The sequence below is a fragment of the Chroicocephalus ridibundus genome, chromosome 8, assembly GCF_963924245.1.
Source record: "Chroicocephalus ridibundus chromosome 8, bChrRid1.1, whole genome shotgun sequence".
NCBI lineage: Eukaryota > Metazoa > Chordata > Aves > Charadriiformes > Laridae > Chroicocephalus > Chroicocephalus ridibundus.
The window spans coordinates 24,737,141-24,881,319 of NC_086291.1; the positions used below are offsets into that span (position 1 = coordinate 24,737,141).

The 144,179-nt window shown below is 41.0% G+C and overlaps 1 protein-coding gene across 4 annotated transcripts; it reads right to left on the reverse strand.

Moving 5' to 3' along the window:
• Positions 1–21,378: 21,378 nt before the first annotated feature.
• NR5A2 (nuclear receptor subfamily 5 group A member 2) lies at positions 21,379–119,381 on the reverse strand. Of its 4 annotated transcripts, none has more exons than XM_063344739.1 (8): positions 119,120–119,381; positions 108,427–108,564; positions 105,823–105,941; positions 104,396–104,537; positions 101,008–101,654; positions 64,836–64,955; positions 51,593–51,740; positions 21,379–24,653 (listed from the first exon to the last, which is right to left on the reverse strand). In XM_063344739.1, the coding sequence occupies exons 1-8, from the start codon at positions 119,181–119,183 to the stop codon at positions 24,406–24,408; spliced, it is 1,626 nt and encodes a 541-aa protein (XP_063200809.1). In that variant the 5' UTR covers positions 119,184–119,381; the 3' UTR covers positions 21,379–24,405. The 4 variants fall into 4 exon arrangements, with proteins under 4 accessions (XP_063200809.1, XP_063200812.1, XP_063200810.1 ...); XM_063344742.1 differs by lacking the exon at positions 119,120–119,381 and adding an exon at positions 109,257–109,503; XM_063344740.1 differs by lacking the exon at positions 119,120–119,381 and adding an exon at positions 109,226–109,241.
• Between the last annotated feature and the right edge of the window lie 24,798 nt (positions 119,382–144,179).

Genomic DNA, 144,179 nt, shown 5'->3' on the forward strand with positions numbered 1-144,179 from the left:
ATCGGAGACTCCAATTCAACATCTTCACTCTAGACTCTCGGATAAATAGACTTCTCCATTTGCCACTGACACGTGTGTGAAGAACAGCTCATAACATGATTGAACTCCATTGATTTTTCATAAAAGTTTAATAAGATGATACAGGTCAAAAGCTTTGCAAAATTTGCAATAAATTCCTGTGGTGATCTGAACGAGACTTAGTGGGGAGAGCTGACACCAGAGGAATTTAAATACACGTTGAATTATATGGTGGGTAACGAGGACTTGAAACTTTTTCGTTAATCATTTTGAACCTTGGATTTCAGGTGATGAGATTTATAACATTGCATGGCTCTCCTTCTTTATGTTTTGTTTTTCCTTGTGTGCCTAATTTTCAGGTGACTTGCACATAACAACTGCTTTAGCAGACAGCAGATTTCAGAAAAATACTCGAATCACTCCCTCCAAAAAAAAAGCCTCAGATTTACACGCAAGTAAATTGTTTCCTTTTTTTGCCCATTTTCCCCTGAAATAGTTGACGGACATTGCACGAATGCATTCAAATCAGGTGAGGCTCCAGCTGTGCTACAGTTTTTAACCAAGTCCAGGGCACAACTGTCTAATAAATTCCCTGACCCAGTTACAGTACAAGTTAGATGGCATGTAAAAATTGGCTGGGCAAACTGCAGAATCAGTGGTGAATCAGTGGTAAATCAATTACAGATGTCCTCTGGAACTTACAATACAGAAAACACCTCTGCAGATAGCCTTGGCAGCTCCTCCAAGAGCTGGGAGGTTGTCCCCAGGCCTTGTCCCCTCCTCTATGCTAGTCTGGGAGCCCTGGTCACTGGTGAGAGAAGCCTCCTGGGGAACATTGCTGCTGCCGTGCTTATGGCTGCAGGCTGGGGTCGCGGGCTGAAGGCTGGTCAGGTTGGTCTGAGGAGCCGTCCCTCAGGACATGAATTTTTCATGAGCAGCAAAACCTTTTTATGGCTTTACTTTGTTCCCTGAGATTGCGGGCTGCAGAGGAACAGGATATTTATTATATACACGGCCACCATTCCCACTGAAGAGGGGCTGCCTCTAGGGTGGGCACAGCTCCCTTCTGGGGGCTGCACAACCGAACCTTGCAACAGCGTCGTGTAGGTGCAGGTCCTGAGGACATCCAGCGACAATGGGAGCTGTGCCTGGGAAGTCTTTGCCTGGCTGTCCCTTTACAACAGCAGGAGGCATGTTCTTCTTGCCTCCCGTGCTTAGTACTTGGCTCTTCCCAGTGCTGGCAGGTGCGTCGCCTGCTGTTGCTCTCCACACTGAACTCCGGAACGTGGTGCAGCTCTGCTCAGGTGGAGGGAGCAGCACAAGGATTCAAAACCTGGTTTGGTCCCTGACCCTGCCACTGAAGTGCCCCAGGACTGCTGCATTACCTCCCACCTTTAAAGACTTACACAGCCTTGGGTGGGCTTTGGGCTAGGAGTGCCATCAGCTAACATGAGCATTTCATTAAATTGCAGTCTTGCCTGTAGTGTGACAGTGGTTCCATACAGCTTTTCAGGAAAAAAGCACTAGGGATAGAATTTAATGCAAGTAAAGTGCCATGTTTGATCTAATCCTTAGCATCGTCAAATGATGTTTTAGATATTGGATATGGTAAAATTCATCTTATCATTACCTGGTGTTTTTTTGTCATGTGTACTATATAGATAACTTCACAAAAAGGTGTAGAATTTTCTTTTGAATTCAAAATCACAAAATATAGTTTATGGGGAACACTAATGAGTTTTGGGCACAGGTTTTGTGGCCTGGGGCAGTATCATATTAAAGATAGCTGAGAAGGCCAACTTTCATACGGATCTAACACTGAAAAATTAGCTTCGTGCTCCCTTGCTAGCTGGGCTGTTTGAGAGAGGAGAATTCAGTGCATAAATCTAAAACCCCCTGGAAAACATTCTTTATAGCTCCAATAAAGTCCTCTAGCTAGTTCAGTGCTTGCTGTTGACACCAAAGACACCTGAATATTCCTTAATGTACTGAAAAGTCGCAGAGGGTCACCAGTAAGAATTGCGCATTTTCTGGTATGGCACACAGTTTTCAAAGGTTCCTCTCTATTATCATCTTCAGTGCTGTCCTGTGGATGGAAAAACAGGCAATTCTCTATTTGCTTTATGTGCTGCCTCGGTGCAACAGCTATGTCCCAGAGTGATGCACTAGGAGAGTCAAGTACAAACCCCAGACTGGCAAGAGGATTCTGCGGGAGCTACAAATACGCTCTTCTCCAGAGGTTATTTCTGCTCTCACTCTTGGTGTGCAGAACTTATTTCTGTGCTTGGGTTAATGCTTAGGTTTTCTTTGTACGTCATCTTTTATTCTAAAAACTAAATTGAAATCCTTCTGTTCACCTATGAAATTTGTGGGTCTTTGTACTGTACAATATTTTACAATGGGGGGGCAATTATTTTTGAATTGTAGTTATTCAGGTGAAATGGTTATTTTCTCTGTAACCTTTCATGTCAGTACGTTCAGAAAGAAGGTCCAGCGGTGGTTTTCGTGCTGGTATTTTATAGTTAGTGTCTTATAATGAAAATAAATTTTCATAAAATTTTAATTTATCCAGAATGTTGTGTCAGACTCTAGATCTTTGCACAATATCTGTTGCTACTAAGGCACTGTAATTTGTTACTACTTCAGCATCTGATCTGTTCTACATTTCCTTCACGCAGATGTATCTTGATGATGTTTCCATTAGTATTTATTCTGCTAGCATGTATTTGTGTAAGGGTTAGGACCTGAAGCGGGTTTCAGAAGTCATTGCCCTGGAGAGGCAGTGCCATACTTTTGCCATGTTAGCAAGCCAAGGTTGCATCTTCTGAGCTGGGTGTGGAGCTAGGAAAGGGTTATGGCAATTCTGTTGCCCACTGGTGAGTGGACAGCAGGGGCCTCCTGCCTTCGTTCCAGATCTCCTCTCAGGTGCAGCTGGAAGGGCAGGGTCCTATGGATCACCTAGCTCTACAGTGCGTGTTGAATGCTGAGGATGAAGCTACTGGACAAGGTAGGAGATGAAAATAGTTTATTTTCCATTTCTGTTCTGCACTCCCAAAATTACCCTGTAGCCTTCCCCAAAGTCGCCCAGGTTGGATAGGTTTTGTTCCCCGCCTTCCCCATATCTATAAAGTAAGGATTCACTTAGGTGAAATATTCCTGGGACCTACAGGGGAAAGGGACTGTATATATGCAAAGAACTGCTGCTTTTTTTTTTCCCCAGGTATGTGATACAGCAGTTGATTTTATACATGAGCAAAGTTATTCTTATGAGGTCTTTCCCACCCTTTTTAAACTTGAGCACCCTGGTTTGTTTTCTTGGCTACATTTTCTCATGAATCTTTTGCTCTGCTAATGTGTGTTATTTTTTTCCTTCTCTGCAAAAATTTGTGATTTTCAAATGTGTATGAGTAGCATTTATTCCCCCCCCCCAGTAATGTTATGACTACTTATGTTTTATGCTTCTGAAGGATTCAGCACTGTGGGAAAATATAGAATGCTTTTTATGCTTCTGAAGGATTCAGCACTGTGGGAAAAGATAGAATGCTATGTACCAAAGAAATAGAAGAATATTAATGTATTCAAATGAAGGGAAATAAAAATTGAATCCAGGCTCGCCTGTAAATTATTAGAATGTGTACAAGTGTAATTTAATAGAGAGTAACTTAACTGTAGCTTAGTAATGATGTACTTTATCCTGCATGCGAACAATAAGAAATGTGGTTTTTCTTCAGAAATAGACTTGATGTGTTAGGCAGGGAAAACAGTGTCTCTTACAGGTTACATTAGACCACTGGAAAATATTAATGTAGGGAATCTTAGAGATAAGATCAGGAAAAACAAGTCGGCATTCATAAAATTGGCTTATTTATGTATAAATGGATTTCTTTATAGGGGTTGAGTGTTTTTGTCTTCAGCCAGGCTCGTCCAAGGGATGAGCTCTGAGATGGGGACACAGTTAACTCCAAACACTCAGGAAACTGTAAGCACTGATTTCTGTCAGAGGCCTCTGCATTATCTGCTTGTTTCCGCTTTGTCTTCTCTGCCCTCCCTGCATTGTCCCTCTTGCTTTCCTTCTCCTTTCTTGGCAGTTCTTGCTCCCCTTGTGTTATCTCAGGTCTGCCCACCTGCCCATGGAGGTGGACCCTAATGCCAGCACATTGGCACTGATTTCCACAAGACTGTCTGAAGGTAGAGGCACTTCAGAAGCCACCGAGTTGAGGACTGCCAACACCAGCAACGTTGGGCTCTTACCATTTTCACAGCATTGTTGTGACCCAACTTAACTTCCACTGCCCTGAGCAGGGACAAAGGACACCCAGAGAGGCTGCAAGAGATCCCATCACCAGCAGCACCTACCACACAGGTAGTGGGAAGGACCAGAGAGAGCGGTGGAGCGGCAGTGGCCTGTGTGCTGAACCCAGCCACGTCTCAACAGCGGAGGCTACAGGAGCATGGAGAAGGAGGGCAAAACGAGCCTAGAGTTTATGGGGAGCAGTACATATGTAGAAATAGGCCATGTCTTCTCTGGTGGGAGAAATGTGCTGTGTTGGACGTGCCACAGTGTTGAGCGGGTGGGAGGAAGGTCCCTGAGGAGGTGCCTTGGCTCAGGCCTGGGGATGCTCGTGGGAACTTCAGCCAAGTGCTTTAAAATGAAACGTGTCCTTGTTTCCTGCCTTGGAAGAGCTGTGCCCTTAGGAAACGGGCAACTTGTGTCTGAGCTAGCTTCTCTGGTGCCAGAAAAGGAGGAGCCCGGTGAGTGTGGGACTGAGGAAAGGGAATGCAGCTGAAGGCTTTGCATGTGTTACTATTGTTTTCTGCAATAATTAAAGCACCTGCATAATTGTGTTTGAAGTGCTTTAAGTGAAATTGATGAATAATTTATGAATAAATAATAGGAGGAAAGATTTACATTTTGGCCATAAAAATAATTTTGGATTAAGCTTTTAAACGTTCACCTTTGTATATTAGGCTCTGTAGTCTCAAAGAACAACCAAGCAGCTTTCATTATTTTTTATTTCCCTTTTACCATGTAATTTGCATGGTCAGTTTTTTGTCAGGGTCTGGGACACTAGCCTGGGGAGCAACGGGCACCTTTCCCTGTTCAGCCCCTCTGCTTCCCTTCTGCCACCAGTCGTGGAGCCTGGGAGACCTGTGCTCCTGGGCTTCTGCTGCACTGCCCGCCGTGGCAGCCCTGATGCCTCCCATGGTCCATTAGGAGAGAGGGAGGAAAAAAGGATTTGTTGGTGCCTCAAAACAGAGGCAAACAAATACCAAAATACCTGAAAGCTCATAAGACCTTACCTGAAAGAAGGAGCTTCAGATACAACGTTCACCATTACTGATGCTTCTAAGAGCTCCCCGTCCATGCTCTGGTTTCTGCTTTCACTTATGGTAGAGGAGTAACAGCAGTGGAGAATCACGGGTCTGAAATTTTCCATTGGCGATGTTGCTTGGGTTTAGTTTTTCTGAAAGATTTTTGAGGATTTTTTTTTTTCTTATCTCTCTGTGTTACGGGTTCCCCCCCGCCCCCCTTTTTTTTTCTTTTCTGTTTGTTTCCAGATGATAATTTTGTTTTCTCCTTTCTGTCTTTATTTTGCTGCAGGTACTTTGTTTTAACTTTTGTACTTTCTCTTCTATGATGCTCCAGCGTGTATTCTGGGTTTGACCTTTGAACTTTTGCAAAATATCCTGTCCCAAAACACGCTTGCAGGACTAACCTGATTTAATTTGTAGACATACAGACTCATTGGTCAGACTGTTTTTGGCCTGGTTTTGGCAATCATGCAAGAAAACATCTAGAGGAGACTTACATATTCTGTGTGAACAGTGGAATGCAACTCTTTTATATCAGAGGAATTAAAGAGTGATTTATTTGTACAGACATTGCCTGTATTGCCAGGTGATTGGTATCATTGTCTGCACTGGCTAAATTATATCATAACATCGTGGAAAGGTGTGTGATGCAAATGATCAGTTAAAGCTTTTCTTAAAAGGAATTGAAACCAGGTGGAAGACCTCTCTTTTTAAGGCAGTTTTTTTCCCTGTCTTTCTGCAGATAACCTCTATTAGTAATTTAACATATAGCTCACCAGTATGGTCTATGTTCTATGTTGCGGTCATGAAACAAGTAACTAAAAGATTAAATTTTCATTTCTTTAAGGTTCTCCATAGATTGCCAGAAGAGGAGAGAGACCAGTGGATAGTGTGTGGTGCATGAATAACATGATGGGTATGCTTCTCGCTCTTTTGGTGTGTTTTTTCATACGTCACTGCAAATGTGAGCAGACTGTTTAAAAGTAGGGAATTTTTTGACATAAATTCCATCTCTTCTCCAACAACCCCTTGTGAGGAAGGCTGTCTTTAAGAAACGCTTCCTTTTACTGAGCCTTTTCTGGCTGTTTTAAGGAGGGGCTGGTTGTGTGCGGCATTCTGGTGTGACTGCAGCATGGCTGATCAGTTCTCCTCCCCCTGGCGCCCTGCTCAGGGGCTCAGGGCAGAACGCAGGTGCACACCAGCACTCCCCTCCTCCCCGACCATGTCTTCCCCGGCACAATAACCCATGCTGTGGATTAGGCTGTATTAGGTGGTGGACTGTGAAATAGCTTCTTGGGAATATTGATATTTATGAGTGGATAACTACAGTCTTCTCTCCCTAGTGAACACTGTTATTTCTGAGAAATTAAAAAAAAAACCACCAACAACAACCCAAACTCATATAATGTAAATAAGTTGAAAAAACCCACAAAACTTATATTGAGAGCCTTCTGGCTGTTGCTATGTTTTGGAGTAATACATTGTCCAAGATACGGCACTGCTATGATGTATTAAACTAATATATCATAAGAGTGTCATAGCTTTGATGATGTATTAATGTAATACATCGTTAAGGTGCCATTGCTCTTATGATGCATTACTCAAAACATTACCAACTGGTTGGTTTAACACACAAGCATCTGTGTGTATGAGGTAGTATTTCTATACCTAGAAGTACAGTGAAACTTAAAAAGATCTTGCGTGTGCAAGAACAAGTTAGGAAGATCTGAAAACCAAGGGCCTCTGAAGAGGGAGCTGAGCTGGCTGGGACCAGAACTGAGGTTGCAGCCGCGTACTTGCAAAATCTCTGTCTGAAAGATGGACAGAAAACACGGGGAGGGGAGGAGAAACTGCCTTCATTGGAACAAACGGTAAGTTTTCATTCCCTTTCAAAAAGTAACCTGATATGTGCTATAATACATGAACGAGTTCAGCGTTTTTCCAAAATATCTTGACATGATTTGTTTTCCAGGTTACTTTTTGCAATTTGCTTTACACCTTGCAATTTGCTATTGTATTTTCTGGGAAAATTAGACTGAACAGGTTTTATGCAGACGTTTATGCAGCCTTGGCTTTTATTTGTTAATTTTTTGGTGCGTATGTAAGCCATACATTTCTGGTTTAAGAAAGGAAAGTAGGGTAGGTTCTGGTAAGCAGTGACCATCTTTCAACAAGGTTTGTTTTTACCACTTTTCCAGACATATCCAGTTTTAGACAAGCTTTGGAGAAATATTCTGAAGCAAACTGAACCCCTACCCCCTTACTCTGAACTGGATATCAAACTTGAAAAAAAGATATTACAAAACATGTTAAATACTGATAAAGATGATGTTAAATGCTTATCTTGTTTTCTAACAAAAAGACTTTTGGTGTTATATGTGCATTTGTCCTTATGAACTTTGTATTTCTTGCTTCTTTAAATGCACTGTAATGCAGTAGATGTTATGGATGTTATTGACTGCATGTATGTCCTTGTCTATGGGTGTTTAATCTAATTAATCTCTTTTTTGCCATTCACAGAGCTGGGTGCAAGGCTTGCCCATTGTTGATATGGTTTTTCCTCTACCATGTTTAGAAATGGAAGGGTACATAGAATCATAGAATTGCTGAGGTTGGAAGGGACCTTTAAGATCATCAAGTCCAACCATTAACCTACTCTGACAAAAACCACTTATAAACCATGTCCCTAAGTACCACATCTACCCTTTTTTTAAACACCTCCAGGGATGGTGAATCCACCACCTCCCTGGGCAGCCTATTCCAATGTTTAATAACCCTTTCAGTGAAAAAATGTTTCCTAATATCCAATCTAAACCTCCCCTGACGTAACTTGAACCCGTTTCCTCTTGTCCTATCACTTGTCATCAGGGAGAAGAGGTCAGCCCCCATCTCTCTCCAACCTCCTTTCAGGTAGTTGTAGAGGGTGATAAGGTCTCCCCTCAGCTTCCTCTTCTCCAGGCTAAACAACCCCAGCTCCCTCAGTCGTTCTTCATAAGGTTTGTCCTCCAGACCCCTCACCAGCTTTGTAGCCCTTCTCTGGACACGCTCCAACACCTCAATGTCCTTGTAGTGAGGGGCCCAAAACTGAACGCAGTACTCGAGGTGGGGCCTCACCAGTGCCGAGTACAGGGGGATGATCACTTCCCTAGTCCGGCTCACCACACTGTTCCTGATACAGGCCAGGATGCTGTTGGCCTTCTTGGCCACCTGGGCACATTGCTGGCTCATATTCGGCTGGCTGTCAACCAACACCCCCAGGTCCTTTTCTGCCGGGCAGCTTTTGAGCCACTCTGCCCCAATCCTGTAGCGCTGCATGGGGTTGTTGTGACCCAAGTGCAGGACCCGGCACTTGGCCTTGTCGAACCTCATACCATTGGTCTCAGCCCATCGGTCCAGCCTGTCCAGGTCCCTCTGCACAGCCAACCTACCCTCAAGCAGATCAACACGCCCGCCTAGTTCAGTGTCACCTGTGAACTTACTGAGGGTGCATTCGATCCCTTCATCCAGATCATTGATAAAGATATTAAAGAGAACCGGCCCCAGCACTGAGCCCTGGGGGACACCACTAGTGACCGGACACCAACTGGATTTAACTCCATTTACCACCACTCTCTGGGCACGGCCATCCAGCCAGTTTTTTACCCAGCGAAGAGTACACCTGTCCAGGCCATGAGCAGCCAGTTTCTCCAGGAGAATGCTGTGGGAAACAGTGTCAAAAGCTTTGCAAAAATCCAGGTAGACAACATCCACAGCCTTTCCCTCATCTACTAAGTGGGTCACCTTATCATAGAGGGATATTAGGTTTGATAGGCATGACCTGCCCTTCACAAACCCATGCTGACTGGGCCTGGTCACCCTGTTCTCCTGCATGTGCCGTGTAATGGCACTGAGGAGGATCTGTTCCATGACCTTCCCAGGCACCGAGGTCAGACTGACTGGCCTGTAGTTCCCTGGATCCTCCTTCCGGCCCTTCTTGTGGATGGGTGTCACATTTGCCAACCTCCCGTCAGCTGGGACCTCCCCGGTTATCCAGGACTGCTCATAAATGATGCAAAGTGGCCTGGCGAGCACTTCCACCAGCTCCTTCAGTACCCTTGGGTGGATCCCATCTGGCCCCATAGATTTGTGCACCTCCAGGTGCTGAAGCAGGTCCCTCACCATTTCCCTTTGGATTACAGGGGCTTCATTCTGCTCCCCATCCCTGTCTTCTAGCTCAGTGGTCTGGGTACTCAGAGGCAGATGAAAATGCAGAGGCAGATGAAAGTACCATTCTTTGCTGAACCCATTGAGAGGGAAGTTCGGGAATGTTTCCAGGTACTGAAAAACAACTTTTCCAGTATAAATTGCTCTTTTGTTCTTTATGATGAGAGGCATAAAGTATCCAGTATAAAAAGCTGCTCTTCTCAGGCTTCACCCCTAACAGTATTTGCGTAACTTTACTCACTTTTTACATCACAGTATCTTGCCCACTAGATGGCATTGACATTTTTAGTGTAAGAGGGGAGGAGACAGAGGATGCTCAAACCTCCTCCCTTCAATGGCCTCTATCTTCCTTCCTGCCATTCAAAAAGCCCAACCAGATGAGAAAATCCTTCAGTACCCAGAGTTAAGACCGTACCAAGTGCTGAATTTTCAGGAGGTCTTCACCGATTACCACACAGTCACTGCAGAAATGTTGACCCAGCCTACATGGCAGATTGCTGTTACTGGACAGTTTTCAATTGACTGTGCACAGTCCGACAGCTGAGATTGCACCTGCAGCCACCCCAGACATAACCCGTGGAAGGCACTGATGCCTGGACTTGCCAGCTAATGCGTTATAATGCATTCGCGGTGCTTAGCAGGCTACTTTTTGCCTTGGGTTTTTTTGGTATTCTGATAATCTCTGTAATAGTTATTGCCATGGTTAAGTTCTCCTGATCCTGTCACCGCTCTTGCTTATAATTACTAGAAATTAGAGAGTTGGGGTTGTTGAGACTGGAGAAGAGAAGGCTCCAAGGAGACCTTATAGAGGCCTCCCAGTACCTGAAGGGGGCCTACAGGAAAGGTGGGGGAGGACTCTTTATCAGGGAGTGTAGTGAAAGGACGCGAGGGGTAACGGTTTTAAACTGGAATAGAGTAGATTTAGACTGGATATTAGGAAGAAATTCTTTACTGTGAGGGTGGTGAGACACTGGAATAGGTTGCGCAGAGAATTTATAGATGCCCCATCCCTGGAAGTGTTCAAGGCCAGGCTGGATGGGGCTTTGAGAAGCCTGGTCTAGTGGGAGGTGTCCCTGCCTATGACAGGGGGGTTGGAACTAGATGATCTTTAAGATCCCTTCCAACTCTAACCATTCTATGAAATTATGATGTTAGTGGGTATTCCAGGCATCTCTCGTAATAAGAAGCAGTTATAGTTGGCATTACCAGCCAGGGATGTTAAAACAGGTCTACGTATATAGGTTTACATCCTTTTCAGGCCAACAGAACAGTGTTTTTCAGCATGAAAGCTGATATTAGAATGTCATGTTGCTGTCCTTTAACAGTGCTGGTATGACTTCTCTTCGCATAACATTTTTGTTATTTATTTATGACAGCCTAGATAAAGAGCTTGAAGAAAATCTTGGGAAGCTGGTTGTGAGAAGTAATATCTCTGGAAAAAAATATGATGAGGAAAGTTATATTTAAGATATACTTCTAATTTTTTTTCATCCGTCACTCTTTTGATATTTTTGAAATTGGGATTCCAGTGGTATGCTGCAGCCTCAGGACTAGGACTGTGCACTGGCCAGTATATGGGCCTCACACCCTCCTCCCTGAGGCAGAAAGGGAATTTATATTTAGGCTGCATAGTAGCAGAAACACAGTCTTGTTTGTATTTAGTTTGGGGAAAAATAGGCATTTTCTGCTAACCTGTGCAATACTGGAGGAGCATTTTGTTGGGTGAAAGTCCTAGGAAAGGCTTTTGCTGTTGGGTTTCTCACAGTTACTGATACAGAAGTGAGAGAAAAACCACACACAAGCAAACCTCAAACATTTTCCAATGTTTTTTTCAGTCACGGTGGCTTCTGTGTGTCTTGTTGTCTCTGATGGCAACTCAAGTAGTGCAGCAGCGGTAGCTGTGATAGATCACAGGCAATTCCACAGTTTGGCACACTGAGTGAGAAGAAGCAGTTCCTAGACCTAGCAGATGTTGCCTTGCTAGTTTCTGCGTGCCTGGGAGGGTCTGCTGCTGTGCCTGTTGTTTCTGTTTCAGAGCTTGATGTCGACTGATATCAAGTGACTGCCTCTGGGGCCGAGATGGCAGCCTGCATGATGTGGGAACTCATCATATCCTCACTGATGCCCTAGACCTTCTTTAAAGGCCCCTTCTACGATAATAAAAGTTTGCTTCCACTGACTGATCCTGTTTCTTTTGGGATGTCTGTATAAAAAAGGGCTGTGAAAGCCATTTGTACTTGGTGATACAGCAGGATGAGATCGGTAGTAGAAACTCAATCCCCTTCTTCCAGAAAGGTGCTGATTAAAATGTCCTTGGTGGGTTCCCCCCCTTATATTTGCATTATTCATAGAATTTACATATCATAAGTAGCAAATGAATTGTTTAAGAGACAATGCTTGTGTTCCTCCAATATAGCAGTGTATATTTTATACAAGTAGCTGTAGTCTTTAAGTGGGGAGTCATTTATAACCTGCTATTAGAGGCAATTATTTTAATGACAGTTTAGTGACATGACACCGGAGTTGGAGCATGGGTAAGTAGATTCTCAGAAAACCGTGTTTTTTTTGTTTTGTGTTTATCTAGTTTTCACTGATTAAAATTAAGGCAGGAGGTGGCATAAGAATGAACGTAGCAGAGCCTGAAAAACAGAGAAGGCAACAAAGCAACTGAACTGTTTCATGTGGGTAATAGTAGAGAAGTATGAGAGCAGTGCCATCTCTTGTTTGCTATTCCTTTATTAAGCATTAAACTTTTTCAAATGCATGTTGTGGGAGTAGCTAGGTACTCAGTCAGGTCAGGGCTTCATCATGCAGGTGGTAAACATACTGCTTCCTGCACAATGGATGAAATTTGATAGTTTTATTTGTTTGTTTGCTGTTTGATTTTGGTTTTTTTTTTTAATAATAGAAATAATATGAGTGATATTATTGGAGAGCAGTACCTCTGAGTTGTAGATATGCTGTATTTCAACCTCTCTGAACACAAAACCATTCAATATTAAGGCAAGGTGATAGAAAAACTCATAGAAATGGTTTGACATCATTGCATGTTGCTTCTTCACTCTTAATGTACTTACGTTATGTGCTGCATCAGCCAGAGCTGGCGTGGGAACACGCCGATCTCAATGTTTGATATTCACTATTTTGAAGAAGAAAAAAAAATATAAATTGAGCTGTAAGAGCTATGCTCTGTTGCTTTACCCTTTACTAAATTATGTGCTACCAGTCACAGGTCGATCCAGTCCATATGGGTGTATTTGAAATGTCAAGTGTCCCTCTGAAACTGAGATTCCTACCCAAGGGAGCCGCGAACATGAAGCACATGGGGACCTTCCCTGGGAGTTCTGCTCTTTGCTCTGTCACCCACAGCTTAGTTCATCAGGAAACCATCGGTAGTGTCAAAGAAGAAAGGAGAGTTGTTCTTACCTGCAGTTGAACGAGGAGGTCCAAAGCAGAATTTTCTTAGGGATATATTTCCAGATTAGTCTCCTTTCTCCAAGGAAAACTGCAAGTTGTGTTCCAGGACCCTGTCTCTTCTCCTACAGCTGGATTTAATTACTACATTGTCAACACATTTGCTTTAATATTGTAAAACAGTCCATTACCTTTCACTCTGGTTTCACAGGCTTAATGTTTCTGAAACGTTTGCTGTGTGGTGACTTCCTTCCCACCCAGGGCTCTCGGCTGCAGCTGGGCACGGTCACACTGCGCTCGCTGTCCCGACCAGTGCTGGAGAGGGACGGCCAGGTGGTCTCCTGAGGGGACGTTCAAGAGCAGAGGAGGTGAGGCAGGGGGAAGAGGCTGGTGGCCTCTGTGACTACTTACTTGGAGATATACGTGTAGTGATGAAGTAGCTAGTCAGCAACTGCCCTGGGGCTTGCACATTGGGCAGCTAATACCAAATTTTCTAGTGCTAGCCATGGTCCCTTTAAAGCACGAAAATCAAACGAAAGTGATGTTGTTGGCCACTGAGTTAGGCCTGGGGTAGGCTTGAGGGTCTGGGGAATGAATGGGATGAAAGTTGGAGGAAGAGCGAGAAGCACAAACTTCTGGTAACTTTACAGGGGATATTGTCTCACTTTTGGAAAGAGATTGTGTAACTGGTATGTATCAATGGATTCATCTGGCTCCACTGCAAAGTTGCAGTGGATTTGAAGAGTGAATTCTTAAAAATCAGTGAAACTCTCAGCACTTCTATTGATGCAATGAACGATGCAAGGTCCCGGCAAGTTTTGTAACATAAATTTATTGATGTCAATGCTGGTTGTATGTGCAAATGACCTAAGTATTGTTGCAGCTTTGACAGTGGCAGCGTGTGGTCTTCCTGAAAATGTCTTATTATGTGTATTACTAGAAACTGCAGTGTATCCCTCTTTAAAAAGAGAGGCTGGTCTTGGAAATCAAAAGAGCTCATTTTTTTATCTATTAGCTTCACAAGGAGTTCCTTGTAACTATAACCACTGACCCAATGAGCCAAGTACTTCCATCAAATGTTTCACTTAATGATGTCTTTTATTACAGTTCAGCGACCCAATAGACTGAGTATCCGCATGGTGAGCTAAATGCCTCCGAAAGCTCAGCAGTAAAACTTTCTGCGCATCGAATGCTGTGAAAATGTTCTCCCATGACTCAAGCAGGCTTTTTTTTTTAGTATAGCTTAGAAGAAATTACACAGTGGCAAAACAAATTGGGAGAATCAGTGGCCACAAAGCTACATGTAATAATTAAAAGATCAGCGTGCTCAAGAGAGATCTTTCATAGTGTGTCGATATCACCAATCACATCTGTGCTCAGAACTTCAACAGCAAATGCAGAATGAGACCCATTCTTAAAGTAACTGCTAAGTTTTATATTTGGAGGTCATTGTTCTTTCAAATACTGTTCCACCAGGGCTGTTTTCTTTTTTTCTTTCTCACTTTTTTTTTTGTTTGTTTGACTCCATGCAATCTTTCTCCCTCCGAGCTCTTGCAGAAAAAACAGACTCTTGGATTGATTAGCAGGTGTAGTTTACATTTTGCAGTGCATTACACTGACCAGAAACCAAATAAACTGTGTTATGTAAACTTATATAAGATCATAAACTTTTGTGCGATAACGTGAATTGACTACCCTGAGCCATTTTCAGCTTGCTTTGCTCTAATTGGAATGAATTACTTTGCATTTCTGTTGTGGCCTTGCATGGCTTCTCGTAAAGCCTTGCCTTTTAATTTTTCCATTCTAACTTATCTGTGGAACAGGTCTGCTCTTAACAGCTCAGCCTGTAAAAGGAGGAAGATTTCCATCAGCAAAGTCTCGTTGGTTGTACCTATCATACATGTGCCATGTAAGTGCTGCTCATAAACCAACCTGGGCTGGGTCACAGGGATCCTTTTGTGGTTTCCGAGGGTGCCCATGGGAAAAAGGCATGGCAAAGGTCTAAACCTCAAGATTTTATTTCTGGGGAAATTCAGATCTTTAAGATCAGTTTTCTAATGCGAGCTCAGTTTCTTGGAAAAGGCGCCTCTTAGTTTTACGTTAATAAAAGATGTGTATTTGGCTTAATGTCAGAAATAGGAATTCAGAGAGTTTGAAAATCCTTTGAAGACCATTACAGCTGTAATTGGTGTGTTCTGTCTTGGGTGGAGAATTTGAAAGGTTTATTTCAAGAATACACACTCTTAAGGGCAGGAACTGTTACTCATCTGTGTTTGGAAAGCAGCACCAGCACAATCTGGATAACAATAATACTACAGAAGGCTGAAAGAACAATTAAAGAGTGGAAATAATGACCTAAGGGAGGAACACTTAGCACGCCGATGACTGCACATCATGCATTTGGGGAAGTCAGAGGGGAGAGAGAGACCAAGAGAGTTTTTAGAGAGGCTAACATTCTCAGAAGAAAAGTGTTGAAATCTCTGCTTACGTTTGATTGAAATGATATCAAATAACTTGAAGAAAAATCCTTTGAAAAGGAAAGAGGGAATTTGTCCTCATTTGTGTTTCCTCCCGGGAGAGCTTGCCTTGTTCTTTGGTTCTTTCTCTTTCTTTCCTCAGTACCTCGGGACAGGGGGAGTCTGTGAGTAAAACACCACCCCCAAAGTCCGGCTCCATTTGTGAACGCCAGGAGATGTGCACAAAAGCAGCCTTCTGCCTGGTAAATCCAGCCTCCCAAGGCTGCCCCTCCGGAGCAGCCGGGTGCTCCCCAGGCAGCCAGGCTCCCTCCGGAGCTGATACGCCAGCAGCGCCTCACGTCCTGATGGCACTTACCAACTATTTCTCGTGCTTCTTACAGGTTTTGAATGTTATTGTGACAAATGACCATGTTTCTGGGACAGCGTAGGATGTAGGTCGGCCTTGGCTGTGTGTTACAGGTGGGAAGATTGAGGCAGCGCATCCTGGGGATTTTCCAGGATTACAGGAGTTTGTTACTGGAGAGAATTAGAGATTCCCAGATTGTCTGCTCTGGATCTCCAGGAGTCATCTCTCATACAAGCTGTACTACAGAACTGAGCCTCAGCTCGTAACTAACAGATCTATCAGAGTACAACAGATTTTTTTTCTTTTCTCTTTTTTAAAAAAAGAAGAAACGGGGGTGAGACTTTTTGCTCTTTTTTCTATCTTCTGGAACACATCACGTATGTCTGTTTTTTCTAAAATAATCTTTTAAATGACAAACAAATTATAATTTTCTTCCTGGCTACATTAGTTTGTATTGTATTACATATGGCTTTCATGAGAAGGCATTAAAACAAAGCAGAACAACTACAAAGTAACTACCAGGAAGAAAACAGGGTTTTTCTAGTGTCCTTGGCCTCAATTTTATCACCCTAAAGTGATCACTTCCTTTCTGGAGCTTTTTTTTCTTGTTTTGTATATATTATTTCTGTGTGTAGTTTTTCACATGAAACCAACGTCCAAACAGTGCCAAAATGTAAATTTAATGAATTAGGTGAGAGGTAAGTTGGGGTGAAGCTTTATAGCAGCAGCACAGTGATCCTTTAACAAACCAATTACAGTCTAAATATTTGAAAATATCTGTTATTAAAATCCTGCTATTTTCTTCGTAACTCCCACACTCTACAAATGGCCAATGATTCTGGATTATTAATTACTTCCAAGTATATAAATGGGGGACCATAGTCCTAGAGCAGCAGGTAATGTCACTGAATCTACCTCCTCTGCCTCTTCCCAGGCTGGCAGCCCCCGGCAGCGATGCGCTGTACCGTCACCCAGGGAGCAGTGGGGCTGCGCAGTGCTCCGTGGCAGCCAGTGCCCCTCGTGCCTCCTTGGAGCTGTTGCTCCATCCTGAACAAAACATTACCCAGACGCTGCTGGTGCTGCTCCGCCAGACTTCCCCAGGACCCTGGCACACCAGGTGAGGCACCGGCAACTTTTTCTGACACTAAGGAAAGGTGTCTCAAATCTGTCACCTTAGAAAGTACAGGGGTTTTTTTTTTAGTTTTCTTTTTTCCCTACAGGATGCCCATGGGGTTGTGTCAAAGTTTTGTACGTAAAAAAAAAAAGCAAAGGAGAAAGAAAAAAAAAAAAAAGAAAAATTTTGTTCCCTTTACTCTTTTTGGCCAAGGCAGTTTTCTTAGTTATGTTGAATATTGCTAAGCGTGTTGTTGGAGCAAAAAGTCTGCCTTAAAATAATTTAATCCTAGCCCTCATGCCGCTCACTGTTTAGATTCTGCTATTAATATTTATGTGCCGTTCTTGAACTGAAATTCTTGGATGTTTCCTATTTTCCCTCCGAAAACAATGTTTGGTAAGAACTGTTGATTATTTAGGTCTGTAGAGCTGGTCGTTGTAAGCCAGGACATCGCAGGCTGCCTGGTGACCTTGTCTTGCTTTTGGCTGGGGTTTCTCCAGCCTGGCCTGAGCAGGTCCCACAGTCGCTTTCCTGTTTTGACATCGGTGGTCACTTTGCTGCTTTGAAACATGCAGACAATATTGTGTCCTTGACCTTTTCCCCCTCCCCAACATATAGGTAACTCTCCTGAAAATCTTGACGCACTGGGTAAAGTTGACTTGTGAGTTTTCTTTGTGATACAAAGAGAAGGAAAATTAAAGCAGAAACGCGTAGCATGGATTGTGGTGTGGCAATCCGAGTGGTACGGAAGGAGTGGAAAGGCAGCAAGAGGCTCATGTGAAGAACGAGGGCTGTCGCTGGGGGGAGGTTGGGGAGGATCAGCTGAGTTTTCAGCAATGTAGGTGGGCAGAGAAGGGAGACTAATATAAAGAAAGAAACAAAAACCATGAGATGACCCCCCTGGCCCACCTTCTCAGGGTCAGCCTCCCTCAGCTTCAGCGTCAGGTTCTGTATCCAAAGGCATGCAGGACGTGGGGGGAGGCTGCAACTGCAAATCCAAGTGTGGGACTCACAGGAAGGTCGTCGTAGGAAGAGCAGGACATTGCTGTAGAATATTTCGACTGAATCTGCTAAGTGAAAAAACCATTTGACATAGTTTGTGAGGCAGCTATACTGTTTGATTTTAAATAAAAACATACTCCAATAATAAGCTTCCGTTTTCACAGCATGAGTTGAATGAATTGATTAAACATATTCAATCAATTATTCCATGCCATGCTTTTTATCTGAAATTTATATACATTGTAAAATAAAACTATGCTTATTAAATTAAAATTGAAAATAATATTGCTTACTGTGGCAGGTCCCTAAAATACATAAATGATAATTTATTCAGGCTTTGTTAATACTTCAAAGCAATGGTAATAATACAGCATATTTTATTTAGGTTTTTTCCTTTAGATTAAAAGTGAATCAAGATAAAATATTTATGAAACATAAATATCCTCGTGTCTCCTCCATGTCCATGTGCTTCCTTTTTATTTTATTTTCTTTTGGAGCTCTTCCTCCCCCGTTATCTCTTTTGCTTTCTACAGTATTTTATGGACTGATCATAATAGACGTTTACAATACTCCATATTTCTTGCTGTGGAATTCAAACGCAGGCAGTCCTGCAGACCTTCTCTTAACACGCAGCTGTAATGTGCTGCTTTGCTATAGGAAGCAAAACGCTTTGAAGAACTTCCCTTCCTTGGTACATGTAGGTTGAGATGAAGTTGTGAAGAGCAGGACAGACCCAGTGATGTAGTGTGGGGTATAAAAGCCATGGTATCAATTAGAAAGGCCTGCCTTGCTTTTCTGTTGCTCTGCACCAACACGCTTCTGCTTACGTAAGTGGAAGGTCACCGCTGCGAAACAGGGCTTGAGCCGCGCGGATGACCGAAGCTCGGTGTGCCCTGGGGAGCGGTGATCGTGAAATAGTTCATACAGGAACAGAAGCAATGGGTGTTTGAATGGGCCTGAGGAATTCCCACAGGTGGCATGTGGCGTGTGTGCACGCCTCTGTAGGCACCCAGCAGCTACTGAGTGGCCACCAGCAGTTTCTGTTGTACAGACAGTGACTCGTTTGGGGTCCTGCCCACAAACACACTTTATTCCCTCTGATGCAGAGACCCTGCTGTACTATATAATTGCAACTGACAGCCTGGATTGGTAGTATCCAGCAAACGTCCGGCAGTGTCGGTCGCAGGGTGACTGGGGTGAATGCCGCGCAGGGAGGCTCTTGCTCTGTGGAGGTTTTGGTTTGCAGCAGCACGATAAACAATTGGTGTTACTGGAAGCGTCCTAACATCCGGCACCTCAAACCCAGAGTCATTTCCCCCCGTTACAGGGAATTCACCGATGCTGAAGCGTAGGAAGAGCAAGATGTGAGTGGACAAAATTGTGACTCCAGCACTAGGTTTTTCTGCTGTTTGTTTCACCCTGTGTTTTATTACCAACTAATGTTAAAACCTATGGTCCTTACCGAGGCAGGGCACCAGTGGTCTGAGCAGGACACTACAGATGCATCAGGAGACGGCATCAGGAGTCTGCATTCCACCACCACCTCTCTTTACCTTGCATCTGAATTATCCACTTGGGTGTGCACAGGGCATACATGGCAGAAACTGCCATAAGACTGATTAGTTAATTGAGGACTAAAGGAAATTACTGTGGGTAGGAAATAAGGGTCAGGACCTTCTCGGGGCAATGGTGAAAACTCACCTGGTATTGCAAGTCCAAGCTTGCGATCCCAGACTTCAGGACTGTCAATAAATTGGAGAGGGTTTTGTTCTGCAGAGGAGCAAAAATAAGGGGTTTGGAAAGTTATATTTGCTGAAGGGAAGCTTTATCTTGTCCCACTGATGTGTGTTGGACCAGACTTTACCTATCAAGTAGCTTCTAGTGTTGCTCTCTTTAGCTCAGGTCCACTAACATCAGGGCAGGCATGTCTGCGCCCCACCTGAGCGTCGGGCCCTCTTCTGCCTTTATAATTTTAGCAAAGGTTTTTCATATTGTTGACAAATAGCCCTTAGAAAATGAATTGTTTCTCTACAGGCTTACATGCAACGGAAATTGCTGGACTGGCACAGAAGTATTTGGGCTCATGCCAGCATCACAGGGTTATATAGCTCTAGGATCTGATGCCCCTAAAAATTTATCTGTAATTTTCTAAGCTTCCCAATAATTTAATGCTCTTGTCTGCCATTCCAAATTCCAGATTCCAGAGTGCAGCAGATGCACCTATATAGAATTTCCCTGGAAAACAGTAGCAACTATATTGGAGAAGGTAGAAATATTATTGGAACTTTTGTGATGTATCTAGACCATGGCCTTCAAATTAGGGGTTAATGAAAAGTGTTATTCAGTATTCCAGGAAATTGTCAAGATCACTAAGTATTGTACTGACTTGACCTATGTTACATTGAACTCACTCTTTCCATGTTTCTAATAAAAACATACAGCAGATTGTTCCAGAAACAGTGTCAAACTCAGGTAAAAATAAACCCCCTCATAATTGAAACGCGTGGTGTATATACTAAATATATCGCCCAGAAATATATAACTTGTAAGGAAAACTATCTAAAATGTATCAACCCTGAAGTCTCCCCTGGGTCTTATGCAAAATCGTAGCTTTCAGTTAGGATTCCTAAAAGTTATAATAATCCTTGCCCACTTGTAAGCCACCTAATCCTATCTGGTTTACTCTGTTTTTATCGCAACGCTGAACCGGCTTTGTTTCACTGAAGCGCTGGATTTGTAAATAACTAATTATAGCCCTGTTTTTTCCCCTTGAAGCGTTAAGGTTTGGCACCTGAGAGAACAGCCCCTTTCCAACTACCAGCCAGGGCAGGGGAGGCGGTGGACTCGGCCTCAGAACAGTAGGGTACTGCAGACACGCTCTCTTGGACCACTTCCCCTCCTGCTCCCGAAATGGCAATCAGATGAGCCAGAGGGCAACTTTAGGAAAATATTTTTCTCTAGTAGCAGTAACATCTGCCTCCTTGGCAGCCTCCGCTGGCAGTTGTGTTGGAAGCTGTGGGTTTGCCCCTGGCCCTGCTGCGTATTTACATTGCTGAGAGGTTATCCTGAGCCCTGCTGGATCCTGTTACCTGATTTTCTTTTGTTCTGTCTTTTTCCCCCTCTGATGCTTTGGCTGCTTAACTCTTTGTGGGTGACATGTGAAGCGAAAATTAAGTGTGCAGTACGAGATGAAATGTAATAATTTGTAAGCACTAATTGGTAAATTCCTTTTTGATTAGAGACTCAGAGTATCTGATCTGTTTAGCTGTATTTCTTTTGTTTCAGCCTAGGCAACTTCACCATCGCTGCCTGAGCTTTTGAAGGTGCCACTCCCCACATCTGCATCTTCCGCTCTGCATCAAATTCTCTCTGGCGCTCTCATTCCTCTTGCGTTTTACCCTCCTCTTCCGAGTAGCGGATTTTTGCCTGGTGCTTCATTTCAGTGGAATGATGTTACCATAAAGACAATTATAAAGTAATCATCATGGGCATATCAATATTTATTGAAATACTGAAAAAAAAAATAATAATTCCATTGGCGATGAGAAACTCTGGGCAAGAACTGACATGACAATATGTATTTCACCGATACAGTAAGAGAACTTCAACTTCAACAAGTAACTCACTGCACATTCTAAGAGTTGCATGGATTTAAATCCAAGGCAGCTGCAGAACATCTGTTATACAAATAGTCAGACTTTACAGATTGTCTGTTTACAAACACAGAACAACTATAATAAACCAGCCAAAGCCAAAACCCTTTGAATTTTAGTCTGCTTTTACTAATATGTCCTGTAATCAATAAGGCAGTCAGAGTAAATGTCTGGTTACAAAGTAGTTAACAATTAACATGAGGGCGAGGTTGGTGATTTTTTTTTTATTTTATTTATTTGTTCATGTACTTTGGGCAATCTGGTAGGATTCTTGGAACCACAGATGTGGGCAAATATATGTTAGTTTATCTGAAATTGTTTCCATTATACTATATGAAAAATTATATGAAACCTTATTTTAATTCTTTTGTCCTGTATATAGATGCAGTTAGCAACATTTTTTTAAGCTTTTTTCTTTATTATTCAGTGAGATTCACTGAAGCTTTTCAACAGGCAAAAAAAAAAAAAAAAGAGAAAACACAGAATGCAAACACTTGAACTATGCTTTGTTTTTCTTTTAAGGAAGGAAGGAATGACCATACTTATCTTGTACACATAGGTGTACGTACTTCACGGCCACCGGCAATTGCCACCCGCATCCTACTTTCTGTTAATTTAGTTTGCTTGAGGGAGAATGCTCTTATTTAAATGACGCTTGCACGTCTGCTGTGTGGGCTGACTGAGGGAGCTGTGCCTTGTTTGCTTTTGGTCCGTACGACAGTACGTGTGTTCTGTGATAGAAGACAGGCATCTAGGAGTCGCAGACACCAGGCTTTGCTGTGTTTGTACCCTATGCATGGACAGAATGTTAGAGCTGATTAATACAGGCGATTAAAATAGTGTGCTTTGTACTAATGCAGATGTAATAACTGATGTCTTTGGTATACAATGCATGAATGGTTGGAAAAAAATACGAGAAATGCATCTTTTCAAGTTCACATGAAACAGAAAAAGCTATAACTCACATAATTTACAATAGATTTAAATAAACTGCATTTAGGATTATGAAGATTTACAGACATTTAATCAAGTGAATGATTTTAATTTGTAAAGACCCTTGTGTGTCCCTGAACTATGTTCCACTAACTTGAAGACATGCTACGGTAAACACATATATTTGGCTTCTTCATTCTGGCTATGTCTTATATAAAGATGAAACCAAAGAACAATAAATTAGCATCATAATTGTCTACAGTGAAAACTATCATATACAATATAAATAAACTATTCAAAAGCCAGCAATCTTCATGAAAAAAATTAAAAGATTAGGATTTTATACAGTTTCTACAAGTGATTGTGCAGCCGATAATCTCAAAAATTAAAGTCAAAATGAAATACCCCTATTGATTTTAGTGTCTCACGACATACAGTAATTAAGTACTGGTAAAATAATTACCAATTTAAAAGAAATAATAAGGAAATCACTGCTCTGCAATTTTATCACAGTTTTTTCCCCACAGGACCTAAAGAATGTAAACACTATGTTTTCGTTAATGTTAGAGATTAATACTTTATTTTAAACGTATGTTGATCCACACCTGCACAGTTACCTTTAAGGATAATGAAATAAGGCAAGACTTATAACTGTGGCACTACATGTTAATACTGATATCTTCATTTGGAAAGAGAGAATTGTTTGTTCTTCTCTAATATTTGTTCTGCAGCAGACTTTGGCCTACATAGACACAGCAGTATCACTCTTCTTTCTTTGCGTAAAAGACATGCATTACCTAACTTTAAAAAGTTTCATTAGATATTGGATGTTTGAGTTGAAATTTAGTTTCTTAATTACTGGTAGTTTTAAAGATCATTTCTTAATAAGCTCCATGGCATCATCAGCTCATATAATTCATTTGTCTCTTCTTGCATCCCTAAATGCGTATTTTTTTTTTAAAGTTTTTTAGTTTTTTCACATCAGTATTTGGTGTTGTAGAAAATATTTTTTTTTATGCGTGTCAAAGAAGCTATCGTTTGTGATGGCTAAAATATCTCCATTTCCTTTATTTGGCAATGGCTGTGAATACAGAGCAGAGCCACATTTTAGCCACCGCAGTAGTTAAGTATATAGTTGAACTGGCTAATTTGTTTTGGAATATTTATCTTAGCTATTTAATAGCTACCCCATAACAGTAGTAGAAGAGGGATACTGCCTGATAGAGCAACATGAACACGTGACAAAACAAACTTCAGAACGTAGTAAGGATGCCAAGCTAACTGGATCACAGACTTCGTGTTGGCGATTTGCAGGCCTGAGAGACCGACAGTCACAGGCAGCCTCCCAGGATCTGGTGGCGATACTACATAGCACGTGGCCTACGCCAGCTCTCTCTCACAGATTGTTGAATGGATGCCACATCATTTATCACAGAAGAAGTAAGTGTTGGGTCCTTGGAAGGATGACAGAAGATGCTATAGATGCAGTTTTGCATCTATTATAACTGTTTTAGAAGTCCTGCTGTAAAGTGAAGGAATTTAGTGCACTCAAATTCCCCACTATCTTAGCTCAATCACACGGATCAGTTTGGTGGTTTTTTTTTTTCCTCCTAAGTTTCTTCATATTGGCAATCAGCAGAGTTAAATATACAAGAATCATTCTGTCCTTTTCGTGTTGACATTGGTGACAGTATCCACTTGGTAAGTTGACTTCAATCCAGTATAAAGTCCTATATAGATTCCTTTGGGGATGTGTAGCATATGATTCACAGTTTGCAATACAAATACCCTGATACATCACTTATTTACTATTAGTATTTGATTATTATACCATTTTGCAAAGTCTTAAAACCACATTTTAATTAGTGTTGCTTGGAGCAGTTCAGAATATTTTTTTTTTTCCTTGAAAGCAGAAGCTCTAATGGGTATAATTTATGCTCTCTTTGCATGCAGCATTTCAATGAGAAGGTTATTACACGGCACATCCCCGTTCAGGTGTTTGTAGTAGAGGTATTCTTCGGCCTGCATACTGATGGCCCGGATTTCTGGTAGTCGCAGGAGAAGCTGCCCAAATTTGTCTGTTTGCTGTGGGTAATTACACATTGTGTAGTCCAGCAGAGCAGCATTCACTTGTTCCTGAACACCTTCCACAAGCTGGAAGTTCTCAAGATTTTTGACATCTGAATGATAGTAAAAAAAAAAACAAAACAATTCAGTTGCATTTTAATTCCTGTTTACGAAGGCAGTGTTTCACTAAATGGATGTATTTTTTTTCCTCCTGACAAAAGCATACTTTACAAGCTGCTGAATATTCAGTGAACCCTTTTGCCAACTTTCCTGGGAAAATGATCACAAAAGAGCTTTAGTGGAGTGTCTTGTTGAAATTCTGCATATACCTCAAATCAATTAGACACCAATGGAGTCTGAGCAAGGTCAGCTCTTTTCATAGCTTACAAAAAGAAAGGTTGAGGATTCCTAAAGTAGAAGACCATAATATATTGCTAGCAAATGAGTCCCAAGAGGAAGCCCTATCTTTAACCTAGTATGTTACACAATTCATATAATTCTGTATTAATTTTTCTGACCCAAGGTGAAATCTGTGTCCAGGGTATGATGTAGTTAATTCTAATAAAAAGTGACAGGGTTCTTGTTTCTGTTTGACATTTTCTAAATGATTCTGAAAGCCTTTGACTTGTCTAGCCTATGTTAATGAACCATCTGGTACACTCCAGTGACTGCCAAAATAATCTTCCCTACTAGAAACTCTCTAAAATATATATTTCACTGGCTAATGATCTTTATAAAATGAAATCATTGTCCTTTGGGTGGAATACCAGATAAGAATGGTGCCCTTTAACCTGAATATGGTTTCTGAAATCCAACACCGATTTTTTTTTTTTTTTTGGTATTGGACAACAGGGGCATTTACATCAGTAAGGCAGGTACAGTTTGTTCACTCTGCCTCTGTTTGATTACCTTCTGTTCCTATACCGCAAGTTCGAGCTCTGCAAATGCTGGTCAGAGATAAATGCCAGTATATTAACTCCTCATTATTTGCTTCCCTGTGTAAAAGTTACCCTGATGGTATCTTCTTTCGACGTGTCTGGAGAAAGCAGAAGTTATTCTAAAGCTTGCAAATTAGGGTGCTGCTATAGTGCAGAAAGAGTGAAGTGATCAAAGTGCTCTTGCTGGGAGAACTTGTTTTGGTTGGTGTTTGATCACTTACACCATCAGTAGAGTTCTGTCACACAGTTTCTTGTACTGCTAAAGCACGCCGTTACTGAGCATAACTATGCTGCTAATTCACTTTCAACAAATGCTCTTCTATGGGTGTTCTTGGAGCACAGGAGATGGGGAATTTGGCGGAATTTGGCAGATTTTGGTTCATTGTAAATGCCAGCCTTTGATGGGAGGGGAAATGAGTGTTTTCCTTTGCAAAACAGGAACACACGTTGGTCCCCCAATCCATCAGCAGCCTGGGAGGCTGTGTAAATTGGGTCTCACTGTACTTTTTCCTAGAACTACTTTCAATAGAGCAAATGTTAGTTCCTGCACATAACTGTGTGCTGGAATATGAAAGAAACGGTTGGGGGAGGCAAATATTTTCTTCAGGACAAGAGGATAGGAGGGATGCCAAGGACCTCAATGGCAGGCCAGGGCAGCGCATTGCCTCCAGGGCCTGAGTCCCCGGCTTTGAGCAGGAGCCTCTCTGGAGCGTGCTGGCTGTCGCCCGCGCTTCAGCTCTGCTCTGGCGTGAGCTGGGGTGTTTCCTGCTGCGGTCGTCACTGCCTGCCTCCTTCCTCTCCCAGTTTCACTGTGGAAATGAAGCAAGTGACTCCCGGATTTGTGCTGCTTGTTTGGGAACTCGGGACACGACCTCCATCTGAATTTTGCTAGCTGGCTTAAGGAACGCGTTAGCAATGCTTAAATTGTGACAGCTGTCCAATAAGAATTGTCTGAACTTTGCCTTAGCCAGAGTGAGGAGAACTGGAAACTTCAAAGGTGCTATGCCTGGTCCCTTAGCTATTCAAACTCAAAGTCTTTTTGTCAGTGTCTCTGGAGATCTTTGGATAATCATGTTTTCATGTATTACACTGAACGCTTTCTCACACAAAATATAACTGTTTATTATTTTACATACCTGCATAAAACTCCTGAGGTATTTTGTAGCTAGTGTAACCTGGTTTAAAAATTGGGTGTTCTAAGCATATTTTTATAAAGTTAAGAAAGGAACAGTATCACCTACCGTGTTTATTCTAAATAGGTCGCTTTCAGATGCAAAACACAATCAAGAATGAATTGTTAGAACATAAGAAATTCACACAGAAAACAGGGACCATGCTGGAGATTAAACTGTGTTAAACAGCAAGATAAAATGTATAATGATTTCAGAAGCAGTACTTCGAACTTCTTTTCCCTGTTAAGAATAACTTTAAACATCAGGAAGTTTTAGAAACTGTTAGCTGATTCAACCCCCTTTGAATTCAAAAGGCATCTTTCTCTTGCTCTCTGTTTTGAATCATACCGTGAGATTACATTGTGCTGACTTCTTGGAAAAACAGGTTCATGCTCATTTTTGTTCTCTGTCTAAGTGTTACTGCAGGTAATATATATTTATTGGCAGCATCACAAAATCAATTTTTGCAAAGATCAGGAAGAAACAAAATCTGAGAATTGCAACTTTTTTGTGTTTTCCTGCAGAAGTGGAGAATTCAGTATATGTTTCATAGAGATGCATTCTGTCCTCTGATCTGATGTATTGATCTCATACTGCAAGCCAAAAGGAGGCATCATGTTTTATCTACATTACGCCCGTGCACAGGATCGGTGGCTTCTGGCAGTGGGTGTCCCTGTGTGTTGTACAGGTGTCCCTGCGCGCTCGTCAGCTACGTGGCCTGCCTGAATTGCATGGAAGTTGCAGAACTACGGGGGAAGAAGGTCTGTGTGGTGGGTTTTTTTCTCATCTCAGTGGACAGTTCTTTAAATACTCCTGTGTGGCAACATAAGCACTGAAGTCAGATGTAAAAACAACTCCAGTTAACACTAACAGTAAACAAAAAGTAGTTCTCGGGCTTCTATACCACATCCAGCCTGAGGAAATACTTTTAATATATTTCCTCTGCACAAATTCTTGACATTTGTGGTGAGACTCAGTGCTTGTAAACAACATGTTATTAGTTAACCAGTGAAAATTTGTAGAATTTTCCTGACCGTTTCTATACTGAATCAGGTACTTGTAGTCTAAATGATTACAGTTTAGGGCATCACTACACAATTAATCTGTGTGTAGATCTCTCTATGACTGCAGTCATAATAGTGGGGATGTAGAGGCAACCTGATGACCAGGTATGTATTTTGGTGTGAGTCTTCATGAAGCAACCAAGATTTTTGGATATGATTTTTGGATACATTAACAATTAAGTGCTGCAGTGAAGCAAATGAAACAAACTGAAGAGAGAGAGAAAGTAAATCAAATGGTATGTGCTGGGAGCGCTGTGTAAAGCTCTATGGTCACTTCTCAAGCTCTTCTATGATATTTTGTAGATTGCTAAAAAAGAAGTTTGCCAAACACATAGTTGCAATGTAAATTACGTAGTTATTTTTGAGAGAGAATCACAAACTCTAGCTCTAATAAAGATGAATAACAACAAAGGAAAGCATGTGAATATTAAGCTATTTCCAGTAGCTCCAAGTTCTGCAGGTAGAACAAGAAATGCTACGTATTTTTTACTTCTGGTACTTAGCATTTAGCTGATAGTGATACAAATGTTATTAAATAGTAACTTTGGTTTGTAAGTAGATGGTTTTCCTGTGCTTTGTGTTTGGTTTTGTTCCTGGTATTTACTATATAACTCTGGCTAAAGGTACGTGATTTAGTATTCCAAGTATTTCCTTTTTGATAAAGATCCTTTGAATGCTAATGAGTTAACTTGGAGAAACATCAGGCAATGCTGGTGTAGCTCTGCTGAAGGCAGTGGTGTGAAATGAGTGTGAAATCTGCTGCTGATGGGTACCGCACAGCACTCTTCTACGCTTTCATGTAATTCTTCACTCCTGTCTGCTTTTTAGAATTGGAGTGTCTCCTATCAATCTTTACATCAGTTAGTAACAATTTAAAGTACACATGTTTAAGCTTAATGCAAGAAATCATTTTCCAAGGTTTAGACGCTTGTAAATTAAATGAGTAGGAGTAGGGCCCCCCCCTCCCACCCACACACCCTTTAAATCCTAGCAGCTAGAAAAAGTGTTTTGTGTTGCTACAGTAAGTATCAGTCTCTTATCTCTTCTACTTTATTCACTCAGGGACTAATTACCAACTTTTTACATGAAACAGCCTTACTGTGAGCTCACAGTGGGGCGCACATCTTTTTCTATCCTTATTGGAAAGTAAACCCTTAGGTCTTCTGGAATATATTATATGTTTTACAAGAAATAGCAATTGCTTTTCTGTCAAACAAAGAATTTTTGTTCTCTATAGCTTACTTTTGACGATTAAGACAAAAACAGTATTATAGCGTGTCAGGATCTGCTCTGCAGTCCCAGTAAAGATCTGCCAGTATTCCCAGAAATCCCCCCCATTTTGATTATTTTCTGTATCTGCTATAAAGCTGTGCATTAAGCTGAAACTGCATACAACATTCAGCCCGAGGAGAACACTTTTGCATATTTTCCCCAAAAATGGGTCTGGTCTTTAGAGGGGGAAAATATTTAGGTTTCAGAGAGATTTTCTCCCTCTCATATTCCAGACATGAAATACTGAAGATTTGGTGGTCTACTAATCTGTAGAGAGCTTCCCTTGGTCTGGGAATTTTGAAAAGAAAAATGAAAGAGAATGAGAGATTTAAATTTGAAAAATAGTAACTCCTTAGGAACAGCGTAAATATTGCCCAAAGAAAGATGGTTGAATTTGACTGCTCATGTCTTTTATCAGATGCTCTTTCTACATGAAGCGACGAAGAGATGTGGGCACAGACAGCTCGGCTGCCTCTCTGTATTTTGCACTGTTGCAAGTCCTGGTGCTGTGAGGACGAAATAAGGTTGTGTTTAGGCTTCTCCGTGGGGGGAAACTTCTCACTTTCACAAGTCTGGAAACAGTCTTGCAGATACCCCAGGCAATAGGACTCAATACCAGCCCAGGTATAAAGTCCCTTAAAGGCTTTATTGAAACCCAACTGGCCCCAAAGCTTAGCAGCTCTTTGGAATGGCTTTCAAATGTGTAGGTAAAATATGATGTCTTCCAACCTCTAGTGATGGTATTTTGGCCAGGATGGCCTTCAGGCTCACCCTCCAGGAGGTTTGTCTGTTCTTTCCAGCCAGCCCGCCCGCTTGGCCTAACAAGCAGCATTGCCTCTGCTTAGAAACACGCTGTTTTATCAGGGAAAGATACAACGAGGCTCCTCAGCCCAAAGTCGAGGTTCCTGTCAGGGGCTTTGCTGTGAGGCCAATTCCCATTTGACCTTGATGATGGGATATGTTAATTCTGGTGGAGGTTTTTCCACCAGAGTAGTTCAAAGAAGGGGGATTACCCAGGATGGAGGTGACGTTACCAAACCTTCCTCTCTTTAAACACAGCTTTTTCCTAATTTTTTTTGCCCGCTCTCTGCTAGCCCTGCAAACCCTGCGGGTTACAGGAATTAAAACACAGGTAGATTTTTGACATGTGATAAAAAATTTTTCAAGGGCAAGAGTAGTAATGGTTGATAAAGTGCCAATCTCTGAAAATTACCCACAATTCTCCTCCATTGAAACTAATGGCAACAGCAGTGGTTCCATATAACACATCTGTCATGAAGGCAGATGTATGCCCTTCCTATAGCTAAGCCGTCTTGACAGACAAAATGCTATAATGAAGGAAGATTTATGCTAAAGATAAGTTCCTTACTGCAAAATTCCTCTCAATTTTATTACAGAAGGGTTGTGCTGAATATTATTTACTTAGACGTCATGGGAAACAATTTTTGATAGGTGTATTTGTTAATCAGCGGTAAGGCACTCTATTTAGCACTTTCCAAACCTGGGAAAACCTTTACATTATAACGAGAAAAACCACTTCTCTTTTCTTAAGACTCCCTGGTCCAAACTGGATGTGTAGAAAACTTTTCCTGTCTTTAGAAGCACTTTTTTGGGCAGTGGTTAAGCTATTTATAACAGTGCAATGATCGATCTCTGACTGTTTATTAGGGTCATAAAGTAATTTTCATTTTCAGTTGAATATTACATCAGATAATGGGCACATTGTTTTGGAAATCTTGATTAAATTCTTCTATAGCAATGTAGTTCATTCACACCTAAGTATTGGGCAAAATGATATATATTTTTAAAGTGAGATTAAGATGCTGATGAGAGAACAAGCTGTAATTCTTAATCTGAATACTATTTTATAGTATATATAGAATACTATATATATATATATAAAATACTATATATATGTAGTATATATAGAATACTACATCTCCTCGGTATTCAATCTTGATGGATCTTTCGTTTGTTTCAGAACAACTCATACGCAACTAAAACATATTTTGCTGTTGTTTTAGAGTGGTAGACTTTCTACTGTTATTTAAAATATTCTATTCCAAAAAGACTGCAAAATGATAGATTCTTACTGACAATATCAGCTCCTGATATCTATTAACAACTGTGCTTATTGACTTCGGTGAAGAATTTTATAATTGCTTTTGCTGCTGTTAACTCTGCAGTGGAAAGGGAGACATGGGGAAGTAAGCTGGATCCCCCTCCTTGCGTCACTGTGAAATTATATTATTAAATTTCAGTTGTTTCCCAGTAAAGACAAAGGGCAAAGCCTAATTTGATTTCCTGAACGTTTATGACTGGTGTAATTACTGAGTCATCACTTGGGAGCATAAAACAGCTTGACTTTCAACAGCTCAGGCTGAATTTACTGACTCGAAAGTTAAACAAACAAACAAAATCTCCACCCGATTCTCGTCCTGGCACCCCAGGATCCAACATCCTTATTACTTTTCAATGAGGCATACATGATATGGTCGTCACTGAAACACAATAAAACAAGATCCTGCCAGGCCTCCTTTGGAGTAAGAGCTGCTCACAAGTCTGGTCCCAAAGTCCACAGCCAGCTGCACCCTTAAATACAAAGTCCAACCTTTCTCACTGTGACTCATGAGGGAAAAGCACGGCCAGGTGTGCTCCAGTCTTTGGGTTGTAAAATTCAGATGTGCTCCAGTCTTTGGGTTGAAGCTCTGCTGCTGCACCAAAAAAAAATAACTCTAGGTGATTTAAGCCCAAATTTATAGCCTGCCTTTTCTAGGCTGGTGGTGAGGGAAGCTGCCTGGGCTGATGTGGGTTCCTGATTCCTGTTTCCAGGTTTGTTTGTCTATTTGACCTAGTGACCGCTTGAGGTAAATGACAGCTCAATCCTAGAAAAAATGTCTCCATCTAGGTCTCTTTTCCAAGGAAAAATTATATAACCACTATCCCGTGGAGCCATGGTCATATCTGTATGCTAGCACGTGTTGATACACTGGGGCAGAAGTGATTAGTGAAGGTCCCACAGATAAACCGAGAAAGAGCATGAGTCAAAACTAATTTTTCCAAACCCCTCACCGAATTCCAGGTTCATATTATACTGGGCTAGAAATGTTTGTTTTATGAATATTCAGTTGGAATAAGAATGGATAAGAAAACTGGCATGTTAATTATCATGCTATCAGAAGGCATATACATATATATATATGTATATATGTTTAAATGCAGACAAATCTACAACCATAGCACTAGTTTATATCACACTTACAGTTACCAGGAAAAAAGGTATCACATTTGATAAAAGCAGAAACAAGGCTTCTGATAAGAGTTAAAAAAATTAGAAATAGTAAATTTATTGAACCAAATGGTTTCCCCAGTTAATTTCTGAAACATCATTTTAATCTTCAATAGCATATGAACAATACAGGATTGTTGGTGTTTTAAAGGAACTGGCTGTCAATGTCTACAATTTGTACGGTGTGAATAGTTTAAGATGTCATAAATATTTATGAAGTTCCTGGGAATGGTGATGGGGACATCATACAAAATCCTTGAAGTTATGAACTGAGGCAGAAAGGGTGCTGTATGCAACTTGCAATAATAGACAGTACAGTATAATGTAGAGAGGAGCAAGAAAGAATCTATTATTTATCTGAGAAGAAGCTGAATGTTTAGGAAAAAAGGAATGAAAATTTTAGAATGATCTGGTTTTATTTAGAAAATACTTGCTCTGCTTTTTCTTAGACATTTGCAACTTTTCTGAATGATTGGATTTATTGCACTCATGAGAAGCTTGCACATTATCTATCCTTTCCCTTTCTAGTCCTCTCCTACTACTCAAGTACTGTTTAAAATAGGGATAATAGAGCAGATTAATCTCAGACGTATTTCTACTGCCGCCGCTGGAACTACACCAAGGGGTGATATAGTCCTAAAAGAAGAAATATAAATATTTTCTGGAAAAATATCGAATATAAATTTCTACTGAGGTTAAAACACAGAAGTGCAGCTGCCACTGAAACCCTTTTGAGTAGCAGGCTGTATCCTTTTATAAAGCCCATCTGTCTCTGCAGAGTATAAAAAATGCATGATCATAAAAAGCAGTACTCCTTAGGGGAAAAATCTCTCTGTACTAATCTTGTAGTCACTTTACAAAACAGTTTTTAATCCCAAATTTGCATTTGATATTCAGTCAGGAACTTTTGTGGTTTTTGCAAAGTTTTCTTTTTCCATTAGAATAAGATATGAGGTACAGTTTGTTCAGGTGGCAAGTCCAGACTATGAATAAACCAACGTTATCATATGAAAGAGAATTAAACAGGCAGATCCAAGTGGGGATATATTAAGCCAAATTTAAGCTCCAGTAGTTGAATTTAGCCTGTACTAGATGTCTGGTTTGCCTCAGGATATATTCAGCTTTCCAGCTAATCGACTGAGGAAAACTGCCTCAGGTATGATAAAATTTACAAGAGAGCTCAGTCGAATAGCTCTTGTTATAAATACTAGCTTAAAGGCATTCTTCTGGTCTTTGGGATCAGGACTGTATTTGCATTTCATTATTATATTTCAAACTTTTTTGAACTTGGTTAAAAATATTGGACCAGCCAATTATATCATTATAGTGGTTTCCAGATTAGAGTAAAACTTCGTACCACTTTTTTACTACTTAGTGAATTTTGTTTGGCTTTATCCTTTTGTTTAGATCGAAAGTCCCACAGGAGCAAAAATTATTACAATATGTTCTCTTTAAAAGAAGGAAATGTAGTTAAGCAAAAGCGTTTTAATGATACGCTGATCTAAGAAGTACAAGACTCTACTATGACTTTCTGTCAACATAATTAACAAATAATTTAGAGTTTTAAGTCTTTTGCACTATTTTGAGACAAGGCTTAGTGTAAGACAACCAACCAATCATCTTTTTTTCAGACATATTGATTTCAAAAAACTATTTCTCTTCTTTTCCGAGACTTTTAAAGACATGATGTTACTAATTTTATGTGCCGATGTTTGCACCAACAGGTATTTTCCACTGAATTAGGTTGTATCAGTGGAAGCTGATTCTAGTTTAGAAAGAACATGAAAAAGATAATCACCTCTGCCTCTGTAAGATGTGGGAAGTGGAAATCAGCAAAAGAACTATTTTCTTATATACTTATATTGAAATAATATAAAGCAAAATGCATTCATTCAATTGCTCAGTGCTGAAAGCACTGCAGTAGAGCTACAGTAGAAAGTAATATGCAACTCTTATTAGGCAAACATTTTAATTTTACTGTTATTATTTATAAGAGCTAGACTCTACTTTGGGCATTTACAATTATTTACTGTGCAAACATAACTGCGAACAGCTCACAAAACCAATGACAGTACATTGAAGCCGTTGTCTCTTAAGATGCCCTTTCAATTCCCTATCAAATTAGTGTTGGCAAAAAATTTGCTGGCTTAGATGAAGAGCGCTGACGAGAGTGGTCCCATCATATCCGTGTGTCTATCAGTCATCAGATCATTACCACGCCTGACTGCGACCAGCCCATGCATTTGCTTAAATGCAGCACACCGTGTGCTGGTGCTCCTCACTGAGCGACAGCAGAGCCACTGGCCCTGAGACAGGGTCCTCGTGCTGGCCCCCCGGCCCCCCTGCCAGCCCAGGCCCCTTTGCCTCCTGCTAGGTGGAAAAGAACCCCACTTCATTCTCCTGTGCTCTCGGTCTAGCTTGCATGGACAGTAAACACAACTAAGGTAAGTAATTTTCTGCTGTGGAATTTCAAAGCGTATTGTTCCTGACGCTGCCTATTCATCTGAGCGGAAGTAGCAAATTTCGTTTTTTGCTGTGACACGTGTCCGTGCTTAGCTGTGGAAGTGTCTTAGCAAACAGGAGTGACAGAAGCCTTAATGGGCACTCTGCATGTGTCACTGCTGGCACACAGGAAACACTGGATGCATATCAGCTTTGGACTCTTTTCCCAAAGACTCTGGTGGGTTCTTCATCTGCACTGCTTATACTTTTAAACATAAAAATATGACAGCTAAAGAAAAGTTCACCTGAAAGTCCCTCTGGGAACATGGTTACTCATCATTTAAACTGATAGGGTAGACAAGGGTGGGATAGAGGAAATACTCTTACACCTACATTTCAAATATGAGGCTCAGCTATCTGCGATTTCTTGAGAAGAAAGGACTGGATTTTAATATTTTAATATTCCAATTTCTTATTAAGGAATAGCAGAAATAAGTCAGGTAAACTCCACTTGTGCTCACTGCTCAGCTCAGACTCGAATGTTTGGTCAGATATAGATGAGAAATTTCCATGGACAACATAGTCACAGGTTTAACATGGGGAGCACAAAGTCTCCCACTATTCTCTGGCTGGAACTCCCCCTAACCTGGTGCCAAAAAATTCATGTTCTCAGCAGAAGGGCAGAGGTACTTTTTGGCCCCTAATGCCACATGTCAGGTGAAGGAAGCGAGCGCACCTCTGGCACTGTGCAGTGTCTGCTGTGATGGTCTACAGAGGAGGTCAGGAACATGAGGGAGCTTGGCCTCCTGCAAACTGAGGTTTGCCCTTTTCCTGCCCTGGCCAGGCTCACCCACCAGTGACACACATGCCCTCAGGATCCCGGTGATGCTCTGCCAAGTCCCTTGATGCTTTATTGAATTAGACTCTGGATTTCGCCTTTATTGGTTAGGATCTAGAAGGATTTTTAATTCTAGATCCACCTCCACCTAAATCAACACTCATTGGATTAAGGTCAGTTCTAGATAGATCTCACTGTACTCTTCAAAGCAGGGGTATTTACAGGCAGGCCTGTGGATTGCTGTTTGGAATGAAATTACTGTTCTGGTTTTCATTTTAAGGGAAAAGTTATATGAGTTAGTAATACGAAAATTGTAAAAGCAATTTGGATTTCTTTAAAGGTTAATTTTCCTGAAAGTTATGCACAGGCCAAGAAGCAGTGCTTTCCTATAACCGTGCGGCCGCAGCAGACAGCGGGATATGCATTTGGCAGGACATGACTCGTGTAAGTACACATGTGCATTCTCCTGCTTTAGTTTCATGGGAACGCACAGGCTTTCAAATAGAAGGTATTCTGCAACAAACAGTGCATTTATAGCTGTAAATCACCATAGTCTCAAAATGCCAAAGTAAGTACTAATTCCTGCGGCAGAACTGCCCGCCCGCCCTGCAGGGACCCTTACCCAACTGCTGCAGAAACGGCCCGAAAAGCCAAATGCCCCGGGCACGTCCAAGGTGACACACTCACATGTTTGCTGTTGTTCTTGCCATTCTTCGTTTATATTCGCTAATTGGAAGTTAACGTGTTCCCAGAGACAAATAAATATATTCAAAATTTACACTATTTTTTCCAAACTGTGGGTTGAAAAGCAACTCAGTCCTTTTCCTAGTGCACAGTCCGAGGAGCACTTTTGAGCCCGCAGTGACACTGTGGTACCTCTTTTGTCTCTGTGTTTAACACAGGGATTATTGGTCTGTTCACCTTAATCAAAGTCAGCTTACTTCACTTAGTAAGATATAAACTATTTCCACAAAGATTAACACAATTCTTACCACTTCCGCCCAACCAAACCTAATGAGCTTACAGTTAAGCAGAGCCCAGCAATACTTTATTTTGATATTAATTTCCTGTGTCAGCTTCAGGTTAAAAAAAATACACAGATCCCAGCACAAAAAAAAACAAATCAAGCCTGACACCTGGAAAAAAAAATCACATACTGGAAAGACTTGACATAGAATCCAGTGGTGTCAAAAATCCTAGATATTTGATGTTTCAAATTCAGACATTCTTCATTTAGACCAAAATAACAGACATTTATAGTGCACCTTACTGCTGGTGACTATTTAACAGCGAGGTGCTCTCGCAGCATGGTACTCTTTATGTGCACAGTAATGAAAGTTCGCTATTGATTTTTCTGTAGCTGCTTGTAACTATTATAGTTGATACATCAATAGAAAAGGAAAGCACAATGTTTCACAGGAGGCAGAAAATCAGAGAATACACGATGCTGTGACAGTAAATCATGGCATAATCTCAAGAATTGATAGATGGTTACTGCTAACTTGAAACCCATGGCTTTCTCTGAAAAGACTAGCCTATAATCGCCCAATATGTTCTAACAGACTGACTGCCTGTAATAGTGGTAAAGGACACAACACAATGTTTCATCTTCAAAATAATGGTTTCCACGAGCCAGGTTGTTTTGTGGTGGAACTTGTTTTGTGTGTTACTGCAGAAGGAGAGAGAGAAGAGTGGTTTGAATGCCATTTAGACTAATACTTAAAGGTTGTAGGAAAAAGATTATTTTTTTTTTTTTCAGAAAAGAGCACAGAAGGTTTTTGTTTAAAAAAAAAAAAGAGGAAGAGAAGTTGTCATTAATTTTTAACTTGCAAAAGTCTGCAGTCAGTTGAAAAGGAAACACAAAAGAGCTGATTATTCTTGAGATCAAAATATTGGAGCTGTTTTGTCAAGAAAGGCAAATGCAGAGAAAATACCTTTACCGTGGCTGTTTCCAGTTCCACAGCATCCTGAAAGGGAGCCAAAGGCACGTAAGTAATTGAAAGCTCTTTTAAGTGTGTGCTTCTTTCTGCCGTGTTTTTGAGGGGCACAACGATCTCTGAATTTTACAGTACGCCTAGTGAATTTTTAGCAGGAATGTTCTTAATTGCTTTGTTCCCTTTTTACTCCCTGGCTCATCTCTGGTAGTTTTATCTGTGCTTTTAATTAATTGTGAGGGTCTTTTTTCCCTGTCTCAAAAACGAAAGGGAAGAAGAAACACAGGTAAGAGCTGGCCAGCTGGAACACTGTCTGCAGTTTAGATGACACTGCTCCCGCAATAAACTCCTAGCAATGTTCTTCTCTGACAGAATCTTTTCAGTGTGCAATGGTGCTTTCCAGCACTTCTTTAGGGGATGTGGGTCTGGTACCTGCCCTTTTCAACCTTACTGGTGACTCCATTCTCTAAAGCCAAATGCCTCCTACAAGAGATGGACTTAGGCAAGAGGAGAGGACTTTCTCAAGACACCACCCATCCAGCCTGTCTCAGACTGGGCTTGAAGAACAGTCTGTATCATTTATTCTGCTTACGCTATGGGTTTTCCCCCAGTGAAAGACTGGATAGCATCGTCTATCTTGTCCTGAGCAGTTCACCGATCTCTATTACAATTTTTGATGCTGGGAGACAGATGCTATTGTAGTGTCATTCCCCATTCTGATGTTGAAATCTTTCTCTTCTCTTTTTTGAGGTGAGACATTCCTTCACCTGGCAAGCAGAGGTGTTGTGCAGCATGTTTATAATACACATCAAACCCTCTCAGTACTGGAGATGCTGTTAAATGTAGGCTTTTCCTTATTAATCTTTGAACAATGTTATAAAGAAGAACTCTTACAATATCCTTAGGAGGATGGCCATGTGCAGATTAAACTTTTGCAAGCCAGATGGACTGCTTTGGGGCTTACTCTTTCAGTTTGCCCCATGCTCAATGGCTCTGTACAGGACCAGAACAATACAGGGAACCCCTGTTCTGAGAGGTTCACCCAATCTCAGCAGCAGCTTTGCCAGAGCCTAAGGAGCTGCAATTTTCACCCCCCTCCCCTTTCCTGCCAGCAGAAGTCATTGGGACACATTCCAAGCCACAAGCTTGGGAAAGAGTGTTTCTGCACAGCCCCCTTCTGCCTCCCAATTCATGATCACAGCTGTGTTCAAGGCTGGGCCATAAAGTTTGTTTCTGAATTTTCCTTCATTGTTTCTTTCCTGTTTGCTTCTATTTCCTCCCTCTCCTTCTCCACCTCTGGCTTGGCTTTGATCACAGTCCCATGGTTTCTCTTTCCTTCCTGACCTTTTCCCCCTGTTTTCTTGACTACTTTCCTATCTCAAGCCCTCCAATCTCTCTCTGTTCCTCTGATCCACATCACTGCTGTCCCTTGTTTTCTTCAAACGCTCCTGGCTCCTGCTCTGCCCAGCTATCCTCTTCTCCGCCAATCACTCTTGCAGATCCTTTCTTTCCCCCTGGCCTCCTGTTGGATTCTCTTGCTACTTCTTTCCATTGTTTCTTTACAGTATTTCACTTGTCTATTTTAACTCCCTCAGAGACAGCCATTGCTTTCGTTTCTCTTCCAGTGTCCAATCTTGCACAAGCAGCAAGGGGATAAGAGAAAGAGGGGAATTTGGCATAGTCTACAGTGTGTCTCCAATAAATGGCCGACAGTCACCCATATATAAACTTTCATGTAGGAGCCTCTGCAATGTGTGTTTTTAACTAGAAATAAATGAAAAGCAGGTTTTAGTCTATACATTCTGGTATAAAAAGTATTTAATAAGTTGTCTGAAAATTGAATTTAGCCATTATATTCCTTTAGCATGTTCCTCATTCAGTTCAAATTAAAACTATAGGGCGGTGTTACTGGCTCCAAGATTAAGGATATTCATTAATTTATCTACAGCTTAATATATACCCATTTATTCCCATGTTATTCTGGAAAAATTGGCTAACAAAAGCAGCCACTCATGTTAAATACTTCTGCCAATTACAGCTAAAAAAATTGTATATAATCCGTACTTCCTCTGTTACATATATAATACATTCAAACTTGCACCTTAAGCATCTAGGCGGTATATTAAAAATGGGACAAAAATTGTTGAAGTATTCCAAAAGTAGAGACACATGTAAATGTGTGTTTTGTGCAAGTAATTTTTCCCCTTACAAGAGTAGTTTAAAAGCCATACTTACTAGTATTCTATAAACATATTAGAGAGGGAAAAAGTGCAGAGCACACTGATTGGGTTATTCTGAAATCCCCACTGTCTCCACACAAAGGCAGCAATACAGAATACAAATATTGCTTGATACCCATGTTTCTAATTACTTGCGAGATTTGTATCTAACAAATATATGACCTAATTTTCTCTCAAGCATCTAATCCTATTGTTATTTCAAAACCTTCTAAAATATGCATTTTTTAAAAAAAAACAACCCCAACATGAAAAGAAAAAGTACTTGCTGAAGACGGTTAATCTTTTTTTCCATGGCTTGCAGCTGTGAGACAAGCAGACAACGTAAACCAGTAATGATCAGACTGGATCAAATTCATGCCTCAAATAATGCCATTGTACTCAACAGTTACACAAGAGATGAATTTGCAACATTCATTGCATTTTATGAAATAAAATCAGGACAAATCAACAGTGGTTATTAAATTTCCTCTGTAAGTTAGTGTAGTTTATTCAAAAAACTCAATCAGCCATGAAACAGAAGGCTATCTCTGGAATTCCTGCAAGTAGTTTATAAATCATGACTCCTACACCCAGGGCTGAGATGAATGACTAAAGATTTTTTTATTAAAAACACTGGTTTAATTCTTAACTATACCTTGTAACCTCAGCATTTGAATTTTATTCCTTTTATAGTACGTGGTTTGGTTTTTTTTTTTTTTCACAAAAATAATCGATCGGAGATGTCATTAAGATAGACACCTGTAAGACAAGTGCTGTCCTAGTTTCTTTCATGCTGCCTGCACCATGTGAGGAACCTGCATAGGAAGCTGGACTAAAACCTGTCAGCCCACTGAAAAAGCGTTCTCAGGAGCAAAGCGTTGTTTATCAGAGTCGTCACTCCATACCTCATCATTTAGCATCTCTAAGAAGTTTAAGGACTGATTTTTAATTGTTTGTCTTTGCTACTGGTTTTGACAGATAAAGTGAAGGCAATATGTCTTTGCTTTTCTTTCTCTATAAAGAAATCAGAAAAAGCAGAAAAAGAAAAGAACAGGGCAAAAGAAAATCCACTTTGCCCTGCATGCGCTAAAATGTTAAAATTCACTTCTCTCAAAAGAAGAATTTTCAAATTGCAAAGTTTTAGACACTAATATGAAAATACAGCAAGGAACTACTTTATGTTGAGTAATTCATAAAGGAAAGGATAAAATTTTCTCAAAATCTGTTCAAGATATTTTAAATTGGATTCCCTTTAACAGTGGTCTTTGTAACGGTATCTGTAGATATTTCAAACAGCGTTGTTTCAATTTGATTGTACCTTACATAATAACTTTGATATTCTGGATTTCACCACTATTTACAAAGAAAGGTAACTATTGTTTTCATTTACCAGATAGGGTACTTGAGATATCATTTAAGAGACTTCAAAGCTCCATAGTCAGTAACAGGGTCAGAAGGAGAATTAGAGACAAGGGTTGATTTCTCTGTTGGGCAATGCTAGCTCCATGAAAGGAGAACATCCCTCATGAGATGATTCTGAAATGAGATTTTGTCCATATTCATTTGCTTCACTTTCCCAGAGGATTAAAGCAGAGAAGCAGAATAGCTCTTCTAGTGGCGGAGTGGAGTAGCCTGGCTGCCTTGCTTGAGACCCAGAGAAAAGTTAAATGTTCCAGGAACAGCCTGGCTATTTAGCTGTTCTCCCAGCCCTCATCAGTTCTAATACGAGATTTATCCCTAGTTTCCAAGGCAGTGTGGGACGTGCATCAGTGAGGGACTATGTAAGGTTGCTGACAACTGCTCACATTAGAAGTTATGAAATTTGAAATGCAGAAAATTTTGTAAAAGCTGCTAAATTAGGAGACTCATAAATTCAAACTTCTTGCCTATGAAATTTACTTTCACTGATTTAGGGACAAGAAAGGACTCATATAATCATCATCACTACCTCCTTCAGCCTTCTGCTCAATGCAAGCCATAGATCTCCATCCAGCAGTTGGACATCAAGTCTGTAACTTTTGATTGAGCTGTATCATAATAATTTAGAGAAGCGGTCATCTTGATTTCAGATTTCAAGAAACAGAGCCTCCATTATACCCAGAGATGAGGTCTTCCAAAAGACAGTGATCTTCACCTTTAAATTTATCTAATATAATTAATCCCAAACTAATATTACATAGCTAATCCTGCAAACGTGTTCTCATTGACTTCCATGGGATGTGCACAGGAGCCATTGTTTACTGGATTAAACTTTAACAAATACCTTGTTGCCTCATCATATTACATCTCAATTACCACAGCATTTCTTCCTTTGGCCTTGGCAAATAGTGCTGCCAACATACTCTTCCGAGCTCACTGCTTCCCTATCTTTTTGCCTGTTTCCTTTTCCCTGCTACATCAGACATAAATTGTGTTCACTTTCAAGGTCTTGTAGCTGTTCTTTCCTTACCTGTCATCAGTCATTCAGTGCCATGAGGCCACCTCCTGCCTCTGACTTGCCTGCAGTGCCGTCTCCATTTCCCACTCACCACCTTTCCAGACCAAGTACTTTTCTGCTCTCTCCACTCTGACTCTCATGCTTAACATGCCAGATCTCTTTATCCACCTTCTTCTTATTCCCTCTCAGAACTTTTTGCTGTGACGTGTGAGATAAGGCTGGGCTGTAGGTGTGCCAGAATTGTGCCTGTCATCCTTGCATTGTCTCCCAGTCAACACCTGTTCATCACCACACATGTAGACTGTATACTTTAAACATTCTAAAATATCGCATGCCACTTAGGATTCCTAATCATAAAATTAGGAAATGTTACTGTTAATAAGTTTGTCACAGTGAAAGTATCATCCTAGCTAGATGTCTCATTCTACCTTCTCTGGTTTCATTCCTGGCCTATCTGCAAATGAGACATTAATTTCAAAAAGTCTCTTTGAAATACTGTTAGTACAGTAAAAAATAATGAAGAATCAAAGCAGGCAAATATTTTGTCAGAAATTAGTATGTGGAAAAATGTACTTAAATAAATCTTGTTTTTATCTATTAGTCAGCTGTCAGCCAATAATAAATTATATCCAGTCCCCCCCTTGTTATAAATACATATTGATTAGTTTTAAACTCTGAACTTCAGAATGAGTTATATCTGGTCATTGCTAAACTGCTCTCTTCAGTAAGAAAAAAAATCCCCAACACCTATTATACTGCATTTAATTAAGACAAGCATCAGCTTTATGTACCATTATTTGCTTCTGCCAAGTCTCTATGGTATAAATATTGAGCAGTCACATCTCCTGAATACTAATCGATCCTCCCTGAATTCCAAATGATTACATAAAATTTAGGAAATGTTTCTTTGCCAGTATTATTCTCCAGTGCTTACTGTAGTTAGACGTTAGGGTTGAGATATGACCCTGCATTTGACAAGTGTGCAGTTAGTATTTTTCTAAATTCGAATGTAATGTGGGGAAGCCTGAAAGCCCTGTCTGAATGCTAATCGTACAGAACCCCTCGACTGCTCGCTTACTGGTGTTCACCAGGTGCAATCTTAGAAGTACACTTGGGTAACAGAGTGGATGAATATAAGAAAACTGCCAATGGATTTCATAAAAGCACCTCATAATAACAGCCCAGTTATAAATGTGTATTATAAATAACATACATATAAAAAAACAGGTGTGAAAGTAGTTGTATATTTACAAACTACCAAAAGTACAAATGGCTAGAGTGACCATTTTGAAAGTGACTGCATTAAACCCTAAGTACGGTTTGTCACTGCGAGTAAGAAGTGAAGACATTTGTGATGACAAGTCAGTCCCTGGATAAGTGCTCCATCACCGGCTTACATTGGCTTCCCAAGGAAGACTGTCATGAGACCCTTCTTGTTTCAAATTCGCAGCACCTATTTCAGATCCTGAGGCTGACAGTGCTACGTGAAGACGAAGCAGTGTTTTCTGTGAGCTTCTCGGTATGCTGCCAAAGAATTACCAGGCCCATTTTACAGGAAGGAGAACAGAGTCCCTGAAAACTACAAATGGCTCACATCTACCTGATGAGAGCATGAGAATGGCCGTGCTGGCACGCTGGATCATCTAGACTCATTTTTGACAGTGACCAGGAGCAGATGCCCTAGGGAACAGAGTAAGAAGAAGAAAAGCATGGAGGGATACCACCTGGGAGCAGTCGCTCAGGCTCCAGCAGCTGGAGGGTAGCAACAGCCAGAAGTGGTGATCTTTGAATTTCATGGCTTTGAATGGATTTTCCTTCCATTAATTTATCCAGGTGACTTTGGTAACCACAAAAACTTTCAGTACCCTCTACATCTTGGAGTAAGGAGTGCCAGAGCTGGATAATATGCTAAGTTGAAGAAAGAACTCTTGCATTTTGAGCCAGTCACCTCCTAGTTTCATTAGTTTCATTCTGATATTAAAATATCAGAATGATGGGGGGAAGAAGATTTTTGGCTAATTCTTCTTAAGTTCCCAGGTCTTGTGGACTGTGCTTTGAAGAACTAGTGCGGTCTTTTTCAACAGAGAATGTAAAAGGCAGATGCATGTTTGTTGAAAGTATAATGTGGTTATTAGGAAGGCTGCAATAAATACCTACATGCCAAAATTTGCTAGGTTAGGCCTTTATGTCTGTTTTACACTTAGGTGTCTGTAATACTGCATAAATTGGTTCTTGTCTAATTTTCCAGTTTTGTTACCTGTTTTTCTTTTGGTCTGATAAAACCTCTTGCTTCACTAATTCTTTCATTCCATTCTCCTATTCTTTTTGATTGTGTGCCCTTAAGCACATAATCATAAATACTACCAAAATTTAATTGATATTCCTTGCTATATTACTTCCAGTTGATGCTTATACACTCATTTTCCTATCTGCGTACATGGTACCCCAAATTAAACCCTCAGCAAAAACCGTGGAAGTGAAAATATGTACAGCCCCATGTTTCATCATTGTTTGCTCCTGCATTTTTTCTTATCTTCTGTGTGTATTTAGATTGCAAGCTCACTGAGGCAGAGATTCTGGCTAGCCTGTAAATTTAATAGACCAATGATGTTACATAAAGTATAATAAAAAGTGCAACAGCTAATTTGAAATGTGGGGTTTTTTTTCAGCTCCAGAATGTTGCATAACTGCATTGATGTGAGTTACTGGAACCAGGTGAAACCGAGCACAGGCAGGTTTTGTGCTGCTTCCCCTTGGGTGCGTGTTTGCAGGAAACGCCTTCTACTCCTGTGAGTGGCCAGGGTAGAGTCTGCCTCGAAAATGCTTCCTTTCAGCCTGTTTGATCTGCATGAAGATCTTAACAGGCAAGTTTCTCTTCCAAAAGTGAAAATGCTGGAGCCCAGTACCTCCTCCCATCTCAGCTCTGACATTTTAGGGAGGCTAAAAGCAAGGAAAGATTAATTTGCTAATACCTTCTTATTTAACAGAAATGGGAATCCAATGTTGTAGATCCAGACGGATCCCTTAACCCTTAAGCAAGTCGTGGTTTGTTTGAAAATGGAGTTCTTTTTTTTTGGTCGTTTGTTTTTTTTTCTTTTTTTTGTTTAAGCAAGAGCCCATTGTTTGTCATCCACAGCGATTAAATGTTTACCATTTCCACAGGACCCTCTTGTCTCATGTTAAGTGAGATGTGAGATCAATAGTGGCTCTGCAATTATTTGTCCATTGATAAAGCCTTCATTTCTTAAATGAAGTACATTTATCTGTGTCCTGACAATGATAAGGCAGCAGTACCAGTCAGCTGCTGCCTAGCCTAGCATTTAGCTCCACAGGCAGACGAGTGCCTGGACATGGGTCAAATGATGTCTAACTTTCTTCCTATTGGCATTTCACTTTACAAACTGCTCTGATGGGAGGTTTGACAAATCATCCTTGCTGAGCTCAGATAATAAAAACTAGCAGGACAAATAGGAAGTTTTGGTAAAGAGAAAACAATGGCTGATTTGAGGTTAAGTGACCACTCTGTAAAGCTACCAGATGGTAAAATGAAGACATCTTCAGAAGATGATAGAAAAAACAAGATGATAGAAAGTATCCCATCCAAGGCATTCACTTGGTTCTTCAAACATCATTTAAATTTAGTCATTTAGCAAATTCAATTGCTGAAAAATTGATCTGAACTTTATTCTGTGATAGGAAGCAAATCAAAGAAACGGTGAGACAAATTTTGGCTCCAGTAAAAACAATGTGAAATTCTCCTTGGCTTTAGTGAGACCAAAATTTCATATGCCAATCTATTTCAGCCCCAGAATTAGAGAATTCAATAGCACATGTGGGGTGGGTTTTTTTTGTGGTTTTCTTTTTTGATTGTTTGTTTAATTCCTAATTCTGATTTATGACAAAGAAAGAAGGGAGTTTCCAAACTAATGTCAAATCTGGTAATGAAAATTCAAAGAAGCTGATAAACCGACACATTTATTTTTTCTTTGTAGCGTATCTTGATTCAACCTGGCAATTATTAAAGACAAAGAAACCAATTGTATTTATTTTTAGACCTACTTTTTGATAAAGTGTACAGTGGGCTATACTGGTTATATGCTATTGAAAAATTGGATGTATTATTACTCTGGGATTAGGGTAAAGAAAATTGCATTATCCTCAATTTGGCTAGCTTTGGGAAAACAGGTATGTTTATTCTCATTTAGTGGTAAATTTGATAAACAGTTATGCAACTATGTGATCAGCATCTTTCTCAGATGTGCTTTTTCCATGTTTTGGACGTGAGTTCATAAAGATTAAACCTGCAGAAGTAGTGTTAAAAGGAGGTTTAACGCTCAGGTCTGTCAAAGATTTCTTTCTTCTTTCCCAGTTTTGCAACATGTGCCTGGTCACTAGCTTCCTGTCAATTGTGTGGTTACAATTGCTGAATTGTCATGGCTTTGTCTTGGTTCTTTTTGCTTGAAAGAAACCTGTCAAATGCAACTAAGTAGTCAAGAAACTCCAAGTTTGCATATCTCTTGAGCTACTGACTTTTTTAACTGCATATCTTCAGATCATGGAGAAAAATATTGACTGATGCACCTGAGTTAAATCATGGCTTGGTGTGTTGATTACCTTCACTCTTTTTGTTGGGATTAAGGGGAGAATACTTCTATAAGTGAAAATACAGAATGATGCCCCCACAAAACAGGCATGTTTTGGGGGTTGCAAATATGATGTAAACCTCAGTGAAAGAAAGGTTGGTAAGGATAATTGCTATCAGAACTGGTGTCCAGATTTACTTCAAAGCAAGGTAATAGCCAAGATAATTGAAATGGAGATTGATAACAGAAATCGCTATTTCTAGGCCACCTAAACAAAAGGCTTCTTTCAAATAAATCATGCTGGTAGATAGATTGCTCCTTTGCAATAAAATGCTTTGGCTTCAGAAGTCCAGCTCATCTTCAAATAAAACATTCAGTCAGCATCTAGTGCATCATTTGCAGCAAAGACAGATGTTGGCACAGAATTCAAACATGTTTGTCAGAGATCAAGTAGGGGAAGAAGTGACTAGAAGATGGCTTAGCTGCTATACCAGGCTACACAACCAAAACTGTGAAGGGTGATTTTGATCACAAGACCTGTTTCTATTTGCTTTACTGTGTTCACAGTTGTCACTTAGACTGGTTGATTTGTGTAATGATGTTCTGGTGTGCAGTAATAGAGGAAAGCGCATACATTTGTTTATGTGTGGAGGAGGTATGCAGCAAGGGCATTGCCACAGAAGACTGACTCAGGGAAAGATTAAGATTCTTTAAGGGAACTCTGATGGACAACGTGGTAGATCTGTAGATCATGTAAGTGGATCAGAGTAATGTGATGGAATGTAAGTTTAGTCCAAGCTTTCTATGTATTGACAGAGTAATTGACTGACCACTGATGGTGCAGGGAAGCTGTGAAGGATGGGGTCTCTGCTGGTGGTTTAACGTCCTTATGAGTCAAGGTTCTTGTTAATCTAAAATACAGCTGAGTCTGAACCATGCACAAGATGGTAGTCTCCAGTGTGATCGTGATGGTTGTAAGGACTGATTTGTTCTCTGTCTTTTTAATCTGTGGGAGCACAAGACCTGAAGGACTGATTCAGCTGAACTGGTTATCTGCTGAGAACAATAGTCCAGGTATGATGGACTTGCTCCTCTCCAGAGATTGGCAGTGATTGGACTGAAGGATGGCATGAGGAACCACTGAGGGTAGAAAGACAGACAATCGCTGAAATGTGAAGAACCGTGGAGAAGAAAGAGACTTTTATGTACAGAGAGGTAAGGACTACCTAGCTGTAAAGACACTTTTTATAACTGATGGAGGGAATTTAAAAGTTACCTAACTCTACATATATATTCATACCATATAGAACTAAACTAGAGAGATGTTGCACTGAAGAAACTAATTACCGAACTAGGCTGGCATATTGAATAACAGCTGAGTCAGTCTATCATTATGTACACGGCAGCGTTGGTCAGATGGGCACAGACAGACGAGACGGCCCATTGGAGAAAGGGACTGAGTTCTTGTGCCTGGGTGTATCACTCACTGGAGTGGGTATATGCCGTTTGACCACTGGAAGAGTTATGCACTCCTAGCCGCAGAGGCTACGATAAATATGCATCTGTCAAAACTTCAACAGCATCTTCTTTAATGCTACCATCAATCAAAAGCATTTTCCTGTATAAACCCTTTGGAATCTTTGATGAGAAGATAACGAGCAATTACCTTTCTCATTTAAAATCTAGCAAGCAATACTGATATGATTTAATTGTGTTTTGAGAAATTATTGTAAGTGCTTTGGGTTTTGAACATTATTTTACTGTTAGTTTATTAAGATAATCACTTCTGAAATGTTAGGAAAAAAGGCAGAGACAAAGTTCTTTGCCCTGAAGGAGATTGCCATCATGTGAAGAGACAGACAATACAGTACAGCCATGAATAACAAACAGCTTTACAAGACAGCATCATATCTGTGTGGTTATAAAAAGCAAACAGCTTCTTCTCAATAAATTAATTCTGTGGATTATTGACTTTGTGTTGCCTTTGAGAGGCTTTATATTAGACATATATTTTTCACCCAAGCACTATGCTAAAGAATAATAGCATAAGGTTTTATTGCTTTGGTTAACACTGTGGTGTGTATGAACATCCTTAGAAATGTAAAAAGGCTGGTATGTCTTGAACCACTTTTTATTCCATTAAACATTACAGGACCAGGCTTTCAACAAGAGCCAGCTGAGGTTTCTGAAATATTTTTTTGATTAAGGGCTATATTTTCGGCTTTAAGACCAGCTTTCTGTTGAGATGCCTAAGAGATGTAGATATGTGTCAAATGCACCTAGGTACTTAAGTACAATGATTGCTCCTGGTTATTTATGTAGACTTTGATGCTTACCTAGTTTTGACAGCCCTGCTGAATACCTACCAGTGTTGTTAGGCACTTCAGTGTCTTCAAAAACATGATTCACTTTTAGGATGTGGAGTGTCTTACTAACTTCAGCCAGATTATTCATTCATACTTTTGGATACAACTTATGTACTTAGCTGGAAAAGGTATTTATGTTTTTCATTTTACAGAATCACAGAATGGTAGGGTTGGAAGGGACCTCTGGAGATCATCTAGTCCAACCCCCTGCCAGAGCAGGGTCACCTAGAGCAGGTTGCACAGGAACGCGTCCAGGCGGGTTTGGAATGTCTCCAGAGACGGAGACTCCACCACCTCTCTGGGCAGCCTGTGCCAGTGCTCTGCCACCCTCAAGGTAAAGAAGTTCCTCCTCATGTTGAGATGGAATTTCCTGTGTTCAAGTTTGTGCACATTACCCCTTGTCCTGAGTTTCAGTTTTGTCATAATTCTCATTAAATATTTGCCCCAGTCCTGTGAGTCAAGTGGTAACATCTTTCCATTTTACTCTTTGCAGAATGACATCTAGCTTTGACTATTAGCAAATTGAATTATGCAGTATGCTAAGTAATGAACTAATCGTTTTCAAAGGTGTTGAACCTTCTTTGGCTACATCACTTTTATATGCAAGTGATGCGAGTACAAGGCTCCTATTAGCAGCAGAATTAGCTCTTTTTACAGTAGCATAAATGACAGAAAAACTGGATAACTTGGCTCAGTACAAGCTTGCAAGGTATTTCTGCCCATCTGCTTCAGAAGTTGAGCACGCTACCTGGCGGAATTAGAAGTGCTAAAGATGTAAGAATGATTCCTAAATCAGTGCAAAGTACTTGAAGAGCTGATGAAAGTGATCAAACACAAAGGCCACCTAAATGTGAGAATTTTCCAAATGCACTTTGCTTATTCAACTAATTTAAAATATCATTGAACTGACACGAATTCTCTAAATATTTAATCAGAGGAAAGCTACAGGCTCTTTAGACGTTTCTGTGCCACTGTCTAATGACTGGAAAACCTACTTATTAGGAATTAGGAAATCTGAATTCTTTTTATTCATTAGATTAATTCATAAAACATAATTTCTGCAACAGATGGCTTGCTTTCCCTTCTCTGAATCTAAGACATGGAAAGCAATGAAGCCCTGAATAGAAAATGTTAATAGTTACCAGGTAAATACATCATCTCTTCCTAGGATTCAGAATATACAAACTTCGTAACACTTGATTCTGTTAGCATCATGCTAATTTTTAAAACAATTCTTTTTTTTTTCCTACAGATGCTGTGTCTTATACCTCTGAAGTATTGATCTTTTATAGTCCCTGTATTTAGAGAGCTTAATCTAAAATTTTCCAAAGCAGGTTCAAATTCTATAAACACCACATGGAAGGACATATTTAAGACAGTAATTATCGCTTTACGGTGTAACTAAAACTGTTCCTTTTAGTCTAATTGCAATTGTATTGCAGAATTTTATTCCTTTGCACAATTTTTTTTAAAACTGAAAATCAAAGAAAAATATTACTAAATGCCACCTCTGCTGATACTTCTTTCATTGTTGTGCTTGGCTCGACTGTTCGCTCTCTTTGTAGACAAAATATCTTTTGAGTAAACTGGGAGTTTTGGCTATGGAGGTATGGCTGGATCTGACCTTATTTATGTGTTTAAGTCTCTCCTTTCCACTGTCTGCTGGTAAATAAAAATTCACTTGGCCAAAGTTTATTTAGACCAGCTTTATTAAGTCAACAAAGTGCAAACCTGAAAAATCTGTTCCTGTGAAGTCAATAGAAATCCATCTCCCTAAGCCTTTTCTTATTCCTGGCACTGGTGATTTTTCTTGACTGATTCATTGTAGGGCACTGGTTTAACTAATTTGTCTTGCATAGGTATCTTTCCCATTCCATGTCCTCTCCACTAGTACAAAACAATCTTCCCTTTAAAGGTTATTTCCTAGCCAGATCTGTCACAAAGCTATCATCATTAATTTGCACTTTAAGAGTTCCTTTCACTTTTTAAAAACTATGAGATACATTCCTGATTTATGGATTACGATGTGACAGCCATCATATGCAAAGAAGATTGTTTATACTTACCACAGATGCCTTTGAAAAAGAGGGATATTTCAACCATATCCCCACTCCATCTGCTTTACATAACTATATTCAATATAGTAGAAAAACATGGCAATCTGTATTTTCCACTGGTCACTGGAATTTCCAAAAGAATTTTATCCTTGGTCTGGAATATTCAGAACCCACATACAGAAATACAGAAAGCTTGTAATACTCTATGAAATTCCATAGATATTAGGAGTAATTTCCATAGAAACCCACTTTTAATCCTTATGCATAATTTTCCTGCAAGTGATAATTGGAAAACTGTCCTCAGATTACTGCAAACCTCATTAAATATATTTCAAAATCATGTTTTTCAGGAAAACATTAAGAAAAGCAAAATATTTTCAATGTTTTTAGAAAAAAACAACAACACTCTTAAGTAAGGTATGAAAAGTAGAGTGTACCTACCTAAACTAAACAGCACCAGGAATTTGAGACATACAAACTCTCGTAGATCAAACTGCAGGGAACGAAGCTTTGCTACTAGTTCTTGTGCATGGCTCATAAGATTGTTGAGGGTGGCTCCAGCTTGGGATGCTATTATGGAATAATCCACCTGTAAAAGAGAATTGTATTTCTGTCTGGTTGTCATGCCCGCAGAACCACGTTAGAATGTTTCAAGCAATCACATACAACTGGGATACTGCTGGATAAAAGAATCGCTCTCAATTTAATGATGTCATCAAGTCAAGACGATTTTATTTATAAACCTATTTTAGGACAATTGTATATATTGAAAATATTATTAAACTATATATCTTAATATCACATTAATGTGAATGCTGGTTTGTCTGTATTACAATTTTTTTAGAAGCTTTATATATGACAACTGCTTATGATGTTGGTAGCTGTCCCCATATCAGTTTGTGTTATTCAGTTTGTGTCTCTTGTTCTCATTGTATTTGTAAGATCCTGTGAAGAAAGACTAATGCAGCAAGCTTTGCACCTATGCTGGGTGTATTAGCCCAGAGGGACATAACGATATTCATGGGAAATGGTCCAGTGTCCATAACTTAGCCAGAAACGCCTATTCAAGCCCAGAAATGTCGGTGTATTCCCACAGGAAACAGAGGTATTGTGTGGGTGGTTTCTATTCTCCTTAGCTACACAAAATCCTGGTATTTGTTGGATTTGGTTCCAACAGACTTGTTCTGGCCATTCCTCCCCTGCCAGCGAAGGAGGAGCAGGCAGGTGTGTGACACAGGCCAGCTGCACTCGCATTGTCCCCAGCAACTGCAGGGCATGAAACTATTTTTTCTGGGGCACAGAAAAAAGCAGGACTGTTCTGGGGGTCTGCTGCCCTTGTCATGCTGCCCGTTCTTTCTCAGGGGAGGCTGACCCATCTATGAACTTTCCGAAGTGACACTTGTATGTGGAGATCCAACAGAAAGCTGGAATTAATATACCACATTTAAAAAAAGGTAATATTCACAAGCAAAGTATACTTAAAGCCTTTCATAGCTGACACACCCCTGGGCAATCCTTGGCTCTCGGGCAGCCTCCCCACTGCTTGCACACTGAAACTTTTTCCTGGCTAATGGCAGCCCCATTAAGGGAACGCTTCCATGTAGATGGCCGTACACTGTTACTCAGAAGATGTGCATGGTTAACTTTTGCATGCTTTGTCACGGGAAGGTGAGCCATGAAAAAGTGCTCGGGTACGGCAGCCCACGGGAACGCCATGGCGCCAAGGTGAAGAGCAGAGGCTAGGGGCGGGTGGGAGGCTGTGAGACCGCGGTGTGGAGCAGGGTGCAACTGCTTCAGCTTGAAATGCCTTCAACTCAGCCCTGTTCTCATCAGACTGTGTTACAGATCCCCTACAAATGCCACTGTCCCGTGAAAATGGCCCGGTGTGTTGCTTGCTCCTGTGTTGAACATCTCCTGGCCGACTGGCTGAGACCTAAACGGGCTATTAACACACTTTAAAAAAAAAAATAATGTTTTCTAGCCTGGCTGCTCTAATATTACTAACACCTTTCTCTTTTAGGAGCCGCCGTAACAACAGGGAAATTGCTAGCTGTATTTCATGTAAGCACATGTAAGTGAAGTCTGGCTCTAAACTAAGACTAAGCCCAATGGTAAGTGCACACTTTGGGTTAATGGTTTGTTTAAAGGTATCGGTGCTCTAATCCCATCTTTAAGGTCTCCCATAATAGAGTAGTTAATAAAGAACGGCCAGATATCACCAGAGGAAATGGAGCAATACTGCAAAATTTTGTTTTTCCAGGCACTGACCCCTTAAAATCTTTTTTTTTAAAAACTCTTAAGAAACATGTGTTTTGAAATATGGTTTTTGATTTTAAAACTATTGAATTGATTTTGCTCAAGTATAAACAGCAGTAAAGCAAGAAAAAATCTTGAAAGACTTTAAACCTGACAAAATTTTAGCCACGAAAGACAGAGAGATGACTGAAAGGAACTAAAAATATCTTCTCCTAGTGATGACCTTAATATAATCTATAGGTTACCGACTTTTAATATGACATTTTATTTATATGCACTCTTAGTGCTCCCAAGGCATTGATTGAAGGCAACTGTAAAAGAAAAATGAAGTTACACTTTTTGTATGGATGTTAAGAATAACACTGCTCCAACTCTGCAAAGCATTTAAAGTTGTGCTCATGTTTCAATTAAGTCAATGGATTATGCTTAAGTATCCTGTGAGGTAGGTTTTATTGCTCCTTTTATACCTCAGAAAACTGAAGCAGTGACATGAAATCACTTACTCAGGGCCAAAGAAATCCGTGACAAAACTAGGATCTGGTCTAGATCGTCTGTTATTTCTCTGTCTTTCTATGTATACACTTATACATATTTCTTTATATATAAGTATATATACTTGTATAAATAACAGGAAAGAATAACATACCTCAAATACTTTGTACTTGAAGAGCAGTTTAATACAGCGACACGATTCAACTACTTCATATTGAGAAACTGGTCACACATAAATAGCAACTTTCACAACTTAATTTCCCTTTTGTAATAGTTAAGGGGGAAAAGAGCTCAAAATCCCTCACTGAGGTTCCAGTTTGTGGGGGAAATATGCTATTCATTTCATAATAAGAAGTTAAGATGTCTGGATGTCAAGAATATCAGTGGCCTTAGTGCAGCGATTATGCCATAATGGAAAAACCCAGTAGATGCCTGGATCTCCCACCATCCCTCTACTGGAGAGCTTTCAGGCAACCTGCTACTCTTTCAGGTGCATTTAATATTTGCAGCACCAGCAAATTTGTCTGGGAGGCAAGTCCTCATCTGCCACTCACCAAAAGCAGGCTGTATTAAATTTTTATATTTATTGACATTTCATTACCATAATTGACTGCAGTTGGTTCTCTAGTAGAAGGCACAGGGCTGCCTCCTAAGCAGGAGAATTGGCCCCTTGAGTAGGATTTGCAATTAAAAACAACGCAGAATGGATTTTTTTTTTATTGTGTAAATATGATGAGTTGAATTTTCAGCTTTAACTAGAGAATACTGGGTGTGCAGAAGGCTTTTTTCAAGAGTGAGCAAAATTATGAGTCAGTGGAAAGACGACCCCCAAAGGTGTCAATCAGTTTATACAAAATCAACTGTGCATGAAAAAGCCTCTGTTAATGTCTATTCTGAAAAAGTGGTCACATTAAAGAGTATCTGTCCTGCTTGCTTGGTCCTGTATGCAGAAATTGATACTAAGAGGTGTATTAACTCTTTTACCTTCCAATTTATTATTAAAAATGCTTTTGAAAGACAAAGACCAGACCTTGAGCAAAATGCTTAACTACATACAGAAATCTTAGCTTTTACTTTGTATTCTACCATTACTTTCATTTGGTAAAATCAAATCCACAACTGAAATAAATTATTCTTGCTTCCCAATTAACAGTATTGCATTTCACAGATGATTTTGATGTTGAAGATGGTATGTTGTGTGGCATTTTTGAGAACGGAAGCTTTGGTGAAGCTTCCGCAATACCTAATTCAGAAGTAAAACGCTGTGGATAAAGTTACAGCTGCACAGACAAATGGAGGTGTGAATTCCTCCAGTACCAGTACACAGTGCTATCTTACATGATGAATATAGTAATGATGAAGAAGCAATGATAGAGGCTTAATTGGGTTAGCTTGGTACCCAAGCAGTGCAGACAGAACAACACTGAATAATTTACACTGCTGCCTGTTCTTGTCATTCTGGTGCTTAAACCGGCATGGTTAAGGTTGGTATGGACATCGCTATGTATGTTGTACTGCAAGATGTGCTGTAGTATAGCATTTGCTAACTCAAGTTCATAAATCTAAACTTAGATACTTAAAACCTCTGCTCTGCTGACACCTCACTTTGTGCTTAAAGTCCTCACAGCTTCATCTTTCACCAGCCCTTTGGGTGCCAAAGTACCTCTAGGCATGTCTGGGACAACCCAAGTCATGACAGTGGTAAGTGACTGTGTATCCAGCTCATGCTACAGTTGTTTTTAGATTTATGGGCTATGTGGCTTTCATCTACCTAAGGCAGCAAGAATACCAAAGGTGGGATTTGGTAGTGGCTGGAGCAACCAAGATATGGAAAATCTGTGGTCAGATCTCCAGTGAAGTAAATATGGCTACAGCCTGGCAATTGGGGTATATTTCTGAAAGTGAGAAACATCAAGTTTCTTCAGGTAAATCTGGCACATCTTGTGGATATATTCTGATCAAGAACATTGGGGAGAAAGAGGGGAACCTTTGGCTGGGTTTGGAGAGGAAGGATTTGCTTGGTGCGTAACTCTAGGAGGCAACTTCCAGCTGGGAATCACGAGTACAAAAATGTGCCTAAGGACAGGCAGCATTCTTGTCATACCTCTCTTCTCAGCATTTCTCAAGGCTACCTCTTACAGTTACCACCTAGTTTGCTGCTGGCCTTCCTTGCGAGGCAGAGGGAAGGGCTGGGCAGATGAAGCTGCAGGCTCTGCGAGAGGGCAGGGTAGTACAAAGGCACTAGGAGCAAAGGAAGAGAAATAAAAAAGCTGGTAGTATTAGCAAGAAGGCCATAACTTAAAGGGGACTGCAGAAAGACATGGCAATACTACGTATTTTTTCTAAATTCTTCTCTTCATACAGTTGAGAGTGACTTAAACGTCCAAATCCCTTTAATGTCAGTGACAGCAAGTTAGGTCAGTGCTGAATGTTTATGAACATTAAAACAATATATCATGGTAAAGTACGTGGATTTCAGCAGCATTAGATATTCCGCTATTGCATAATTTCTCAACTGATAAACAGAAAGGTAAGAGAGATGCAAGTGACTAATTCTGCAGGTTTTTTTCTCACATGAAGGTCTCATTTAACACAGTGAGATATTGTTTGAGGCAGAACAAAAGACAAACCTTTTTTACAACACGAAACGATACCCTGAGCTAAATAAATGCTGAGGCTGAAGGCCAGAAATGCAGGGAGCCCTTGTGCTTTTTTGTTTTGCAAATGATTTATCATGGTAATGAATGATTCTTGAAGCCAGTTCCCTGGTTTCACTGAGCTCAGACAGAAACTTTCTGGTGGAGTCAGGTGGTGGCCTCTGATATCAACTCCTCTTTATGCCCACAAAACAGAGCCTAACATTTAATGGTGGAATCAGATTCTTTACTTTTTCTAAAATTAAATTGTGTTTGGTTTCTAGGATATGATAGTGGGGTCATATGGCGTATGGAAATGTTGTGTGGAACTGTACCATCCCTTTCCAATGCTTCAGCAAGCTTGAAACAGTCTCCAGAATATGGGATTAGAGTGATTTTACTTGTTGATGGCTGTTGCCGGGTACTGAATATCACTGAATGCCATTCCTTTCAGCCAGAATAGGAATTGTTCAAGTAAGGAATAAAGCCCCTGTATAACGTATAATTGTATACCTGTATAACAAACAAATGTTCTAGCAGACTAAGGCAATTCAAATCAGTGAAGGATTGATTTCATATTTAATTTAGTAAATGAGATCACTGTGTGTTTGGGGCACGAAGGCAAAGGAGGCAGTGGGTGCCTGGGTGCCGCAGAGGGACCCTGCTCTGCTCCGAGCGACCCTGGCCAGCAGAGCTGCTGCTGCTGGGGGGCTGCTCCCCCCGGCTCCCCCTGGGTTAGGAACTGCACTGAAAGCCTGGCGAGCGGCCCGCAGGGCTCTGCCCTGGGATTTGAAGTCCTGACCCTGCTGAGAAGCCTGTGCGTTGGCTCTACTACACGTCTGTGTGGATGGATGAGACTTTCTCTCAGAAGACTGCATTCAGCACAGTATATAGCAAGGACGTTAATTTACTATCACAACCATAATTACTCTTCCACTGTTTCCTGAAACATATATTTCAGTGGCAGCTAAAGTGGATATTAAACTCATTTGGGGCTTTTCATATAATTAATACTTCCATTAAAAACATTTAAAGCAGTATTTGTGTTACGTTTCTAAGCAAATGAACATGGAACAACACTTTGAAGAGGCACCTACATACAAAAATTGAGGAGGACTCAGCACGGACAAAACCAGCAGATATGCTTATATCAGGTTTGGATATATTAATTAAAATTATGATGACTTACACATCGTAAGATGCTTGTCATTTTAACATGATACACAATAATAGAAGATAATGAATTAAGTTGCCAGAGGACCTTTCCCCTAGGATGATGTTATTGTGCTTGCTAATTAGCTATAATATGCAAATAGTAGCACTCCAAAGTACTGCATTTACTTTGTCTAACTTAGTTTCAGAAAAACTAGTACATCGAGACTGGAAAAACTCTATGCCCTGCAGTTGATCATATATTCATTTATAGTAGATATATTTATGTTACAAAACACATAATAATAAAAGCATTATTAAGTTTCATGCAGATAGCTATTTTAATCAGTACCATTAAATTTTCCACTCTAGTAATGGTGACTATTGGCTTCTTCAAATTATTAGTTTGAAGATGTTAAAGTAATGTGCAGAACATAGCTAACCTAGAGTACAATAGAATCCGTTTCTTTACCAAAGTGTTGCAATGCACTTTGTGCTTTTTGTATAAAGGTGTGATAATATGGAATCATTGCTGAGTTTGAATGTCCATAAACTTCATCAGAAGACAGACCAACACTGGAATTTTTTTGTGAATGTTTAGGTAACATCACAAGGGCTGTGCTAACTCAGACTCTTTCTCAGGAGCTTTTAACCATGTAAGTTCATTTCCCCTTATTACCCTCTAATTTTATGCAAATTTCTGCTGTACTATTTTAAATCCTTTCCCATCAATGGAATACTGGATGTGCTCACTTTGAATTCCATCAGTATCACTACTCCAACAGGCGGTTGGGACAGACTGATGTCATGCCTTCTTCTTTGAGCTGGGTCTCTGAACAACTTGTCTCTCGTGCTGGGCAAGCTTAAAATCAAATATGGGATTTTACATGAATTTGTATGGAGATTATTTCACTACTATGGGACTTGTATGGAAGACTAGTAGCCTTGAAGAAATGCTGCCAGACTCCAGGCAAATAGCTTTTGTTCTCTTTAGGGGAGCAATATGTAGAAAACACAAAAGAAATGTGTTTCCTACGAACACAACAGAATTAGCATGTGGGAAATGGAACAGTTCTGGCATGCAAGGATTCACGTTGGGTGCCCTCTCTCTGACTTTTTACTGGAACTGGAATTTTAGACTTAAAACCATAGTGCTATGATGGTTTCATGGCAACATAGCAAAGCAAATGTAAATTGGGATCAGTTTGTTCACAGGTGTGTCCATAACTACTTGGAAAGCTCAAAATGTTTAATGGTTATTTGGACAAACCTGAATCGGGCACTTTCATGATTACAACTGAATTTTTATGTGTTTTACCTAGTTTAACTGAGAACATCTAGTTCAGCCCCAAAAAGCAGCTAGCATAATATCTTCATAAAGCATGAAGCACTTTTAACAACTAGCACAACCTTGTTTTCTTTAGCTTTAGGCAGAAACCACTAGAGTGAGGAACTGTGCAAGCCTGGATACAAGAGAACAAATACTACACTGAACAGCAAAATAAAGATTGCTTGACCTCGTTTATATCCACCTTGAATCAAATTCTGTGTGTGTTTGCCTATGTAAGGATTTCTAGATTTGGCCCCTAAATGCCACTACCTCTTTTCTGCCAGTTGCAACTATGAAGTCTCACTGACTGCAATCACAAATCTAATGGAAAAAAAAATTAAAAATATATACATAAAATAAAAAATAACTCATTTCCAAGAACATAAGAAGTAATAGCTTTCAATTAGATATCCATTATCTTTCTATACCCTATGACTAGTGTATGTATTTTCAGTCGTTTCTTAGGATGTACAAAAAGCCTGTTTCCTTATCTGCTTTTTTTGCCAGCTCCTTTCTCTTGTCCTTCAGAGACACTCCTTCCTCTAACACTCTTGTATGCAGGATGATCTTTTTTGTGATCCAGTCATTTGTAGCCCACAGTTTGAAAGTTCTCTCTTGAGAACCTTTTCAGTGGCAAGGTGATCTTTCCTTGAACTTGCAAGTCTGTTCCCTAGACAGAATCTCCAAAGGCCTCAGCAAATACAGCTACACTGGGATAGTAGAAGCCTTCTTTGCAAGTGGGTAAGTCTAACAGAGATTACATTGCCACAGAAAATTCCCCGGGCCGCATATCAGCACCTTTCAGTAAGGTACAGCTGAAAGATCTACAGAATATCCCACCTAGGGAGAGGTTCATGCCCCAAAATCGTGGTCTAAATTGAAGTTAAATTTTGAGTTGCTTCAAAACACAACGCTGTCAAGATCTTAGGTGTATCTCGTGCTCTTCTCTGGAGCTATGCTTTAGCGTACAAATCAAAGTGGAAAGATGTATTTGTGTGATGACTTTAACTAAATCAGTAGTTTCAACAATCTCAAAAAAATCTGAGATTTAGACACATTTTGGGATGGCCTTTTTAGTCTGAAAGGCTTTGGCCAAATTCAGCAGAGGGAAGATTTGGCAACAATGAGTAGAGTGTAGGTATGAACAAAATGAGCAGCTTGCGTCTGGGTAGCCGAGGCTACGATTCACGTGTTGTGTGTTGACTGCTGCATGAAAATGCATAAACATGAAATATTCCATACAGAATTTAGTCTCTACTCTGTGCGTGATGGATCTTGGAAAATGGCAGTGTATTGCTGGTGTAGAAGATACAAAAGGAAAGTGCTCAAGTTGGAGGAATTAAAGTTCTATAATTAGAAATGGTCTGTTAAAATTACATGCTACGTGGCGAGCCCACAAAACTCGGCGCGTGGAGAGCGTATTGGCAATGATTTACAATTAACCACCACATTGCAAATCACTCCTTAGCTGTTTTCTATTATGAAATTTGGAGAGTTGTAAAATGCATTTGTGCTACTTTATTTCCTTTTGAAATGGTAATTGCTACTGCTGAGGGGCAGTACTTAGTGCAGAAAATGAAGTGTGCAGCATAGGGAGGAACTTGTTTCTGAGGAACTGCTGAGGAATTGTAATGATATGAAAAAAGTGCTTTCTTGAAACACGTACACACAAAAGAGCTTCGTTTATGAAACTCCAACCAAATAAATAACAAAATAAAACAAAATACAGTCTCCTTTTTTGTGCAAGGGCCAATGCTTACTACTTTGCTGCTGACTGCACTTTTTCCCCATCAAAGTGGGAACAGTGGATTGACACTGGGTAAAACTCATAAGCCAATGGCTTGAGGGAAATGCAGATGTATGGAAATGTGATAGGAATGCCCTAAGGTAATGGGGTTTGAGCCAATGCATTTGAAAATTATCAAGTGTTCTTCTAACTACTAGCCCATTTTTGATACCTAGTATAGAACTGACAGTGGTATGGCCCTGGGGAGCTGGATGAAGTTTGACTTTTGCGTCTGAAGAACAGGGACGGTGCAGCCTAAGTGAAGAAAGCAGGTATGTTCTAATTAAGTGGTGATAAGTTCCCCCCCTTACAGCTTCCCCCTTGATTGTGATTGTAAAAAGGACTGTGTTTATGAGTGGCTTTTATGGAGGGATATATTAAGGAAAGCAAGGAGTGAGGCTTCTGAGGTCTTAAATTTGCTAACTTGTGACAATAATCGTGATCTCTCAGGTAATAAAGTAGGCTATCTAGCTCAGGTCCTCAGTTTAAAGTTAATATCTTTGAAAGCCAGATGATTGACTGTAATTTTGCTCATAGTACTTTGCTGGTAGCAGTAAATAAAAAACACCTACAGCACTTTTCATCAGAAGTGTCAGAGTGCTTTCCACACCTTAATCAATTAATTTTTATGAGATGGTGGCCATGGTTATTTTCCTTTCTCTACTCGAGGAAACGAAAGGATCAGGGCAGCAACCAGAAAGTATGCAGCATTCAGTGCAATCGCAAAGACTTATAATGCCTGGGTCTAGAAGTGTGGCTCTCCAGAATTGTTTTAAAGTTAATACAGAGGAGACAGAGTCATAATTGTCCTTTCATAAATACATTTGAACTGGCGTTTTGTCTTAGAATGACAACAGACTGAGTTGGTGCTGCCAAGATAGTCCATCTTGACACTTAGGGAAAGAAGCAGTTGTATGGGATCACCTTGGCCAAACACGTAACTCGCAACTGACCTACGGTGCAAAAAGGCAGTGTGCAGCAGCTGAAGCCAGGAACGGCTCAGAATAAGTAATTTAGAAGCACTGTCCAGGCATGTAGGGATGATGTTAAAAAAGGCAGTGTTCAGCTAGAGTTGAGACTTGCAAAGGTTATCAAATTGCTAGTTAGGGGATGAACAAGGAAAATGTGGGACTGCTGCTGGATTCAGCTGGTGATTCAGTGGCAGCAAACACCAACCAGGCTGAGGTAGTCAGTGCTTGCCTTTGCCTCAGTCTTTACTAACAAGGTCTCCCAGGCTCTGTGCTTTGCAGCAGGGCTCAAGGAGGAAGAGAGCGACCAGCATTGGTTGTAAGTTGAAAAAACAAAGAAATTTAGACGAGAACTAAGGAAAAACTTTCTCCCCATGAAGATGGTCAGGCAGTGGTGCTGCCTGTGCAGGGAGGTTGTGCAGTTTCCATCCTTGAGGATTCTCAAAGCCCAGCTGGATAAAGCTCTGGGAAACCTGGTTTGAGCAGGGGGTTGGACTAGAGACCTCTTAAAATCCCTTCCAGTCTGGATTATTCTGTGATTTTAAGATTTGTGACTCTGGCAACTCTAGATATTTTAAACCTTCTGCTTAACTCACCCAGCTTTGTCCATATAAATAAAAGAGGTTCTTCAATGAATGATTTTCACCCATGAAAATTATTTAAATACGTGATGTTTTAAAGTAAATGTTTTTGAATGACAAATTGCATACAACTTGCGTGCTGGCATAGAAGTACCTCTGCAGTACCTCTGTATTGGTCTTTCTGTGAACACACAGTGTTCACTGTGCCATGCACAGCCCAGCCAGAGCAGGCGCAGTCAGTGCAGCCCACTCTGCAATCTGGCTTTTCATCTAGGGTGACGGTGACCAGAGCTGAATGACATCAGGACAGCACAGTGGCATTACGAGTAGATTTCAGACTCGTTCCAGTTTCAAAACCAGCACACACAGACTGCATATTTGCTTTCAGGTCTGGTGTCTCCCTATTTCTCAAGGAGAATCTGTGGTGCATATATGGGAGTATGTTCTTCAGCCATTAGCAAGTGTGAAATGGGAAGGAGTCCATCCATAAGGAAAGGGACTGACTGCATTGTTCTTGTTTGCTGTTCTTGTAATATGGCCCCTTGCTCTCCAAGGAGCCTAAGTGTGAAGAGGAATGTACAGAAGATGACGGGAGACTCTGGGGGTGCTTGCAATGACTTCAAAATGACAAACTTTGGCAAAGAAAAGCAAAATTGGGTTGAAAGGAGGATGTACTACACTTATTTGACAAACCTGGGGCAAAAATGGCTGCGATCAGTCCAATTTAGCCAGGTTTTAACTTAGTTGTATATTTCCAGGCAGAATTATAGTCTCCAACTTCCAAAACCAGCTGATGATTTGCAGCAGTACATTTAATAAGCATCCTGCTACCTGTTGTCCAATGGTGATAAAATGCTCTGCTTTGCCTTGAGATCATGTACAGCTGGGGTTCTTTGCAAGAAAAGATAAAAGTGGCTAATGAGGTAAGAATTATTACTGTAGAAAAATGGGGACAATGGCTAGAATCTAAGGGTATTTAGGTGTCTCTAATGATTTCAGTGGGACTTAGGTACTCAGTACCTTTAAAAACTAGCTAATCACATAGCAAATGAAACACTAATTTAGCACTTCTCTCAGGAACAGAAAACTGTCAATATACTTATAGCTTTATAAACAGACGAATAAGCAAGGACCCTTTGTGGTAAATAAAATAATTGCTGGTACAATTGTCCATATTTTACAGATGATGAAATGGAAAGGGGATCAGTCATTTTCCTCAATAGCACCAATATAAATGAAGAGTAATGCAACGTATTTTATCTCATATAATTGGGGACTACAACTTTGACTCAGATAGGTTAGTGACTTTCCACAAAGGAGCAGGAGTAAGTTCCATGGCTAGAATTTGAATTTTCCCGCTTTTCTTGGACAAGTTGATAATTTCTCCTTTCTACTGTACCCCTGTTAATCATAACTGCAAACAGTTATTTCTCCTGATTCTTATAACACTTGTTCTTAGTGTTAAGAAATGGCTACAGTTTTAAAATCATAACTGAAGCTGTAAGCAGATTCCACAACATGCGGACACACATGACGTATCTTAGAAAAAGGAGCTCTTTCCCATTTGTGTATAAACTGAGGCAATTCTGTTTGCAGGTACTTAAATACCAATGGGCCATTGTTTTCACTTTGAATCAGGGACATAACATACAGGCGCACTTTGCTTCTCTTTGATACTCTGATTTTTTTTTTCTGTTAAAGCCAGAATAAGAATTTTAGGAATAAAGTTTTTATTTTACTGTCAAGTTCTTCGTGCTTTGGAAAGTATGAGGGAGACAGAACTTTCTATTTCCTTTGGGTTTTCTCACAGTTTTCCTAATATTTGCCACATTATTGCTCTTGCATTTTGGGAGAGCTATGCATCTGACACCTGAAGAAAATTACCCCTTGGAAAGCTGTGCAGAAACTGCAGGGTGAATAACCTAAGACAGTGCTCCTGAGACAATATCTGCATTTATAGCCTATGGACTGAATAATTTTCCTGGGATTAGGTGTCTCAGCTGCCCCGTTTCTCACACATGTGCATACTTCTCTAAAAGCAAGATATTTCTGAGGTAGTAGCTGCAGGTTCTCTAGGTTTCTGACCTAGCTAGTGATTCTTTTGAGTAAACCACAATTTTGAAGGGAAAATAAGCTATAATTGCTTAGACCTAAAGCATCAGGGTTTGGAGTGGTGTTGTTGCTGTCAGAAACCATTTTAGCCCCCAGGAAATACAACTTCTTGAGAAACACTTCTCATCTGCTATTTTTCAATCACTGAAGTATACAAGTATATTTGAAAAGCAAAGTGCTTATAGTTATATCTGCTTTTATAAGTTTAACTGTAATCAGCAGACTAGGAACAGAGTGCACAAGTCATTTTATCTACATTATTTGTGGAGAATCTCTGAGAACACAGGAGTGCTTCTGACCAAGTTAAACTCCTGCTATTTCGAAAATTATTATTAAAAAGCCATCAATACTTTTCTGACCCACATACTCACTTGTTGCCCGGTAACCAGAAGGATGGAGCCTTCTTTCCCATGTACCACTTGCCGATAAATGTGATCTAGAATTAAGAGTTCACTCCAGCAGTTCTGAAGCAACTTCATTTGGTCATCAACCTGTAAAGCAAACAAGAATGTTGGTGGCATCACTCTGGGAGTAAGTCTTACATCATATTACAGAGGCAGTCCTTCAAGCAGCTGGTTAACAGAAATGCTATCAAAAATTATTCATCCAAAAAATTGCTATTCTCAGCTGAATAAACAGGGCACTGCTGAAACCCTTACCCGTAAAATGTATAGAATATTTACTACTGATTACATTCTAGGAAAGCAGGACTAGGACATTGTTATGCAAAGAAATAATAATAGTATATTTATGAAATGCTCATGGAAATGGGATATTATTTTTACCCCAAACAAGAATAGCAGAAATAATGCTAATGTGAACTTTCCTGTACTCTTCATCCTTAAACCTCGGCTTATGGAAATAGTAAAGAATCAGCAGATTCAAGTACATTATTGCTGCAACAAGCCCAAGTCAGAGATTGGTTCCTTGCAAAGGAAAAAGTGAAGAGCGAGGTAAACACTCTCTCTAAGAATGGTTGTGATACTATGAAAAAAAAAAAAGAAAACTTCTTCATAAACAGAAGCTGAGCGGCTTCAAGTGCCACTGTTAGGTAAAGGAAGAGCTGTGCACAAGGCAATAGCGAGCAGTGAGACATTTCACTGACTGTGTTTGGTAACAGAGGGAACATATTGGGCACTCAGCACAAGCAACCTACATTAACTTTTTGTGCAATGTTATTTGGGATGTGCATATTACAGGACAACAAAGGATATCACTAAACTGGCTCCCGTTGCAACTGGATTGCATTCAGTTTTATTCACTTTGAAGACTGAAAAATAATTAAGATTTCCACGGAAATGGGAGAAAAAAATTCACAAATTAGTGGAAGGCAGGCTATGAATTTAAGTCATGGTAAGCATCCATATCCTATGGACCTGTTCTTACTGAGCTTACGGATTTCTTCCTAAAATCAGAGTCTTTGATTTCAGACTTGTGTCCTGAAAGAGTTAAGAGATGCATACAATAGCCTTGCTACAATTAAGTCTCTGGTGCAGATATGGTAATAGCATGTATATAGTTAAAAGGAATCTAAGAACCTGCACAGATAGCAATTGAACACATTAAAAATGCTATAAATTAGGAGAAGTAAAAAAGAAATTAGCAGAGAATATTTAAAGTGGAGAAATGCCTAGAATTTCTGAGACATGGAACTATTCATATTGCTTTCCAGGGGTTCTAATTTCAATTGATTTAGAACTACTTTTCATAATGCACATGAAAACTCATTGTGAGGAGCAATCTTGCGTGAGCTGAATTAGATAATGAAATAGATGTTTTCAAATTTTATCAGCTACGACCTGATGAATTTTTGAACTTTATTCTTTCAAGCTTGTTTTCTGCTTGTGTGGTAGAGGAGGAAGGCATATTTGTTACTAATAGCTTTTTGTAGTGTCACCTGTGAAAGTTACCTAGTATTGTCTCCCTCTTTCCAGTCACTTCTCATGCAGCTCAGACTTTAACATCAAAGTCTCTGTTTGCTTCCTTCATTCATCCTAACTTCACTTCTCCCTGCTCACAGTCTTCTCCCAACTGTTCTTGTCCCAGTTTCTCCCCCTTAGGTACCTGTCTTAAATTATTCCCGCTTGCTGGACTGTGCAAGCAAATGAAATCGGGGAAGAATGGGAGCAGAAAACTTTTAGCATATCTGTGCCAAAATAATATCTTAAGGTTGCAAAATCAAGCACTGCAGAATTAGTTAATGCTTGTATTAAGATGGTCTGTCCTATTCTTATCTTCAATCTGGATTTGTGTTATAATAGATTTTAATGCATAGATACAAAAGGGCTGAATTATGCAAATGCTCTCAGTTCTGATATTTCAAATATGTGGCATACTTTGGCTTTCCAGTGTTAGGAATAATCTTTTATCACAGCTGCTCTTCTGCCTACAGTCACAGTTAATACATGTATGATCAGATAACTCCTACAAGCTAGATATCCACTGGCGATAGAGACTGAGGAAAGAAAGAGGTGTGGACTCTGTAGACGGATATATTACTAAGTCAAAGTAAAGCTAGCGCTACCAAAAACTCAGCCTATGCTGTCTGTGCCCATGGTAATTCATTTCTGTTCAGATCACAGAGCAAGGCTGATTCTGTATTAAAGATCTCTTCCTCTGCCCACAACTTGTAATTGACTACAAAACCATTTCAGCCAAGTGACTTGTTAGCTCAAGAGAGGACAGTAAATTGCCACATTGATACACTCCCTACCAAAACTCAGGCCACATTTACAATAAGGCATTATTTGAAGAAAATGTTTGAAATTTACAAGAGCATTCTAGTGCTCTTGCTTTTTACGTGAAACTGTTTTGTGATCATTTTCTCGTCTGTGCAACAAGGTGTTACAAAAATCAAATAAGTCCTGCTAACATGATAATTTCATTCAAAATTAGCATTTCACACAAAGCTATCACAGCTTACATCTGAACGAAACAAACTGTGAGACAGTTTAAACATTCAGCATCCATGTCATAACAACTAATACCTGAATAAGAGGTCAAGTATTTGATTATATTATAAATGACATATTTCCAGCTAACCCATCTGTCTCAGCCACAGGCTTTTGAAAACAAACTGCACTTTACAGGTCTGGCTTTCTGAAGGCCCCAACAGCAGCTAGTCTGCAATCAAAGCTTACCTCCCAAGCTTTATCATATCATTATCGAGCCAGTGCTGTGAGAACAGTATGAGATGGCAAAATCACAAAAAAAAAAATGTTTTGCACGTAGTCTGTTCCTGCTGTTCTACAAGACTCATAAAACTAGCAACAGCGAACATCTGCTAGTGGTTCACAAAAATCTGCTCCTCTGTATTCACTGTAATTTAACCAGTGAAAGCCTATAAAATGGATAGCATAAAAAGGACAATACACATCCGAAACACAGTGTTGCCTTCAGAAGACTATTAGATCCAGCTGCTTTTGCCATTTTAAGAAAGGTGGTGGGGCAGCAGAATGCTTCCCAGTTTGCACTAGGAAGAAACAGACATGGCTTTAAGGAGGGTCATGGATTACTGAAATGTAGGGCAAATGATCAATTCCAGCCTATTTCTTAAAAGCATGTAGATGAGGAAAACCATATACTTCATCTCTGCTAATGCATACGAAATGAAAAATAGAAAACAACACAGATCACATTGAACAAAAACAGTGACACACCACTCCTTATGTTAGAATGAGCTGGTAAACTTTATGAGGTGTGTAACTTTAGCCAGAACACAAACACCTTTCTGTTTCCGTGGCACATCAATAAATGAGTTGCAGAAGTGTATTATCTGGCAAAACAAAAAAAATAATCAGTCTTCACTCAAACAAGCATGTGCCTTAAACTGATCCTGAAGGCAAAGAGGCTTAAGTTTTGTGGCCAAAGTGGAGAGTGAGTTCTGAAGAGGAGGGTCCTCTGCAGAAAAAGCACCTTGTGGACTTCAGTCTTCTGACTCCAAAACCAAAGCATGCTAGTCTGCCATTAACAGGGTAAGCAGGAGAAAAGATAAGATTCTGTCACCAAGATAACTTAGCTCCAGCCTGGGACTTCCCTATAATCAACATAATTTTCAGTCATCGTATACCTTGAATTAGAAACAAGCTCATAAACTTGCACTATTGGCTAAACTTTGAGATTTTTTAGTTTGTGGAGATCTTTAAGAGTATTATCAATGTTTTAACAACAAGAAAAAAGTAGCCTTTGTCCCAACTACTGGGAATGCTTATAAATAAAAATCAAACATCATATTGCCAACAACCAACTGCTGCAAGAGCACTCCCCAAATTTGCAGCTGCTCCCTGCCATAACAGAACATTGACACGAGGATATAGTAACCTATGTCTTACCCAAGCAAGTTGTCAAATGAGATACCCACTTGACAGCTATCTAGCCTCAAGCAAAAGCATGAGCGAATACTGTGCCCAGATGGTTAAATTTAGGCCCTCTCTGGGCAGTGGAATTCAGATGAAGACACACCAGTGGGGACAGCATAACTGGAAATTGTTGCTGAAGAAATGGCTTTTAAAGAAAGATGTGGGGGAAGCTAAGGGAGGGTGTGTGACTCAAAAGAAAGAGGAGATCATTTCCAGCACGCAGGGTGGCATGAGAGAGTAATAATGTTATGAGCATGAAAGGAGTAAAACATCACACTTGTAAAACTGCTGCTAAGTGACAAGGGAAGCAAAGAGAGTCCTTAGGAGGAGGCTCTAAAGGAGGGGTATGGGGAGGCAGAGCAGTGAGAGAAGACATAAGGGAAGTTGGATGTCAGGTAAAACCTTGAAGGTGAGGATGATGAGATTAGATGAGATGCAGACGTAAAGGTTTTGTGTGACAGTAAGTGATGCTGCTGGGGCAGAGAAGGATCAAGTACTTTGTGTTAGAGAAGCAGAGGATGGCTGTTGTCACCAGCACAGACAGGAGAAGTCCCAGAGGTGAAAGTGGGCATGTGCTTGTCTAGTCTCTCAAACAGTAGAGATACTAAGGTCGAGCAAGGCAATAGGTAAATCTTGTTTCTTATACCAAAATCCTGTTTACCGATGCTTACAGTGAGGACAAGGAAACATGCTGGAATTTGGAGTCATCCATAACCTTGTATCTCATGCTGTTTGGACTACTTGTAGTAGATTCCCCAAGTCATAAGCTGGAAGACAAATGGTCATTGCCACAGTCCCGCAGTGCCATCCCTACCAAGCTAGCCAGAATAAACTAACTCATTATGCAAAAGGGGTCTCCCAGCATCTGGAATGCTGATAAGTAACCAGGTTGACATGGTGAATGACACCGTGCAGTCAGTTTGCCTGTGCAATATCCACTGACAGGTGTTTCATGTACAGGTGGATGGCAGGATGCGATGCACTATATTCTAATAAAGTCTTAAGATTTTGTCCTTCCCATGTTGACCTGGAAGCACATTTTCAGTGACCTCATCGTAGAAATGTGCATAGTATCAGTATTAATTAACAATATTTCGGTATTGTGACCTCTGTGATAGAAACCTTTGGTGCACTCTCTCTCTCTCTTTCCCCCCTGCCCCAGGATGGAATCATTACTTGCACAGCCTATTTGCCGCAACACTCGGGAAGGGCTGGCTGCAGCCTGCATGTTCCCTTTGTTTTCCCAGCCATTGGCCATCCCAGCTCTTCTCAGTAAAGCACCAGAGTAGAAATGCTGTATGGCTGGGTCAGCAGGAGTTCATCTGTATTGGGACAGGAATGGATGAAGGTGGGTCATAGTGCAGTAGGACAGTCTATGCCCCAAGACAGAGCCCAAGGTCACTGTGCTCCATACATTAGCTTACTCTTCAATTTCACAACAAAAACAGTGTTCCCCATTTAAAATGTTTTAAAAAATCAGATTCGCGAAAAGAGAGACAAAGAGATGTGCCTCCTCCACTAGGTCCATTGACCTTTTTTCCCAGGGGTTTAATAGAACCAGGGAGCCTGGTGGAACCGTGACATTTCTTTGTGTCCACTGTGAAAGATTCACATGGTATTGCTCATCTGCACAGTAAACTTCATACTGATAAATATCTGAATACAGGTTTGAACACAGAATTCCCTGGTGGCATGCCCAAGTTCCTCCACTGCCAGGTGGAATTATATGGTGACTTTATATCACTTTTCTGAGTTCTCTGCTAACAAGGATTAGAAAACAGGCATGCATGCGAATACATTTAGATGCAGCTATTAGTTTGCATAATTTATCTTACCAGTGTAGTGCAAACAATGTAGGATGTTTCCAGGAGTGGAGAAAATAGACTCTCAATTTGAAGTGTAAAGTTCTAATCCTGAGCACTGTGGTGGCACACTATCTCTTGGTGGGACAAAGATGGTCTGGGGTTGGGGATGGGAGTGTCACATTTGACTGCTAAACCGCAGACTCCCACTCAGCTGGGCCCTGAGCTTTTGCTACAGGACTCAGTGGAAGTTTGTCAGGCTCGTTGAGGCCTCTGTTGACACTGCAATACACAATCACGCATTATCAATTGTAGTTAAAGGAAGGACTTATCTCAGAAATGCTGGTTACTCATCTGAAAAACTATTTGTGCTGATGTTATAGATGAGGAAGGCTAGTGTGACACAAGAGTAGTATTGTTGCAGAGTGTATGCTTCCCACAGCACAGAATGTTAATCATTATAAACTTTTGTTTTCTCTGAAGAAGAACATTGAAATCACCAAAGAGTAAAATGAAGAATAATGTGTATGCTTTGCTGAAATGCACCTTAATCTTATCAAAACCACACTGTGCCTTTCTTTTAGGAAAGTGTTTCACAATATTTAGCATACTGTAACCAACAACTGCAGATTTATTACAATTTTTCTTCTGAAGAGGTTATTTTCAGGCTGCCACTTGATGAATTACCTGTTAAAACTTTCGGGGTCATGTTTTTTTTGTGTTGCTCTAAGTTAAATATTTTCTTTATAATTATTCCTGCAGATTCAGTTAAACAATGCACTCACCTTTTACCCAGTCTACATACACCTCCCTTTCTGAGAAGCTGGAGAATCCTTTTTCATCTCTTTTCATTTGCATCAACTTGCACTATAGCTTTGGGCTTTTGCGTTACTAAAAATTTAAAAGGGTATCTAATGGTATAAAAAAAATACAATGATTGAAATTTATGTGATAAAACCATGTTGGATTCAGCTGAATTGTTTTTACTTCTAAAAGGGAATGCCAATATAGAAATAACATGAAGCATTCATCCCATAGTGCCCCTTTTAAATTCTACGGCCATTGAATAGCCATTTCCTAGTGAATATGAAGTGATTAAACATCTGGCTGAATTGTTCAGCCTGAAGCATACAGTTCAAGGGATGGTTGAACTTTCTTTCAAATGTAGTTAGGAGATCACTCACAAGTCATTGCAGACATATAGCTTGAGTTGTTACTCCATTTTCTTATGCTATAGTGAAGCAAATCACTCCAAATCAAAGTTTTATAAGACAAGTGCACTCCAGAGACTAATTTTTACTCCTGAATGCATGCATGGTTTCCAAATCGTTACGTAGGTAGAGAAGGATTTGGACTCTTCAGATGGGTTGCTGCTAACAGTGGGAAACCTCCTGCGCAAGGTTGCTGACAAAAGGCAGAACGTAACAGCCAATGAGGTTTTGAAAGTAGAAGCACATAACTTTCAGAATCAGTGAATGCCCCAATAAAATGTGATTACTACCTATAACCTCAGCAATAAAATGCTACAAAGTTCAAGAAAAAATGATTTAATATTAACTTTGATTGTTCCAGGTCTTTACTAGAAACCTGTGTGTTATATAAAATGTTTAGGTTAAGGCAGGGAGTGATCTTTACAAGCCCATGTTGGGTTAGACGACTGTCCTGTTTCCTTCTAGCTCTAGTGTGAACTGAGTATAAAAATCTGTCCAAGTTTGGTAGCATTTTACATTTTTTTCATAATTTAAAAATGAAAGGAAATACAAAAATACTTCAGTGTGTGCCTTTTCCTGCTCCTTTATGGCATGTAAGAGGCTGTTATAAAGGTGCAATTATACTTGATGTGTACATGCGTGTGTGCGCGTATAGCTCTTCCTTCAATAACTTCTAAATCCATCAGTCAGTGTCAGCTTATTTCAACAGAGAGTTTGTCTATTCAAGAGATCAAGTTCCTATATGCCTTGTGTGAATCAGTATCCCGATAGAGGAAAGTAACTGTTGGGTACTGCGCTGAAAGGCAGGCAAATATGCTCACCCTTTATTCAACAGCAGAGAACCAAGAGAGAGAAAAAGAGGACTAAAATGCTTCATTAACTCTCTGCTCATGGAACCATTAGTATTTGGAATATCAATCCACTTTTCATTTTTTTAAAGGACATCGATAAGGAATTTATAGCACAAAGCAACATTATACCTTTGAAAATCCCCACACTTTTACCCTTTCAAGATGTGAGGCGGTGAATACATGGTGCCCATGCTCTGAATGGTGTGCGGTATTTCTTGCTTAGCAAATGCACCGGGGAGAGCGATGGCTTTGCAACAGCTTGTCCCCTCACATGCCCCTGGACAGCTATGTGTAAGATCACTGTGAAAGGGGGGATCAAACCAGCAGTGATCAGCTGTTTCCCAGTTTCAGTGCTAATCTTCCGTTGTGTCAAAATACTTTAATAAAAAGCAGCCTTGAGCATCGGTTCACACTCATCCTGTTTTCTTGCAGGAATATAACACGAGGTGCGCGAATTTAGGGGCCTCAGATTGCTGAAGGGAGTATGGGCAAGCAGCAGATGATCATCCTATGAAAGAATAAGACCTCTCCTTTTATGCATCGTTGGACTCCATTTAGAAAGTATTTCCCCTTTATTAAGCAAAAGGTAAATGGCAAATCTTAGTTCTTCAAACATCGGATGAAAGGGCTGTTACAATAAAATTTGTGTGCCTATATGTATATGTAATATAACGCGTCAAATGCAACATATAACACACCTATTTTTTCTCCTTTTCCTCACATTTATCTCCATGCAAACGGCATGAAAATGACTTAGTATTTCACAGTCAGCAATATTTATGATGAATTATAAATGTGTTTTTCTTAGGTTCTTTTTTGGGTGGGTTTTTTTAAACTGAAAATGAGAAAAAGGTTTCTTTTTAGTCACAACTGAAAATTTTGCTTACAACGCAGTGTTTCTTCCCTGTCAAAGTGAATGCAAAGATAAGGAAAGAGGAAAATTAATTCTTCTCAGCATCTGTTTCACAGGGTGAAGAAGGAGGTACCTGCTTCAGGATTGGACCCATAGAACTGACCTTCAAAATCCTGCTCCTGTGAGTATCTCTACTGATATTAGTGCAGTGTAAGTTTATGCATCGTTGGGTCTCGAATTTTGAAAAAATCAGATAATGCTATGTAGTTTGTGTAGCAATTTTGGTACTAAAGCTGTTTTGTTCCCTTGAATTACTATAGAAGGATATCTGTTTTTTCTGATGTCACCAAACTAAATGCAAAAGCGTGCTGTGCCAGATTCTTAACTCTTAACTTGCATGAACTTACATCCTTTGACTTCTGTATAAAAAAAAATCAGAATGAGGCCCATTCGATTCATCGTTAGCCTTGTGGGTCTGATCTGCTTTTTAGGATGCACAATGTTGTACTCTGGGGAATCAGAACACAAGACCGAGTCTAGTAAATTTTATGGTACTGCTGGTGAATTTATTCTCAATATATTGAATCAGCAGTTTCATGCTATTGTACAGCAGCCTTGGATTAAAGTCTCTGTGGTCTTCTTCAAGTCACACATATTTTAGTATTATCTGAAAGGATTTCTAATATGTAATATTCCTTTCCTGTTTGGTGATTTATTGGATTAGATTTTTCTTACAGCTACCCCGTTTTTCTAGCTGACATTTATTCTAAGAGTTTATAGGTAAACTTTACCTCCTACATCCTTCATTTGTAAAATTTCTTAGAAAACAGCAACATCAAATTTCAACAGAGATCAATACCACACACAGAGGTGGATTGTAAATAGTGTAAAATATTAAAGACAAAGTCCTAGTAAGAACTAAATTTATTTTCCACAAAATAAATATTCCATTAAAACTCAATCAACTAAGTAAAATATGGAAAATATTTTTAACTTGTGACACAAGAGACATGCTAATTTCAGAAAGCCCCTTTAATATGGTAACAGGCAGGCAGAATAATCTCTCAACACACTTAGGGTTCTGTTCTTTCAAGTGCTGTATGCCCCAGAACACTGTTTTTTGCATGCATTAACACAGGAGTTACTTAAATTGGCTCTTGTTTAATTACACTATGTGGTTACTCTTCTGTTTAATAGCGGCTGCGTTTATTTCCAGTACAGCTATTCAAGGGGATGGGCAGGCCGTAAGAGAAGTGTAAACTTCCTCTTTTGTCAGATGACACCTACAAAAGTTGGTTTGTGTACACAGCATGGGACCATATTCACAGTTATACTGATGGGAATACGCAAATAATCTTCTGATGTCAGGCCTAAAAAGGAGTTACTTTAACATTACAGCACTGTAAATAAGAGAAGAATAATTTTCCAGGTAAGTATTAGTGATAACCAGGGTTGGACACTGATGAACCACACAAAGAATGTAATACATTGGATGTTCCATACCATTTCTAGTTACCATCAAACCAGCAGTTTTATATTTTAAAAATTCTTTATCTTTTGATTGCACAACATCGCAATCTTTTTCAGCAATTAAAATATGTTGATTTGTATTTTACTTTTCATAGTCCTCTTAATACTTTTGACAAACACCCAATTATGTAAGGCCAAATACTTCCCTCTGCACATACTAGGGTCACTGAAACAATATAGTGTGCTAAACAGGACAGAAAGTCACCTGTAATAAACCTTTGGCAATAGAGGCCGGTGTTATTGTAAAACACTGCACTTGCCATACAAATGTATTCCACTGTGTTTTCCTCTGTTTTGTAATAGAACAACCAAAAAAACCCACAGCAAAAGCAGTAAGAAATGATGAGAAACAGTATCTTCAGTCAAGATGTGAAAGGAGACGGTACAGTGATAAAGAAAAAATATAGAAAGTTTGTGTTACATCCCAAGGGCTGCAGCAGTAAGTCACTTGGGCAGAGATTAAATGAGAAAGAAGACCCAATGATAGGGGACAAAGTGAAAGAAAATTCAGCATTATGAATGGGGGTTGTCATGTATTAAACCAGTATCCATCTGACTTGATAGAAAAAGTTGTTTTAAAACACCACCAAAGGAAGCTGCAGTCATCCAAGAAGGTTGTGGAGAAGTAGTGAGAACGTGTGATGCATGATCCAATGAGCAATGTACACGGGAATGATCCAAAAGACTTAGTACTTCTCTTTACATCTTAAAAGCACTGCAAGAGGCTCTCGGCATGTAGCCACTACCTTCTAGCTAAATCCTTTCAACTAATAACATCGTCCTCAAGAAAATGAGCTCCTTTCCCAACAAAGTCAAGTGTAAAAGAGCAGACAGAGCCATGCTATTAAAAATCACAGGAAGTGTTGATTGAATGAATGTTTAAGGAATAGGCAAGTGTGTATTTAAATGTTTTTTCCATTTATCCTTTCATTTGGCTTTGTTTCATTTATTCCCACTTCCTGTTTCCTGTATTCTAATTTGGAAATCTCTGAAGTGTCATTAAAATATAAATAAGGTTGTCACAACTCTGCCCAGGTCCCATACAGACATGATTAGCTCTGCAGTTAGGATTAATATTAATGTTTAAAAATATCCTTGAAGAAATTTTTTATTTGGGCTTCTTGTTATGTTGATGAGAGGAACTTTTGCAGTACCAAACACAGAATGAGCAGGAACCTTGCAAGTAAAAATGACTGCGGACTGTGACACAGCTCAGCCAGCCTCTGACTTTCTTTGCTGTCACAGCTGGATGCAGGTATCAACATTTTGAGTCTCTAAATTGGGTTCCTAGATGTCTGTATGCAACAGAAGATTAGATGTGAGCTTAGGAAAAAGGGAGAGAGCCTGTACATCTAATTTCTTAGGTTTTTCTTAGCTTATTTCTGAATGACAGCAGGAGCAATGAATAATAAAATCAGGTTGCACTGATTACTTCCCATTAACCCACGAGTGCACCATATACCACAACTCTGGGAGCTAATTTTTAATCAGATTAGCAGAAAGCCAGTCAATGGGCAAGAGCTTGTAATAAAATGGCAACGTTTTCTTAAAAAAAAACCATTTTTTGCACGTCTTGTGTTCAAGTGTTTTGCAACCTACTACTAATCTAGGTCTGAGTACCATTTACTTTGGTTTGTAATTAAGTTTAATATGAGTTTTATTTTTGAAGATTTACCATGACCAAAATATTACTTTGATACCCAAATGTAAGACTATTTATTGATTAAACCCAGATTTATCAAAGGAAAGCACCCTGTGACTCTGCCTCTAATAAGTTTTTCTGAGGCGTATTAGAACTTTTTGAAATATGGCTACGTAAGTCTATACCAGGGCAATTTTCCTGGTACATAAAATAGCCTGAATGATTTAGCAGTATAAATGAATGTGAGATTATACAAATATTCAGCATCATTTCACTGACAGGTAATGGATTGAATTCTCTCTTCGGCTCTCTTCTTTTTTTAAACTAATCTGCCTGAGGGTCTGTTTCTTTTAGAATATAAGATCTTTAGGGGAGGGACTGCCTATTACTATGTTTTTATGCAGTACCCGTTTATGTTACCATAAATCTTGTAGTAGAAAAAGACTGCCTGACTGCATGGAGTATCCATGGACACTTCTCTGTAAATAAAATTATCTACCTTTCAATTTAAACTGCCAGCCCCCAAATTAAACCCAGAAAGTCCAGTTAAATAACACAGTAAGATATTATTAGTGAAGCGTACTGTCTCCTTACATAAATATAAGCATCAGCTTAACAACACCATGAGGATATTTTGCTCAATATTTTTTGTACTGGGGCATAACCATATAACCTGACATCCAATGTAACACCATCCTAGGTATGGTATTATACAGTATCCTGCACTTGGATAGTTTGTAAGAAATTATTTCATTATAAAGGTCTTTGAGAGTGATTCTACAATTCATATGCAGACAGAAACACAAAAATGCCTGGGCTTCAACAGAAGACTTCAAGGAGCCAGCCCTTAGTTTTATTGCTTTATATCTGTGAAGGCTCTGATAATGCACACATTTTTTAAGTACAACATAACATAAGCCAACTTCTAAATTCAGCTTCTGGCGACAGCTCCTTTTATATTTCCTCTTGCATGAGCACACACAGCACCAAAATCCAATCTACTGTGTCAAATATATGCATTTTGCAAATATATGACTATTTGATAAATGGAGTTGAATCTGGGTTTTTTTAGGTTACTTTTAACAACAGAGAAATGTTCATAGTTTATTTTTTAGCTCACATGTTGCATGCAAATTGCCTCTTTCTACCGTGCAGTGTGAATACTGAGTTCCCTGAGATGTCTGAACTAGATTCACTGTGAGTACTTATCCAGAATATGCAATTAAAATGTAACTCATTTCTAGATATCATCAATATTCTGTCATTGCATAAGGGGAATGGACTAGATGACCCATGAAGTCTATTCCTACCCTCATATCTATTATGATTACCTTATATTAGTAAAATTGCTTTTTAAGGTCACTTATATGTGGTGGTTCCCTTTACGCAAATATTTGGTACATTTGGCCATTCACATGTATTTCTTCATGCTCTGTTTAGAATGGATTCAGTACAGGTAGAGCATCAAATGAAGCAAAACCCTGATATTTTCTTGTAAATAATTCATAAAACAATGTTATGACCCTTATTCCCTATGAGGCATCCACATAATGAGCCACCCAAATGAAGCAGCAAAAACATCCACTTCCCCTGCCATGGGTGTGCCCCTGACAAAGTCCTCAGGGTCAGAAACCCATCAATCTCTTTTCACACATGAGCTAATCAATTCAAAGAGGGAAGTGCCAATGAGCTATTAGATCAATATGGTGAAGTATGGAGATTGATCTTATCCCATAGTGACTACATTAACAGACTCGTCAGCGTGACCTCTGCCCTGCGGCGCGCATTATACAGGATTGCAAGTCTGATATCTGAATGAAGACCTCAGGTCATTGCTTTTAATAATCTGCTTTGCTGAAAGAATTAAAAGTAAATCTGTAAAGGGATAACTAATGAAAATATAAAGTCCTTTCTTCTCCTCTCATCTTGGAACGCTTGCAGAAATCATGCCAGCTTTTCACAGCAACCAGCAACATTGACTGTCTTGCATAGAAACCTGCTCAGCCGTGCCTGGCTATTGGCTTTTGAGGTAACACGTCTAAAACAACCCATGATATTTTGCTCTCCTGCCACAAAAATTAATAAAAGAAACCAAATGCAAAATGATAAAAAGTACTAGCGGTGTAAAAATCAATTAAAGGCTTGGATTAATTACTCCAATTGGTTTACGAGAACTGCCAGATTGAGAGCTATACGGGAGTGCTGGTGGTCAGAATTACTGAGCTGGTGTAAGTGGGATCACAGCAGCTGCCACTGCTGTGAAAGGTGCTCACAGCGCTGCCACGTACTGAGCGTGGACTTTGCCCGCCAAGCAAAATCTTCCCAGTACTTGCATCAACTCAAGGTCCGGCCCTGGGAGTCTCAGTTTGTTTTCATTTAGGCCAAAGACCAGCGATTTTGGGGGGAATTGATCTCATCAGTGGAGCCTGGCTTCCCAATATTGAGCAGGAATACGTGTACACATCCTATAACACCTTCCTGTCCCCTGATCAACCTATGTTGGTAGGTGTCACCAACTTTACAGGAAGGCTGTACATGAAGTGACCACAACTAATACTATAAGCAACCATTTCAGGCCTCTCATTTTAAAGACTAATCTTTTTGATATATAGTTTCAGAGATGCTGAAAAAATGTACACTTTGTTCTCTCAGAGCATGATATTAATATTGGTAATATTTTTAAAACCCTGAATAATATCATTGCAATGAAATATTTATGTATATAACACATTTTAATACTGTATTTTTATTATACCAAACATTTTTATTGTTCATTGTATAATTGAATCAATGAATTAGAAGAGGTTACTAAAAAAGGATTAATGCATTTTTAATGAAACTGAATGATATAGCTTCTGTTAGTCGCTAAGAATAATGGCAGATCTATCAGGTTTATACAGATAAGAGCTTTGTAAGTTTATCTGAAAGCCCACATAATGGGTCTCATTTAACTGTAACCTAGAAAAACAGACTTAGTGATCCTATTCAGGGTTTTAATTCATTGTTTATGTGTATGATCTCTCTTCCGCCTTGTGATCAGATCACCTGTCTAATCATGAAAATATGAATCTGTTTAGCAGATACATCTATTTCCAGTTGTAAAACACTTTTTGAAAACAATGCTCTTTCGAAGTCTAAATGGAAGAACCAAACAAGCCATACAATTCCACTGGGAAATATTTCTGAACTCTTAGGTTAATAGACAGGGGAACTGGTGAGAACTTTGTACGTTAATAGTGAGAATGTGGACGTTTCAATGCTCGCACAGCTTGAATCCTTAATTAGCCCACCAGCCTAAATTATAAATACTTCCCAGGTAGAAACTGCTATGCTTAAAAATATCCCAATAAAGAACCCTTATATTAGTATAACACTGATTGAAGTTTTAACATTGCACCAAATGTTATATAGAAAATTAAAACAGCAGTTGCAAAGTTGGCTCTGGATCCTACGCAGATATTGCGTTCTTTGCAATGCAGCATTTAATTTTCTATTGTTTTCCAATGGATATAAAAATAGATACTGACATTTTATATTAGTACAAGATATACATATTGTATATGTATATAATGAGGGGGGACTTTATAAAGACACCCTTAGAAATGTATCTGCATTTTCCAATGGGAGGTATGTTATTAAACTTCCTTTAAAGAGGAGGACTCTAATATTTTTTCTATCTTTAAGTAGAAACTGAGAGAGAGTATATACATAATACATACATGTGTATGGTACACAAGATGCTGTCATATTGCTCAAGGACTTGTGTGAATTTTGTGAGACCACATAATTCATAGTGGTAAACCACAATTAAATAAATCACACCACCAAAGTGGGCATACATTTTCTTCTACCACTATGATGTGGCTTTTACATCATGTTCTTTCCAAACAAACTAAAAAGCTATTCTATAATAGAGGTGGTTTAGATTTAAAAGGGTTTTAGAATTCTGTTATTATATTTGTATCTTTCCATTTATAAAGCTAGGAACTTAATACACATCCAACAGTACAGGCCTCAGCAGGACTGTGATTCAGGAAAGCACTTTACACGTTTATTGAAGCATTTGCCCTGATCTCACTGATGGGAAGCAGACACTTATATATTTTCACTAAAACAAAGGTGATTCTACTGAGCAGGGGCAAGGGAAAGTAAACTTACAGCATATACAGAACTAAAATATCTTTTCCATCAATAATAATAATATCTTTTGTAAATTCAGTGTCTCACATTCAACAAGTGCTAGAAGTAAATGCTGCCTCCCAATGGAAATGTGAAGTTTGTTTCCCAATAAAATAAACCACAAAATTTCTAGTCCCATTGTTTTATCAGATGTTCGGTCTTTAACTTACTTCTAGTAAGAACTGAACAATTTTCATTCTGGATTTCACAATCAAATGTTTTGTTTTAAGAACTTCATATCATGGGCTCAAAATGCAGAGTTTCTGGAGTAAGGAGTTTGTATTTTCCCTGTAGCAACAACTACTTGAAAACTGCTCAAGAATACGAGGCAGCAAAAATGGATTAGTAATAGAGTTCAAATGAGGTAATGAAGTTCACGATAAATACAATTTATCTTATAATTCTTCAATTTAGCATGTAACTCCACAGCTCATAACTGCAATATCACTGTCACATATGTGCTATTAACAGATGCATCTGTCTGGTCACAGAATCTATGGCTGCATTAGGGATATCTGCTCCTGGCATCTGTTTAGATGGTTGTTAGGTATCTGAGTACAAATAAGTGATATGCATTATTTTATAATCAATGAAACATGTCACTAGCTTTTGTGTAACACAGGAATGGCTGAATAGATTTTTAAAAAAAACCAACCCTCTATCCAATTTCTACTGTAAGCAAGCACTTACAGTCAGAGAATGTTCATGAAAACTTTCAGAACAAAAAGATAATCTTCTGGGAAAGTTACAATAGATTGAAAATACGTGTCTAGAATCGAAATGCTTCCTCAGCCTCAACAGAATAAATAATAAATGCTTTCTAGGTAACTACTGCAGGTCTTTTGATAACATATATATTAATAAATTAAAAATGTCTGTAGATTGACAAGTGGTTTGTGGGCTTATACTGGAAAGCCGACAGCTAATTATGAAAGCCTGACTTGACTAATCAATTATTCAGATGAACATTAGGTGCCTATTATATGCGTAAACATGGGATTTATATTTCCCCTAAGTAACTTTCTAAAATAACAAACCCCAAACATGCAAATTTGTAATAGAAAGAAATGGCACTATTATGCACTTATTGCACATGCAGAACTCCCACTGAATTACTCAGGGAACACTGAGTCGGGGGCCTCGGTCTTCCGATTCTGAGCAACAGAGCAATAGCAGCACATGCCATGTTGTATTTGTTATGCATGTAATATTGATTTAGCTCGTTCTTGCTGGTCATGTCTCAAATTCATTTCATGTTTAGGAGGTGAGGGAAAGAAGAAGTATCCCTGGATTGATATTTGCAATATATTTTTACGCCTGTTGAACAAAAGATTATCTGATAAATTAATAAGACCATGGCTTTTGAGTGCAGGAAGAATAAGCCTTTGAAAAGGAGCACAAGTGAAAAGGTTTATGTTTGCTTCATTCCCCACCTCCTGTATGTAAAGATTGGGAGAGTGCTGGCATTACAGAATGGATTCACTGGTGTTTCATTTAATTTGCGAGGCACAAGACACAGTAAGGTAATGCATGATCGTCCCTTGCATTTAGAAAAGACCATGCTCTTAAACAGAATACAGCAACAGGGAAACCAGAAATAGATGTGACCAGACACCTGCTGACAAACAGTGACAAATCCCACTGACACTGCAGTGACCCCCAGTTAGTCAAGATTTAATTAAGGAATATAATTAAGTCAGTGGAACAGAACACTAATGAGTGGTGTTTTTTTATATGGGTAATTACACATAAGAATACAAAGCAAGCTAGGCCCCTAAATATATCATTAAAATGAACAGTATATAATGACAATTGGAGCTTTAAGTACTTTTTTTTTTCTTTCTCTGCAATAATGCAGGTTGAAACAACACAGCTCGTCAAGCATCTGTATAAATGCTAACGAATGCTATTGGCCCAATCCTGTGTGTGTCCAAGCATGTTGGTAACATGACCTTGGTGGCACAATGCACACCAGGAAGGCTGGCGTGCATGGGTTTGCTGGGCTCTGTCTGTCCTTGTGTTTGCATGTGTTTGTACCACGCAGGGGTCACTTCGGCTTGTTTTCGAACAAATGACATTCTGTTGCTATTCTCTTACAAGTAACACATCCTCCAGATTTCATTTATCAAGTGTGTTGATTACAAGGAAGGCATACATTACAAATTGTTCCTATGATTATCTGCATGTTGGGTGCAATATACCTTTACAATCAAACACAGATTTCTTGCGGCAGTGCTATTTTATGCCTGATCCAGTTCTCTGGAATTTATTTTGGGAATCTTTAGGCAGTTGAATGAAATAGCTGAAATATCTTTGTCTACGTGATACTTGCTTATATTGCAAACAGAAAAGTATTGTAAAGTTGATTTACTAGACCAACATGTTAAACAGGGGTGGAAAACATCATCGTGAATAATGACGATGACGGTAAGGGAAAAACAACTTTCCTACGGTCTCAAAGATTTAAAAGAATGCCTGTGTAGTTTGGGGCCAGCCCTCTGCCGGGATTACTCTATCTGCTCCCAGCTGGTAGCCTGCAGTTCATGACAGCCTTTTATCCGTTATCAAAGCAACAAGTGGAAAAGCAGATCCTCCTGCCGGCTAACACTCTGTTCAGTTCTCTCTGTAGAATTTCTGCTTCTAAATCTTTCCTTTTAACAAGTCCTCAGATTTCCTTCCTACTGCTGTAGGAGACACTAAATATGTCTCTCAAGTCTTTATCCCACTTGTCTAGCTTGAACTCTGCAGGACGTTAAAGGAAGAGAGAATAATTGCATTACAACAGGACATTTTCTACAGGAACTGACTGAAACGCAGAGCCTGATCCTACTCACACTAGTGCTGAGAGTTCAGCAATCGAGTTCAGTGACAGCAAAAGCAGATCCTAATTACTCAAAAACCACACTACCGATATCACACTTCAATTACAATTTCAGACTGAGACATGAGTTGGGCTTAAACTTAATCTACTAACCTATTAATCTACTTATTTATATAAGAACAAGTTTTACTGTAACAAAAGCAAAGCAAACAAATGACATTGAAACTTATGACATATATACTGTGCTTACTTTGCTCTTTTAGTGGTACAGGAAAAATAAAAAAGGTAGAATTGGGTGATATTTAAGTATAATTAATGTGAATTCTTTCAAGCAAAATCCACTGAAACTGAACAGTTATTTGTTATTAAAACAAATTTAAATGAATATACTTTATATAGTAAAAATATACATCCTGCTTTCCTTAAATCATGCTGTCACAGAGTAAGCGGTCTTACCAATGCAATCCTATAACAGTTACTACAAGTATATTTTGAAAATCAAGAGAACAACTTAACAAGCTGTTATGTAGGCTGCGTTAAGCCATAATATATGTTAAGGGGGTTTAATTGTTTTTTTAAACTCTTCGTTTTTTAAACAGGCTTTCCCACGGTTTGCTGCAGTTATGCAATGACAGAAGAAGCCGTGGGAATGCCAGTGTGGCAGTGAATCCCTCTCTGCAGCGAGGCCTTTGCCACCAGGCTCCTCTGTGCACACCTCGGTGCCTCTTCCAGCCGGGCACAAGAGATGGAGCAGGGGCCAGGTCCTGCCACCGCTCTGCCCTGCCCGCAGAGCAGTCCTATCGCACTCAGCAGAATTAGACCTCGGTATCTAACCCTACTCATTTAAGCCCGTTAGAGAGTTTTAAAGCATGCAAAAGAACGATTTGGCTCTGAGTCCTCTGGCATGGGGCTAAGATGTGGGCAGCAGTGTCTCATTTTTACGAGGCGCCTGAGGTAACTGTTCTGGGTAGGGCCCCAATGAATGTAATCTTAAGATATGGAGTCACTATTTTTGATTTTTCCCACAAGTTGAAGCACATGCGAAAACCCTAACAAAGCTGAAATACAATAAGAGGCATGGGATGGTAAAAATTACGCAAATGATTTCCCCGTTTTTATCTATCTGCGGGCACGTGCCAGTATAAAATACGGGATCAGCCGGAGCGACTTCTGCTGGAGCTGCAGACACACGTATGCATAATGGATCCCTGACATCTTCTTCTCCCCCATTTTCATCCCCGCGAGGCCGCCCCTGCCCAGCCGTGTATGAATGAACAGAAGCGCCTTTCATCCCCCACTTGCCTGGCGCTTCAAAAGGAACTACGAAAATAGCAGCAACAAAAATCCAGCCGCCTGCCAAAAGGCCCGCACACGTCCCATTCTCACAGGCATGCGAAAGGTTGGAGAGCTCAGCAAAATTTTTATGTACGGGAGCAGGCCCAAGGAAAACTCACACGCCATAACCAATTGTGGGCAGAGGATCATCTATCAGCAGACAAATGCAGGAACTCCAGAATGTCTCTCCTCAAATGAAATAATATATCTTTGAAAGCCAATGCCCGTTTTAGGCCTGAGGCCCATATATCAAGCCTGAGAGGCTTGTGGATACGCTCCAGGGCCATTAACCTTCCACCTGTTTCCCCTTGTCCTTCAGGATGAGACCCTGCCCTTGATTTTACTCCCTTCCCCTGTTCATCTTCCGACAGAGTGTAAATGTAAAGCAGAGGGCCTGCGAAATAATTCAAAGGCAATGGACCAGGGACATGGTTACAAATCTCTGCCACTGGCACTGTGACTTATGCAGGCAGTTTGTCACACATGAGCCAGGTGACCTCTGTGACATAACAGAGAAAAATATCGCCCGAGATCAAAAGATGAGATTCAGAGCACTCTAACTAACTCTGGTGTACACAGCCACGCTACGCGGTGGCCAAGGGCTTCCTCTCCTCCGAATACGGCTCACTCCACTCGCTAGCGGACAGGCCGGGATCCTGCTAATTTCAGTAATCTCTTTCTCTCTCGTCTCTTCAGCTCTCTTCAGCAATCTGTCCTGTAACCCGAACCTCAAAATTTGCCTCCTCCTAAAGCCTCTCTTTTTCAAAAAAGATAATTAAATTGACAAGGAGAGACAGCAAAATGCCACTCAGCAGGTGAAAATTAACACATAAAAAGCGGTACCATTGAAAATGGTGGAATAGTCACTTTTGCAAATGGGTCTGTTTTAATCCAGTAATTTTGGAAACACTAAGTAACGCTAAAACTTTGTATGAGCACGTGCTGTCTCTGGTATTACAATGAGAAGTCTTTGAAGTCCAAAACATTTATTGGGATTCAGCTGTCATGACAGTTAAAATGAGAGTAGAGTTAGTATTAAAAGTGATGTAATGCACCTAGATAATACACATCTGTACTGATTCGTATTCTACGAAGAGATATACTACAGAACCAGAAAAAGTAATTTGAAATAAAGCCTAATCAGAATGATTTTTTTAAAATCTTGAATTCATTTTTCAAGCTGTGTGCTACATAGAAAGTTTCCCAGCTGTTTTGTACATTCAGGACTTCTCTGCTGGGTGCAGACAAAAGAATAAGGCCTAATGCAGTGTTTCTCTTTCACTCCCCGTAACCTAACGGTATGTCTGGTATGGACATTTAATTTTGTCTATTCATAAATTAAAAAAAACCCACAACTGTCACAGTATCCCTGGCATGATGATGAAATGAGAAATAGAACTGTAGCTAGATCAGCCTAAATCCCATTCTAATCCTAAATCACTTTGGCACTTGCCAACACCTAGTTGATGAAAAACTCAGTTTAACCCATGAACGTATATAAAAATACACATACACAGACACACACATACACACAAATTCAGCACGTTGCTTACGAGTGTGATAAACTTTATCTCATCAGCTATTTCTTGCTGTCTTATCACATGCTGCATTTGAAAATTTTGCACAGAGTTCAAGCTCTTACCCAAAATCATCTGAAGGGGTAGCGTCCCACTATGGAAATATATCTAAATTCACTAAATCTAAAAGCATAAGAAAAGATGAACTATGGGCAGGACTCGATGCTAAATCATGCAGTAGTTATGAAAAAATGCACAGCTGAAAATCATTTCATCTGTCCCATTGACTAAAGCCTGACGTAGAGCATTAAACGACTAAACACAGTAAATGCAAAATTAATATTACAAAAAGATTACTGTGAAGTTTTGCCATATGCATTTGTAAAAATAAGACACTTGTTTAATTTTACAAGTGCTAAAATCTTTTGGTCTTTTTCGGGCCCTGTGATTACACACACTTTTTCCTCTTTTTCATATCTCTAAAGAAAGCCTGCCAGAGATACAACAGTCAACAACTCAGCAACTACAAGCGAGTTTTGTCACTGTTTTCGGTGAACTCCAGATCTCAGGTGTCTTCATTTTTGAAAATACTTAGAGTGTTACTTTTTCATGTAAAATATAGGTGATATATGCAAGACTTCTGGCAGTCACAACTTTAGCTCTCTTTGACACTGCTACTGAATATATTAATTTGTATCTAGGCCTGATTTCACTGAGGCTTTCTGCATCCTTTTTTTTTTTTTAATATATTTCACGTATCCCTGAAAAATTAATATTTAATTTGAAGAGCACCTAGCCCAATCCATTGCCTTGTACAGTAAGTATGATCTAGTGCATCTGCTTTTGTAATATTTGTGAAATTTGGAAATCAAGGCTAGACATCATATGCTGCTCTAATAGAGGATTTTGCTCATTTGAGTCTTTGATCAGTTTTGAATACCCAAATGGAGTATTAGAAGTTCCAAGACATAAAGAAACTACTTTAAAATTTTCTTGTTTGTATAAAAATACTATTATATGAATATAATAAATTGTAATGTTTATAAATACACACTCAGATACACATGAAATTATTTGTCCCATTTACCTCTCACCATGTGCTTTTTGTGTAAATAACGAGCATCAAGTATTCTGTAAGATTATAGGTTACAGCACCCTGATTCTAAAGAAGAGAATTTGGCTCTTGTTGGTTTTAGTATAACATGGTGTTTTGTCTTGAGGAAAAAGCCTTAAATTAATTGGATGACATACTGCACAGACGCTACTAGTCCAGTTAATAGTATTTTTGAGTGCTTATGCCTCCCTGATTCAGTCATTTAAAACAAAAGAAAACAAGGACTATTTAACATTTAAAAAGAATAATAATAATTTGGGGCATGAATCATTCCTTACATTCTTTTCCAGCTACAGACAATTTCTGTTGGGAAAAGTGCCATATAGTATCGACAATGACAACAAATTGTATTGTCCAGTGAACATCTGTTTCCGACTCCCACACTGATATTGCAGGTTGGGTACTTCTGATTTAGTCTTCACAGGCTGTCCGACCACAGAGGAACTGGAAATTACTGGTATGTTCAACTTTTATTATTGGAACACAGGAAAACTTTATCATCATGCTGGGAAGTTCTGTGGCTTTTGAAATATTGGAAAGAGAGTTATGTTAGCACAGAAAGCCACACGCGATAGTTCTTACGAAGAATGAGAAAAGTGGCTCCTGTTCATTGTGTCTTTCAGTACTTGTGGGTATGCAAGTCTGACATGAGAATCTCAAAATGGAACAGTATTTCTGTTTTCAAGATGCAAGTTTTGATGGCAAGGGGATGTGTGTGGTGTTGTTTATTTTTAATAAAACCAGCGGCACTGCAAAATAGGACCAGATTGTCCCAGTCTTGCTCAATACACATTATTGTGTCCCTATATAAAATATCTCTGAAATCTAAAGCATATTCTAAAGGACAGAGCAGGCTGAGGTTTAGTATGGGTTTCAGGATCTAGTCCTAGTCTCAAAGAAGGAACTGATCTTTTCTAACTCATATTTATTGCACCAAGTTATTGTGATAACAACTTATAGAGAAAGGCTGTGTTAACTAGCTAAAACTATTACTGTAAAAAAAAAAAACCAAAACAATACTAAGCCATCTTTTAAAAACTGAGGGGAGTTTATTAGAATGATCAATGTCATTTTATCTCACAGTTATGCCAGTATTTGTTATTCAGCCTAGAGAAAAAGGTAAAGTTCTGCTTTGGCAGGGAGAGAGAAAAAATTAAGACACATTCTTGATAGAATGATAAAGCCCCGACTCCTGATCTGTAAATACACCAGCCACTGCTGGGATAAACTACTGAAAACTATCCTCTTTTACAGAGAATGAGGAAGAGAGAGAAACTCCACTGAAACTCCTATTAACACTAATTAGAGTTGCCAGCATGCAGGGGAATCAAAGTCAAAACATGTGGAGCTCCCACTGAAGTCAAGAGGAGAAGGATATGCCTTAAAGGAAAAGCATGCAAATTAAAAATATATGCTGTCCAACACTACCAAATGAGCTAGCCATGTAAACACTGACTTTGAGGTGTAACCCTTCCTACTGGGAACACTTTCCCTGAAAGTTCATTCCTAGTCAGGAGAGGGCATCGTCCTTGACCACGCTTGCAGAATCTTGTGAACGACAGGTCTAAAATAAAGTAAAGTAATTGCCATGTGTTTATTTCTACTCAGAGTTGTTATTGTTGCTGTTGTTAATATTCTTGTTGTTTATTCACTGTATTATAAACAAGGACCATTGTTTTCCAAGTCCTGCGTTAGAAAGACCTTTTTTTGATGCTACTTCTTACAGCGATTTTGGATTTCTCAGAGACTAGAAAGTCCAGGTAGAATCTTAGCAATATGGGCAATATTCAAAATACTGTTGGGAGATTCTAGGTCTCAGCCTCAAATGCTTTTGATGAGTGTAATATGTACTTATATATGTACCAACCCAAGCAGTACTCCAATAGTATTTTTTTGTGAGTAGCTTGCTTTCTCTCTTCTCTGCATATGTTCATAGGCAGAACATCAATGATTATGGACTGGTTACAGAAGAAGCTGAAACTATTTTATACTGTGGTGACCAGGGTATGAGCTACACATTAGTCTTGGCTTCCACTTGCACCACCACCTAATTTAGTCTCATGTTTCCCAGCAGCCTACTACATCCCTACTATCTCCCACAATTCTTGCTAATGTCAGGGTGTTTATGCCCTAAAACTACTGCATAGACAAATGGGAGTAGAACCAGAGACTTTGGGCAATTGTTGCCGGTTATTCTCCCTACAAGTTTTTGCTGTTACCTGAAGGAAAGTTAATAGTTTGGATTAACTGCTTTTGTGGTTTTAGTGTGATTTTTACTGAGCTCCAGGAGTAGCAAGATGGAAAGGTCCAACCCACCCACTCTGAACCTTTTTCTCAAAGATTTCCACCTTTTCCCAAAAGGGTGCACAAGGGATTGGTGCTGAAACAGACCGACTGTTGTTGAAGATCTCTTTTGTATAGGTTAGTGGAGCCCAGAGCCACAAATAACTGTAGTTACTGCCTCCTATATAGTGGCTGTGATACTAACACTATTCCCAAGAAAGAGAAAGGAAAAGAAGAGGAAATAAATAACAAAAAGGGCATTTAGAAATAACACATAGCAAATGAAACATAAAAACTTGACACAGGCAGCTTTACAGAAGAAAACAGGAAACTGGCAGATACTGTGAGTGAAACTAGAAATACGATATTCAAGATCTTAACTTGCACTTCTTACTTGGACAAAATTCTCATTGGCTTCAGTAAAGTCTTCTTCAGATAAGCAGTACAAGACTAGACCCATAAACACAACCTGACTTACACTGAACATTACTATATGCAAGCCTGACTTGTTCAGCTCTCTATTTAGGAGAGTAAGCAGTTGTAGGAATGTATTTATTCCCTTTTACAGGGAATTCTGGCCATGGCATGGAGAGGAGGATGGTTCCCAGCACACTGTTATTCTTTTCTCCCCATACCTTGAAGAGGGATGAAGTAGATTAGGGGATGACTAGACGGCCCTGTCTCTACCTCCCCTGAAGTGCTGGATTAGCCCTCAGACTAAATAAGCAGCTGGTGCGCAAGGGCTGCAGCAAGCTGCTTCTCGAGTGGTGAGGGATTATGACTCAGCACCAGCAGTCACTGTGTTTGCTCATTACTCAGGACGAATTGCGAGACTGCAGTAAGTATTCCCCAATAAATACCAAAAGGTATCCAGATGAAACAAACAGACGGTGCTGACTGTAACACCAGAATAAAGATACAATTCTTCGTCACATCCAGTGTCACTTAGTCAGGGTGATGTTTCCTGTATTCAGCAAACATGCCAGTAAAAGAATTTCCTTGGCATACAGACAACATGGAAATGTCCTTTCAAAAATCAGTTAATACCAACAGAACTCATGAGCTAGCTGGAACCATTTCCTATGCTATGGAAAGAACACTTGAATAAGGTTAACCAAGACATTTCACCCTCCCAACCTCCCCCCTCCCCATCTATTTCTGGATGTCTTCTTTTGTTCACCCCTTGCTAATTATAGTGGCCTTGCCTAGGTGATATTTATAGTCTTAAAAGAGTTGCCTGACTTGTAGAACACTTTATTCATGTATATTTCCTGTGTTTATTGTTGCCTTAACTAATTTTTTAAATTAAATTTACTTGATCCAAGATTTTATTTAGCAACAAATATCAAAGTAACTTTTCTTTCAACAAATGCAAGAGCTGTATTTAGATGTAAAAAGCATTTTTCTATTTCTGAAAACAGATTTTAGTTTCTTTCCCTCTCCAAGTGATGGGTATGACAGACAATTCCAGAATTAAAAAAAATGTAATTTCTTTTTTCACTGCAATAGGATTATTTCGTATCTTATTTTACTAGTTTATCATATCTTTATTTTGGTCTGTAATGGTTGCTTTAATGACTTGGGTGTTTCCACGACAGAGTGTTAAATATTTGTTTGCCCAGACTGCCCTGATGTTTACCTAACCACCTATAACTGAACTTCTACCAGTTACAGAAGTGGAAAAAAGACATTGAGGGTGTCCACATAAAATTACCGGCACCTTATTTTATCTCTTTCTTAGTTTTCCTTAATTCCTTCTTAAATCTGCCTTTTGATTTCTTCTGTGCTTGCTCTACAAACGTGCCTGCAGCGAGGCCAATAGAAACAACTTTCAGTCCCTATTTCAAAACACCAAATAAAGAACATTTTAGGGAAAAAATCTGGTGCTCGTCTTTCAACTCTACTGAAAGCAGTTGGATTTGGGGAAATGTTAAAGCAAAGCGTGAGACTAACGGGCAGTTCGCCTTTCAGCAGAAACGCTGTCTCCTTCCCTGGTAGCTGCTGTCTGCTCAGACATGCATGGGGTGAAGAAAGGGCACTGCAGCACTGCGGAGGACAAACCCAGGCAGCTTTGTCCCATTCAGGGTGCTGGTGCTGGCACTCTGGTGCCTGTATCCCCGTTTTACACCCAAGCAGTGTTGCCTAGCGGGAGCGGTGAAGGGCAGAGCAGCCCCTTGCAGCCCACTCCTAATGGTGACGTGGGGAAGGGGTTGGCCCCTTCCTGGGGCAGGGAGGGAAGCTAGAACCCCTCAGCCCCACTGCTGCCCAGGTCATGCATGTCTCAAGGCCAGGGTTGGGTGCTGACCCTGATGTGCTGCCACGCAGCAGGGTTTGAGTGCTGTGCGGCTGCAGAGACACGGGCAGCAGAGTGGCTGGCTAGGGAATGGCATCCAGCCCCATGGGGCACCACAGGCTGCCAGTCTGTACTCCTTTTACACAGCACCTTGGGACAGGGAGAAGGAACACGTGAGAGAGGCAGAGCCACAGCCCTTGAGTTAGCTGCTTTTTTTAGGGTTTGCTCCCAGAGTTAATTGCTGATGGCCCATGCTGGGCACAGCTGCTTTTCCTCACATGAGACCTGAGGCACCTACAGACCCCACCTGGCCCCAGCCCACGGCGCCATTTAAGCTCCAGCCAAGGCCTCGGCCCTCCCCAGTTTGCCTCACAGGTAAAGCTCCCTCAGTAGCTCTGCATGCCCTTCCCTCGTCCCTTCAATTCAGACCTTGTCCTCGAGGTTCCTGAGGCCTCATGTGAGGGTGGCGGGATGAGGGAATCCTGCTGGCAGCCCTGGGGCCTGCCCTGGTTTGGGGACAGGGGCTGCAGGCCTGTGCCCCTAGGCCTGGCTGAGGTGGTGGGGGCTGCAGCACCTGTCGGTTTCTCTGGCACGTGGAGAGCAAATGATTCAAATCAATGTGGTAAGAAAGTGTGCTGTGATTTAGCAACCTTAATTAAAGGCCTAAAGGCTGTCCTAAAGATAGTGGTTACATTTCAGCTTGCTTTTGACTGCTCTTTCCAGCCATGTGTGGGGAAAAATGGGAGGGATTAAATAGCTACTTTATATGTCACTTTACTAGGAGATCTGTACTGCACTCATTTAATAGACTACTAGCCTTTGGACATTGCCACTTCCTTCATGTCGGCTGTAATGGAGTTCAGACCAAATGTTTATCATTCGTTTGGCTATTTCTTGAACTTCACTCAGGTTTAAACTAATTTTTGAAATAGGATTTCCTCTTGTACTAAAACTCAACCTTTCTTGAGGTTGCTATTTTTGCATCTTGGCTTATAGAAGGTGGGGGAATAAGAAACTGAATTTTATTTCCGGGACATGAAATTATGCTTTGCTTCCTTTTATAAGTAGTCTTGTAACTTGAGGCTCTGAAGTAGAGCAAACCATGATAGCTTTGACGCATGACAAAAAAAAATAAATAAATCTATGGCTAAGTTTTTGGATAGCATAAAATTCCATGCTTCCTTGGCAAGAGGTGGATTATTTTAGTTTAGAAGTCTGAAAATCTACTTGTTAATGCATATAGGCCAAAGTTTGGAAACAGAGAGATACCAGATAGATGTTTAAGTGCAGTCTGCCTCTTGGTTTTACTGTCCCTATTTGAAATTCCATTTTATAACAATTTTAAAATTGCAAATGGAAAAGACAAGTCCTTTAGTATGTTCCTGTGCCTATACAGCTCTATAGTGCTTCCAACCTGTTCTGAGTGATCTTACAATTTACAGCAGAATTCGAAAGCTCTCAGTTTTAGGCCTATTCTCCAATAATGAGTCTGATGACTGAATGTTGTGCAAACCATATTGTTGGTGCTACTACAGGTAGAAACAGTTCCTCACTCTCCAAGGTCTTTGTTTTGTTCAGACTTTGTGCTTCTACATGGCTGCCATATGGCTGTATTTGTTGCTTCATCAAGCTATGAATATTCAGATTTCTTAATCGTTCTTCATCGATCACACTTTCCTCTGATTTTCTTGTCATTTGTCAGCATTTTTCAGCCTATTGCTGAGTGGATTATGTGAGCTATTGACTCCACAGTGCTGTACGTGCGAAGATGATCATCCCTTGATTTGGAGCAGCCTACCTCTACATATGAAAGTATAGAAGAACATCCATTTATATTATAGGGCTTCAGTATTGCTGATAGGAAGTCTCTAAGTGACTTCAGTATGACTAGGATTTCATCCTTGCTGTAGGTGATCCTAAAGGCTACAGGTTAACAGAATAACATCCTTAAATCTGAATAGCCTTGATAAATGTATAGCAGCAAACTTTCACTGCAACTGGGAACCATCCCATACAACAGAAGTATCATACAGGTATTGTACGCAAGTGCTGGATCTGAATGATACAGGTATTGTAGAAAAACTCTGGATCTGAATGAAACAAGTTCTCTTCCCATAGTAAGATTTACTGCCTGGTTGTAAGAAATTTCATAATTTGCAGGGGGTAAAAATGGCACTTTTTTGTGGCAGAAACTTGCAAAATATTGTTTTTTGCAAGTGAAGATCTGTCATTCTACCAATAAAACTGTGACTTTCTTAAGCAAACCCAGGAAATACATCTATGATTTTCCAAGGGACTGGAATTGTTTAACTTTTAATGTGCAAAGTGCTCACCATCATTTGGCAAAAGGGTCAAATCCTCATAGCAGAAAATCACAGTTACAATACTGTTCTGGAAACAAAATAGATTATGATAACATAGCTGAGCATTCACTGTTCAGTTTCTTAGCCAGTACAGGAGTCATGCAGTCATTATTAGAATTCACTTTAATATCACTTAGGACTAGCCACAGCATGCAAGAACTAAAGAGCACTATTTTTTCATATTGCCCTACAGCAATATTATATATGTCTGGTAACACACCCAAGTAATCTTTCTGCTGTCATTGCTGACAATTGTCAAACTTCAATTGGGAACTTAGACTTTGAAGGGAAAAATTAAACTGTAACATTAAGCTTCTGTTTTGTGTAACAAATGCCTCCAACTCACAGATGAGAATGTAGCTCTCAGCAAGGCTGCAGTGTCTGCCTCAGGCCATCTGGCAGGAGTGGATGTAGCTATGTAATTCCACATGTCCACTCTACAACCTGTTATATCTCTGCTTGTCACTAGCATTAGGATGGGCTGGACAGCTTTTGGAATTGTTACTTGGTCAAATTTTCTCTTGTAATAAGTAACAAAACATTGTTATTGCATCATGGCTATTTATGGGAAACTGTGTAAGTTTGCTACAATAAACTGCTGACTGCAGATCCATTCAGGTGTAGAAGTGGCAGCCTTTCAAAAAAACATTGACAAGGGGCATGGTTCTTAGTCCCAGCATGATGCTTAACATTGGGTATTAGATGGAAAAATGACTAAATCCAGAGTGACTGAACTCGGTCTCCTGCTATCAGAGGTAATAACATCAGATAGCAGAGCGAAACTTAAGTATTCAGCTCCAACATGAATGGGCATAGGAGGACGTCATCTTTCTTCTTACCCGTAGAAAAAGCGCCAAAGGCTTAGCACTGAACAAACTGTTTAGAAAGGCTGCAAAATGACATGCCTGCATGCTGAAATACAGCGTTTAGTCACATCCTCTGTTCAGAGGAGAGACAGAAGAAAATAATGAAGTTAACTTCTAAGAGTATTCCCCTAAAAATTTCAGACAGGTGGCAAGTATAATCGCATGCTTCATTAAGCCCTGGCTTCTCTGCTGAGGCTTCTGTTTATAGCAATTATTTGTGAAACTATTTTAATGATTCTAAAGCAAATAATTATTTGGCTGTGTAAGAGAAACACTTTTCCCTTTCCCCAACATTTTTTAAATGTTTGAGAAATATTTTTTTTCAGATCCAGGTACACATAAGCCAGACTAAAAATCAACAGCTACACATGACAACTTCTTAACTAATTTGATTACTAATATTAAGCGGAGTCCTGGATCTCAGTTTCTGTCAGCTTCCCTGATTGATAAAACACTTCAGAAGTTTTATTTCATCAGATATGTTAGTTACATTTTCTGTCCTGATAAACGCATACTACAAAGTCCAAAAGCACTTCAAGTTATCAAATTGCCTTTGATAACGTAAGTCTAAATAATATATCAACCTTTCATGAGCCCAAAGAAGAACTTTTAAGGTATTCCACTGCTGATGTTTTTTCCCCAAAAAACCCAAAACCCCACAACAAAAAAACCATCAAAAATCCTATTTTTTTTTCTGTTCTGTGTTAATTCAATTTAATAATGGTTTTCCTGTACTGTAATTCCTTATTTTCTATGCATTTCTTGATATTTAATTACTTTAAGACTGAAATTTGAAATTAAAGCTGCTATATTGAGCACTATGTTTCTATATCTATCTAAATCCATTTTACAGGAAAAATTAAGAGACTCCAGAAGTTCTGCTAATCCTATTCACACTAAGTTTGCACTTCTTTAAGAAATAATTTGAAACTCTGCTAATATAGTTGCGCTTATGAGGAATATGTAATATAAAACCAGTCCCCTGTTTGCTTATTAGCTGCCAAAACATCTGTGTTAGCAAGTACAGTAAAAGTTCTATAGATAGGGTCCTTTTGAGATATGTGCTTAAACCATTGGTTATTTGAAGGCCACATTTGAAGCTAATGTGAGCATGGACAAATTTATACTTATAGCAAGAAATCTGTCCCAGAACTGATACTGTCTGACATCAATGAATGGCCTAAATTTGCAAACTCAGTGAATAGTTCTAGGATGAGCTGCTTTAACATGAAGTACACCGACTCTTCCTGCAATCATTCACTAAATGGGTTTGTGCTCACATAGAACTTTGACCTATGACATCCTCGCTAAAATAGCCAAATAAATCAAGGTAATACTTTTTGTGAGTCACAAGTCCTTCAGTGCTTTTTTTGTAACTATCAACATTTAGTTAATTTTCTGATCCTCAGCCAGGAGAAAGTATCCTGAGGACTGTTCTGCAGTGTAGGTCTTGTTTTCTTCCTGCCTCAAGCAGAGGCTTCTTTCTTTTATGGGTTCAGGAGTACTTAGCTTTGGAAGTAGTTGTTGAATTTTCCCTGATGCAGGCTGATGGGGAAAGACCAGTCCAGTGGAACTGTCTGCATCCTTTCTTGGGGCCAGGTAACCTTTGGACTCTAGAAACTCTTGCAATATTTTCTTTTTAGCTTTGTACAAAGACCTTTCACCTGACTAAGACAGCTGGCTACAAATCTAGCATCCCCAGGGCATTCCTGAGTTTTCTTAGGTGAGGATAGGATGGATATATCTTACTTTTATATTTACTGAGCTTTCAACAACTCCAAAAAAGCAAACAAAGGCCTTCATTACTATTAGTATCATCATGAGTCTACTAGGAGGTTATCTGCGTATTCTTATTTCATCTGTATATAAAAAACTATACAGAAACATTTCTCATTGTGAATAAGCAAATAATATGTGACGTCAAAACCACAGAACTTATGATGTAATTACTAATTACAAAGTATTCTGACTTCACAAAACAGATAGGTATGTTTGAGATTTTAGCAGGTGTTAAATTCAAAGTGGATTGCCACTGGCTGCTTTGGATCTTACTTTGACATTATTACTAATCCTAACCAGTTTGCTTCATTAATATTTCCATTGATTTCTGACATCCAACATGAAGATGAGAGGATCTGCTCCTTAGTAAATATGAGCATTGGCCTTAAATTACATACTTAAATTCCTACACAAGTAAAATTCTGTAAAATGCAGTGCATGCTGTAGGTAGTTCTGCCCAGTCAATATTTTTACCTTTTACATGCTTACATGTATAAAACATTCCAAAAGAGGTGTTGACAATTCAGAGTGACAGATGAGAAGATTATGATAAGCATAAGCTGATAAATGCTTCATGAAGTAATGTTTTAAAACATGTTTGTTATCACTTGAGCTCTCTTAAAAAAAAATTAAATTTTCAGCCAAATGGAAAGAGAAAGGGTCAACTTTAAAAATGTAGTTCACTGGTGGGTTTTTGTTATTATATCTAGGTTAAATGTGGCCTAAACCACTGATGGGCTGGGACAGCATTTTTTTATTATGTCCTCCTCCTTTTCAGTCCCTCCTGAACTCCGTTAGCAACAAATCTCTAGGAGTAACAGAAAGGAAAATGTTTGCCCTTTTGTATGAATTGAAGAGACAAACATGTAAGACTAAATTTAGAATGAAGTGAAAGGATGCAGTAAAGAATTGCAAACATGCTGTTTGGTAACTCACAAATTGAGCAAGGCATCACTTATCATGGCAAAATCATGATGAATTTAATACAAATCACATTTGTACTTTTTTACTATTTAATTAGTTGAGTAATTTAAAATTTTAGTCACAGAAATCTGCTAATGCACCTGTCTTATCTGAAAGACATCTCAAGATTTAGATAAGTTTAGACAAGTAGGAATAATAGGAAAATATCTTCTCAAGCAAATACATACTTCTCAGCTGTGTATAGGTAGGGAACACAGTTAGCTGTTCTGAAAATCTAGTTGCATCTTTATTACAATTGCTTTTTCCCCTCCTTCTGAATTTAAAATCTCTCTGTCATATTCTTAGGTGTCTGTTTTCCCCTCACCTACAGGTGTTTATGTTCTGTGCAGCAATCTGAAAGAGCTGCTTTTGCTACCTTGGTCAGAAGGAGCTGAAACCATGGATGGATAGAAGAGAGCTGTGTTCAGGAAAGGTTTGGAAACCTTTTGTTTAATTCTGACCCTCTCCTCTCAGCTGTAAAAAGAGATGGTGTTACCTGGTGCAGTTAACAAAGTAGAGTCTGATCTAAGCGTGTTTTGGGCATCTCACTTTTTTGAAGTTGAGAAGCTTTAAGTTCTTGGCATTTTCTGTAATCTGATCCCTAAATATTGGATGAGGATGGATTTCTAAGTGTGTTGTTATTGTTCTGGAATGCTGTGCAGTTTAGTTGATTTTATCCAATTAAAAAAAAAAAAAAAAGATGTGGATATGCCAGAAGGTATGAAACTGACTGCGTTTCTAAGATGTAAAGAGTACAAATACTAAGATGAAACCAATGCCTTCTAAAAATGTGAGAGTCTATATATATTTCTAGAATATATGTATTTCCAGAAGTATGTATGTACATGGTAGTGTATATATACATCCAGAGACAGGGAAGTTGGTCAGCATTTTCATGAAACAAATTTCTGCATCTTTTGTGTCCGTACTAGTAAATATATGTTGGTTGAAGAATATCATCCAAGCTGAGGTTGGAGGTGAAGACAATCCCTGAAACTATTCCCATTGTGTTGAATGCTTATAAAATCTGCCTATAGATTAAGCTATGGAACCATAAAAAGTAAATGTTAAATGTTGCTTGAATATCTTTTCATATTCTCACTTTAATCATAAATGGAATTTTAAGGCAGATCATAACTTAAAAATTCTTACACTGAAGAGTATCTTGTTCTGCAAGTCTCAGTGATTTTTAACGTGGTTACTCTAGACTAAAGTGCTCACAAGTATACGGGTAGAAAGATCTGGTTCCTGATGTTTAGAACATAGTCTACTGGAAATGTAACGTTTGCTATTTTCATTTTTAAATTATTTAAAATGGGTAGCATGGCTTACAGCTTACTGTAAAATCGCAAACAACCTAGATAGCAAAGATGTGACAGTCTTTGTCTCTAATCCATTTTCTTCCTCCCCTCTGCGTAAACTTCCTCCCTTCTTTCTCTTTATATAGACTGAGTTTTTAATGGTTCCTGCAACCATTCTCATGAAAAATTGGAGAGAAGCTGGAGTTGTATGGGCAACATATACAGCTTGCTTTTCGTGTAATCTGGCTTTATTTCATGTGTCCGCATCATTATGGTTATGACAGAAATATTGTTGTGGCAAGCGTCCTGACTGCAGCTTTTTAATGGGATCTCCCTTCTGTGTTCTTGATCATATAGATTCAATTCTCAGTGAACTTCTACAGTAATTGTTGTATTTGGATATTGTATTATTTTCCCTCAGCTTGACAGTAGTCAGCAAGAAATTATGAGTGGTCACAAAAAAACAGATTTCAGCAGCAAATAGTTGTGGCAAAAACATCCCTGTGTAGCAGACAGAGATTCAGTAACTAGCAATACAATAGAGAAATTCAGAATTATTTGAGTTCATCATCTTGAGGATTTTTTTGAGACGGAAAACCTTTTATTTCTTCCAGAGCTAATTTCTGTATCAAGAGAGTGGTTAAAAACTGTAGCTTATCTCTATTGTCTGATCCCAAATTTCTAGCTTAAAATTTCAGACCTGACCACAACAGACCTCAAAATTGCCTTAACAAAAAGTCTGAGAAACACAAATGGGGGAATTTCTGGCCACCAGAGCACTGTGCGTGAGCATTTTTTGGGTGCTCCAACAAAATTAAGAGACTAAAGGTCATTGTAGCCAGCCTAGATTAAAGGAATCCCGCATATATCAGTGGTGATGAGAACCAAAAGGAGTCCTTAAGGTATCTTCTTCCTCCTGGCTTTCTGTTCTGTGTGTACCCTGCTTAGGATTCAGCCTTCATGGTTAACTACACACACGAGAATGCACAAAACCAGTATTGTACTAAGAAAGTGAATATTCCAAATATGAGCTTATGTAAGGACATATTGGACAAAAATGGCATTACCCCATATGTTAAATGAGGTAATGAAATAATTACATAAATGAATGCAAAATGATGTAACAGCTGTGCTTACAACTCTGAATACAAGCCAGACAGTGAGCAATACTGACAAAGAAGGAGTAAAACTCATGTGAGGCCCTATGGAGGTTAGTAACAGTTGTGATAAATAGTAAAGTACAAAAGAGCTGAACTGAAACTTGAATCTCTTTGCTACAGCTAATTACAGGCTCAGGTGGAGACAACTACAAGTTTCTCCTTGTAATACTCTGCCTACTTCAAGCTACATACATTAAGAATGAGATGTCTGGGAGAAAAAAAAAAGAGATAAACCATACTTTCTTGATTGAAGTACAACATTGTAACAAATGGTATTTTTTTCTTGACTGAATGATAATTATAATGTAAGATTGTTACCTACCTTAAGTTCTCTAAAAAAGATGCTACTCCTAGCCCACTCAACAATGGAGAAGAGGGTTTGGTCAGCCATTTTACACATAAGCCCAAATGTGTTGAGCTTCTCGTGTTTGCTTCTGTTGGCTTGCTCTTGCTGCAGATATGCCATGATCTTAGCTTGGACTTGTGGCTCATCTGGCTCACATTTCAGGAGTTCCAATATCAGATGCGGAATACTTGCTGGTGAGCTTGTTTGATAACTATCCATGTATGAGTAGCCCATTATTGACTCTGGTGAACTAGTGTAAGGGTCAGGGTACTCGGACTTGATAGCACGGCTTGGAAAATGGCCATAGGTTTGGTAACCTTGCAAACTGCCATGGGGTGGCATTGTCATACTAATCGGAGAGGTTACAAAGGGACTTCTGTCATAGTCTGTAGGAGGCAAGGCAGTATGGTTCAGAGGTAGGCCTTTGGAGGCAGAATGGATGTTCTGGATTGCAGAGGATATTGTCAGGTCAGTTGGCATTGCTTGGATCACCTGAGTCATGGCTTCCAGTTTAAGTCCATTTGCTCGGATAAGAGCTTTCTTCTGCTGCTTCAATGCCCTGTCTCTCTTGTACATTGGTCCAAACTTGTTTCGACCGCCACGCATTCGGTCAGCTCGCACAGCTGTTGAGGGAGAGGAGGAGGTAAATCATAATTAAAACTTGGAATCAACAGTCTTTAATGAAACTTACATTAGGACATAGAAAAATGTAAAAGTATAACTCCTTTTTTTTCATATTTAAAGTAGCACTTCTATTCCTAAAGAAAAAGATTTATTTTGACTTAACAAATGTCACTTTTTTTTCTGGTAATTTAAATATCACATGCATATATTACTAACATAGAAGGACTTCTCTTTACATTGATTAGGACACAGGGACAAACACAATGGTTGGCTACAGGAATTTCACACCTGCTATGGGATCATGTGGAGATCTCAATGTATGTTTGGTTTTATGTCAAGCTACTATGTCATTAAGAAACAAGGGCTGATGTCCAGAATTTGTCTGAGACGTATCCAGCGGACCACATTGTCTCATTATAATCATTCCATTACTGCCTTCCACCGCAGCAAAACATCTGAAATGTAAATTGCGAAATGTTCAGTAGTCATAAAGGGGAATACGTTTTTCTTGGCAAAAAGGAAATATTTCCTTTTGATGATTCTGTTCAGATTGGTGTAAAACATTAAGAGATTTCTAGTTAGCTGAACAGCTCTACAGAAATGTTTAGCTGCAGTTGGAATGTACAGAGAGAAAGCTGTCAGCTTGCTGCCTTCCACATAGAAGGTGGAAGTGAAACAGAAACTATTGACACTGTTCTGGCTTGTAATATCTCTGGAATTAGAAATAATTAAAACAAATCCACCTCAACAGCTGCCCTGGGAGTCATACTGGTGGTCTCTGTCACAGCAGTGTCTGTCACCATGGTATATATGTAATGGACTAGCGAGGAGCTCTCACCAAGCCCACCTTGCCCAATGGCAATTAGATTGAAAGAGGAACCTTTGACAGCCTGGTGACATGTTGAGACTGCTGAGACTGCTGGAGGTTAAGTTCTTGAGCTTTTTATCTTAGGGATTAGTAGAACATTAAAAATTTATTATGAATGCTAGATACGCATAATACTGTACATTATCATAAGGACTTTAACGTTTAATGATTTTTTTGGTCCATGGCAATTTATGAACTAGACTTTAAGGCTATATATATCGCTATCAGGGAAATACACATATAAATGTCACAAGTATTTACAATTATGGAAGCACGTGTTCTTCCGATTTTCTAAACAAAGGAAAAGAAGTTGTATGGATGTGTGGATAAGGAACCTAAAGTACATTTTCTAGAGTATCTTTAAAACTACAGGCACTTTGCTTAAATTTGCAGTAAAAATCCTGCTGCTGCTATTGCCGTTGAATGTTGATTTTGAGCAAAATGCAGGAAATTAAAGTAATTAAATCACCATGCTGCTAAATGTAATTAACTTTAAATCTGTGTACATAGTACCCTCCCAGGTATTCTACAATTAAAAATTATCAGCCAAATTGGATTAGCAAATGCTTTTGTATAACTCCTATAGAAATTAAGATGAACTGCATGTAATCGCAGGAGAAGACAAAATTTGGTCCTGTACCATTGTCAACAATTGAGAGGAGTTAAAGGTAGGAGTAGATAAATGTATTTTATCCTTTTTCCTAATGTCAGCAATGAGAAAAGGATTCCAAACGTCCTGTTGTTGTACTATTTGAATTTGGAAGAACATGCAGTGATTCAGGATGTTTAGTGCAGTGTGTCTGTGCTAGCTCTGTCTTGTGGGCAAACAGAATAGTATTGAATCCACCAAACTGCAGGAGGCTGATTTTTCTGTTTATCTTCAGTTATATCAGTAGCTTTCCTGTGCCAGACTCAGGTGACTGGGTCTTAGCCTTTATGGTTCCCTTAAAGGTTTATGGTTGCCCTCCTTGGCCTGATTTTTCCCGGTTAACTGTCTAGGATGAATGCCATTTCAGTACAATTGTAAGAATAAGGAATTTAGGAGCTTGTCCTCGGTCAAGCAGAAATGTCATTTGCTGTGAAATCTGAATTTTAATATTTTATGTATCAAAGTTAGAATGAACTTTGTATGATTCTCAAATTCAAGTTGATGATAATTTTGCATTCAGTTGTCTCAAAGGGTACTGTACACTTTTCATTGTTCTCTGTACATGAGAAAGTGAAATGAAGTCAAAAAGTATACTTCAAAATCCCTTATTCTCTTTCATTTGTAATAGCATCTCAGGTGTAGGATCACAAAATATAGGACACAATTTTAGAAATTATTTGATTCCTTAATCCCAAAGGCAAGTCAGTGTGAGGAAAAAAACCCCTTATTTTATCTGTTTCTCTATTTTCTGCCTTATTGTCAGAAGAATATATTTAAAAAAAAAACAACCCTAGATAAAATATAAATAAAAGCAGATCACTCTGCATAGCAACGGCGCTTTTTTTTTTCCTAATCTGGGCACTTCTTACATATTTTATGTTTAATCTAAATTAGGTCTTTTAAAAAGCTGCAAAACTATTTTATCTAGATCCATTCTTTCACAAACTCTAAAATACTGAAATATCAACTTTTATACATATATGAAAAAATGGATTATGGTTTTGACTAGTTGTTAGTGATTTACCATTTACTCATTAGATTTTTTTTTTATAAAGCAACAATTTCATTGAGCACACAAATCACCTTTTACTGTAATTTCAAAACTATGATAAATATGTAGCATTTTAAAAAATAAAATAGCATGTAATAACACATGTAATGCTATAATTTTCAAAATTAATCTATAGTATAGTTGACAGTATCAGCAAGACTATACTTCTTACCTTCCAATTTCATTCCAACACTTAGACATTTTTGAAATCGACAGTAAGGGCATCGTTTTCTCTGTGTTTTGTCAATCTGGCAATTCTGATTTTCTATACATGTGTACCTTTTGTTATTCTGGACTGTTCGCTTAAAGAATCCCTGTATGACAGATACAAAAGTTAGCCTAGTTTTCTTGAATAGCGAATTTCAGCATTTTATTTTATGGAAATCACTGTAATATATTTTTCAGACACCACTCATGCACTTATGAAGTTACGTAGTTTATTTTAAATTACAGTGAGATGTACCCAGGAGAAAACCACCAGACTCCAGAAAAGGTTTTCTTGTGTTAGTGCTGTTTTATAGATTTATGTCAAAGCTTGGTAAGACTGGCTGTAGTCTCCTGTGCCCCAGTATTAGTGAAGCTGACTAATTCCTTTTGTATTCTTTAATCATTGCAAAATTATTAAACTTTTCCTTTTAAAGTACTTTTACATGAAATAAGTAGGGACACTATTGCAAAGATAACAGAAATACAGAGTACCTCTGGCTACTGTACATCCCAGAGGTGCATGCTAGAGGCATAATAAGTGCTTGTTCATTTCTCATTGATTATTTTTTAATGAAAATATAATGTGCTAAGTTAATTTTCCCATGCAACTAAATATTTTAAATTGCATTGTTCTGCCAAAGGAGTTTCATTTACAGTGCATTACTTAGACAACAATAAAGAACTTAAAAAAAAATTTACATGACAAATTTTACATGTAATAAATTCCTAAGTATTTAAACCCTTTAGTATAATACAACCATGCGGATACATTCATCTTCCAATATGATAAGTTGCATTTATAAATATTTTATTCCCCAAATTAATGAATGATCTAAAACAAGTAATACATTAGTTACTTGACTTTTTGTGTCAGGCGAGCTCTGAAAGTTATAGTTTGTATGAAAAAAGTGCATGGTCATTATAGTCACAGAAATTTAGGCTGTAATATTGAAGGATGAAAAAGTCTTAAGAAAGCTGCATTAGATTTTGTAAAGCTGATCTGTATTGAGGATACTTTTCCTACTTTATCCTCGAGGAACAGAATACTCTGAATGTATATAAATCAACTAAAATCGATATTTAGGACATTTAGGAATGAAAGTTGTTCTAGAACTACATCACTTCACAACAGCAAAATACTTAAAAGCAACGACAAAAGTACAATGCAAAACAGTCCAGGTTGTTTCCATTTGTGCAGATGAGATCTCTCCAAGAGACTTCAAAATCCTAAAGCTTTCTGATGGTTAATTTCTTATGTGAAAGTAACAAGAAACATATCAGAATTAAGCTAAATTATTACACATCTGTTTTCTTTAATTATCATTTTTTCTGCTTATATTTGAAACTTTTTTTTGGTGTACTTGTGTTTGTATGAAGTAATTAGAACAGAACCTTGCAGCTTTCACAGGTGAGAAGTCCATAATGGTACCCAGACACTTTATCTCCACAGACTGGACACAGTTCCTCAAGGTCTTCATCATAAGAGTAATTCACCATTTTAAACTGAGACACTGGGGAAAGGAGAAATAGCACATTCAATTAGAATTTACATTAATGACTCAAATTTTCTGCAATTGTTCTCATCTAGAGAGAAAGCTCACTTAAACACACCACTGCAAATTAAAGGGAAAAAAAGTTTTCTTTTTAAAAACACAGCTTGCATTGAGACATGCAACTTTTCATCAACAGCAAATCTGCATGATACTTAGCAAGTGGAACAAAAACCATCAGCTGCTCAGTTTTATCTTCTAGATATTTATATTTACAGAGTGCCCTTAACCTAGTCCTTAGGTTTTGGAATCACAAATCAAATGAATTCATTTAAATCCAAAAATGATCAGGGACAAGCTTTAAAAAATCAGAACGAAAAGATTAAGTGTCACTTGTGTATTTAAAGTAACTCAGTTCGTTTCCTTTAAAGTTTTCTTTCAACTTCATCCCGCAAATATTTACTTAGCCTAAACTTGTATCCTACAGACCCAGCACTTTTTGCGTCGCGTTAAATGCAAGTTACTTACTTGCAAAACCAGCTTAAAACAACGTCCTCCGCGCCCCTCGAACTCGTTGTCTCAGGGTGGCCGCCGCCCCTCCGAGCCAGCTCGCTTCCCCCGCCTGCCCCGGCCGGTGGGGCGAGCGCTGCATGCCCGAGTCCCCGCCTTTCGCAGACAGCGGTCCCCGCAGCGACCGGGGAGACGCTTTAAGTCCCCGTCGGCGCGGCTCCCCGCGGGTCGGCTGAGGGACAGCAGGCCGGGACCCTCGTCCTCGGGGGATGCGGTTGGGGTCTGCCCAGCCGGCGCCCTCCGGTACCGGCGGGAAACCTGCGCGCCGGGGCCACTTGAAGTTTCTGCCGCTCGGGGAACAGGCGGGGAGGAGCCGGCCGTCAGGAGAGGACGAGGTGGGGGTAAAAGAAGCTGAATGAAGTCGCAGTGCGCGGTCACTCGAGCCGGGCTCCCCCCACAAAGAGCCCAGTCAGCCGCTCTGGTTATTCCCAAAAAGAAACCTCGCCGCTCACCGCGGGGCCGGTTTCCTTCCCCTTCCCTGCTGCTAAACCTCCGATCTGCTCGGCAAGCGCGGCGGCAGCGGAGGGCTCCTGAGCGAGGCGAGAGGCGCAGGGCATCGCAGCGGCACCTCTTTGCCGGTAACCCCGCGGCTGCCACAGTTCGAGGACACGGGGACGGTCAGAGTCCGCCCAAAGCCCCCGGACCGGGTGTCCGGCTTGGGGCGCGGGACCTGAGCGCACCTCGGGCAGGGCAAGGGGGCTGCGCCCGGCGCTCGGGGGAGCTTGCCAGGGAGCGCGGGGGGCATTAACCCGCCAGCCCACGGCCGGGAAAACGTTTCCAAAGCGACCCCGGCACGGCCGGGAATCGCCGCCTGCCAGCGGCGTGGGGCGGACGCGGGGCGGCCGCGGGCGGAGGAGGAGGAGGGCCCGGCCCTCCCCTCTGCTCCCGCGGCCGCGGCTCCAGGGCCCGGCGCTGGCACGAAGTTCCCCCTCCTCGCAGGAAAAACCAAGTGGGAAAGCAGGGGTTTTCCGAGAGCTGTGACCTGGCACGGAGCCTCCTCCGCGGGCGAGGAAAGGGGCGGGCGGGCCGCCCCCAGCACCTCCGAGGCCCCCGGCCCACCCCGCCCCCGGTCCCCAGCAGGCTCCCGACAGGAGACGGGAATAATTTCGAAAGAGCAGACGGGACGGGAGAGGCGCGCAGGGCTGGGCGGGGCGGGCAGTGCCCGCGTACCGGGCTGCCGACTCCGACGCAGGGAGCCGATCCCCCCGCGGCGGCCCTCGGACGGGGTCTCCGCCGCCTGCCTCCGCGCAGCGCTCGGGCCCCGTGCAGGGTACCGGCAACGGCACCGTCCCGTCCCACAGAGGCACTTCCAGAGCCGTGGCAGCTCGGGCATCCTGCTGCCTTCCCGGGTACCCCGCAAGGGCGCAAATCCGCCGCGGCGTCGGGGCTCTCTGCTGCGAAGTTTCGCACCACCACCGCTGCCACCTGCGCTGTGCCTGCGGGCGCCGCACCCGCGGGACAGAGCCCTCGGGGCCCCGTTTCGGGACGGTGTGTGGCACACAGGGTGCTCGGCAGGACTTCCCCGCGTAACTCCCCCTGCCCTAAACTTCGAGTCAGCTTTGCGCGGACCGGGGACGAGACCGGGATCCCCCGGATCTGCAGCGGGGACGGTGTCCCCGAGCAGTGACCGGCGGGGCGTCTGCACCCGGGGGAAGACTCCCGCCGGCCAGTTGCCTGACGGTTTCCCGGCCGCGGTTGCACTTCCTGGCCGGGGTCTTGCCGTCCCCTCGGCGCTGGTGGCCCGGTCCCCGGTGCCCGCCCGACCCACGCTAGAAGTTGGCCCGCGAAGGCAAAGGCGCGACGAGGCGCGGAGCGGGCGGCGGAGGGGGATCTCGCAGTCGGCAGCCGTAAACTTTTTTGGCAGGACGAAGGGGCTGTTTGCCGAGGGGGGCCCGAGCGTGCGCGGTGGGGTAGCGCCGTGCCTTTCCCCCCTTACCTTGCATGTTTTCCGGCATCTGCCCCTGTTCCCCATTCGACCGGGCGAGTCCCAGGGCCTCCGTCTCCACTTTGGGCAGCATGACAAGGCGGCTGCGGGCCGGGGTGGGGGCTCCGTGTCCGTCCGCGACACCAGCACCTGGACACGGCAGCACAGATTTAGCTGGAGCAAGAGGCGCTCGGCGGCCGCTGCCTGTTCCTCCTCCTCCTCCTCTTCCCTCCTTCTGCTCCGCGCCAGCCCTTGCCCTGCTGCAGCGGGAGCAACGAGCGGCCCCGGCCGCCGGGAAGCGCCGCCGGGTGCCCGCGGCTGGGGGAGCCGCGGAGCGGTAGTCGGGCTGCAAGCAGCGGGGGCGGAGAGGAAAGGAGGAGGAGGAAGACTGGGGGGTGCCGGGGAGGAAGGAGGAACCCCGGGAGCCCGCAGCAGCTCCGCCCGGGGCTCAGCGCGGCGGCAGCCCGGCGCCCCGATCCATGCGGAGCGGCACAGTGCACAGGAGCGCTCTGCCGCCGCTGATGCTGCTGGACAGGGTTCCCACCCCCGTCCCCCTCCTCCCTTCCTCCCTTCCTCCCTCCTCCTCCTCCTCCTCCTCCCCCTTTTCCCCCCGCCACAAGTGCGGAGGTGCCGAGTCGGGACCTCTAGCCCCGGGCCCGCGGGGAGGCGCTCCTCGAGCCCAGGGGCTGCAGGGCGCGGGGGGCTCCGGCGAAGGGGGGCCTCGACACCACCCTTGCAGCCAATAAGGCAGAGGCGGGACGAGCAACACCCGCCGCGCACACACACACACACGCACCGCACACACACGCACAGGAGCATACACGTTTGCCCAGCGCGCTCACCCCCTGCCCAGTTGTTAAACAGGGCTGCGGGGTGGGGGGGCCTGGGATGCAGCCACCCCTCCCGGCCCCAGCGGAGCCTGACGGGCCGCCAGCTCCGCCGAACCGGGCTGCGCCTGCCCTCCCTCCAGCTGTGTGCCTCCTTGCTGGCGGGCAACGCCACTCCAGTTCCCCTGGGGCCGGCGGGGCAATTCCCCCGTCCGGACAGCGGCGACTGCGGTGACCCCGGCCCTCGCCTTCCCTCCGGTCGGGCGGGGGTAGGCAGCGGAAACCCTTGCGCTTGGAGAACCCCAGCCCTTGCGGCCACGTTGCCGCCGCGCAGCCCTAGAGCCTGAGTAAAGCGGGAGGGAGCCGCGCTTGAGCTCGCTGTACCTATTCTGGCTTTTTGGGTCTCCCTCCCCTAAACTTCTTGCGAAATCTGTCGGTGCCAGTTGCACCGTTTGCACAAAATCCAATGCCCTGACAGAGCCACCGCTTGAGCAAGAGACTCCCTTCCCCGGCTCACGGTGCAGCAAGAGGCACTCGTTTCCAAGTTGTCCCAAAGAACTCGTTTCTCTCAAGCGGGTGTCTCAGCGGCGAGAGCCGGGTGACCCCGCGGCGTGGCGGGACGGGGACTCCGGATGCGGCGGGGTGCCGAGCCGCCCGGCAAGCCGGGCCGGGGGTCTGCCCGCCTCCGCTGCCCTTCCCGCCTCTCCCACGCCGGGAGCGCCCGGGGCGCTCCGCGCAGCTCCCACTGCAGCGCATAGATAGGTTTAGCGGTGCGGGATGGGCGATATTTGCACCTTTGAAAGCATCCGAGCCCCCCGCCCGAGCGCTCGGCTGCCCGTACTCCTCTGACACTTTAATCTCCATTGTGTATACTAAGAGATGAAAATATTTGGCAGTGAAAATTGCTTCCGATTGAAAGTGAGGCGCGGAACCGTCTCCGGCGCAGGGTATAGCATTTCCCATCGGTTGGGATTTCCATCGGTCATATAGCATTTCCATCGGTCAGTTTGTGAAAACTGACCCTTGTTGTAACTTATTAAATATTTGTGACGATCGCAAGGTGACCAGCGGTGGGACAAGCCCTCCACGTGCAGAGTGCGGACTCAGCTGTGCTCTTGCCTAGACAGTTTAAACTTTTCGCATCCAGTAACTGGAAAAAGAGAGCTTTGCTTAATTCAGTGCAGATCCCGAGCCAACCCAACACCAGCACCACTGGAGTAGAAAACGTCTCTTGCTTTCCTTCTCTGTGCAGGGATTAACATTTTTGGGGATGGACCCAACGCGCAGAGAGGCTCGGACCTCTCGGGCTCTTACCATTCTCACCCCATTCCCCTTTGGGCGGGAGGACAAGCAGGCGAGCTTTTGATCTGTATCAACACGTTATTTCTCAAGTTATAATTTCAGAGTTCAACAGTTCGCCTGCGAATAAGTTTTAGGACGGAAACAATGGCGAGCGCTGGGAGCGGGGTGGCTCCCAGCGATGATTTGGCGATGGCTAAGGCGGGGTGGCCGAAAACCATCCCGAGGGAAAGCCCTCGTCTTTAGGCAGAAGTAGCTCGGGCTGAGACCGCGTCTCGGCCCTTGGAAAGTTGTTATCAGATACACTAATTACCAACAACACCTCTGGCAGGCGTCTCGCTGTAGCATCGCCCTGCGCTGAGCCCGGACCGGCTCTGCACTGGCGGCGTCCGCAGCGCAGCGGCGGCTCCGCTCCGCTCCCCCGGGCGCCCGCCGGAAGGGTGTCGGGGCTGCGGGCCGGGGGTCTCCGCGGCGCGGCGGGGCCGCGGCCCTCCGGCCTTGCGAACCTGCAGCCGGGCCGCTTCAGCCTGCTGCGGGCCCGACGGGTGGCCAGAGGACCCCGGGGGCGGCTCGCAGAGGAGCTTCGCCTCCTCGTAGCCCTTCCCCGCAGGAGAAGCGTCGTCAGAGCACAGCTCGGCTGCACTTACGGCAGACCGTGGGAAGTTTAGCACACATCGGCAGGGCACCGCCGGACCCGCGCTCTGCAGCTCGCTGGGCTCCGTCGGGGAAAGTGACGGTCCGTTCCCTCCCGCTCGCCGCCGGGTGGGTCACGCCGCTTAGCGACGCCCCGCCGGGGCGCTCCGTGCCTCCGCTCTCGTTATTGCTGCTCCGGGAAAGGCACCCGCGTTTTGGGCGAAAGCCGGGGAAGGAAACCTCGCGTCCGGAGGCGAAACCGGCCCGAGCGCTGCGGGGGCCAGGCGGGCTGCGGCCCCCGCGGGCATCCCGGTCGCCTGTCCCCGCCGGCGGCTGGCCCGGACCGGGCCGTCTCTCCCCGGCCAATACTCCCTCTTGGACACGGCCCTAGTACCAGTCCCCGGGCTCTTCGCTCCTACTCGTGGGCTTAATGTCATTCCGCCAGGGAAGCGTTTGGAGCGAGTTCAAATTGTACATCGCAAAGCCACTCCGCGAACTATCGCTACGGATGAAAATACTTTGGAGTGGTTATTACACATCCACATTTCTCTGAAGTAACAGTTTAGGGCAGTATATATTATAAATGATACCTGGTCCCTTGTGGCTACATTTAATTTAACATGGAGTTCTAGCTCTCACGATTGCCTTGAGCAACCTTAATTACCCTTTCTTCTAATCTCTTCTCCATTCCTTACTAAGTTCCCCAAACTTTTTTTTTAATGTGATTTCTCTCCTGAGTTTGCCTGCCTTGTTCTGACTTTGCCTGAAGGTCTTGATTGACGCGTGTAATTATAATTATAAAAGATGATGGCTCGGGGAGCCTCCAGCAGCCTTGATTAGTACAAGCGGCAAGACCTGGAATATTTTATACTTCCCTATTTAAATGTATGTACATTTACATTAAAAAAAAACACGGTCTAATTTTAAATAATCTGAAGCTTCTTCCACCTCTTTGTTTTCAAGGTAGAGGGTTCTGTGTGATGATATTTCAAGGCAAGCTCCACTTTCTTACAGCTTCAAAGAGGCCACGGAACCTGGGCAAATTTCAAAGCCTTTTCCCCTAAGCAGGGACATTTCCAACTTTGAGGGTCTGCTCGATGATCAACAAATAGCACGCTCCCTTCTACCTTTGTGTCGGGAAAGTGTGCCGGAAAATGTTTATCTTCCCAGCAAACTAGCGAAAGAGAACTTTTTGGGGGAATGTTCAAGACCAACTTCGCAGAAGCAAATGAAATAAATAAATAAATGGAGGACTGAAACTTTTCTGCTGGGAAGTCTAAATTCAAAGCCGATCAAAAAGACTTAGAGGGAAGCATGTCAGAAGGAGAGAAATCCGCATCCTGTCCCTCTTCCTCTCCCGCTGAGCATTCCCGTTTGCCGCCAGCCCAGAGTTGCTCTGAGCAATCACTCACTGAAACGGGTGGCTTCAGCCAGGCGCGGGGCGAGAGTCACCGCCACGCAGCCTGTCCCCGGCGCGGTGACAGAGCTCCGGGCACAGGCTGGCACGGCCCCGGGCACGGAACGGCGCCGCCTCGGGCACAGACGGGTGCGGCCCCGGGAAATGCCCCGGAGAAGGCAGCGTGTGGCAGAGAGGCAGGCGCAGGACCCCTCTGCGGCTGGGAAAGTTTATAACGCGAGTTTGCTGCTTCACCTCACACACCTCTCACGCCCAGCTTTACGGGACTGTTTACACCAGGAAAAGTGTATCCAATACAGGCTCTGCTCTACTTTCCTCCCCCCTCCCCCCGCCTCCGTCCCCGCTTCGCTCTTCTCTTCTCTTCTCTTCTCTTCTCTTCTCTTCTCTTCTCTTCTCTTCTCTTCTCTTCTCTTCTCTTCTCTTCTCTTCTCTTCTCTTCTCTTCTCTTCTCTTCTCTTCTCTTCTCTTCTCTTCTCTTCTCTTCCTTTCACCTTAAATCTCCCCCCCTCCACTCCTTGTCATAACCACATCACCCCTACAGTACGAAGGGGAGAGTACCTCGAAACCTTCCAAATCCCGTAGCCAATGCGTTCCTCTCACCACTTTGTCGAGGAAATATTGCTTTTAATTCCTAGGCATTCATTTGAGCGGAGGCTGTTAGTGCCTCCAACTTAGGCTTTAGGAAGTAAATTATCCTCTCTAGAGAACTGAAAAAAAAACAACTCCAAAAAACCCCAAACACAAAAATATACTTTCCCCCCTGTATCTATTTTTGATCCACTGTCAGCGAAACAGAGTGGGTGCTTCAGGCTGAAATATTTTGTGTAGTAAAACGCACACCGCAGAGGATCACTTTCCAAAGCCTATTGCCTTTTTTTTTTTTTTTTCTGCTGCGAATCATTCACTGTTGCCTTACGGAGATGTCGAGCCTCTCTGGTCCGACATAGAGAACCATTTCCAAACAGTCAATTATTGACCGAGAAGCTATTTTTAAAACCCGGCCGAGCTTACTGCTGCACGCTGGAATGCACTGCTGCCTTATAAACACCTGGCAGCAGCGCGATGCAAAGCTACAGGAGACTCCGGAGTGAGGAGTGCGCCGGGCCAAGTGGGTGGTAAAGCACCTCTGTGATTGCCTTTCTTTTATTGCTAAGTGAGTCATCAGCGAGGTGTCGTAACACTTCACCTCCTCCTGCCGCTGCCTGCTCCGCCCGGCCCGGCTCGGGGCGCAGGGCATCGCCGAGCCTCCCGGCCCATCGCCCCGCCTCGGGGCTCCCCCCCGCGGGGCCGCCCGCCAGAAAGGCAGCACACGTATGGGTACGGACGGTTAGTGATTTCTTGGTGCAAGGCAGCTTTCTGACGGACATTTTGCTGAACAAACTGGAAGGCGTGGAAGGGCTGAAGCCCCGGGGGTGTGCGAAAGCTGAGGCGCCCCCGGGCGCCGTTCGTAAGGCGGCGAACCCTGCCCAGAACTGGCGGGAGGGGTTCCCTGGATCAGTATCAGCAGCGAGCCGCAGCCTTTTCCACGCTGCCGCGTGGAAACCTTTATTCATTAGGACACTTAAAGATCCAGTTTTGCAAGTAGGAATTCTGCTGGATTTTTTTTTTCCTTCCATAAATTACGTTACTTCCATAGGGAAAACGCCTTCTAGTTCCGCACTGCGTGGACCTGTTGCCGCTAACGGTGCGACGAGGAAAGCGTGGTCGCTCTGATCGCTCCTGCCCGCTGCGGGGGTGGCTGCTTCCCCTCCCTAACGGGAGCCGAGGAGGTGAATCCTAACGCAGGGGCTCCTCTCCTCGCCGCTCCCGCCCGCCCAGAAGAGGAGCCGCTGCCCGGCGCGGTGCTCGGCGGTGCGGGGCTGGGGGCAGCCGCCGCGGGGCCAGGCCGAAGGGACGCCGAGGACAGTCCCGGCGCTCCCCCTCCGCCGCCGCGAACCCACCGCCCCTGCCCGACACTGATAATTAGTTACTTTTCTGATGAGGCTCTTTTGTTTCTGCCTGTGCTGCCCTTTTGGAGCCGAGTGTGGAACATCTAGTTAAAAAAGCTAGAGCTTGGTCTGGAAACAGATCTGCAAATGTATTTGTATATAAAGCAAGGCTCCTGTCAGGGCTGCGCGCTGTTCTCTGTATCATAAGAGATAATTGATTTCTATCCTGCACAGACAGGCTTAAAAATGAAATTTCTTTTGCTGAGGCAACTGACCTTGATCTGTTGGTGGAAAAAAAAGAGATGTTTTAGGTCTGCCTCCCCTTCCCCCACCTCCTCCCCCCAGTTATGTTTTGAAACTTGGAAAACTTTATTCAAAAATAATTTAATATATGATCTTTATAATGAAAAAATTTTAAGCTCATATATATATCTCTCATACAAGATTTCTCCACACATAAGCACGGAATCATAAAACAAACCATGCGAAGATAAACTAGGCATAGTTTATACTGAGAACTCTTGATAAGGATTGTGTACATGTGCATGTCCATTGTATTAAGAATGTATTAATATAGATTAATGTATAAGCTTGCATATCTATGTAATACATATAATATACTCATGCAATATGTGAGTAAACTCTAGATAGTAATAATAATCTGGCATGAGAAGTTGTAACAGGTTTCCTCGCAACGCAGCCAAACACAACGCCTGCTGCGGATAATTCTTCCCTTTCACCCTATATAAAGACAAATTTGAGAGCTGACCTTTAAATTACCCACACGGACCAGTGGCTGGAGGCGTTTTGCCAGCACTAGAGGTCTTCCTCTGGAGACCACAGACATCATCATTGTTACTTTGTCTCATGTATTTGTGTATTTAAAATCAGACTAACTGGAAAAAATCGTGTGTAAATGTAAATACTGCCCCTTTTGTAGGCAGCTCCTTTGCAGTATAACAAAGGGAAAAGTATTTAATGGGAGGAAAATTGATAAAAGTAAAGAATAACAGCAAAAGTTCACTGTTATGAAAAAATCACCTATGGCTCATATCTTGCAGTCCTCACACAGCCCCAAACTGTTCACTGCTGTGGAAGCTTTGCCTGCATCATTGCTGGCCAAAATCCTAATCCAAACTTTTAAAGATCATATTTGCTGTCTTCATTAACCATATGAAATTTAATTACATATGCATTCTAATAAAAATAATAATACAGAAAACCAAACCTTGCCAACCTCAAGAGCACTAATTATAATACGATAACCTGCCTGAGGACGTACATTAAAATTAAGATGGCAGTGAGTATTAGACAAGCTGAAGTATTTCGTACTAAGGAGCCACAAATGATTATTTTTCCTTACATAACAATTTTTTAAAGATAATGAAACAGTTATTTCTCTTAAATAATAATAAATAATGCTTATAAAAATTGCATGGTGTCCCTAATGACATTAAGACAAGAGGCTGATTAGAGGAAAAATAAAATTAGTCAAGTAGCTTTGTATTGCCCTGGAACCTGGTAGACGAAAAAAAGTCACGTTACTTCTATAAAAATTTTTCTAAGTCCATATGATGTTCTTCATCTGGAAGACAGGATGTACTATTAAGATTTTGAGAATTCCATCTGCCTTTTTGACTAAATGACTGTAAACCTAAAAGCAGGTGCCAACAATGGGTAGCGCCCACTCACAGTCTTGCTGCAGGCTGGTTGTGTTTGCTCTCCAAGGGTCGGATCCACTGCCACTTAAATCGGTGGAGTCTGATTTGCACTCATGGGAGCTGGATGAGGCCCTCCTTGCTGGGAGAAAGCTAGGTCATTCTTGCTGTGACATGTCACCGATTTATATCAAAAACTAACTTATTCCTACATGGGTGAATGCACTGGGGGAATCTGCAAAGCAGGTGCTCCCTGACAAGGGCACCTCGCAGCCACTGGGGTGGGAAGCAGCAAGTGCCCTTGGCCTGAGGGGCTGGCGGGGTGGAGGGCTGCAGAGGCTATGGCAGGGACGCCCTCACAAGTCTGCCTGCTCTGCCTCTGATTAGAGAGGAAAATATGAAGGAGATGCTGGCAAGAACAGGATGAAAGCCCAGGGATGGGATTTATTCTTAAGATCACTTGGCCCCGCTGCTGATTGTACTTGTACCCTGGGAGAACAGCTTTTTCTTCTGAAGAAATACTCTCCAAGTGCAAATAAGAACAGAATCCATCTCCTTCCGATCTGGTTCCCCCACCTCCAAGCAGAGGCCTGCCGGGGGGTGCTGGTTACATTTAACCCTTACAGGTGTGTGGTGATCAGTTTACAATGCTGAGTTACATGAGCTTTTCAGGGATGCCACGATGGCCTTTGACTGCAGTGTTACGCAAGGGCAGAATCCTCCCCCTGACCCAGAGCACGCAGGATTTCGAAGAGTTTAACAGGATTTAGACCTGCTTTTTCTGGCCCATGCTTTGCTATTCTGTCCTGGTATATCTGTCATACAGCACATGTACGAGTGCATTTTGGAGGTATGGTGACAAGAGTGCTCTGCTTACTTATGTCTCCCACCACTCTGTTTCTCATATCTACAGAATTTAGGGAACTCAGACCTGCCAGTCTTTTGGAAAGCATGACAATGGCACTTAGTTTGTCCAAATATGACAGATAAGAATGTCTTATTTTCCCTTCCGCTTGGGTTGTATCCTTTCGCCCCAAGAAACTTTATTTGAGTGACCACTCTTCAGACACATAAGGTGTATTATTATTTTACTATCCCATGATGAAGGCTGAGGAGAAAGGAACAAAGGCTCCCCCAACACCCTTCCCTCCCTGGCAGCCAGAAAGAGCAAAAGTTAGAGCGAGACCCAAGATAGCAAGGACCAGCTGGGAAGCTGGACTTGCCCCCCTTTTCCACGTGTTTCTCGGGGCAGAACTATACGGAAGAGCACCAGAGAGTCTCTGGCTTTAAATTTTCTGTGGCTTTGCTGGGATCAGCCCTCCTGGCCCAGGTATGGCCTGACCCTGGTCACAGCCATGTCCAACAGGCCATGAGTGCCTTGTGCCCTCCATCTGTTGTGGATGGGATACCCCGACAACACTGCCACAGGGACCACATGGCTCCCTCTGAGGAGAAGCACCAGGAGCCCATCCTGGAGTGGGGCTGGCACCAGGCACAGCTGGCCAGGAGGCAGGTGGTCGTGGACCTGTTGGTGTGATCCATGGGACATTAATCCTCCAGCCATCCATTTGCAGCCCAGCATTTGCAGCCCAGCAAACCTCACTACGGTGTTGGGCACGTTCTCGTGCTCAAGATGTATAGCAGGTGAAGCGGGTGAGAAGAGACCCCCTGGGGGCCATCTGCCTGTGACACAGCCAGGTCGGAGATGGAAGCCCTTCCCTTGGGCACCCGCCCCTTCCCTGTGAGAGAAGCAACAGCTCCACCCAGGAGATCAAGATCAGGTTTCAGCTATGTTTGCAGCTATTTCCTGCAGCTGTTGCTGCACCCTCCATCCCCACAGTCCCGAGCCTCCCTTGATGGCAAGGTGCCCATATGACACCCAGCTTCAGGCTGAGCCCCTCGCCTGCCATGTGACGACGCACTTTGGGGGCAAGAGGAGGAGAGCGAGCCCTGGTTCCAACACAAAGGCCGAAGCTCCCTTTTTTCATCCTTGCCATAAACTGCTGTGTTGAGGCACCAGCCTTGCACAGCCTTGCAAAACCCTGGGCTGTGGAACCTGGAGAGCTGCTGGGCCAGCTTGTGAGGAGCTTTCTGCTCCGCGAAGGAGAGGTTTCCCTTGGCAAGCCTTCTCTAGCCCTCCTTGGTCCCGGCAGAGGCTGATGGGGCAGGGCATGCTATCATGCTGCCAAAGCACAAGCACCTTGCGACCGGCGTCTGGTGAGAGGCAGAACGACCCAAGATAGGAAGTGCGAGGTGGCGAGTAGAGAGGTGGCAGGGAGGGGCACCTGCTGGGGCTCGGCCACAGCCACCACAGCCCTGGCAGCCCGGGGCAGCAGCCTGTGCAACTCCCCTCGCGCCTGCAAGCCAGAGCAACCGGCCCCTGCCGGCTTTCTGATGGGGAGTGGGTGCTGATTCCATATGCTACTGAAAGTATTCACTTCTTTGCTGCTCTGAAGCCTTAACTGACTTTTATTATTCAGCCCACCCCCACTGAATGACACTATATCTGCATTTTTAGCTATGAAAAAAGAATCTGCGTTTGACATGTGTGTTACAGAAAAGACCTGAGAACATTCCTGAGGTTTTCTTCAACAAGAATAGTCAGGCGAGAAGCAATTTTAATCTAATTTTTGCAAATGTTTATACATGCACACACACACGCAATTTCACAGTTATTAGCAATTGTTGTAGATAAAGATATCATTAATTATCTGATTATATATTTGATAATCACTTTATCTCTGGAGAAAAGTGTTGTTCACTGAATCGTCAGTTTTCTTACATTTTTACGTTGTATTGTAAAGTTCTTTTTTTTTGCCTAACACGTGCAAATTAATCAATTTTGTTGGCTTGTCCAATTGTAATTATTTTTTCAGTTTGGACAGCCCCAAGTCTAATATATTTATGCAGCGTCTTCAAAACAGTTAAAAAGCTGTTACTTACCAACTGATGTAAGTCCATGTTTTATAGATTCCTGTATGATGGCTGTGTGGGAACCAGAAGACATTATTAGGTGTAAATATACGGTACACTTGGGTGCAAGGTGTACAGCATTGAGCACAGAAGAGGTGCAGCCTGTAAACTTTTCTGGCCTTGAGACCCAGGCTATAATAACCTTCAGTGAAAGTCGGTGTGATGAACAACAACAACAAAAAGTTATCCAAGATTTCAGAAAGTAACAAGCATGTCTTTGAGTGGACTCTGTACTTTTTCCAGCATTAGTGACCTGCTGTAAACCATGTATCCCATTTCATGATAGTCTCTAATCAGAAGAATTGGAACCTGTGATAGGTTTGGCACTGTCACGTGGTTTTGTACAGCTTGATAAGAGGACCCTGTTATAAAGTGACAGCAAAAGAGATAAGAACTCTTGGCAGATAATGGCAGAGAAATGATTAACCTAGAGTGGAGAGGTGCTATGAAGCCCAGAGAGTGGAAGGTTGTAAAGTTGTAGGGTCATAAGATCATACTGAGTGGATGAAAAGCCATACCAACGTAAGTGTAATGACTATAAACTCAGACTTGTGACCTGTCTTCTTGATGTCATCACCTCTTTGCACAGTGGACAGCAAGCATGGTTGTTTTGGCCTCTGTAAACATTCTTTGGATGGCAAAACAAGCAAGCATTAATTCCTTAAAGGACGCTTCTGAATGTGCTTGGGATTCTATACTCTGAGTAAGAGCACCAGCAAATCTCTGGTGGTGGCTTGTCAGACAAAACCATTTTATTGCCCCAGTCCTCAGGCTGGAGACTAGCTCCAGGTTGTAGCCATTTAGATGAAAGCATACACTACTTTCTCCACGAAGAGCTTTACAGCATGGTTAAACATTGATATCCCAGGATTATGATACATAGACAGTACTGCGCTCACCTCTAAGGCTGCAAGGTACAACACCTATTCACAGGATGTCAAAGGGCTGTCAGGTGTTTTGCTGTAAATAATTATTCTAAAGGCGGGCAGCTGTGTAGATGACCGGGTGATTTTTCAGCCCAGCCGTGAGTGGGTCAGGTTCTGCTTTCACACCCCCCAGAGGAAAGGCAGGAGTACGGGGCTCCCTGGGTGACACCGTGCTGCATTTACAGCTGCCTGAGCGCAGTGTGGCTTCTTGCACTGCAGTGCCACCGGCAGCCTTTGCAGCCGGAGCCCAACAGATTAAGTCTGCATACACTTTGTGAGATCAGACTCAAGCTTGAATAATCGGATGATATTTGATATATCAAGTCTCTTGAAAAATAGAGAGCAGTTATTCCACTGTGGGCTAGATCTGAAGCCTCTTGAAGTCAGCGGGATTTTTTTCTCTTTAAATTTGCAGAGGGCTGTAAAGCAGCATATGCTCTTTTATATACTTTGTCTTGGTGGTTAGACTTTGAGGATAAAGTGGCAGACAGGTCACTTCATGCTCAAACTGAACTGCTTTTCAGGCTTCTTCTGGCTGGGATGAGAGCTAGAGAGCAGGTCTGAAAATGGGCTGGATGTGGCAAACTACACATCAGACCTTGCAGCCAGGAACCCTGAATTATCGCTTGGTCTGTGCAGTACTGCCCTCCTCTAGAAACTCTCTTAGCGAGGCTGTAGAGGGAAGACCTGATTTTCCAAATTCTTATTAAAAACTGCATTAAAGAACTTTATTACTATGCTGGAGTGTATAAATCAGACTTTTGTTTACCCAATTAACAAGTCACTATCATAAATTCTCATTTTGTCTACGGTACATGCAGCAAGTAAAATCGTATAGATTTGCGCACCAAAACTCTCCAGAAATTGTGTTTCTCTTCCTCTTTTTTATACTTCTAATTATACTTTTAAAGGGAGGAAACTGTACCAAGCTACCTCACAGCAATGCTATGAATATTATTGGCTTGCAATGTGTATGAAATGCTTTAAAAGCAAAACATGCTATGTAAGTTTATCTTCCTATTTATTAAAGGAAAAAAAAATTAATTTATAAGTCTGGTTAAAAAGATACTATGAGTGTTTTTTTCAGGGTCACTGATATTTTTTATCTGTTTAGACTGAGTGAAAGCTGGAAGCCAGCTTTTACAACAGATTTCGTACAAATCTAAAGAATTTGATTGTCTATTCTAATTCATTTGGTCATCAAATAGATTTTCAATTCTATTAAAAAAAATGAAAACAATCATTTATTCCATCAGAAAAAGCATGTCTTTGGGGACTGGGTATAAAATAAATGAGAAATGCTGCAAATGATACTGTGGTTAGAAACTTTCCACTGTGTCATCAGAGACATTGCTGGAGCACTGTTGGCCCATATACAAGAGTCTCTATAAAGGAATCTGCCGTATGTGGGGGAGAGAGATACTAAATCATAGGAAATATAAAGAAACTTCATGCTTTTGGCTTCAAATGCTATCATTCCTTTCCTTTTTTGCATCTGTATCAAATGTCAGGGTCACTGAAAAATGTTCGTTTTTTCCTTTCTGATACTTTGTCTCCATGGATAGAGGAATGTACGCCAGGTGCATAACCAGACAGACTTTCTTTGCTTTTCTTTATACCTAGTCCAGTGGGGGAGAAGAAACTCGTAGGGAAACTTGGGGATAATCTTTATCACCCTGTGATCCAGCAGCTCTATATGCTTAGCAGTGATATATTTGGGACCCAGCTGAAAAAAGTATGTAAGGGTGTGCGTATTGAGGCGTACGAGTTGTATCACTGAAGCCAAGTACCTGGGTTTATGGCTGAATACCTTGCTTGATCAGGAATATTGAACTATATCTTTTCACATGGAAGTCCCTGGTAGAACAGCCACTGACCTTGCTGGGAACAGCTGCTCCTAACCCTGGTTGAAGCATCATAAACTCATTTTGTATCTCAGTGTTTTTCAGGCCCCTCCCCCCCACCTTTTTTTTTTTTCCTCTTTTCATCCTGAGAGGTGAGACAAGACTTTTGAAAAGTAGTTTTATTTTATTATTTCATATATGCTTTTCTGTCTCAGGTCTTTCAGGAAGATAATTAATTTGAAAACATTTTCTGTCTTTTTTTTTGCCAGTTCCTGTATGATGAAATTGTCCCTTGTTTGTCCCTCAGACAGATGTCCCCCAAAGAAAGTGTACCTGATTTCAAAAGCTTGGCAACAATCCCTCCTTTGACTCTTGCACATCATATTGTTTTGCAACCACTTAACACAAAAAATGGAGTCAGAAGGAGTTTCTCATCTCGTGGGCATTTTCACAAGTGGCATTTCATTTGGGCACGTAAGGTTGTTTAGAACAGGCTCTGGAAATGGACAGACGAATGAACAGTGACCTTTTCAAAGAGTTTTAATCCCTGACTTGCATTTAGTGAGGTCAGTCAGGATTTTGTAATTTTTCTGTAACATTTTGGATGTTGCTTTTCTTAATCCAGGATGGTCCTTCTTGTCTTTTTATGCCATCTGAAGGTATCATCACCTTTATTATCAATGCATCTCAGAAAAGGTAAATGTTCAGCACAGCACACATCAAGTGAGGAACGTGATCCTCGTTCTACCGAAAGTCCAGGGCAAACGTGGCATTGACCCTGGCATGGCGCCTACCAGGCATGAGCTCTCTGCTCCTGAGAGTAGTCCAGTTGGTTTCAGCTGGAGGTTTGATTAGGTGGAAAGAGATTTACAAAGCCTGTTCTTTGATCTGGAAATCACTCTCTCAAAACTTTTCTTCATTTCAGTCCTTCCAATATTCCTCCTGATCTATCACAGACATTTAAAATTCTTTTGGATTCTTCAGTGTATTTTCTCCACCTTCATGAATTTTATATTATTTTACATGTGCAAAACCAAGGCATTAAAAATACAGTTTTATGACTTTCCCCCAGTAGTTCTGTAAAAGAAATTAAGAGAATCTGATATATCTGGCAATCTCCACCTTTTGGGTTTTTCAGTGAAGTAATTGCACTACTGAAATGTAAAAATCTAATTTATTAAATTATTTCCATCAATTGATTATCAATTCCTGTTTAGTCTTATGTTATGGATGCACTATTAGATGTCTTGTTAGTTTTGTTTTCTCACATATATATATATTTATCACATGTTATGTTTATCACCTCAGTAATAGAATGTAATGGCACTAAAATACATTTCAGTATATGCTACTCCTTACTGATGATTTTCAGCATATTCAAATGCAACTCTGGTGAGCAGTAGCATGATAAGTTCTTTGTGTGTGTTCAAAATGCAAACTGTTTTCCCCGATTACATTAGTCAGAATATTTTAGCTGTTTCATATGTTTCTGTTCTCTGTTTGGATGACCAGAATTTAATAGAAACCATATTTGGAGATGAATAATGAATTGTAGGAATTACAAAATTGCTTCCTGTGACTTTTCCCTAATAATTACTTACGAAATTTTATTTCAGTGAATATTTCTGCTAATAAATTAATACTAGAAAAGGAGGTAAATGCAGACATTTGTAAGTACTTTCTTAGGTTAAATGAGCAACTAGGAAACCTTCAGGCCTGCTTAGGAGGAAAACTCAGTTCTATGCAGAAGGAAACGCACAGCTGTAGCTCACAGAAATCCTTTTTTGGCCTTAACTGAAGGAATAGCATGAGCTTTGGTGGGACACAGATTTAGTGCTAGCTCTCTGCACTGGAGAAATAAAACTTGGTGTGAGAAGAGCTATCTAGGCAAGTTTTATCTGCCTGCCTGCCTGTCTGTCTATGCAAGCAGCTTCAATTTTAATTTCTTGCATACCTCCTTTTCTTCAATAATCTAACTTATTGGCGTACAGAGAGAAACGATATTGATTAGTTACTCATGGAATCTTTTCAAAGCTTATCTAGGAGATATTTACTAGAAATGGGAGCAGAGTGTTTGACTTTGTGAGAAAAGGACAGATTTCTGTGAAATGGGCAGGGGGAAATTACTTCCATGTACGTAGCAGTAACAGGTGTTGTGAACTCATCCATCATTTCACACAGCACTCAGGAGCAGAAAACAGTTTCTTCTTAGTATACTATTAATAAAGTATCATCAATATATTACTTCGGAAGGAGGAGAAGAGAAAGAGAGGACAAAGAGTCTTAAAGTGGATCTTAAGTGAAGGAAGCTGCATGTGTGTTACACCACACACTGACTGGCTTTGTTTGAGACCATAGAGTAAGTGGGAGCTGAATCACAGAATCCCAGAACCACAGAATGGTTGGGTTGGAAGGGACCTCTGGAGATCATCTAGTCCAACCCCCTGCCAGAGCAGGGTCACCCAGAGCAGGTTGCACAGGAACACGTTCAGGCGGGTTTGGAATGTCTCCAGAGACGGAGACTCCACCACCTCTCTGGGCAGCCTGTGCCAGGGCTCTGCCACCCTCAAAGTAAAGAAGTTCCTCCTCATGTTTAGGTGGAACTTCCTATGCTCAAGTTTGGGCCCTTTACCTCTTGTCCTGTTGCCGGCCACCACTGAAAAGAGCCTGGCCCCAATCCTCCTGACACCCACCCTTTAAGTATTTATAAGCGTTGATAAGATCCCCCCTCTGTCGTCTTTTTTCCAGACCGAAGAGACCCAAATCCTTCAGCCTTTCCTCATAAGAGAGGTGTTCCAGTCCCCTAATCATCTTGGTAGCCCCTTGCTGTACCCTCTCCAGCAGTTCCCTGTCCTTCTTGATCCGGGGAGCCCAGAACTGGATACAGTGGCCCAGAACTGGACACAGTAGCTAATAGAAGGTGGAAGACTGGCAAAAGAAAGCAGTTCAGAATGGCATTTCGTGTCTAAGCAGAGGGGCTCTCCTTACTGAAACTTATTTATTGAACCAGGAATAGAAGGATGTCTGGAGGCTGATAAACGGTAGAACAGCATGTAACGCACACTTGATGGACCACCTTCCAGCCAGAGGGAGGAGGAATCAAAGTTTAGTGCTCAAGCAGTGGGTCAGATGTGGTGCAGAGGAACGCTTCCACTTCTTTCTGTCTTCCCAATGAGCGAGTGCAGAATTTGTTGCAATTTCAAAGCTGACTTTCATTGGGAAGGACGCTGGACAGGAGAGAAAAGTAGGGTAAAGGTCATTCAGAAATAAGGATTTCTGATCATTTTAATAACTGTGAGAAATGTAGCACCTGGCAGGAGAGATAAGTGGATTTTCCTAAGCTGTGTTATAGGCAGGTAAATATTGCTCTGGTTTATGGCACTAATAATTAAACAGAACACTAGTCTTTCTCTTGGCAATTTTAAATTTAAGGTGGTTGTTTTCCAGAGGCATATGCTGAAATCTGAACAACAGTAGCTACTTTAGATGTAAGCTTCATAATAAAATACCAGATATATTCTGTCCAGTGGATATCTTCCATAAGCTTATATAGCACTAAAGAAACACATTTTTTTCATTGCCTTCCAAGTCATCTACGCACCACTCTTGGTAAACATTGCAGTTCTTAAAAAACAGGACAAGTAGACTTCAGATCTGAGAAAGGCTTCATTCCTTCAAGAACATCTTCTCCCTAGTGCAGTTACATGAATAATAGATTAGTATAACATATTAATTAATATTTTTATATCTTTTTATACAATGTCCTCACAGTTTGTTAGACAGTATACTTATTTTGTTTTCTATGCTTAGACCACAGTAAAAAAGGCAGGTGAACCTGGAACTTGTGTGCCTATATTTCTTGGGAGAGCAGGAGCACCTGGGATTTCCGAGGAGCCCTGACTTTCAGGGAGCAACTTTAAATCGGACTGTTAATGCATCTGCAGTGGCAAGCAAATCTTTATCTCCTGTTGCCATTCTGTTTGTATAGTGCCTAGACAAAGTTCTTCATCTCAGACTATGGGTTCTGGGTACAGATGCTCTGTACCCTTATTAACTGTAAACTCACATTATTCTCATCCTAAAACTGTTATTCTTGCTTTCCTCTGGTCACTGCTGCCTAGCCTCCCATTAGACTGAAATGCTTTTCAGTGATCCAGACAACAGTGTGTACAATTAAGATGGAGATCTGATCACGAACTCTGGAAAATACTGTAGTACAAATATACACATATATACATATATGTAAGTAGTAAGAGATATTCAATAAAGCAATAGCAGGATGATAAAAAAAGAAAACAACCAAGCTTTTGACAGGGCCCTGAGTTCCTGATGGGTCTGATGAGCTTCACCTGGGCCCCCAGTCACATGGTCCTCGCCCACTAGGCTACAGGCTCATTTAAGCTCCAGCTGAGGACTCAGCCTATTTCCTGAGGTGTGCTGGATGGGGCCCTGTTCCTAAATTATTCTTTGGATTTTTTGGCTTGACCTCAGACCTGGATGATTTTATTGCTTTCACCCAATGGCTGCTGAAGCACTGGTACGACTTGACACTACTCTACTTGACCGGCTCCTGTGCCATGGGACTGCACTCTGTTGGTGAGTTTCCTGCCCAGTCTATGTTGCTACTGCCCTTATTTCCCAGTTTACTTCCTATTAGGCTGCACCTGGCCCTTGCTCTTCCCTGACACCTTCTGTAGGTGCTCTCCTCATCCCTTTCTAAGAATGGGTAATAACTATTTCTATAATGAAGCATAGGGACTTGCTGGTGACTCACATGTGCTTTTCAGTTAGAATGTGGAGGCTTTTCAGAATGTGGAGGCTTTTCAAATAGCAGTCTGCTTGTCTTGGGATTCTCCCTATAGATACATAGGTTTGGATTTTTTTCTTTTATAAAGGGGGAAGCAATTTTGCTTGTATAGCTCACAACAAAGGACAGCTAAGAAGAACATGCTCTTTCCCTTTGGTGGTGTCTGGACAGGGCACCACTGTCCTTAGAATCATAGAATGGCTTGTCTTGGAAGGGGCCTTTAACGGTCACCTAGTCCAACCCCCATACAATGGGCAGGGACATCTTCCAACCAGGTCGGGTTGCTCAGAGCCCCGTCCAACCTGACCATGAATGTCTCCAGGGATGGGGTATCTACCACATCTCTGGGTAACCTGTGCCAGTGTTTCACCACCCTTGTTCTAAAAAACTTCTTCCTTGCATCTAGCCTAAATCTACTGTCTTTTTGTTTAAAATCATTGCCCTTTGTCCTACCGCAACAGGCCCTGCTAAAACATTTGTGCCAGTCTTTCTTATAAGCCTTCTTTAAGTACTGGAAGGCTGCTATAGGGTCTCCTCAGAGCCTTCTCTTCTCCAGGCTGAACAACCCGAACTCTCTCAGCCTGTCTTCACAGGAGAGGTGCTCCAGCTGTCTGATCATCCTTGTGGCCCTCCACTGGACCTGTTCCAACAGGTCCCTGTCTTTCCTGTGCTGGGGGCCCCAGAGCTGGATGCAGTACTCCAGGTGGGGTCTCACCAGAGAAGAGAGGCAGAACTACCTCCCTTGACATGCTAGCCATGCTTCTTTTGATGCAGCCCAGGATATGGTAAGCCTTCTGGGTTGGGAGCTCACATTGTTGGCTTGTGTCTAGCTGATGTGACTTTTGCCTTTTTTCCTGATTTCTTTCACCTGGGCACCAAGAGCTCTTATGCTCAATGGAAAGCATTTTTAAAGGTCTGCCAGCTCTGTTCTGCTACTTTGTTCCTGAGGGCCTTGTTCTTGACCTTCACAAGATCTTGTGAAAAGCTTGCACCAGCTCCAGTTGGGGTGGTTGATGTGTGGGCCCTGCTCACTAGTGCCTTGAGAGGGGAGAGAGCGCTTCTTCAGGTGAGAAGTTAGGGCCAGAACATGTGTAATGTGCAGCTCAAGCCTATTTCTGAAAAAATAACCCCTGTGCCTTTTGTTACCATTAACTCAGTGCCATGTTTGACACTCATGCATCAGTTGATGGGAGGTAATGACTGAACAATAACTATTGATTTTTCATTTCATATTAACCGCGTGGCAAGTTCTGAGTCTGATAGTGAAGGTAGGATGCCAGCGTAGACATTCCTGTTTGCTGTAAAAGAAGTGTCGTCTTGCCTTTCCTGGATCCCTACCTTGTAACTCAAGAAGCTATATAGACTTCTCTCATTAAGGCATCAGAGTTTCATAAACTATAAAATATACACAATTTGGTGATGATTTTCAGTCTTGGAGCAAACATCCATTCAGGCTAAAATAAATAAACGTACCAGATCAATTATTTACCCAAAGGACACTGAGACAAATGACAAACAATGAATGACAGAAGAGGGACGGAATGGGGTGGAAGTTTTTTCTGATTCAAGATCAGTGTTCAGGCAAACTGACTGACTGACTTCCGTTGGTGGAGATTCCAACCAGCTCTATCATTTTCTTTATAAAAAGAAATAATGAACTAGAATTGTTTCCTAATTTATCCTGCTGAGAGCTGCTTTAGTCAAGCCACTGACACTGTAGTTATATAAAATGTTGGGAAGGGACAAGAGCTGAGACTTACTGTTTTGAAGTTTCAAAAGTTTGGAAAACGTTCTGTGATTTTGCAACAGACTCTAGGATTTTGGCATGCAGTCAAGCATTTCTGTATCATTTCTCCTATAGTATCAGCAGACTTAAGAAACTAGCAGAATTCATGTGAAATTGTCGTAGCTTAAAATGTTTCCACAACATGAATAAAAGCATGTTTTGTTACTTCAAACACAAATGTCTTTATCTCTTGCTTCTTCATTCTGTTACTGTTTGATCTCATTCCCCCTCCCTTTGACTTTAGATGTCATTTTTCTTTCTTTGCCTGGTCCTTCACTGTCTTCTGTTGTGTATGGCTTTTGTCTGGCTGCTGCTTCCCACATGCGTCTGAAATCTTATCTTGGCACCTGCACTGAGAATCTTCTGAAATGCAGATGTTGAGGATGTTCCCAAGTTAGGCTTCTGTGCTTGTTGCAGTAACAGCACTGCTGCTGTTACTAGATATAAAAAGGGGTACAGTATATATTCTATATATGCAACACTAAAATAGCAGGCAACACGAATAACCTAAGGTTGTACTCTTGCACAGTAGTCTTTGGAAGAATAAGGATTGCTTTTAACCTTTGAGCTTGTACTATATTTCTTAACATCTTTTGATAGCCATTGCCTCAATTGCAGCACGGCATTTGGATTTTTTCTGCTGGAAAGTTGCAGTCTACGATGTTGTTTTGGTTCCCAAGTCCCTCTGACTACACCGGGTGTGGGGGGCTGTTGGGACCCCATTCCTGAGCTAGTCTGTGCTGAAAGAGGCTGTAGAGGGAAAACCTGTTTTGCAGGGAGCTTTTTTTGAGCAGAATGGTTTGAAGTTTAGTGGTTCTGCGGCATAAAAAGGCATAAAAAAACCCCCAAAAAACCAAACCCACAACACCCCCCACTCCCTCCCAAAAAAAATCCGAACAAAAAAACCCACTCAAACCCCCAGAAACCCCAAACACGACAGCAAATGCTAAAAAGCTTTAGCTCTATGGCTTTATAACAGATTCTTCTGGGATTTGAAGCTAATCCGGATCCTATCGCAAAAGCTTGTTGAGAAAGGCTTCAGCTCAGACAGACATGTCAATATGTCTAACTGCTTCATACATAGGAGGTAACTGTGGTGATAACATCAAAAGTATTCACACATCATACCTGGAAGGGATCTGTTAGGCTGAGTTCTATACAATCTTTACAAGAAGGTATTGTATCTTACCTGTGAAGCCTTTTAATGCCTTGACTGATATAAAAACAACTATGATACAACTTCAGTATATTACACTTTGACCAACCTGCCTAAAAACTAAACATCCCAGAACTTCCACAGCTATGTTTTTGATTCTGCCAAACCATCTTTGAGACGAGCTGACTGGAAAATACAATTTAAACATGTTAAAATGAAACTCTAAGAATACTGAGCCTTCCACGCAATACCTCTCTGTGCACAGGGGAATTCTGAGACCTGGCAGAGTTTCACAGGTTGGACCTGTAAGCCTGCAGCTTTCTGCTTATGGAAGATAAAAAGAACCATCTTTAAAGCAGCCAGCCAGAAGTGGCTGGAGAGTGAATGAGGTGATCCTCACTTTATCTTACTTGATTTCATTACCCACAATGTTGAAATCTGTCTGCAATGTATGGTACTTTGTACTTCTCCTTAAGCCTCAATTGCTTTTATACCATTGTTCTGAGAAGCCATTTAGAGAATTTTGAATCGCTGTGATGATATGATTCAGTCCTAGAGTCACTCCAAAGCACAAAGGCCCTATTGTCCCACCAGGTTACTGAATTGTTGTAAAGGAGAGTTTGCTACTTGTAGTTTTCAGAATGGTTTATTACGTTTCAAGCGTGCCACACAAGAGAAGAATCCTTAATAAAGTACATAACTTAGAGATGAAGCCTACTTAGTGCCCTTCCCACAGAGTGTGAACGTTCCTTTAGATAAGACACCACTAATACAGTCCACAGTTCTTCACAGCAAGTGTCATATTTCCAGGACCACCCACCTGCTTCATAAGTGGTTACATAGTTTCACTAACAAGGAATTAGGTTTTGTCACATGTATTAATGGTTTTATTATGGCCTAATGGTTTTCACAGAAACTTGCACTGGTTTTATGAATGTGTATATTAAATTAGGGTTGGATTATTGGCAGGTGTGTTTCTATTGGGATTATAGTAGAAACTAAGTGAGATGAGGGGAGGGCAGCAGATGTTGTCTACCTTGACTTCAGCAAGGTGTTTGACACGGTCTCCCACAGCATCCTCATAGGGAAGCTTTGAAAGTGTGGATTAGATAAATGGACAGTGGGGTGGATTGAAAACTGGTTGAAAGACAGAGCTCAGAGGGTCATGATTAGGGGCACGGAGTCTAGTTAGAGGTCAGTAACAAGTGGTGTTCCCCAGGGCTCAATAGTGGGTCCAGTCCTGTTCAATATATTCATCAATGACCTGGAGGAGGGGATAGAGTGCACCCTCAGCAAGTTTGACGATGACACAAAGCTGGGAGGGGTGGCTGACACACCAGAAGGCTGTGCTGCCATACAGTGAGACCTGGACAAGGCTGGAGATTTGGGCAGAGAGGAACCTTATGGAATTCAATAAGGGCAAGTGTAGGGTGCTGCACCTGGGGAGGAATAACCCCATGCACCAGTACAGGTTGGGGGCTGACCTGCTGGGGAGCAGCTCTGTGTAAAGACACCTGAGAGTCCTGGTGGACAACAGGATGACCATGAGCCAGCAATGTGCCCTTGTGGCCAAGAAGGCCAATGGCATGCTGTGGTGCATCAAGAAGAGTGTGGCCAGCAGGTCAAGGGAGGTCATCCTCCCCCTCTACTCTGCCCTGGTGAGGCCGCATCTGGAGTGCTGTGTCCAGCTCTGGGCTCCCCAGTTCAAGAAGGACAGGGGACTGTTGGAGAGGGTACAGCAAGGGGCTACCGAGATGATTAGGGGACTGGAACACCTCTCTTATGAGGAAAGGCTGAAGGATTTGGGTCTCTTCGGTCTGGAAAAAAGACGACAGAGGGGGGATCTTATCAACGCTTATAAATACTTAAAGGGTGGGTGTCAGGAGGATTGGGGCCAGGCTCTTTTCAGTGGTGGCCGGCAACAGGACAAGAGGTAAAGGGCCCAAACTTGAGCATAGGAAGTTCCACCTAAACATGAGGAGGAACTTCTTTACTTTGAGGGTGGCAGAGCCCTGGCACAGGCTGCCCAGAGAGGTGGTGGAGTCTCCGTCTCTGGAGACATTCCAAACCTGCCTGAACGTGTTCCTGTGCAACCTGCTCTGGGTGACCCTGCTCTGGCAGGGGGGTTGGACTAGATGATCTCCAGAGGTCCCTTCCAACCCTACCAATCTGTGATTCTGGCTAAAACAATGGAAGTACACCTGAATGCTGAATTGTACTGATTTATCAACGTTTAGCAAGTGCTTTAGCAATATTAACAGCTTTAGTAATATCCATCCTAAAACTCTGTTTAAATGGGACAGTCATAATAACAGAAGGGGAAATTCACTGAAATATAACATGCATCTTTGGAATCAGAACAACATTTTAGAGAGGCCAATAGAACTGGTTTGGCTGACTTACAGTTTCTGCTGGATTTATAAGTGTTTTGTTATTTCCCGATTTTGAATGGGATGAAGTGTTATTAGCTGAAATTCAGCAGATTTCACCTTCTTAGGGTGAAATGATGGTGGTGGGTGGAAGAAGACAAAGTCCTTTCCTTCTCCCCTTAGAAATCAGCAGGGCAGAACTCCACCTTGTGCTTCCTGGATGACTGGGCAGAGAGATCCCTCAAGTACCTAAGGAAGCAGACTTACTCCCACCATGTCACATGTGTTTTTACAAGCAATTACATCATGTTCTATGGACTCTTATATTTCTTATTTGTAACTTTCTGCGGACAGAAAGTTTTTTGACTTTGTGTTACTTTATTTCTCCTTCTTTGTAGTTATCAAATGAATTAAAACAAGTCTTTATTGATTTCAAGAAAAATAATAGTGTGAGGCAATGCTGTTTTCATTAATGTAAGCAGTTTCTGTACAAAAAGGATTCAGCTCTGTTAATAGGGAGGAACTATTCTGCAGCGGGGTTTCCTGTACATCTGTGCTAGAGAGGAGCACATCTCATCCTAGTGAGGGAAGAGCAGCATGTGAAGCTATTAGAGATGACCTGTAATATGGAGTAGAAAAAAATGTCCAGATGAATGCATAAAAATACCTTTATCATGTTGGTATTTGTGTTGAAGCGAACCATTTTATAATCCAAGCTGCTATGAAGGACTGCCCTACCAGGATGAGTACAAAGAGAAGGCAGAGTAGTCTGTTGATCTGCCTTATGTAGTCTACGTAACATCCACTGGAGTTAATTTGGAAAGTGTCAAAAATGTATTTTTAATTGTGTGATGTGATTTGCTTTACAGGAAAACACCCCAGATGAGACATGTATAATAGTGTATAACATGCACAAGGAAGGTAGAACACTTTTGGTGAGCTTTAAGCAGCATTTAAAATTGCAACCCCACAGGATGTTTTTATCTCATAAAATATTAGTAGCATTACAGCTGAGATCTGTTGTGTTTTAATACCATGTTATTGTTATATGTCTCTTATCTGTATACATGACTCTGCAACACCAGTTAATCACTCTTCACGTAGTGCGATTCAAAAAAGTTTTGTTAAAGTCAGTAATGAGCTACACTGATTCACGCTTGCTGAAGATCTAGTCCAAGGTTCATAAAGTGCATTGAAATAAGAGGTAACAGGTACCACAGAAATGCAAAACATTATGTCAGCGAGATAAATGGAAGAAGGCTGTCTTCCATTTTTACCAGTGAGAAAACACAAAAGTCTGAAAGTCTTGGGCACATTGTACCTTTAATCTGCAATCGTTTACATTTTTCTGGTATTGGGTCTGAATTTTGTTAAGCCTAGTGAAATATCCTGCAATATCGGGCACGAATGGAGTTTTCTAATGAATAGACTGAGGCAAAAGAATTTTAGAAGTATTTCAGTTTAAAAGGGAGAAACTGATTGAAATGCTATTCATACTTTCAAAATGCTTGGTCAGAAAACCTAGCTCTATCATGTTTGGTTTTGCTGGGGTGGGGGGGAGGTGAGGGATGACTTCACATTGCAAACTTGATCAATGCTTCTACATGCTATCATGTTACAAATAATTGTGAAGAGGAAGATGTGTCAGTGACACATGTGATAGACTCTGTCAGTCTTGAGGCCTGGCTATTCTTTATGCTTTTGCTCCAGCAGAGTATCTGGGAATTTACTTTAGTTTGGGAACCTTGGCCAGGGAGCTTGGGAGCCAAATCAGGAATGATGTCTATTTGAACTGGCAGACAGTGAATGACTGGCACTGAGCATAAGTAATCTGTGTTGTGAAGCTTTAAGGTGCCATTAGTTTTGAGAAAGTACTTACTGTCAGTATTCCTGAAATACTAACTTTTTGAGGCATAGAGGTCTGTCCTTTTGAATATTCGTGAGTAAAGCATAAGGTAATCCCTCTTGTAGGCATTATGTATGTGCATCCCACAGTGAAAAATGTGTGTCCTTGGGCCTGGTGGGACAAATTCTTCCCTTGGCTACATGAGAGAAAATGCAGAGTAAAGCCGTAGCTGTTGCTGATTTCTGCAGTGATGCAAATGAGAGCTGAATTCACCCCAATGCCTATATCTGGTATTTTGCATAGAAATGCTCACTGTGCTGAAACATACTCACATTTGCAAGAATGTGTCTGTGTAGTTTACATTTCCAATTTTAATTTTTGAGCCATGCGTAAGAGACTCCAGGGAACAGTGTGTACTGTCAGCAGAAGTTATCTTTTTGATGAATCAGGCACATTGTTTGTACCCCTGCATTTGATAGACGTGTTGTAATAAGGTCCTGAACTGCTTACTGTGTCTTTATGTACCTTCCCTCTCAGCAGTTGTAACTATTGTGCTGCTTGACCTATATTAATGGTACTACAAACAACAAGTTTAACCATTAACTTGTGAGCCCTGTTTAAATGGATTTTTGCCAAGAGATGAGAACCAAAGATTTAAGGAGGTAAAAATTAAAAAAAGAGGGCTACCCAATGTAAAGTTTTTCAGTGCTTACTGGTCCGATGTGAAGGGTGGGAGGGAGTTCAAAGATCTAAGAATAAAACCTAACATGACGTTATTATGATTTGAACAACTAGAGCCATTCAAGGTATGGAAAAATGCCATCTTAGATGTTTTGTTTGTTAAATAGCTTGTGCATTTTATCTCTTTGGTTATTCCAATGAGGCTTGCTCGCTGTATTATCTATGTCCATACATACTCTGTACCAAGAACAGGCTGAGAGGGTTACACTGAAGGGGGTAAATAATGCCTGCTACTGCTGCCTGGGAAAAGAGAGGCTGGCTCTCAGTAACTTGTGAGGAGATGGTGAAAGCCAGAAAGAGTCCAAGTGAAAGGATCCGGTGTCAGACTAGCGCTTGACATACAGAAAGAGCAGTCTGATTCAGCTTGATTTAGTTGGGCTGCATCTCGGAAACTTAACTTCTTGCACAGAACTTGAATTTTAGATCATTTAATAGAAGCCAAAACTCTAATTTCTGATATGCATGACTACATCATCTCAGGAATAAGCATCTGTGACAGATTCATAGTAACTGCCCTGTGCGTGCACAAAGCCAACAGCAAATGTGTGATGGGTCAGTACCTGGTGTGATTTGATCCTTCATGGAAAAGTGATTCTATGTCTCTAAGCTTATTGACATCAGTGATTTTTGACTAAGGCCCTTAAAGGGTGGGCATACAAAAGTTAAATGGGGGGTGGAGGCTGGGAAGTGGTATGTTCTGGGATGTCCTGCCAAAACCTCTGTTTTCCTTGATAAAGCTGCCTCTTCTCATGCATGCAGGCATTTAAATCTGCTACTGTTTTCATTTGGTGGTTATCTCTCTCTCTGCTGGGATTTCACCATTCTGGCTCCACAAGGCATATGTAGGTGTCTTGTGCAATCAAATAGTGTGTGTCCTGCTGGGTCCTGGTGATAATGCCAGAAATGTGTGCTTTAGCTAAAAGTAGCAGCTGATATTCATAGGTGCAAATGTCTGTGGTTCATTCTCTGCAGCTGAGCTGTTCTCAGGCATTGTTACAGATGTGGGTTAAGCATTAGGTAGCCCTGTGCACATAATCAAAACTGAGAATCTGAGTGAAAATCCCTCACACTTGTTTGAGAGTCTGTTGCGGAAACACAAAATTACCTATTTTACTTTAAGTGCAGCAAAACACGCTGTTAGAAAACATGCTTTAGAAACATGTGGCATTTGTGTGTTTGTCCTTATTCCGATGTAGTTAAACTGAGGTGAGTAGAACTTTATCTGTCTTGTCTGTCTTGTCACTAATACAGATTATTTTTTTTTTTTTTTGGTTGAAACAGGTAAACTGAGACAAATCCTTGCCATTCCTGATCTCAAGAGTTGTTAACTGAGTAATACTCTTTGGGCCTTTATGTGAAGATTGCAAATAGGTTGGTAAACATTTAATTAAACTACAAGAAGCTTTGTAATAGGAAGGGAAGCAGTGAGCAAGACTATCAACAATTTAGTGATGTATAAGCCAAGTCAGGGAGGGAATCCCGTGATTCTGGCTGCCAGAATTCTCTAACCAGTGGCTTCCTTGTCTCTCTTGGATTCCTAAAAAAAAAAGAGGCACAGTCACCCTTATGAGGAAGTGATCTCAGAGTCAACAGGAAAAAAACAGAAACATTGGGGAAGGCTTGTTGGGAGCAAACAAAAATGCAACTTTGGCCACAGGTTCTTGCCTCTAGGTTTCTGTCATTGCACTTCTCTCCCCTGATGCCAGTAATTCCCAAGGTTTCCATTTAAGCAAGTTAAACTGGTAAAAAGCCTTGCGTATAGGTGATTCCTAAGGGTTATTTCTGCTTATGTTAGTTCGTTATTCCTGAAATTTTCAGAAGCAAGTTTAGCTGAGGGAAATCCGTTTTAAAGTTTGTCCATACATGTAGCGGCATGAATTTCTTTAATCTGGATTAGCAGGCACAGTTTTGCTTCACCCAGAGCAAAGGTGGGAGCAGGGCAGGCCCCCATGCTTACTCTCCTCTTCTGTGTCTCTATCCCTTCAATTCGGAAACAGCTATGTTCAGAATGAGGTCACAGCACGGTGATTTTGTTCTGAACATTAAATTTTGTTCTAGCAGCTGTGCTGGCTGGCACCCATGCAAAGAAATTTAGCATTTTCCACTGTATTGGTACAACAGTATGATTTTTATTTTCCTCGGAGCCTAATGGGCACGATCCGGCTTGTAATCATGAGAGGGTCTGGCAGATGAGCTTTTGAGATGCTTGTTAGAACTCTGGTGAGCAGCTCCCTATAGTTTTGTGTGTTCAAACAGCTTGCAAGTCATTAGATTTTTCTCCTTCTGGTGACTCTAGGTGGGAAGGCTTGTTTACTTACTAGTTTAAAGCACCTTGTTTAGGTGTTCACATGTTAACCTGATGAGAAGGAAAGGGAAAATCTGAAGTAGAATGAACCTTTTTGCCTTTTTTGTGAGAAATGAAAGAAATTTAGTCACAGAATGTGACCTGTACAAATATGGGCGAGACAGGCTAAAGTAAAGCAGCAGATTCAACTTCATGTCTTCTTATAGCTTGCAAAACAGTTATCTGCAAAGAGGTCCAGTGACAATAAACTGACACAACAGAGCACAATGCAGTTGCTTTTTGCTCCTTTAGTCAGTCTATCCTGCAGCAGCTGCCATAATAGGACAGCATCTATTAGTATCTTGATACTTTCTATGTTAAAAGGTTAGTGTGAGCTGTCTTGAGAGAATTTTGTCTCATATCAGAGCTATAAACCTTATCTCAGTAAATAGAATAAAGCTGGCTAATGATCACTAACTTTATGTTCTTTTCTTTCAGGGGATAGGTTTGAAAAGGTAGTAATTTCTTTCAACAATACCAAAAGCATTTTAGAGAAAATAGTCTTCATTACATATCAGTAAAGATAAGTAGACTTTTTTTTAGGCTACTTATCACCTGTATTCTCATGTAGAGTGTAAGTATGGTGTGGATAGATCTTGCTTCTGAGTATTTATATCCCAGGTCCATGCGCTTCTTAGGCAGACCTCCTATGGAAGTTAGTGGGAGTCTTGCATGTTTTAGGATTGTGTGATTTTATTTTTATTGAAGATATCTCAGAGAAGACAAACTCGTTAGAATAATCAGGGAGAAATGGAAACAACTTGTGTTCATTATGTGGCTCTTCTGAAATGGAGGGTTGCCAGCTGGAGGCAGACATATGTATGTACAAGATTGCAGCTGGGAGGGCAATCTAAATTCCTTAAAAGCAACTAGATGGTGCTTGTATTTATTGCAAACTATGTGCAAGGTAAAGCTCAGGAGCAAGGAAATCTGTTGTGAAATGGCAAGAAAAGGATCATGTTTGCAAACAAGTACGTTTTAAATGAGTAATAGGATCAAGTGAGCATTATATCCAGATCTTGTGAGACACCTTGGGATCCCCACGTGCACATCAAGCACGGATAGATAAAAAACCCAAACTATACAGGACCAGAGTGTCTCTATTTGTACCCAAAAGACTGGGACATAATGTCAGTTATTCACTGAAAATCAGGAGTTTCTCCAGCTCAGTATATTTTGACTTTTAATGGCATTCAAATTGATATACAAAAGCAGGTCTTTTACCCCAAGAAGCACTTTCTTTTCTTTTTTCTATTTTTTTTCTTCTCCTCAGCCTCACTTAATTGCTTTCTCTGTTAATGCTTGCTGTACCTCTCTTAGCACTTGCTCCTGCCGGAGTCTCTCTTTTGATAAGTTTCAGCTATGCTATTCACTCCAGCGATCTTATTTGGCACTTATTCCAAAGGATGCACTAGTTTCTAAATGAAATAGTTCTGCTTCGTTTGTTTCCTCGTGCTTGGATCTGCTACCTTATGAACTCTACAGTACTACATGCAGGTTATCAAAAGCTGTTCTATTAAATTATGCATTAACCAGCAGTAGATGTTTACAGTGTGTGTTTAATGGCATAATATCACAAACATCGCACAGTATAAGGACAATAGCTCTGTAAAAAGTATATTGTTATGAGCTAAAAAACTGAAATAATCAGGATTTAGAACTCAGTAAAATGAGAATTTTGGTCAGACCAGCCTCAGGAGTTTACAGACTATAAAATGTACCCTGTGCAGACTGTCTTCCCTTGTCTTTATGTGGGAAAACACCTTGGAGTTTTGTCTGTGTGAGGGTTATAGGGCTGAAGCTCAATTGCAGTAGTATAGAACTTCAGCTGTGCCAAATCACGTATCTCGGAATGATTTGAACATTTTCAGAACTGGTGATACTTGAATGTTTTAGTGCCTTTCTTCACAAAGACTCACCCTTATCAGCATCACATTAAAGGGGTGCTGAAAGCAGATGATGAATCTTATACGACAAAATGTTGCAAGCCTTTGAGAAATATAATTAAACTGTTCTTAATATCAGAGTCATGAAAAGGTTCGTAAGAGAAGAACCTGTTTATTTGCAAGCTGCTTCAGGAAAGAAGCCTGCCTGGAAAGTGCCTGCCTCTACTGTCCTATTAGTTGGTTTTGGTTCTATAGAACTAGCATCCAGGCATCCAAAGGAATCTGTGTCCCTGTTTTGCTAGCTATTAGTACGTATGTAAGCTATTAGGATTTGCTTGGAGGTTTTTGTCATCTGAGGATGTGAAGGTAAAAGAAAGTGTTATAATGTTTTGGGTTTTGGATGGGGCTAGGTACGAAGTGATGAAGTACTTTACCAAGCTCGAATGAGACGGGAAGCAACTTAGTTCTTTTGATTGTGGTCTGATGTCTTACCAGGAAGACCGTTATGGATGTGAGACTCCAAGTTAACATTTTTCTTCAAAAGATGACTGTTTTCATAAAAAATGGCACATTGCGTTGTAGCTCAGCTCTTTCTTTGCCTTTTAAATCAGATTCTCACAAGACAGCGTAATCTTTGACAGAAGCGTTATTTCTGTAACAGCTGGTCTACTTGCTATTTTTGGTCCAAAACTCGTAGTCTTGGCCATCCACTCGCTTCCTGGCCGTTCCTGTATTCCTATAAAATATATACTGTCCCAACATAATAGTTAATATTGCAAGACTTAATATTTTGAGGTTGAAGATAAGAAATTAAATGCTGTTAATGTGGTGGATACGTTGTGGACTCTGAGGACATGGGTTGATTCTGCACTGGAGTAGTGTAGATCCTGAATGTCTCTATTTTATATATTGGCAGGTTCTGGTCATGCTTCCCTGGTCCAGGGCTACTCGTGACTTTGTTCCTTGAGTTGCTAGTTCTGGTACACCTGTCTTCCAGCCGTGCTCATGGAAGGTCAGTCAATGTCCCTTAGTGTGTAATGTGGGAAGTAGGCACCGAGCCTCATTTAGTTCTTCTGCTTGAGTACTCCTTTCCTGCCCTATTCTAGTCATACTGAATTTTCCATTTGGGAAACTGTAGCTGGACCAAGGTTTTTGAGGACTGAGGAACTGGATTTTACTCAAATCCAAAAGAGGTCTTAGTTTCTGTGACATTGCATGGGATCAGCATCCTGAGACCATTGTGTTATCTAGAGTAATCAGAAAAGAGTCTTCCTGGAGACATGTTAGGAAACTAAAAATACAGTTTTTACTGGAGAATAATGCTGAGTTTCCCCAGTGGTCCAGATACTGGGGATGAGATAGAAGTGCCCATAAAGCTCACTTATTTTCTGGCAAACATATTTTTACTACTTCCACCCAGAAGGCTCTTCTTCACAACCACAGACAGGCCAGTCTGAAGTTACTCTTTCATGACCCTCACTTAAAAAAAGTGGCATCTCTTATTATGAAAGACTTAATGGTGCTTTTAATAATGTTTTTAATATTTTATTCTTTGGGGAGTCACCTGGACATGTTGTTGTGTATAATGAAATGAGCCAAATGGCTCTTCACAACAGCTGTGGTAAACATACAAGTGATTTTGCTGCTTTGAAAACAGGAAAAAAACCTCTTGTGTTGCATCATTCTGGCTGGGAAGTGCTTACGGTTATTGTGACAGGACTGTATTTTGAGCAATTGTTGGTGATTTGGTTTTTAGCACACAAAGAAAGTAATAAATCTGTCACCCTGAGAAATCAGGTTGTGACCTAAAGGAAGGAGCAAATTGTGGCTTTAGGTAAAAAAGAGTGACCTGTCTATGAGGGTCATTTATCATTATAACAAAATTGCTGGTGCCCTCCTAGCTGACCAGGAAAGAAAGGCTGTGGTAAGCAGAATAGAGGGATGCAAGCATCCGAATATTTTTAACTGATCAATATTTTCAGGATTTACAAGCAGCCAAAAACCTGTCAGCATGCAGAGTGAGTGCACTGTGCATTTGTTCTCAGAAAGAAAACAAGAGAGAATGGGTTTAATTTGACAATTAAAAATGAAATACATTTTAGATTTGGCATAAATTGTTTAATTCAAAACTGTATCAGATGCCCTTAGCAGCCTGTATATCTTGTACAGTGGTACAGAAAATGGGTATCAAACAAAACTCCCAAGAAGGTAAAAAACAATAAATAAGCAACAACATAAATCTCTTCAAGGCGGTGTTAGCATTATTTTCTAGTACTCCATGTGCCGCATGCTCAGTGTCTCAGAACTCACTTGGGATACGTGGCTTCATTGAAAGTAACAGTCACAAACTGTTTTTGATTAAAAAAAGAAACAAACCTCCAAACTTTCTTTCTTACCCCACCATAATTTATTCTACATTATCCTATATGTAAATAATTTTACATGTATCTTATAAAAATAAAAAAAGGAATAGCAAAAAAATAAAAAAAGGAATAGCATAGATAAAAATATAAATTAAAAATAATTAAAAATTATTTTTATAATTTTATTTTTATTTTATAATAATTTTAAATAAAAATTATTAAAAATAAAAAAAGGAATAGCAGAACAAGTTCAGTGCCACAACGGAGCTTGGCAGAGATCTTAACCATTGCAAAGGATATGTTCAATGAGTTCAAGTCTGACTTGCATGGAATACCAGCTGAACATGTTTTGAAATAAAAGATTGAAAAGAGGAGATATTTTTATGTCATTATTCTTAAGTATCAAATCTTTCTCAGAATTAAAAATACTTCTGGCTAATTCTGGAAAATATTTTCCTGCTGTTCAATCTCTCCTAGTTGTGAATTTTCTCTTTAATCTGTTTATAGAGTATGCAAAGGCATAATGAAAGAGTGGGGGGAAATAAACCCAACACAATTTCTTGTACAGTAATTTTCATGTCAATTGCTAATTTCTGTTGATTGCCTTAGTGCAGGAGTGTCTTATCAGACCAGAACATCCAATGCTAAAAACCATTTCTGACGTGTTTAGAAAAGCTTCTATGTTTTAGGCTATCACCTATTGTTAGGCATTACAAGTATTATACTATATTATGAATGCTTCACAAAGCTATTTTAATACAACTTATGAGGGCATTTTAATATATCAAGGCTGGCAAAGTACTGTACTCTTTCAATGCATCATAAAGGTAAAATAGTAATTTATAATATGAACTGTTTTTAATGCATATTGATAATACGTTGTTCATTGTGGCTTTATTGAGGAAATCACTTTGGCATAATTTTAAGCATAAATATAAATTCCATTGATTTATTCAGACTTGACTACATGGCAGTGCCAAAATTTGGTGTAATTCCGCACCAAAGCACCCTGTCAGATCTTACCAGTGCAGAGGACCAGGCTGGGCTGAAAGCACTTAACTGAAGTTTCATGACTCATGCTCTAAAAAGATTAGGCTTTTTTTCAGCAATTCCTCCAATTTGAGGAGTTAACAAAGTTACCCTGGAAAATAGTATCCTAAACTTGTCATTGGAGAGCAACATTTTTGTTTCACTCCTTCCTGAGAATGTTGAAAGTGATCTTTATCCTGATAGCATGATTTTTTTCCCCCTACTTCTAGTTAAAAAGGAAATGAAGAAATTCTGTCACCAATATGTCTCCAACATATTTTGTTCAATTTTGGTTTTAAGATTTAGTTCCAAATTTTGTGAGTGTGTGCTTTTGCCTTTGTGTTCAGGAAGGTTTTCTTCATTGTATTTGATATGTACCCATAAAATAAACTAGATTACTCTCCTTGTCAGATTTGCATTTGGTGAAAAACCAAATGGACTCTTTTCCATCTAAGACTCAGCCCCAGGGGAAAAAAAAAAGAGACTAGTAATAAGTTATTAACTGAGGTCAGATTTCCAGAAAAAACATCCATCTATTCTTTTCAGGTTCTGTATTATGTATTCTGTTTTTTTGCTTTCATTAAAACCATTATCAAAGATAAGTTTCTAAAGGTGTCTTCCAACATTTTTGTTGCAAATTCTAAATTTGAATGTAGAAAAACTTGTCTGATATGTGAAAGTCCTTTTCTAAATCTGGTCCTTCTATTTGTATCTGATTCGGCATTTGGCTACGGATCAGTAAAGAGGTAAATGTGTAATGTAAGATTTCTGGTGTAAAGGTAACAGCATAAAAATGTGGACTTATTCTGGTATTTTTTTTGGTATCTTCAGGCTTAATATCGCCCTAAAAAGTGTGGCTATAGCTTTTGCATGTGTTTGAAATAGGTCACTAGGTTTCCCTTGAGGTCTGGGACTAGGCTACCAGGAGTGAAGGGTCCGGTCCACCACTCAGCAAAATCAAGAGAGCGATCTCTTCAGCTCTCACAGCTTACACTACACTTCAACCAAAAAAACACCAGTCAATATAATAACTTAGACTGCAATGAAAATTGCTACTTGTGAAACTACAGAAGCAAGAAGCCAAAAGCAAAAAAATTTTGCTCTGGAACAAAAATCAAGCTGTTCTGTGAAAGAACTGAAGCATGGAGTCCTGTAAAAGTGTTTCTTTTGTTGTTTTGCTCCCCTTGGCAGCAATAACTTGACTCTTTTTTTCCTTACCCCTCCAGATGCCTGATAGTGCCTGTTTTCTTCCCTCCTTTGATACTGACTTCATTATTTCTCAGATTTTCATCACTCTTGATTTAAACTAGCTGGTATTTAAAAAATAAAAATTTATTGTAGGAAGACCAAGAGAAAGACAGAAAAAAAAAACCCAAAGAAACAAATCTACAACTATGGCATATAGCTGTTCCTGTGCTGAAATGATGGTTTCTCCCCTTAACACCTTAATATTTGATTTTTAGTCACTTCATAAAAAATTGTCTGTGGCAAAAATCCAAATTACAACAGTGAAGTAATGCACAAGTAGAAAAGAAACCTGTGGAAAAGGTTTCTGTGTTTGTAAGGTATTTCACCATAAATACAGCTGTTTCCTGTAACTTTTGGAATGGATTTGAGGAAGGTTTGTCTGGAAATGTCACACGAGACCCTCTAAGCAATACTAATATTGTTCTGTCCATGAGGTGTAGTTTGTATTCATTTCAGTAAAGATCTATTGTACTTTTGTCTGCTTCGACTATTCCCTTAAGAATGAAGTTTACATTTTAGAAAGTGGCAAGATATTGAATTTGCCATGAGGTTATAGCAAGCTGTAGGCAGCAACTGAAGGAGATATATCTTCACACACTGAAACTTAGACATTTCTAATTTTTATAAGAGTATAAAACTTGATGCTGAAGCCTCTTTTCAGTTAACAGAGTATAATGTACATTTG

Bases quoted from the DNA above. Each gene is read 5' to 3' on its own strand.
- NR5A2 (XM_063344739.1), bottom strand. From the start codon at position 119,183: ATGTCTTCTGGTTCCCACACAGCCATCATACAGGAATCTATAAAACAT. The intron at 108,565-119,119 runs GTAAGTAACAGC...TGCCGTGTCCAG, and splicing joins ACATGGACTTACATCAGTTG to GTGCTGGTGTCGCGGACGGA. The intron at 105,942-108,426 runs GTAAGGGGGGAA...TCCTTTCCCCAG, and splicing joins GATGCCGGAAAACATGCAAG to TGTCTCAGTTTAAAATGGTG.